This window comes from Pelobates fuscus, chromosome 7 (genome assembly GCF_036172605.1).
Source record: "Pelobates fuscus isolate aPelFus1 chromosome 7, aPelFus1.pri, whole genome shotgun sequence".
In the NCBI taxonomy this organism is placed as follows: domain Eukaryota; kingdom Metazoa; phylum Chordata; class Amphibia; order Anura; family Pelobatidae; genus Pelobates; species Pelobates fuscus.
This window is the reverse complement of record NC_086323.1, coordinates 126,638,785-126,782,963: the sequence shown is the minus strand read 5'-3', so window position 1 is coordinate 126,782,963 and position 144,179 is coordinate 126,638,785. Positions and strand designations below refer to the sequence as shown.

Below are 144,179 nucleotides of genomic sequence, written 5' to 3'. Positions count from 1 at the left end.
GTGCGTTCATGATCGACATTGGTGCTGAACATTCGGTGGTGACTAACCTAGTTGCTCCTCCATCTGGAAGAACTATTACTGTAATAGGAGCAACTGGAAGAAGTGCTGCAAAACCGGTTCTTAAAAGTCGACTCTGTACATTGGGAGGCCACGTAGTAAAACATCAATTCCTTTACATGCCTGAATGTCCAGTCCAATTACTGGGACGTGATATGCTATCCAAATTACAAGCGCAGATTACGTTCCTACCAAATGGAACAACATCCTTAAAGTTTAATGGACCTTCAGGTATTATGACATTATCCGTACCAAAGGAAGAAGAGTGGCGACTTTATACAGCGTTGACTAGCCAAAACCCTAGGAGTGATGAATCCTTATTCAACATACCAGGAGTTTGGGCAGAGAACAACCCACCAGGACTGGCTCGCAATATTCCACCTATTAAAATCGAACTAAAACTTGGGGTTTATCCAGTGAGCCTACGGCAATATCACATCCCGCAGAAGGCTAAAAAGAACATCCAATCTTATCTGGATAAGTTCATACGGTATGGTATCCTAAAATTCTGTACTTCCCCCTGGAACACCCCATTGCTGCCTGTTCAAAAGCCCGGTACAGATGAGTATCGACCTGTGCAGGACTTAAGAGCAGTCAATGATGCGGTTGTTAGTATACATCCAGTTGTGCCCAATCCGTATAACCTGCTTGCTTTAATTCCGGGCGGGGCTACTTATTTTACAGTCTTAGACCTCAAAGATGCTTTCTTTTGCCTCCGAATTGCCGCAGAAAGCCAATGTATTTTCGCTTTCCAATGGGAAAACGCTGTGACGGGCTCAAAACGCCAAATGACCTGGACAAGACTGCCCCAAGGGTTTAAAAATTCACCTACCCTGGGGGCGTGTCCAACTTCCGGCACAGACGGTCGCATGGAGTAGGAGCTCCGTACTAACCTGGGCCGAACGAGCAACCAAGTATTCCTTTACCTACACAAATAGACCCAAAACCGAGTGGGACAGGCTGGAGGAGTGCTATGTCGCCCTCTAAGCAGACGAAACTAACGGACGCGGTCCGTCAGCACAGAAAGGAACGGCAGAAGCAGGCCCAAGATGGCGCCGTTAGCAGAGCCCAGTCTCCTGTGACTGACAACAACACAGAGGCGTTTTCACAAAACGCAACAGACGAAAGCCAGGTAACTAAAGGCTACCTGAAACTTATGCTCATGGACTTAAGAGCAACGATCAAAGACGACTTCACAACCATTGTGTCTGGCATCCACCAAGAACTAGAAGAATTGGGGGACCGCACAGATCAAGTCGAAAGGAAAACTGATGATCTCTGCACAGCTCATAATACCTTATCTGATAAGGTTCAGAAGCTGGAGGAGGAAAATGTGAAGCTCTGGCAAAAAATGGCGGATATGGAGGACCGTTCCCGCCGGAACAATGTGAGATTCCGTGGGGTCCCAGAAACCGTTACAACTGACCAGCTTCCCACCTACATTAAAACCCTAAGCTCCACACTGGTGCCCGGCCTACAAGACGTTAATTGGGAGCTAGACAGAGCCCACCGCATCCCAAAACCATCCAGGTTGGCAGCAGAAGTGCCGCGCGATATCATTGCTCGCTTCCATTATTTTAAAGCCAAAGAAGCACTCCTTAAGGCGGCCAGATCAAATCCGTCGCTGCCGGAGCCCTTCAACGCAATCTCGATATATGCTGACCTTTCAGCATTAACAATGGCAAGAAGAAAGGAATTCTCCACCATCACCAAAACCCTGCGGAACCACGAGCAAGCTTATAGATGGGGTTTCCCCACCAAACTCCTGGTGTGGAGAAACAACAAACTCCATGTTATAGAAGATCCGATGGAAGGATTGACCACGCTCACTAAATGGGGCTTATGGAATGCACAAGACCAGGCCTCTACATCGGTAGCTGTCACACCTCCGCCGAAGAAGATCAGGCCAGACTGGCAGATGGCGGGCCTCCCACCCCGCTAGACGAAAGTTGAAGATGGCGGCCTTCTCTCCTATCACCATAGGACAAACTAACAGTGCTACGAGGAACCTACCCAACTGACTGTGACCTGATCGGATCGCCAAAAGAACTATCGCTTATTTGCCACCCGATGGTCCCTCAGTATGCTCTTTCAGCATACTTGCTTTATCATAATGGACTTGGCTGATATCACCGGACGACGAGACTGGTATTTATGTGGGGACTTAACTTAGTACAGTAGACCACGTTAAACAAAAAAAAAAAAAAACACACAAAAAAAAGGGATAAATACAAAATACAAAAAAAAAAAAAAAAAAATGAAAAAAAAAAAAAAAACAAAGGAAAAAATGGTACCCATAATTCTTAACAGTCCCCATCATGCTTTAGTCCAGTGCCCGTATTTAATATAACACCTTACTGCGCCATCTGTTTAGTAGATTTACACTTACTCTGGCGCTAGTTTTTAAGAAACTATAACACATGCATTGGGTATGGAGGCCCTTATCCATTTGGTTAGTCCACATTCAGCTTGGGCTGTATCCTTCTCTGCACACTGTTGTTGTAATGGGACTCAGCCTACCACTGTAAGCCTAGGTTACTGTGATCTACCAATATTTGTCACATTCACTCACGATATCATAAATCCCAACCCAGATAGCTGCCACAATATGACCCTACGCATGTCAACTAACTACATTTTCAAGAGACTTCAACTCACTTGTTGGTTATAGAGGTCTCTATCCAATGGTTACTTCAAGTTTAACTGGGGTTGTACTTTTTTGCACACTGATATTTGTTATGTGGTTAGTATATGATTGTATACTTATTTTATTGTGATATCGCTAACTATACCTGCCACTGATTTCTCATGCTACTCCAAATCCCATCCCAGATCCCTACCGCTGTATATCCTTAGGTAAAACACAGCCTTTTTGAAGTAGTAGAACTGATGGTGGCTAAATCAGGCCTCTCAAACCGTATAATATATACAAACAAATGAAAAAAAAAAAAAAAACGCGAGCAAAATGGTTTACTACATTTCACAACTGATAATCAATGGTCCCTCGGAGTGGCACTATATCGGTTCCCAACTTATATTTATATTTCCTTGGGAAATCGTTGTTAGAGAAGCTGCTGCCATCTAAGACAAGCCCCTCGGTAATCACAATCACTACCAACAATGCGGCTCAACGACAACTATTTGGCCCGGGTGCGGATCCGCTCCGCACGACCCCCAAACGGGACTCTCAATGGATAAGGAGCGAGTAGTCTCCCCATTGTATCCCTTGTCATTCTCTCTGGTTCGAGAGACGTTGTATATACCTAATTTTTTTACTCTCTGTTCTACCCTGGTTAATCTTTCCCCCCCTATCCAGTCAGCGCTGATCTCCTGTATCTTCGTAAAGCCTTGCCATGTGCCCAGCCATCTTCAAATGTCTATTGACTGGCTGGCTCTCCCAATGGTCACACCCCTGTATGGATATAGACTCACCTTTATTAAGCCACCCAGAATATTTTTAACCCACTAATGGCTTGCCAGTTTAAATGTCTATCTATGAACGTGAATGGCCTAAATAGCCCATACAAAAGGAGTGTAGCGATCAAAGATATGCTCAAATCTAAGGCAGCAATAATATGTCTCCAGGAGACACATATGTGCACTAAGAACCCTCCTCCTTTCCTACCCTCCAGGTATCCTCAAGTATACCACGCTCTATCGCCAAATAAAGCTAAAGGTGTGGCCATTTTGTTCCATATGGACTGGGTTTTCCAATTAAATAACTCTTACGTGGATGTACAAGGCAGACTCCTCATAGTGGTGGGCACACTGAACGGAATGCAACTCACGATTGCATCCATCTATGCACCCAATAACTTCCAAACTTCCTTCATAAAAAAATCATTAAACAAAATAAGCAAAATACGGGTGGGCCATACTATAATCTGTGGGGACCTGAACTGCACCCTAGACCCAAAATTAGACATTAAAAGAATTGAAGGCAAGCATCCACTCCAACAAGCCAACACTATGAGCTATCACCTTAATACCCTATTGCACAGACATGATCTCTATGATACGTGGCGCACCCTATACCCAGAGGAGGAAAACTACACCTATTACTCACGGGTCCACCACACATATTCCCGCATAGATATGTGCTGGGTAGACAAGGGCACCCTTACGAACCTTGTGGAGGTGCAGATAGGAGACAGAACTTGGTCGGATCATGCCCCAGTAATTGTTACGTTCAGGGCCATGTACCCGGCCCGTGGGCGGAGTGCGTGGCGCCTGAACGAGTCTCTTATCGAGGACGAGACCACTGCCTCCACACTGAGTAAATGCATTGAATCGTTCTATGAAATCCATGAAAATGACCCCTCGCGCACTGACACTAAATGGCTAGCACTCAAAGCAGTATTGAGGGGGCGATTAATCCAAGCCGGTTCGATACACAAGCGAAAGGTACAGAATGAAACCGACAAACTACTCACACACCTCAAGACATTAGATAGAGACAACAAAGTAAGGCCAACCAAAAAACTCTCCCAACAAATTGAAAAGACAAGAGAAAAGTTACACGCGTTGTCTCTAATAACATTAGAAAGACAGCTACGCAAGCTGAAACTCTCCCATTATATGCACGGTAATAAGGCGGGTAAAATGCTTGCAAGACGCCTAAAATCCCAATATGTACAGTCCAAACTCCCCTTCATGACATCAGCCACGGAGGCAAAACTATTCAACCCACAAGATATAGTGAATGAACTAGCTAAATTTTACAATAAGCTTTACAACCTTACACAAGACACTAGCCTCCACCAGCCGCTAGAGGCGGAGATTGACATCTTCTTGGAAGAGGCGAACTTGCCTTGCCTGTCTGCACACCATAGCGCTAAACTGTCGGCCAGCTTCACTGAAGATGAAGTGCGATCCGCAATTCTCAAACTTCCCAAACACAAGGCTCCTGGCCCTGATGGGTTCCCCAATTGCTTTTACACCACATTCGAATCTCTTCTAACACCGCACCTTACGAACCTCTTTAATTTTTTTAGGGAATCAGGGTCCATTCCGGAGGAGATGCTGCTAGCCCATATTGTTACGCTCCCCAAACCTGGTAAACCTCCCACCGAATGTGCCAACCTGAGGCAGATTTCGCTGCTCAATGCGGACGTCAAATTGTACGGCAAACTACTAGCCACGCGTTTACAACCCATCCTGAAAGACTTAGTCTCCCCAGAACAGGCAGGTTTCGTTCCAAACAGGCAACCGGGGGACAACACTCGCCACTTCCTAAACTTAATGCTTTTAGCGTTAGACGCGTTTGACCGCTTAAATTGGACGTATATGCAGGCGGTACTGTCACACATGGGTATCCCCCCAGTCTTCCTGAAATGTATTATGGCCTTATACTCTAATCCTGCTGCCAAAATATTCAACTCTGGCTTTCTGTCGCAGCCATTACGAATTACCAACGGCTCTAGACAAGGGTGCCCCCTGTCCCCCTTAATATTTATCCTATGCATGGAACCCCTGATCAGACATATTAAGAATATCCATGCAATTAGAGGACTAGACACGCCGCTGGGGGTCCAAAAGATAGCCCTCTTTGCGGATGATGTTCTTCTTTTTTTAACATACCCGGAGACAACGTTGCCAGTCCTGCTAACACTGCTGGAGAGGTATGGGAGGATGTCCTACTACAAGAACAATGCCAAAAAGACGCAGGCGTTAGCGATAGGGCTCCCACATGCCACCATAACACAGCTGAAATCAGAATATCCCTTTGATTGGCGATCAACTTCCATTTCGTATTTGGGCATTAAACTGCCCATATCACACGCAGCGATAATAAAGGAAAACCATTTACCACTTATTAACAGACTAGACCAACAACTTAAAAAATGGGAAGACAAGGAGATCTCGTGGCTGGGGCGAATCCACACTATTAAAATGATGATATTACCTCACATACTATATCTTTTTCGCACCCTCCCTATCACAATCCCTAACCCCATTTTACATAAATTTCAGGCCACAATTAACGCACACATTTGGAAGCGAAAACCGCCGAGGATAGCACAAAACTCATTGTGGCGATCTTTTACTAAAGGCGGATTAGGCATTCCCAACATAAAACTTTACTACAAAGCATCAATATTGGCACAGGGTCTCACGATCCTTGAGTGTGCATCTCCTCCGTTATGGCTAGCGCTGGAAAACGCATGTATGCCCATGAACACGATCCCTCTTACCCTTTGGGCGGGCACTAAGCTCACTGAGCTCCCCACCTCAAAATCCTTATTACCAGTCACGAAAACCCTGCTCCATACATGGAAGCAGACTACCCCACTGTTTCTCAGGGAAAACGACTTACTCATGGCCGCGCCGTTACAGGCTCTGACGGCCCGGACTTCGAACCTCCAGGTTGACCCGTGGCTGAGGCATGGGGTCCAATATGTTCGCTCCCTCCTGACGCCCCAAGGCATCAAACCATTTCCGGAATTAGCTAGAGAATACCAACTACCATCCCGAGAATTGTTCCCTTACCTACGGATTAGAAATATCACACTGGAGTGCGGACTCCGACTCGAACAGCCAGCCTTCCTACCGCCGTTTATTCAAAAATGTATGGGGAAACTACCGAAGGTTAAAGCATTATCTATGTGTTATCATGCACTGCTATCCCAAAACATACAAACAAAACCCTCATACATGACAAAGTGGGAAATAGATATAGGGAACTGTTTCCCGATAGACACATGGTACCATGCCCAAAAGAAAACAAAACAGGCCTCCCGTAGCCTCTCCCATTGGGAATCATATTGCAAATTGACTATGCGCTGGTATTTGGTTCCATCCAAACTAGCTCACATATACCCAGGGTCGGATAACATGTGTTGGCGGTGTCAGAACCAGGTGGGTACCCTTTACCATATTTTCTGGTCTTGCCCAAAGATCTCCACACTATGGTGTGACGTGGCGTCATTCCTACGCAATCACCTAGGGATTGAGGTGCCTATGAGGCCTGAAAGCTTTCTGTTACACATCCTCCCGAACACCATCCCTGCAGACGAACTCTATCTGATGATCCACTGCTTGTTGGCAACTAAGACTGCTATAGCCCATAAATGGAAGTCCACACAGACACCTACCCTGTCAGAGATCCTGAGTAGACTAGATTCCACTTACACGTACGAATGCATGGCTAGTCGTCTGACCAGTAACCAAGCCAAACACATGACACGCTGGCACAGATGGGTGGAATACCAGCAGGGTGAAACATGTAAATGATTAAAACATGAAAAAATAAATAAATAATAAAATATAGATTAAAACATAAAATAAAAAATAAAACTATATATATATTTAAATAAGTAAATAACAAGCGCCCAACAGCCAAACGACAAATAATACTTAATATAGGGCCAGTGAACTCCTAGCGTAACGAAGATGGTAAGCGATCACAGGTTAGCGCGCGCTGCTGCCTCCCTCCCTCCTCCCCCACTACCCAGTTAGGACAAGATGCGTATAGGCCATCCTACACATCGCTATCAGGGATTCCTGTACTGATTGGTTATATGCTTAGTGACTAAACTGTAAATCTGTCAACTGTACCAATTTTTGTTTTTACACTATGTTCAAACTGGATGAAACCTTGTATGTATACAACTGCTGTGTATTCAAAACAGATGTGGTATATGCTGTTGTCCTCTCCTTCCCCCTCCCTTTTTCTTTTCTGTACCCCCCCCCCCCCCCCCACCAATGTGGTTTTTCATGTTATTATTATTTCTGTCAAACGAAAAATAAAATACATTGAAAAAAAAAAATTCACCTACCCTATTTGGTTCAGCTCTAAGTCAAGATCTACTGGATTTCGAGTCCATCCCAGGAGAGTGTGTATTGTTACAATATGTAGATGACTTGTTGATAGCAGCAGTTACAAAGGAAATATGTCAGCAAGCAACGCACGATCTACTACACATTCTCTGGAAGGCAGGATACAAGGTGTCTAGAAAGCTCAGTTGTGTTTGCCAACTGTCAAATATCTGGGATTCCATATCTCTGAAGGTCAAAGAATTATGGGGCTAGAGAGAAAGAAGCTGTGTGCCAAATACCGATACCCAAGAATAGAAGACAAGTGCGAGAATTCTTGGGGGCAGCAGGCTTCTGTAGGATATGGATTCCCAGCTACGCGATACTGGCAAAACCTCTGTATGCAGCTATCAAGGGTACAGAGCACGACCCCTTCTTATGGACTCAAGAACAGCAAACGGCATTTGAAGATGTGAAGAGGGCTTTGATGAGTGCCCCAGCATTAGGTCTACCTGATCACACGCGACCATTCTACCTGTATGTACATGAGCAAAGAAGAATGGCTGTGGGAGTATTGACACAGTACTTGGGATCATGGCAAAGACCTGTTGCCTACATGTCTAAGCAACTGGATGCGGTGGCCAGCGGACTTCCACCTTGTCTAAGAGCAGTAGCTGCAGCCGCCCTGCTGGTAGCTGAAGCCGATAAACTCACTCTGGGTCAAGAACTTTATGTACGAGTCCCACATGCAGTACAGACGTTGTTGGATTACAAAGGAAATCATTGGTTTAGTAATAGCCGTATGACCAAGTATCAAGCAATGTTGTGTGAAAACCCAAGAGTGCATTTAGAGACTGTAAATACCTTAAATCCAGCTACCCTTTTGCCACAACCTACTGAAAGTCAACATGATTGTTTGGAAGTGATAGATGAAGTATTTTCAAGTAGACCAGATCTTCGTGATTTTCCCATCCAGAACCCCGATGTTCAATATTACACCGACGGCAGTAGTTATGTGAAAGAAGGGATCCGCTATGCAGGATATGCAGTAACAACGATAGATAAGGTGATAGAAGCTCGGCCACTGGCAAAAGGAACATCAGCACAAAAGGCAGAATTGATAGCACTGACACGAGCGTTACAATTGGCTGAAGGTTTAAGAGTGAACATCTACACGGACTCCAAGTATGCGTTTTTAACCACCCATGCCCACGGAGCTTTGTATAAAGAAAGAGGACTATTGAATTCAGAAGGCAAAGAAATCAAGTACGCAGCTGAAATCCTACAACTATTGGAAGCAGTGTGGGAGCCGAAAGAAGTCGGTATTATACATTGTCGAGCGCATCTGAGAGGAGATGGTGATGTAACCAAAGGGAATCGGATGGCAGATAGTGCAGCTAAGCGTGCCGCTGAATCAGAAAGACAGGAATATGTGGAGCATATAGCTGCTCTTATACCAACTCCACTGTCTCAATGGACTCCAGTTTATACAGCTCAAGAAGAGAAGTGGTTAAAGACTGAACCTGGAAAGTATTTGGAGAACAAATGGTATCAGTTAGAAGATGGAAGAATAGTCATTCCAGCATCACTAGCAGTAGAAATTGTCCAAAACTATCACAACGGGACACATTCTGGGAGAGACAGCACAGAAGAATCTCTCAGAAAACATTTCTACATACCAAGATTGTCCAACTTGACTCAGGCCATTGTACGAAGATGTGTAACGTGTGCTAAAAATAATGCAAGACAAGGACCAGTAAAGCCACCAGGAGTCCAGTTTATGGGGGGACTCCCCATGTCCGATCTACAAATTGACTATACAGTAATGCCTAAATCTGGTGGACATCGCTACCTACTGGTAGTTGTGTGCACCTATTCAGGCTGGGTAGAAGCATGTCCTACTCGTACAGAGAAAGCAGGAGAAGTTGTGAGATTCCTGCTACGAGAAATAATACCCCGATATGGACTACCCTGCTCTATAGGATCGGACAATGGTCCAGCTTTTGTTCATCAGTGCCTACAACAACTGACTCATATGCTTGGTATAAAGTGGAGGCTTCATACGGCATATAGACCCCAGAGTTCTGGTAAGGTAGAGAGAATGAATAGAACTATTAAGAATCAGTTGGCTAAAATGTGTCAGGAAACCCAACTTAAGTGGAACGTTCTCTTGCCCATAGCTCTATTGCGAATCCGCAGTACACCTACCAGAAGGATGGGCCTCTCTCCTTTTGAGATCATGTATGGGCGACCACCTCCCGTACTTGGTAACTTAAGGGGGGATTTGAGTCAGTTGGGAGAAGGAATTACCCGGCAGCAGGTTGTAGAGTTGGGTAAGACTATGGAGGAGGTACAGAAATGGGTACAAGATAGATTACCTGTGAATATTTATCCCCCAGTTCATAGTTACCACCCAGGAGACCAAGTGTGGATTAAAGAGTGGAATAATGTACCGTTAGGGCCCAAGTGGAGAGGTCCTTATGTTGTTCTTTTGTCTACCCCTACAGCGATAAAAGTAGCCGAAGTGACTCCGTGGATACATCACTCCAGGGTTAAACCAGCAGCAGTCGATTCTTGGCAAGCTACAGCAGATCCAGAGAATCCCTGCAAGATCCGGTTAAAACGCACGACTCAGTCGGAGTGACGAGGAACCTTGTGGATTACAAATTTTATTGTTTCAGAGATTTGTAAGTGAGTGAGAAGGCCATAATAAAGCCTGTCCGCTCACCGACGTGTAGTGTATAAGTCAGGAAAAGTCTCGAAGGGACCCCTGTGAAGACGAGCAGAACTCCATTCCCTGCAGCCCTTACATCCTGGAAGCTGAGGTGCCTTCGCACGGACGAAGACCGAGGATGACGACGAAAGATGTGTTTTTAATAATGTTTTTATATGTGTATTTTTATATTCAGGAAGGTAGAGGTACCGACACTCCTAGCTGTGAGGTATGCATTAAGACTACAAGGACAGGTAACCATATTTCCCAGACCCTAATTTGGCATTCGCAATACGAGTGTAAAGGAGATGTATCAAGATGTAGATACTTAAATATAGAATATAGTGTGTGCCATTTAGGGGTAGGAGAACCTAGGTGCTTCAGTCCAGAGTATCAACCCCGTACAATTTGGTTGACTCTCAGGAATGGAGATCCTCAGGGGACCCTAATTAACAAAACGGTATTAGAATCCGTACATTCTTCAGGTGTTCTGCTATTTGATGCGTGTAAAGCGATATCAAGTGGTAGAAAGCCGTGGAATGTATGTGGGGATCTTAGATGGGAGAGAACGTATGGGTCTAACGATAAATATATTTGTCCCAGTAGTAAAAATAAGTATGTGAGTCCTAGATGCCCAAATAGAGATTATAACTTTTGCCCATATTGGTCTTGTGTGGGGTGGGCAACTTGGGGACAGACAGCCGACAAGGACATGATTGTGACTAAGTTGCCTACCAATCCATACTGTAAGTCTATGGAATGCAATCCCATTCATATACTTATAAATAACCCTGACAAGTTCTTAGATAAATATGGTAATTTATTTGGGTTCCAAATATATGGGACGGGTTTAGACCCTGGGACAGTATTGTTTATAGGGATAGAGACTGATACGGTAACCTCCCAGACTCATCAGGTATATCATTCCTTCTATGAAGAAATGAGTATAGATAATAAGATCCCCCATAACGCTAAAAACCTGTTCATTGATTTAGCTGAAAGTATTGCCGGTAGTCTTAATGTTACCAACTGCTATGTGTGTGGAGGTACTAACATGGGAGACCAATGGCCTTGGGAAGCAAAGGAGGTAATGTCCGGTTCTGAGGCAGTTGAACAATTAATATCTTCACAAGCCGATTATCATATGAGTGTTAGAGGTAAATCTGAGTGGAGATTAAAGACCTCCATCATAGGTTATGTTTGCATAGCGAGGAAAGGAATGATGTATAATACTTCTGTAGGAGAATTAACTTGTCTAGGGCAAAAAGCTTATGATGATGATACAAAGAATACAACTTGGTGGTCGGCTTCAAATGTCTCAGAACCATCTAACCCGTTTGCAAGATACGCCAATTTAAAGGATGTGTGGTTTGATCTATCCATCACATCTAATTGGAGAGCCCCAGCAAATTTGTACTGGATCTGTGGTAAGAAAGCCTATTCGGAGTTGCCACAGGACTGGGAAGGGGCATGTGTGTTGGGTATGCTCAAACCATCCTTCTTCTTGTTACCTATCGAAACAGGTGAGACTTTAGGTGTTAAAGTGTATGATGTGAATCATAGGAAGAAAAGGGGACCCATAGAGATAGGCGCCTGGGAAGATGATGAATGGCCTCCCCAGCGTATTATAGATTACTATGGGCCAGCCACGTGGGCAGAGGATGGTACCTTTGGTTATAGAACCCCAATTTATATGCTCAACCGTATTATAAGATTACAGGCAGTGGTTGAGATTATTACAAATGAGACCTCACAAGCGCTCAATCTTCTAGCGAAGCATAATACCAGGATGAGGACAGCAGTATACCAAAATAGATTAGCCTTGGATTACCTATTGGCAGTAGAGGGAGGTGTATGTGGGAAGTTTAACCTGAGCAATTGCTGTCTTCAAATAGATGACGAAGGGCAAGCAATAGCTGAGCTTACTAGCCATATGGTTAAACTGCATGTGCCTACTCAGGTATGGAAAGGGTACAATCCAAGTAGTTGGTTTGGTAGCTGGTATGAGTGGTTTGGAGGGCTTAAGGCATTGGTAGGTGGAGTCCTACTGATTTTAATGTTGTGTCTACTCCTGCCATGTCTTATACCCTTAGTAGTTAGGTCTGTGCAAAGCCTGATAGAAAATATAGCAGAGGTACACCTCACTCCTGACACGAACGCAGACTGCACAGCCTAGCTTTATGGGAAAATTGGAGGCAGCACTGGGACGCACATTCAGTAATGCGGAATGGGAAAAAATATGCTACTTGACGCACCACTGCTCCACTTTTAGTAAGACCCAAGAAACAGCGTACAAACTGCTCACTCACTGGTACTGCACGCCCGCCGCATTGAGCATGCGTATCCCTGACTGTCCCCCAGAGTGCTGGAGATGCGGCACGGAAAGGGGCACGCTCCTGCACATCTGGTGGGAATGTAACAAGATAACCCAGTATTGGAAGACCATACACAAAATCATTAGGCAATTTTCAGACGACCCACCACCTTTCGGCCCGGCCGAAATGCTACTACATCACACTAAACAACTCGATCCGCATACAAACGATCAATGACAATTCGTATCCTTAACATAGCCAAAACAGTCATCCCACAACACTGGAAAAAAGAGAACACACCCCCGTTGGGGGCGTGGTTCACTCAAATGGAGGAACTAAGATCTCTGGAAGAACTCCACGCCACCGCAAACAACACATACCAGACTTATCTCAACACATGGACGCACTGGCTGCTGAGAGCGACAACTCCAAATTTCTGGGCGGAACGCGAACCCGGGGATGGGACTGTACCAGGACGATCTGAGGACCCAGACGCTGACTGACCTAGCCCACCTGACACCCCCCGCCATAACCCATAACCTTTGACTGGCCCACTGGTCACCCGCGGCCCACGACACCCGGGGGGGGTCATACCCTGCCTGGGCCTCGGGGATCGCGGAGGACCGGGGTAGCCCATATAACACCTCCCCGTCATGCCGTGACGCACACGCAGGGGATCAGAACCGGACATAGACTACCTACTAGGACACAGACTGGACAGACCACAGGGACGGTAGAGACTGATACGACACTGACCACGCACGACCAGGGGGTAACGACCCTTAATAGTACCGCACAGGGTCAAGGAGGGACCGGCGGGTCCACGTAGCACACGGGACCTGAGAACCCACATCCACTAACGACCACGCAAACGTTGTTGGCCACGACAACCGCTACTGACACCCTCTAGCACGGCCCAACCATCAAACGGAATCCACCACACGGGGGGCTTCGGACCTCAGTTGACGCTCTGTTACACAAGACCCACACCCCACATCCGTACAAACACATATTACACCCAGGGATGCACATTTAACAGGCTAATTTGAGGTTATGCACATGTCTACGCAATGAATATGCCAATGGAGATCTGCGTATCTCACAGTTCAAAGCTAATCTGAAGTAGTACGCATGACTACATACTGTATTTGCCAATGGAGACCTGCGTGTCTCACAGTTCATAGTTAAATGGATGATATATACTTGTATTACGTTCAGTGAGTCAATGGAGACCTGCGAGTCTCACAATTTACAGCCATAGTGATGTGGAACGTATATTTTTTGCGAATGAAACAATAAAAATATATTTACAAAAAAAAGAAAATATAGCAGAGAGGAAGGCTGCTGCACAGATAATGGCAATTTATAAATATAAGGCTCTAGATCAGGGAGAATCAATGCAGGAAGATGAGTGTTGAAGATTCACATCATAGATAAGTCTGGTCTGGTTCATGGTAACTTGCGGTGTATGCAAACCAAGGTTAAGTGATGCCTCAAGTAATTGTGAAATATCAAGAGGCATCAAAGGGGGGAATGTGGTGGAATCTCGGTAAAAATAAATTTAGTAGGCCGAGATTACCACTTGGCATGTGTACGTGCATATGCTGACGTATCGATCAGTTGGTTGCACGAGGCAAGATACAATCAGTAGTGTACGGAGCATGTGCAAGAATACAGGATGTAGTATTCCCCTCCTCCATTGTGCTGGACAGGCCATGCGGTCAAGCAGGAAGTTAATTCTTATTTGTATTGATTGGTCAAGAGAATGTGCGGGTGGAGCTTAATATGGGAGGAGTTATGTGTCTATATAAGGAGCCTGCACTATTGTCCGGGGCTCAGAACTTGTTGTATTTTGGTGACATTAGTCCCTCTGAGTCCCGATCGGTGAACCGAATAAAGAATCTCTTCCTTCCTGAAGAAACCTGTGTCCATCTCTCTGTGCTTGGCTTCCGTCAGTTTCTCCGGTATCACTAGTGGTAAGGGTGAGGGATGGATGGATGGCTGCTAGTGTTAAGGGTGAGGGGTGGATGGGTGGATGGCTGCTAGTGATAAGGGTGAGGGGTGGATGGCTGCTAGTGATAAGGGTGAGGGGTGGGTGGATGGCTGCTAGTGATAAGGGTGAGGGGTGGGTGGATGGCTGCAAGTGATAAGGGTGAGGGGTGGGTGGGTGGATGGCTGCTAGTGATAAGGGTGAGGGGTGGATGGCTGCTAGTGAAAAGGGTGAGGGGTGGGTGGATGGCTGCTAGTGATAAGGGTGAGTGGTGCGTGGATGGCTGCTAGTGATAAGGGTGAGGGGTGGATGGCTGCTAGTGATAAGGGTGAGGGGTGGGTGGATGGCTGCTAGTGATGGGGGGAGGTGATGGCTGCTAGTGATAAGGGTGAGGGGTGGATGGCTGCTAGTGATTAGGGGGAGAGGAAGCATAAGAAGAATAGAAGTGAGGTGGCACTGTTGGACCAATAAAATACAGAGCTTCACATAAACTATTAGATTTTGCTCTGTGGAGCTCTGTGCTACATATATAATTATTTAATGAAAAAAATAAAACATTGCTGCTTACTGTTGGTGGTGTAAGCAGCAGAAAAGAGATGATCTTTCCTCTCCCTGCTCGGTAATCCTCTAGCAGGGTCTGACAGGAAGTGAAGTAAAACACCCCGCCCACTGCCGTCTTCACTCCTCAGTAAACTACCGCGGGGGAAAGTAGTGTGAGCCGGCCCATCTCCTGCATCTTGACAGCAGACCGCGTATTGTGGGCGGCACTATGCTGAGAACTGGGAGAAATGAGGCAGCACAGCAACATTGCGCCTGACCCGGCCCCTGCTGGTACAAGCCCACTGGGTGGCCCTAAGTGCATGGGCCACCCGGTGGGACTTCTTACAGTGCGGGGCCCGCCTAAATCGGCCGGGGGAGTAACTGGGCCCGGGGCAGCTGCCCCGTTTGCCCCGCGTTAAAGACGGCACTGCATGCATAAGGCTATCCTAACTATAAGATAAGGCCAGGGACTAATGAAAGTATTTAGAAAACTGGGCAGACTAGATGGGCCGAATGGTTCTTATCTGCCGTCACATTCTATGTTTCTATGGGGATAGGGGATTTCCATGAGTTCCCAACACTTTCTTTAGGACTTTGATCCTTGATCCTAACCATTTGTACCATTCTTAGAATGCTGTTTGAAATAAATGCTATGTTTTATCATACTATGATTTTGTAAGCAGCCTTTTTTGTCAATCTTTCTTTTACTGAGGCAATTGCATATTACAGAATAGCAGGGATGTGAGATGTACATACATAGAAATGATAATTCACAGAAACTTCCAGAGAAAGCAGCTTCTTCTTTTAAAGTAAAATAACAAAAGCAGGATTTACATGTCTAAAGCTACATCAAACTATATGAGGGAATTCAGTGAGATGTGGTTAGATATGTATGTTATATGTAATGTGTGCAACTGGGGATGCATCAGTGGCGGTGTATTCTAAACATATTAGTGTATGAGTAGCTAAATTATGTCTAGGGTAGCTACATGTTTGTCTAGGGACCATCTTAGAACAAGATGGTCCCTAAGAGCATGATAGTGGTAGACCTTTAGCCAGAGTCCCCAATCATCTGATGCCCAATATTGGGAAACAATTGGGACATGCTGGAGGCTTAGTCCCAGGATCCAGATCAACCACCGAGTATAGTGTTCACACCACTCAATTTCAAAGGTCACAGGATAGTCAACTGTGAGTGCAAAATTTAACTGTGCCAGTGGGGACTGGGATAAGCTGCACTGGTCCGGGGGGGGGGGGGGGGGGGGTGGGGTGGGAAGGAAGTAACTGGGTTTCTTGAGTGAAGTAACAAGTGGCATACAGTTTCAGGTAATCGGCTGCTTCTCACCTCGGCCCGTGCTCCAGTCCAAGTAGACCTCAGATGGGAACAATAGTGCTGTTCGTTAGAATAGTGCGGTCTGGGCTCAAAAGTTTGCATTTGGTTTGCGGAACAATCTGCTTGTAGCTCAAGATCACAAGTAGCAGACTATTTTGCTTGAAAACTCTTGATTTTAGCCCAGGTTGTCATGGGCGTCAGGAGCCCACCACCCCTTGAGCAGCCCTTTTCATGTAAATAGTCAGCTTTAGCTCCGAAGTCATATAACAGGAATCAGATACATAAACGCACTCAGATTTACCACAAGTTAAATCGGAACACGGCAAGGGCCAGGACAAAGAGGGCAACTTATATAGGTCTAGGTGAGCAATAACTTGTTTTCGTAATTCCTGTGATGCCAAATGGTGAGCAGGCAACATCACAAAAAGGATGCAGGATGGCGTGCGTCTCAAATGACGCAATCTGATCTAGCATCCTAAATAGATGCAGGTTATGCTCATCATTCACCGTCCACCAGAATGTGGCTGGTACGGACACAAGGGGTAATCCACGTCAATATTGACATGAAATGTCAAAATGACGACGAATGGGAGACAGAACAGGATTGACGCATCGATGTTGCAGATAATATTACACAATTTCAGAAATCTTTCAATAGATTATGAAACTTCATATTCACTCTTTCTATAGACTCTTTTATTTCACGTAATGCTATTTCTTTGCATCCCTTTCATGGCAGAATATGCTGGTGCTTAGTATTAAAAGTATACCTTTTATTTTAAGTATTATGTGCTAGCAATGGAGGCTGAACCTCATCTGCATTATTATATAGTTATAGTTTTATCATTTATATCATGCCAAAATATTGAGCAGTGTTTTAAAATATAGATGAGATTGGGTTGTAGTTGGCTGGCTGAAGAGGTATTTACTGAGCAGTGCGAGGGTGTGATGACTAGGAGTGTTGAGAACACTATAGAGACAGGTGTGATTTGCAGCTGTATTGACATAAGTTCCATAGATTTATCCAAAACATTCCCCTTGACTGCCTATTCTTGAGCCGTCTCTGTGGTGACAGATTTCAAATGGGAATTGTTGTGACATCCTCCTTTGTTCCTGTATCACCCGTTTATGCTTATCGGTTTTGAAATAATGGCAGTTTTTCTGAAATTTAAAATGTAAAACATACCTAACAGGAAATTGCAATGCATCCAGGACACAATGTGACTAATAAATGCTTATAGGAAACGGATTAGACAACTTTTAATGTAAAGGAATTACCACAATATGACTAGAAGCAGTCAGGATAATTCACAGACAGGCAAATGTGGTGAATCGAGAAATAATTATCAAATTCCAAGCTAAAATGGTCAAATTGGAAAACTCTTGTCAGAACGTCTACATTTTTCATTAACTGGAAGCACAAGAATCACTACAGTTGCATATAGTGGTTTTGGTGTTAAGAGCCTGTCCCTGCAGTCTGACAAACGTAAACACAGCCTTTTCTGTCAAAACACATTTGTCCCTAAGGACACCTTTGGTGGCTGTCACTCAAACAGCCACTAGAGGTGCTTCCTATTACGATCCTGCAATCTTTGCAGGGCCAACGTTCAGAGTTCTCTCACTGAGTATGAAGATACAAAACAACCCTTATAGAGATCAAGAAAAATGCAAAAAACACATAAAAAAACGCTAACTTTGGCCAGCATTCGTGACTAAGTGGCTACTACCCCATTTTGAATACCCTGGGTTGTCTACCTTTGCAAATGGTATGCATTCACATTCCTGGGCTACCATATGGTCTCAAAATGCAACATAGACCCAGCAAACCAATCGGGCAAACTGAAATGGGCAAGCCCTATATTGACCCTGTAACTTTCCAAGACCATAAAACCTGCACATGGGGGGTATTTTTATACTCGGGAGACTTCACGGAACACAAATATGAGTTTTTCCAAACAGTAAAACTTATCACGACGATGATATCACCAGTAAAAGTGCAGTTTTTGTTTAAACAAATGCAAAAAACAAATATGAATGCTAACTTTGGCAAGCATTTGTGGCTAAGTGGCTACTACAAAAGACTGGACATATCCATTTTGAATACCCTGGGTTGTCTACGTTTTCAAATGGTATGTCGTGGTGGGGTTAATTTTTAATTTCTGGGCTGCCATACTGTCTCCAAGGCAACATTCAAATTCTTTCAAATAGCAATTTACAAAAATAAAAATTGTTGAATGTTATGTAACTTTCCAAATCACCATAAAACCTATACCTGATGGGTACTGTTGTACTTGTGAGACATTACTCTACACAAATATGAGTGTTTTAGAACAGTAAAATGTATTATACTTATAATATCATTGGTGAAATGGCAGTTTATGTGTAAAAAATGCAAAAAAATATATATAAACGCTAATTTTGCCCAGGGTTTGTGACTAAGTGGCTACTAAAAAATAACTAAAAAAGGAATAAGTGGACATAACCCCATTTTGGATACCGTTGTCTACTTTAAAAAAAAATATGGTTTGTTGGGGGCTTAAAAAATGTCCCAAATAGGAAATGGGTGCATTTGGAAAACTGGAATTCACACCCTCCAAATAAGGTATTTTATCCCCCAGAGAACCCGACACAGCTATACATGGGTGGTATCGGTGTACTCAGGAGATGTTGCTGAACACATATTGGGGTGTTCCTTGGCAGTAACCCTTAAAGTTCTCAGTACATGTATTCTTAAATTGCTATGCGTGTCAAAAAATCACCAATTATTTTTTTTTTTTAAATTTGGCACAGATTGGTGGTAAAATGCTTACACGAAAAGAGTAAAAAAAAAAAACAAGTTTAACACCTTTGGTTGTCTTCTTTTAAAAAAAAAAAAATCTATGCATGTGAAGGGTTATTCAGGGATTCCTGACAGATATCAGTGTTACAATTTAACTTTCGTTAACTTAAAAAAAAAGGTTTAAAAATAGCAAAGTGCTACTTGTATTTATTGCCCTATAACTTGCAAAAAAAAAACTAAGAACATGTTAACATTGGGTATTTCGAAACTCAGGACAAAACTTAGAAACTATTTAGCACGGGTGTTTTTTGGCAGTTGTAGATGTAACAGATTTTGGGGGTCAAAGTTAGATAAAGTTTTTTTTAAATTGTTCATCATATTTTATACTTTTTTTATAGTAAATTATATGATATGATGAAAATAATAGTATCTTTAGAAAGAACATTTAATGGAGAGAAAAACTATATATAATATGTGTGGGTACAGTATATGAGTAAAAGGAAAATTACAGATAAACACAAACACCGCAGAAATGTAAAAACAGCCCGGTCCTTAACGGTAAGAAAATTGAAAAACGTTCTGGTCACTAAGGAGTTAAACTACTGTGTTTTATTATGGGTGGGGGCCCTTCATCTGATCAGTACATTTAAAGTAAGGATGTGCATGGGCAAAAAATGTGGTTTGATATTTCTGAAATTCGGGACTTTGGCAATTCCCTAACGCTAGGGTTAGAGGAAGGTTGAGGTAAGGTTGGGGTAAGGGTTAGGGTAAGGGTAAGGGTTTGGGGTAGGGTTAAAGGTAGGGTTAAGGGTAGAGGAAGGTTGGGGTGAGAGTTAGGGGTAGGGTTATATTCCTGTCATCATTCCCTTAATTTTTTTTCCCTTAATTTTTTTCTCCCTCTCCTGTTTTGCCACTTTTCAGAAATCTGAAGCACTTCGCAACTTCCGAAATTCGGAAGCATCCGAATGTCCAAATTGCCTAAATTCGTCCGAATTTAAATTCGGACCAAAACGAATTGCACATGTCTAATCTAAAGTTAGAGATTAGCTCCTTTAACAGTGTAATTCCTTTGTAAGATATTCACAAATTGTCATTTAAGTGACTGATCCCAGTAGACCTTTGTTGGCATATATTATTACATTTACAAGACATCAACAGAATAAGAGGAAAGCATGCATGCTTCTTGCAAAACAAAACAAAAGCTAGTATATTCCTTCATGTCTTAGTGCACTGCTTATTGCAGGTTTGAAATCATTATTAAAACCAATGCTGATATGAAATAGACCTTTACAAAATGTTATACTTTTCAACATATTTTATAACACCGTAACAGTCTCACAATAGAAAATGACATTTCTTGTCACGTAGTTGCTAATATAAGTAACCCGCCTGTACGAATCTATTAGTATTTCATTAATGCTTGTATTTTATCTAAATGTTGTAACATCCACAATATAGGCCTTTGTTTGATTAATCTTTAATTTAAAATCAGCTAAAAAGAACCATTGTTTAGTATGCAAGGTATCTTTGAGCCTAAAATATCCTGGAGTACGAAAACCCTCCAATAACGACAACTATGCTGAAGATTTATGTGATCATCTTGGCATCAGAGGTTTATAGACATGGGAAAATTCAGTTTTGATCCAGACATGCAGCCAGACACTGATCATGTGATTCACAGAAATGCTAAATTCATGTCACTTTGTGAAACTGTTAGTACACTACACACATTCATCTGTAATTTGCTTTTATTTTTTACCATTTTTTTTAGTTTGTTTGTTGCACGTTACGTACTTGTAGTTATTTTATTTTATGTTTTCCAGCATGACTTTGTTTTGGTGGAGTATACATTAGTAATCATTCCGTAAACAAAATATATAGTCTCAAGACTATTTAAAAGCTTGAATTTAGCATTTGACATATCCCTGATAAACAGGACAAAGTGCAGTGTGATTATAAAACTGATGTTAAAAAGACGTCTCTACGGTAAAGTTAGTGCTAGTGGGTTTATGGTTGGTGCGGCCTTTTATGGTTGGGAGTTGTTTAAAGGTTTGGGTTAGGTATTACAGGAACTTTACATTAGGGGGTACCTGCGTACAAGTTGTGTGCAATGTAACTATCTCTAAACCTCCTATTCCTAAATCCAGTGAAACCTAAAGTAACCCTGGTGATGGCTGAAAGATTGACACTTCTAGACGCCGGTAGCTCCATCCAGTGTCTAGAAGTGTCAGGAGTAGGATAAATACTGTCAGTGAAATTCCAAGACAGTCTGAGTATTTCATAAATATTTTATCTTTATAAAATACTCATTTTGCAGTGGGGAAGGGGGGACAGTGCCGCTTCAAGGATCCTTTTCTAACATCTAATGACCAATGTAGTCATTGGCCACAGTGGCCAGAGCGTTGCTGCCAAAGTTAAACAAGCAGGACATTACAAGCTGGTATAAGCTTTGTCACCAAAATCTAATGACAGCAAATTGTAAAATATAGACCTCAAGGAGTTAAATGTGTATGAAAGTTTAAAGAGGCAGAACATTTTGGGCTGGTCAGAGGTAGATCCCAGCTGCTGTAGAAGTAGAACTTCCTTCATTTAGTAGTACGATAGTGAGAATTACGAGACTGAGCGAGTTCCAAGTATAGTGGAATAAAAAAACTCCAATCTTCAATGCAGGCATATGGAATAATTTATTAAAAACATCTTTAAAAAAAGTCTGAATTGTTTCAGAGAATGTAAACATGACATACAAACAGCTGTCGTATTTTATACGGATAAATGTAAAGATGTTTTCACAATGTAGATCGACTTTAGGCCAGACTAAGCCATATGGCTAACATTCTAACTTCTTAAATCATTCCTAGCAAGATTTGGGACACTGCCAAAACCTGGCACAGCTTGCAGCCAGCTAGGATGAAGATTACTATATGCCCGTTTATATAGTGCAGCTAGGAAGGTTGTAGTGCGTAGAACACAGGACTAGGAAATTCTTCCGTACAATAATTTAATCATAGTTTAATTGGGCAGCAGGCACTCTCTTCCTTGTAGGTGAGAGATGTTTGCTTGGATCATAAGGATGGGAGTTACAGTCCACAGTATCTAGAATGCAGATGGGCCCTAACCCAAGGTCGGATTAACATAGGGACTGATGGAGCTGAAGCTCCAGGCCTACGTCCATGGAATAGGCCCATTGATTTAAAAGACAAATAAATCTGTATATATTATTTTTGTTTTACCACTCTTCACATGCTCTTGCATTAGGGGAGAAGGAATTATGTATGGATGTACGGGAACTTGTATGGACTGGCTGACAATGAAATTAGTTAGGGTAAAGCTGACTTTGCACACAATGCTCTTGCTGCTTCGATCTCTCTAACACTGTGGCATGTAACCTTTCTTTTTACACTCACTACATCCACCTTTTCTCTGTCCCAGACTGTATACCAAGAGCATCTGCCTGTGAGTATGAATGTAAGGAGCGGAGCGGACAAGTGAGTGCTAGCGGACAGTCCCCAGAAAGCGTAGAGCGACCATATTCAGGGCCAGATGAGAAGCCCATTGGGCCTGGTGCTGACAATTATAATGGGTCTAATTACGGAATCTTAATCGACAGCAAACACTAACAGTCATACCTCCCAAGCGTCATGTATCTGGTGGAGGTGGTGTTGGAGGGAAACTCATAGGATGCAGCTACCGTGTTTCCCCGAAAATAGGACCTACCCCGAAAATAAGCCCTAGCCGAATTTTCGGGGTGGGCTGCAATATAAGCCCTACCCCGAAAATAAGACCTAGGCATTTTACCTTTGCGGCCCGGCGGGACTTCCTTCTTCTATGAGGAGGGGGAGTGTCACGTTTAAACATTTGTTATGAAGGAACACAACTGCAGATTTCGTATAGTTGAATATTTATTAAAGAAAGTAAAAGGTAAAAACTTTAATTCCAAATTACAGGCACTGTAGCTTAAGTAGTAAATGATAAATGAAGTCCACAGTTACAGGCACTGTAGCTTTAAGGAGTAAACGATAGAAAATTGCAGACACTGAATCAATAAAGAGTCTCTTAGTAGAGTTAACGGTTTAGGTGAGAAGTAATTACAATAGCTGTTCCATACTTTAACTTAAGCAAGCCAGATGCAGATAACTGATATGAAGTATGAGTTGAAGTTAGCTGTAACAGGATTGTTTTTACCGAAGGACTTTTGGAGACAGGTAATAACAGCTTTTAGATGCAACTCTTATCACATTGGTTTTACTTAGCTTCCTGCACATAGAACACTGGTTCCCGAGATATCCTCAGAGGCGTATGAAGAGTGTTTAATCTTTAGTCTTGGATGAGGAGAGGTGAAGGGAACTTTGCAGAGTCTTTCAGTCCGGTTTGGTAGCAGAGGCTTTCACAACGAAGTTGTAGCCTGGTTGTGAGTAAGGAACGTAGTTCAATAATCCAGCCCTGATCAGCTGGTGCAGTCAGATTAAATAGGCAGACCGTGTCATAAAGGGGTGTGGCTAGGCTCCGTGGAACCAGGAAGTAAGAGGATACCATAGTTAAGGCATTACAGTACCCCCTCTCTAATGAGCAACCTCTGGGTGCTATTGAGTTGGCTTAGAAGGGTTATGCTTGTGAAATTTGGAAATCAATTTATTAGCATGAACAACAGAGGAGTTTTCCCATGTATCTTCATCAACACCATATCCTTTCCATCTGATGAGGTATTGTAAGGAGCCACGATGGATCCTTGAATCCAGTATACTTTGAATTTCGTATTCTTCTTCACCCTGGACCAATATGGGATCAGGCGAAGTAGTGACATTTCTTTGGAAAGGGTCAGGATGATAAGGCTTTAGCAATGACACATGTTTGGATCTTTGGCATACAGAACAGGAATTGACATAAGATTCAATAGTTTGTTCTTGACGAGGCCACCAATAGTATCTTTTAGACAATTCAAGGGTCTTTTTCATACCTGGATGACCTGCCAGAGGAGAATCATGAATAATTTCAAGTACTTTAATTCTGAAAGAGGGAGGTACATAAATCCGGTCTTTAAAATAGTAGAGACCGTTTTTCTTGGATAATTTACTTGATTTAGGAAGTTCAAGAGCGTCTTCACTGAGACCTTTAACGTCGTCGATAAGAGAAGATAGGATTCCAATGACTGTAGGAGGAGGAGACTCCAGTTCGGTGTCAGAACAACATGAGGTTTTAGCTGGTTCTTTCGTAGACTGGAGAATTGGAATACGTTGCAAGCATGTTTTCTTGCAATAATCAGAATCAAATGCAAGAGAGAAGGGAAACCATGAGATTTGAGGGTTGTGGTTCCTTAACCAGTTGATCCCTAATATAATAGGAAATAATGGTGATGAGATGACATCAAATATAAGACTTTCCGTATGAGTATGATTGATGGTTACTTTTAGAGGGATGGATTCATGAAGTATTGGTCCCGATGAGATGAGGGACCCGTCAATCACTTTAACAGGTACAGAAGTTCTTTTACGAACACAAGGAATTTTATTCTTTGTTACAAAGGCTGAGTCGATGAATACTCCATTTGCACCGGAATCGATAACAGCCTTGGTTATAATTCTTTTATTGTCCCACTGTAATACAAGAACGATAGGGGACATTTGAGTATTTGCTGTAGAGGGAAGTACACTTAGGATGGAAGAGGCATGAGACTGCCTTCTGCCTTTTATCCGTTTCAATGAAGGACAATCAGAGACTAAATGAACTTGAGAGGCACAATACATGCATAGGTTTAATTGACGTCTTCGATTTTTCTCTTCAGGAGTGAGGGGACTTCTTATTATCCCTATTTCCATAGGTTCACTTGGTATGGAAGTCTTATCTGGAGCTTTTGAGGGAGTGAAAGGTTTGCGGTCTTTTGAATGTGAAAGGGCTTTTTCGGCATTTCTTTCTCTTAATCTTCTGTCAATGCTGATTGATAGGCGAATTAGAGCGTTCAAATTAGTAGGGAGTTCTGTTCTAGATAATTCATCTTTTACAGCTTCCGATAAACCAATTCGAAATTGGTTGCGCAATGTGATGTCATTCCATTGCGTTTCTATAGCCCATCTTTTGAATTCAGCAATGTAATCTTCAACGGGTCTATTTCTTTGATGTAGTGTTCTGATTGTTAAATCAGCTGTAGCTTGTTTGTTAGGATCTTCATAGAGAAGAGACATGGCTTCAAAAAATTCATCCAGTGAATCTAAAATGGGGTCATCGTTTTCCAGAAAGGAATGAGCCCATGACATAGGTTCACCTCTTAGAAAAGAAATAACCGAACAAACTTTAGTTCTTTCTGTAGGATAGGATCTAGGTTTCAAAGCAATTAAAAGTTTGCAAGAGTTGAGGAACTCCCTGTATCTGGAACGATCTCCATAGAACTTTTCAGGGTTACACACAGCAGGATCACTAGCCGAGTGCAGAGTAGTATGAGGAGTATGAGTTTGTAAATCTCTGATATAAGTGAGAAGTCTTTCATTAGTAACTTGCAGGTCTTGCACACTTTGGGCTAGTGCATTAACTCTTTGATTCAGCGTAGCTATAGTAGAATCGAAATCTGCTGGATCCATTACAATGGCTGGATTATTCTGTCACGTTTAAACATTTGTTATGAAGGAACACAACTGCAGATTTCGTATAGTTGAATATTTATTAAAGAAAGTAAAAGGTAAAAACTTTAATTCCAAATTACAGGCACTGTAGCTTAAGTAGTAAATGATAAATGAAGTCCACAGTTACAGGCACTGTAGCTTTAAGGAGTAAACGATAGAAAATTGCAGACACTGAATCAATAAAGAGTCTCTTAGTAGAGTTAACGGTTTAGGTGAGAAGTAATTACAATAGCTGTTCCATACTTTAACTTAAGCAAGCCAGATGCAGATAACTGATATGAAGTATGAGTTGAAGTTAGCTGTAACAGGATTGTTTTTACCGAAGGACTTTTGGAGACAGGTAATAACAGCTTTTAGATGCAACTCTTATCACATTGGTTTTACTTAGCTTCCTGCACATAGAACACTGGTTCCCGAGATATCCTCAGAGGCGTATGAAGAGTGTTTAATCTTTAGTCTTGGATGAGGAGAGGTGAAGGGAACTTTGCAGAGTCTTTCAGTCCGGTTTGGTAGCAGAGGCTTTCACAACGAAGTTGTAGCCTGGTTGTGAGTAAGGAACGTAGTTCAATAATCCAGCCCTGATCAGCTGGTGCAGTCAGATTAAATAGGCAGACCGTGTCATAAAGGGGTGTGGCTAGGCTCCGTGGAACCAGGAAGTAAGAGGATACCATAGTTAAGGCATTACAGGGAGGAGCGTTGCGGGCCGCGGCATCGCACAGCGTGTTGACGACGTGCGCAGCGTGATGACGACGTGCGCAGCGCCGTCAGTCTGCCTTCACGGATCTTCAGCGGAAGGATCCATTCCGGGCGGTGAGGCACCCAGTGGTCGGACTCTTTGAACTGTGAGTAGATAACGGTATTTTATGTCTGGGACTTGATTAATTAAAGGGGGGGGGGTGAATTGAATTAATTAAAGGGGGGGTGAATTAATTAAAGGGAGGGTGGATTAATTAAAGGGGTGGTGGATTAATTAAAGGGGGGTGGATTAATTAGAGGGGGGTGTGGATTAATTAGAGGGGGGTGTGGATTAATTAGAGGGGGGGTGGATTAATTAGAGGGGGGTGTGGATTAATTAGAGGGGGGTGTGGATTAATTAGAGGGGGTGTGTGGATTAGAGGGGGGGGTGTGGATTAATTAGAGGGGGTGGATTTATTAAAGAGGGGGGTGGATTAATTAAAGGGGGGTGGATTAATTAAAGGGGGGTGGATTAATTAAAGGGGTGGTGGATTAATTAGAGGGAGGGTGAATTAATTAAAAGGGGGTGGATTAATTAAAGGGGGGTGGATTAATTAAAGGGGTGGTGGATTAATTAGAGGGGGTGTGGATTAATTAAAGGGGGTGGATTAATTAGAGGGGGTGGATTTATTAAAGAGGGGGGTGGATTAATTAAAGGGGGGTGGATTAATTAGAGGGGGGTGGATTTATTAAAGGGGGGGTGGATTAATTAGAGGGGGTGGATTAATTAAAGGGGGGGTGGATTAATTAAAGGGGGGGTTCAATGTACATACCGGTACCGTAAATAAATAAGCCCTACCCTGAAAATAAGCCCTAGTGTGTTTTGTGTGACTAAAATTAATATAAGACCCGGTCTTATTTTCGGAGAAACACGGTATAAGAAAACACATACTCTATGCTTATCTATCACTTTCATCTTTCCAGAAAATCCATACCCCCCTAACAGCCGTGTCCAGTGAAGTAGGGTGTCGGTGGGCGAGGTAAAAGGGTGGGCCACTGATGCAAAATACATAACCAGAACCGACCAAAGGGTTGAACATGCTCAAAAGGGGGCATGTCTGCCCGAAGAATTAGATGGTCGGCTTTGTGTGAATGCATGTCAGGCTGCCTGCCAATCATGCAGGATGACCAAATAAGGACATACTATGCAGGCAGCATCCTGAACTTGGCATAAATGTGTCTAATGATGCACTAGCACTACGTTTTCTATGGACTGTGCCCTGGCACTCGCTGGTCCACTCCTCTCCTAATATTCTTACTAGCAGGCAGAAGCTCCTGTTATACAGTCTGGGACAGAGGAAAGGTGTATGTAGTGAGTGTAGAAGAAAGGGAACATGCCACAGTGTTAGAAACAACAAAAGCAGCAAAAGTATTTACATAGTACGCACAGTCACACGCACAGTGACCTTATCTAATTTCATTGTCAGCCAGTCCACACATGTTTTGTTCCCCTACAACCCTCTCAAGTTTCCAGGCTTAAGCAAGAGAATGTGAAGAGTAGTTTAATTTATTTATTTATTTTTTAAATTAATAGGCCTATTCCATGGGCACGGGGCTGGACCTGCAGCTCCATCAGCCCCTATGTTAATCCGGCCTTGAGCTTATCATTAGCATAGGGTATGGGTATGTGTTTTCTGATAGCTATATCCTGTGAGTTTCCCTCCAGAACCACCTCCCCCATATACATGACGCTTGGGAGGTATGACTGATTTAGTATTTCCTGTAATTAGGTCCATCATAGTTGTCAGCACGAGGCCAAATGGGCTCTTAATTTGACTCTGCCATAAACCTGTGTATTAAGGACAATATTTTAGATTGTTATCCGTTTTAGCACTCTAACAGAGTTATTCAACAACATGAGAATTGCAGGGAATTCAATGTGAATTTAAAATGTAAGGCCAAAGTAGCCAAAATGAAAGCATAGCTGACTAATCTATATCAACAATTAAAGTACTATGTAAAAACAATAGAAATTGCAACATGACTATTTAATTAAAATAAAACAAATTAAAACAAAGAAAATATGGCCCAAAAAAGCAACACAAACGACGACTCCAGACACCCACCTGCTGCCCACAATAGAGGGCACGCGTTGGGACATCGAACTACCCGATTGGGGCCGGCTGGAACCACGACCGACACTGCGGCCTGGTACGCGACGGGCGGGGGAGGCGGCCGCTCCCCTGACTTGGAAGCATCCCACGGCTGCTCACTGCAGAAGCCAACCCTGCTACCCCCCCCCTGGACCGGCGGGGGTGATCCCGGTCCACATAGGGGTGGTTACCCCAGGCATACAGAGAAGCGGAATGACGCCAAGGCGGGAAAAAGGCGACCTACCTAAAATGGCGGCAAGCACCGATATTCTAGTGGATGACTCCCGAGATATCCTCGCACGAATCCACAGCCACTTCGAGGCATTCTGGAGGAAGCTGGAGGGTAAGCTTCACCTACCTGCCCCACCACAACCTCCCACCTCTACAAAGAGATCACCGCTACACAAATCACATCAAGCACACCAGCGCCCGCGCAACCGCCCAACACCCTCATCCATCCGGGCAAGGCACCCCTGCGGGCCTACTCACCAACCTCACTGCGGCTCCACCATACGCCAACCCGGCATAGACCGACTCCACATCCACATGCCAGCATGTAACCAGCACAAGCAAGGGACGCTCAGGGGGCAATACCGACCAAGCCTGGTAAAGAGCACAGGCAGACCGAAGCCAGCTCAACGGAGGGGTGGGAGGAAGCACACAGTACCGCAACAATGCGGACGACAACCCAAGCCCAACCCTGCCCTCGGGCCGCAAGATACAGACCATGCTGTAGCAGGGTCGTTACCCGGCGGAAGAAACCGGCAGAGAGCACAGCCATCAGGGGGGGGGACCCGGAACGGGCACCTACCTTGCCGCACAAGCAAAGCCATCAACACATCACCAAGTGAGCGGGCCGCGCTCAGGCCGCAACCCGAGGCTTGGGGCACTCTGATCACGCAACGAGAAATCACCAAAACGACCTGGATGGACTTTGCCCTAACCCCAGCATCACAGATCTGGTGTATACAGCTCCAGTGGCACGACAATACAAGCCCCTCTACAGGCATCGGCTAGTGAACCCGGCCGACAGATAGCAGGAATCCCACAGACCTGATGGACTTAAGGGACATTAGCCTGCCAGTGGTACAACCCTGCTCTTTCATACCCCTCAGGGGCCTGATTCATGACAGTTTGTATTAGCTAGATGTTTCCCTAGCAGACCAGAGTGGTCTAATGCATAAATGTTTGGCTTTTATTTGCATGCTTCGCTTAAGCTTTAACATAAAATTGGCACAATAAGCCTAAAAATTAGCTCAGATATGTATGGTGCCTCACTACACACATCAGGCATACCCACTTTTCACCTGTTGCCTATTAACCTTAAAATGACAAACATGCCTGCCTGTCAAATTTCATGAATATTCTTCCTCATAGATGTACGACAATCCCGCTATAATTTTGTTCAAAGGACAAAGCAGTTTCACACTCGTCCACTAATTATATGCCATCTGTCTTGACTTACATTCGCTCTGTCTATTTAGGCCTCTAGTCTCATGATATGGCATAGTCTAAAGTTTACTTAAAATAACCCGTTTGGTTGTAGAGCTAAATCTGAATCTGCCTGACACGTCTAATCTTACATATAAATATGTGCAGCTTACAATATATTGTTATTTACTAGTTGAGCAAAACACAACTTGCATACAACCAGAATAGCACCCTTTGCAGTATAGTTCGTAGCATATTGCTGTCTACATACAGCTAGACATACTTGACAAGCATAGATGGGCAAACGAGACACTTGCGGTGTATGTTCTTAGAAATTTCACGTTCCTGAGACCTACGAATAGAAGCGTATACCTAAGCTTGTATATATAATATATAAAAATGTGCAGCTTTTTCCATGCCACATACGTACTAAAACTGTGTTTATTTCTTGACTGCATACGCTTTTGTGGCGTTATTACATGACTGTTAACCCCTGCATACAAAAATAAAGAATTAAAAAAATAAAATAAAACAAATTAATTATCATAGTCCTATTCTAAGATAATATTTATTGACACATTCATGTCATAGTCGCCCTGTTTTTAAACCTGCCTCTTTATAGGTATAGGCAAGCCACTGGGTCCTGTAGTGAACAGGTTAACAAATGAATACAGGCAGACAGGCAGAGGGAGCCTGGACTACTCTGATACAGCGTGATCTCTGAAACTAACTCCAATCGCTCCCACCACAGCCCAAACTTCCTTCCTTTCCTGCTGCCAAATCTAGGAGATGTGAGGGGGGGGGGGGGGGGGGGGGCTGTTTTGGAAGGAGGGAAAAAAGGTTTTGATGATCAGAATGAAAGAAAAAGAAAAAAAAAAAACAGAGAGAGAGGCCTGACTATAAAGTGAAGAGGTAGGCAAAAAGTATGAATAATAAGTGAGGGCAGCTAGAGGGAGATTATGAAAGCAGAGGAAAGGTATGGGTTCGTGACAGCAGCCCAGGTTTGACTAGGACTTGAGTATAGCAATAAGAGGTGGGTGCATGGGGGTAATAAAAAACCATCTATAGGGATTGAGAACAGGGAGAAATATAAAACGCACTTTCGAAAAGCAAGTGCCTTTGCAACAGATGTGACATCCCAGACCTTCTACAATGTGTTACGGGTGGATCATACCAGCATTCTGTTTTAGTAGCTACAAGAACTATCCTGGGAGAAATTCCCTTGTGCCCCTACTAACACAGCATTGGGCTACCAGTGGTCCATATGGCAGATTATTTTATGGTACCCTGTACCTGTAAAAGAGAGGTATAACAAGGGGAAAATAGCCCAGAACAATGGGAAATTAACTGCATGTCCCACCAAAGTCCCCTGACAGAGAACCAACCAGCAGAGGCAGGATCCAGGCCTCATGGTCATTAGTACAATGTGCTAGTCACCCTGGCCCTCTGTAATGCCATATATAACTATTTATAATCAATGTACAGACACGGGTCTAGTGTGATGCATTATGCAAAGCTTAACCCCTTAAGGACCAAACTTCTGGAATAAAAGGGAATCATGACATGTCACACATGTCATGTGTCCTTAAGGGGTTAAAGGAACACTATAGTCACCTAAATCACTTTAGCTAAATAAAGCAGTTTTAGTGTATAGATCATTCCCCTACAATTTCTCTGTCATTTAGGAGTTAAATCACTTTGTTTCTGTTTATGCAGCCCTAGCCACACCTCCCCTGGCTATGATTGACAGAGCCTGCATGAATAAAAAAACTGGTTTCACTTTCAAACAGATGTAATTTACCTTAAATAATTGTATCTCAATCTCTAAATTGAACTTTAATCACATGCAGGAGGCTCTTGCAGGGTCTAGCAAGCTATTAACATAGCAGGGGATAAAAAAATCTTAATTAAACAGAACTTGCAATAAAGAAAGCCTGAATGTGGCTCTCTTTACAGGAAGTGTTTATGGAAGGCTGTGCAAGTCACATGCAGGGAGGTGTGACTAGGGTTCATAAACAAAGGGATTTAACTCCGGAGGGGGGGGAGGGGGAGAGGGGGCAGAGAGGGGAATGTTTTGTCATCACCAATGACAATAATTGAGCATGTTGGTTCAATGCTCTTCCAGGGCAGACCATGTGCATAGCCCTGCTGAAGAGCTCTCACTGAGAAAAGTTGTCAGGGTTCTTACCTGATGTGGAGTCCGGTATGCAGAGATACCACGTACCCTTGCAATAAACACAGACCAAGATGACCAGGTAAGAATCCACCTGGCCTGTGAGTCTGTGCAGGGATATAACTCCAAGTCGCAGTACAGGCAAGGACAAGCAGAAGAGTAGTCGTGGAAAGCCGAAGTAAGGGGAAGTCAAAGGTCAGAGAAAACAATGAGAAGAGCCAAGGTCAGGAGCCAGGAACAAACTGGAGAACACATGATCTGTATACGCAGAAAAAGGAACCAAAGTCAATGAACTGACAAAGTTCCCAGGGCGAGGCAGTGCTTATATAACCAGCAAATTAATGATCTGCTTCAGGTGGGCTAGATAGACAGGAGCAGCCACGGGTAAAGTTCAGCCCCCAGTGCTGGAGGCAAGGCGAGGATAACCATTAGGCAGAAACAAGAACTGAAGTGTGGCAAGACAGCAGGACTAAGTCAGAAAGAGTTGAGAGTTCAAATCCCCTGTTGGGCACTTCTGGGGTGACCACATCTGGCTGTCTGAATGTCACGGTGAGAACCGTGACAAAAAGGCCCTGTATTTGTACTATAGAGGGCGCAAATTTAATGACAGACTTAAATTGAGGCTCTGGTGTTTCCTTAATCGGGATGCCAGAGGACAAAGAAGCCAGGAAAGAAACTGTTCCTGTTCTTGTGAAAATAAGGGTTCTGCATCAAGAAATTATAATTTTACAGTCTATTACATCTCCTTCTTTTCCTATAGTTTTATGATTTCTATGGTTGTTTAAACATAACCCTACTATATACTGGAAGAGGGCTCAGATTACAAATTAGGTTGCTTCTTGTATGGAAATTTGTGTTCAGAATGTGAAGCCACTTTTTCTTCTAAATGCTCCCATTATGACTCCACCATCTATTGCCGTATCTAATTCATATGGATTCGAAAGAAGAAGACAAAAAAGAAGCAAACAAACTTCCTCCACATCGTTGACTGGGCTATTGATTTACTCCTTGGTACTATGCCTCCTAGAGGTTTGGTTTATCATTTTGCCAGTAAAAAGAATCAGATATATGAGGAATACATTAAAGAAAATGTGGCAAAAGTTGTTATTAGAAGATCCTCTTCTTCAGCATGTGCAGGTTTCTTCTTTGTATCTAAAAAAGATTGGGATCTCAGGCTGTGAATAGACTATTGTAGTTTAAACAAAATAAGAGAAAGGAATGCTCATCTGATACCACAAATCAATTAATTATTTGCCAGACTTAGAGCTTCTACAGTGTTCTCTAAACTAGATTTACATGGTGCTTCTAATCTAATAAGAATTCGAGAGGGAGACAAATGGAAGATGGCCTTTAATGTGAGATATGGGCAATATGAATATACAGTACTGCCTTTTGGACTCTGCAATGTTTTGGCCATTAGGCCATATGCCAGGATTTTATCAATGATGTGCCCAGAAACCTTTTGAATGCATTTGTCATTGTCTTTTTGGATGATATCTTGCTATGTTCCCCTAATTAAGAGACTCATCCTCAACAAGTTAGCATGGGTTTGAAAAGTTATTAAAATATGGATTGTGGGGCTGAGTCTAACCACTGAAGCGATCGGACGCATGGCCGCAGAGCTCCGAGACAAAAACGGAAAAACAAACGAAAAACAACCGAAAAAAGGGGGTTACGACACCCCAGACATACACCGGGGGGACCACTTACCTCACCTGATCCACATGGGCCGTAAGACTAAAAAACAAAAGCCCGACAAACCCCGGCCGGGCATGAGCATCGGGGACCTCTGGAAGCAGGCCCTGAACACACCAGGCCCCAACATGGCGTCTCTGCACGGCGGCTGTTCGGACTTCGACGACGAAATGTCGGATGAAACGGAGGGGGAGTACCTACCGATACCACAGAGGCAATCGCCGGCAAGACAGGTACCCTCACCGCCTGCAGCGACTTCCACGCCGGTCACGATGGAAGCAATTAGCAAGCTAATGACGGACCACCACCAGAAAATCTCAACAGAGGTGGCCGCAATCCGGGACGACCTACGCGGACTGTCAAGCAGACTGGGAGTAGTGGAAAGTACTTCCAACACCCAAGCGGCCCAAATCAAAGAGCTGCAGCAAGCGGTCCAGGAGCTTAAACAACATAGTCTCCTCGCGGAACGCAGGCTCAACGCCCAGGAAGATAAGCGGCGCCAGAACAACTTGAAAATCAGGGGAGTAGCTGTAGACATAACAGAAGCTGAACTTCCACATTTCACCAGGCGGCTTCTAACGGCACTTTTGACCCCCAAAACGGCCAAAGCGACCCAGCTAACGGGCATATTTCGATTGCAGACACCAGCAAAGGCACCGGCTTCAGCCACTGGGGACGTGGTGATTCAGTTCCTAAACCGCAGAGATAAAGCTGCAATACTAGCAGCCTCCAGAGGTCAGCCAACCTACCATTTCGAGGGGATGGAACTCTCCTTTTATGCGGACCTCTCTGGTGGAACGTTAGCATGGAGGAGGTCGCTGAAACCGTTCACCACCTTACTGCGCACACATCAACTGCAGTACCGATGGGGCCCAGCCAACTCACTGCTTATTGCCAAAGGGGACAAAACACATGTCATACACAACCTACAAGAAGCTGCAGCAGCATTAAGAGGCCTGGACCTCCCCTCGGACTCCTTAAGACAAAAGGCACCTACTTCCTCTCGAGGCCTTGACCCCGTACATGCAGCGGAATTCCGACCCAGACAGAGAGCCACTGAGGCCTACGCAGCGGCCACATCTTGAACTCTTTACTGCATTGGACTAGCCAACGCCGGACTTGGGATGAACTGCCCACCACGCTACCCGTTTTCAAAGATACTCCAGACCAGGACCGGAACGAACTCTGACTAAAGAGACATACCTGGCCGCCGACACCTTCCTCCGGCCAAAGGCGCACTGAACTTCCACCCCAGCACGGCCCCTGACTGACGAAGATGAGTGTGCTGCTGCCCGCTCCTCACACCCGCAGCCTAAACGTTCTATAGGACTTACTCAGAGGTTCATTATCGTTGTTTATAACGTTATAGATTTCAAGTATATTTGGTTAACCACTGGTAAACTACTTGTCATTACATGTAATTAGTTCCATTCCAGCTCACCCTAGCGACACTAGACCACCATGATACTCCGTGGAGTGCAAACACTGCATGCAAGGGGTCCACACTACTACAGCAGGCAAACATTAGGAGCCAACGGTCTCAACACAAACACTCTACCCATCCGTAATAGGCAACTTCTGGGTACATGAGGCCTGGGCAACCTCTATAGGTAGATCCCTTATGCAACCAGACTGAGCATCGGTTATAGGCAATTGTCCTCAACATACATTTTATGCAACCGTTTCCCGTATCTGGCGTATGCAGCCGTTATTTACAATTGTTGTACGCCAACGTTATGTGCTATTACTCATCAGAATGTTACTTGGAATTGCGATAAGCGCACGGTCTCTGTAAATGTTATGTAACTGTTAGTGACACATAGACAGGCCTGCCCGAACAGCGGGTAACTTGACACCCAACCCTTACACACCAATAGGTACAGCTAGGTAAAGCTAAATGAGCCACCACACGGCATATAAACACATGACCACCAGGTAACCCACCTGGCACGTAACCCAGTAAATAGACCTACCAACTCGAGTGCAGCCACTCTAGCATGGTATCACACAACCTGATTCTTAATTTCTCCATCTGCATTTATTGGCACTAATGCCCTCACAAAAGCGGGCACTAACGCACCCATACCCACCGGACAAGAATAAAACTTACAACTGGAATTCAACAGTGTGCCTAGCTTATGACACCACGTCAATATTGAGACCGGAAAATAGCGTAGATAGGCATTACTGGTAATATATAAGTGCTACTCAAATTCATTTATACCGAAAAAGAAAGCGACTGTGACTCGGAGATTGTTTCCTCCCTTGTCACATTCGCTTGCTAGTAGCTTTTACTCTGTTGTAACCACGCTGATGGAAAGGCTAGCTGAAGGAGGTTAGGTCAATTATGTCATACTAATGCTCCCATGTACCAACTAAATTGTTAACCTTTCAACGCATTCAGACTAATGCACTGACAACTTACATGTTTTTACTACCTTGATGTGTTTAAGCTTTCTGCGCAAAGCTAGTTCTATGTTTATAAAAAAAAAAAAAGTGCAATACAACTTGGCAAAGCTTGTATCCAACATTGCACGTCAAAAATAAAGAATTTCAAAAAAAAATATGGATTGTATTGCAAACTAGAAAAATTTGTTTTTGACCAAAGCCAAGTAAACTTTCTAGGACATTGGATTGTATAAAAAATCTGGAAGCTTTATATAATTGGCCCATACCTAAGGGGTTAAAAACTATCCAAAAGATCATAGGAGTTTCCAATTGTTCCAGAAGATTTATCAAGGACTTTTCTTCCGTCATTGCCCCCATAACCAATATGACAAGAAAGGGTAAACTAAACCAGAAATGGAATCCAGAAGCTATAGCTAATTTGATGCCCTAAAGACAGCCTTTGCATCAGCACTAATTGTAGTTCATCCATATTTTATAAGTAGACAACTCTAAAACAGGAGTTGGGGCTATACTTTCCAAACAAAAATATCCATATCAGATCAGCTTTTGCATCTTTGTGGGTTCTTTTCTAAGAAACTCTCCAGAACAGAAGAGAATTACAACATTGAGGATAAAATATTGTTGGCCATACGCTTAGTACTTAAAGGACCACTATAGTGCCAGGAAAACAAACTCGTTTTCCTGGCACTATGTAGTCATTAGGTCCCCCCTACCCTCATGGCCCCACTCCCGCTGAGCTGTAAGGGTTAAAACACCTTCAGCCACTTACCTTTCTCCAGGCCGGGCTCCCTCGGCGCTAGGGAACTCTCCTCCTCCTGCTGATGTCAGCGCCGAATGCGCACGTGCGGCAAGAACCGCGTGCGCATTCAAGCCGCACTATGGACATCAGCGTCTTCTCACTGTGATTTTCACAGTGAGTATCACGGAAGCAGCCTTTAGTGGCTGTCAGTGAGACAGCCACTAGACCCTGGATTAACCCTCAGTGTAAACATAGCAGTTTCTCTGAAAATGCTATGTTTTCAGCTGCAGGGTTAAAACTAGAGGGAACTGGCACCCAGCCCACTTCATTGAGCTGAAGTGGTCTGGGTGCCTATAGTGGTCCTTTAAGGTAAGGATCATTTGCTGAAAGGTTCTTACTTTCCTATTAACATTCTGATGAATTATAAGAACTTCCCTTATTTTATATAATATATAGAAACAAAAAGGTTGACTGATAGACAAGCTCGGTGATTGTCATTCTATTCATATTCACAACTAGCCTAGGTACTAAAAACATAAAAGTTGATGGCTTACCACGTCAATTTGAACCTCTACTACCTATCGAACAAGAGACTTCTATAATAATTCCCAAGCAATGTATTGTTGCTACCACTTATATCACCATATGGTCACAGCTCATGAAATTTCTACAAGAAAAAAAAAATGTTGCCACCAAAATAAAAGCCTCCTAATAAACTGTATGTCCTTCTGCATACTGTGAAGACGTTTCAAACGTATGTTGTCATATCAACAAGGTGGCAATTTATCAGGATATTAAGAAAACATGTTTACTTGTTGCTTCACTTTTCTGGTGGCCTCACTATACACAGGTTGGTAAACAATACGTACAAGCGTGTACGGTATGTAACCAATCAAATACCCCTCACACTCTACCTTGTGGTTTACTTCAGTCACTGGTTATACAAATTATGAAGAAACCTTTTTACAGCTACTCAATTGATTTTATTGTAGATATACCTAAATATACCTAGGTTTTCTAAGATTGTTTTGTACTTTAGTGAAATGACCTGCTTTGGAATTAGCATGCAAATTCGCTAAGGATGTGTTCCGTCTACATTGAGTAAGTTCCAAAAGTGATAGTTTCAGATAGAGGATCTCTGTTTGTATCTCATTCCTGGAAGAGAGAATTTACTAAACAACTGGATGTCAGTCTATGCCTCACGTTTGCATGTCACCCTCAATCTAATGGTACTGCTGAATGAACAAATCAGTCTCTGGTACAGTATCTGAGATGTAACATTTCATAACACAGATCTTCCAGCAGTTTTCTCCTCTCAGGGAATGCCTGCTTTAGATGAGCACCTAGAAACTCTAGGGAAAACTTGGGAGCAGGTTCAGCTAATTCTTAATCGACAATCTTTCTTGTAGAAAAAATATGATCGTCATAGTCAAGCAGCTCCTACATACCAAGTGGGTGATTGTGTTTGGCTGAGTACCAAGAACATTAGACTAAAGGACCATCTATGACATTTGCTCCTAGATACAAAAGCTCCTTAGAAAATCATATGAAGATTGGATTCTGTATCTATAAATTGCTATTGCCATCTGCCTTGCACATTCCCAGTTTTTTTTGCATGTCTTTATTAAAACCTCTCACTTGCAACAAATACACCAACCAATCCATTACACCCTCTCCTGTACAGATGTAGGGCCAGTAGGAATACAAAATCCAGTCAATATTGGATTCCTGTGTTTCGAGGGGCTGCAATACCTGGTACATTGGAAAGACTATGGTCCAGAAGAGAATCTTGGTTGGTGTCGATGATATTCAAGTTCCTCATTTACTGAAGTCCTTCCATTCACGCTTCTAGGATCGTCCAGATGGTTCATGCCAGGTGGTGGTCTGCCAATCACATGACAGCCCAATTCGGTGGACCACGTTCTGGCACTTTTCTGAGATTTTAGACAGCCTCCCTGATGCCATCCGCTGCTCCTCTACCTCCAGTGTGCCCTCAGCAAATTATCCCTGTGCCCTATTGTTCCTAGTGTCTCAATATTATTCCTTGATTATATGGTACTGACTTGGCTATTCCTGACTCTTCTGGCTTCCTTGACCTGACTTTGAACCTCGCTTAACTAACTTTAGGCTTCCTTTGACGTTGGCTTATCTTTGACCTCCCTGTTCATTATTTTAATGTTTATTTTTGTTTATAGTGATACACATCCTTTAATGTCACACAACCTTGCTCATTATTTTAATGTTGCACTTGTTAAGCTCAGCCACTCTAAAGACTGGTATACATGCATTCTGGCTCTGGGTTTATTCTCTGCGTATTGGGTTTCATATTATATCTTGACAACTAGGGGCTCACTATTCTGTAAGCTGCTTAAGTCAGCCATCCTGCCACCCATCCCCTTTCCACTAAGCGCAGTGCATTCTGGAGGTATGTACTAAAGTAAAAATTGGAACTCAAAGTAAAACATTTTTTGTTATTCACAAATGGAGGACTCCGGGTGCTTATCAGGTCTGGGGTTGGCTAAATCCAGTTTAGTAGATAAAATAAATTAGGTCCAGGCACTTGAATAGGTATATTTATGAATTTAGTGTATGATTGAGATTTGTGATTAATTTTGCGCATATTATGTTAATTGTGGTTATGGATGACACCCTTTAAATAGGGTATTGTGACATAGAGGAGATAGCTTGATAAAGACTTCTGTGTAGGCTGAAACGTCACAGTTTTTGTTTCAATACAGCAATCCTGAGTGCCTAGACCTAATTTATTTTATCTATGAAATTCCAACTCAGTCAAAAGATACACTGAGACAAAGTGGGGAGTATTTTGTCTCAGTATTTTTTCTATGCCTGACACTTCTAGAGATTGGGCAGAGCTACTGCCACCTAGAAGAGTGAATCTCCCAGCCAGCACCAGTGACAGCTGCAGAGATATTATCTCTATCTATGGAGGATGTCAATGACTTGCTGGATTTTCCACAGACTTCAATGCTTGACAGGTGTATAGTCGCCATTTGGGCAGTCGGAATCCAGGACAAACCACCCCCATATCCTAACCCAATAACACACAGACACTAAGTAATATGGGGAAATTTGTCCACAGCTTTATTAACCAATAATTAATAATAATATTAATAATAATAATAATAATAATAATAACGATAATAAATTAACAGATAAACATGGGTCATTGCCCCCCATACTCCGCCCCCTCGCATCCTGTTCCTTCGTCTACCATACAAAAGGCAATGACCCCCATATAATAACACATATACATATTTATAACATACACCAACATTCCAAAGTGCCAACCATCCATTAACCACGGCAGGGGTATACCCGGATACCCCTGCCCCACCAGGTTCTGAGCCACCTCCAGGACTCGAAACCTCTCAACCACCGATGACCACAATCTGTTTATTCCACCTCACGTTCATCCAGGGGAGCCTATTTCCTCTCCTTCAGCTCCCCGTCCCGCCGCTGTGAAAGAAACGGGTTAAATAAACACATAACAAACAAAGGAAGGGTGGGTGGGACAAACTCAACCAGGTAGAAAGTTAGAATGACTCACCTAAAATGGCTGCTCATTTAAATAGCCAATCCTACTTACCCATAATTCCAACCCTTGCTTACTTCCTCCTAAGCCCGCCTCCTAACCCCTGTCAAAGCCTTTTTCCGCTTAGCTGCGCTCTAGCTACATGGGGCTACATGACAGGTGTATAGTCGCCATTTGGGCAGTCGGAATCCAGGACAAACCACCCCCATATCCTAACCCAATAACACACAGACACTAAGTAATATGGGGAAATTTGTCCACAGCTTTATTAACCAATAATTAATAATAATATTAATAATAATAATAATAATAATAATAATAATAACGATAATAAATTAACAGATAAACATGGGTCATTGCCCCCCATACTCCGCCCCCTCGCATCCTGTTCCTTCGGCTACCATACAAAAGGCAATGACCCCCATATAATAACACATATACATATTTATAACATACACCAACATTCCAAAGTGCCAACCATCCATTAACCACGGCAGGGGTATACCCGGATACACCTGCCCCACCAGGTTCTGAGCCACCTCCAGGACTCGAAACCTCTCAACCACCGATGACCACAATCTGTTTATTCCACCTCACGTTCATCCAGGGGAGCCTATTTCATCTCCTTCAGCTCCCGTCCCGCCACAAGCTCAGACCTTGACCCCTTAAGCTGTCTGAGCTCCGCCACCCCGAAGAAACAGAGCCATCCGTATACCATCCTGCCAACCCAAGTTGAGCAGGTCCAAACCCACATCCGAGAGGTGAACACCATCTGAGCGGTAGTATCCTGGCAACCCTTCCTCCAGTTCAAGGTGCCTTACCACCACACCCCCTACCTTCCGGACAAAGCTTGCCATCAAGCTATTCACTTTCTTTCTGCACCTATCCATGGCCACCGGATCCCGAGCGTGCCGCCACCGACGCCGCGGGACAATCTCCGACCAGACCAACATGACCCCCGGAAGCAGGCCCCTCAACTTATTGATGTCCTGCTTCATCCACTTCACCAGCCGGCGTAAGGCGTAAGGCCCTGGTCATTTCCCCCAATATGTAGGACCAGCAAGTCTGGCGTGTATCCTGCTGCCAGCATCCCAAACAGTGCACCACAAACATCCCCCCAGCAAAATCCCCGATACCCAAACCAACGAACTGCCAACTGGCCTCTCGGAAAACCCAGCTGCTGGCCTCGCGCTCGAGCTGCGGCCCTCCTCTCGGCCCAGAAGACAAACGAATGGCCCACGATCCATGCCTCACGCCCTGGGGGGGAAAAAACAAATGATGAGGGAAGTCCGACAGAGACCCCCACCCCCGCCCAAACAACACAGTGAACCATTTCAATATAGCCAGTTACAAGTCTATTATTTTTTTTTTTTATTTATTTTTTTTTTTTGCATAAAACGGTCCCCAAGTCCATTACTCCAACAAACCCAACTGGACATAGGAACGGAATCTTACTGATTCCCACCTCCCGATCCGCTTCACCACCTCGTCCCCCAATCCCAACCGAGCCGCCTCCGTGGCCGCCCCAATACGGAACAAGTGCGTTCCAAATCGTTCAGCACGAAGCCCTAATTTGCCCAAGCCCAACCGAAAAACTTTCGTGAACTGGAACCGAGAAAGGGACGATCCGTCGGCATGCACCAACAAGGAACCCCCCATCGCTGGCCTCCGCGCCAGGTACTCCGCCGTAGCAGCCAACGGGCACAAAGCCGAGCCCGGCAAGGCCCCCAGCGCCACGTCCCGGCCCACGCCGCGGACGTCCGTTTTGGATCTGCCAAGGTGCACCACCACCTTCCCATCCAAGACACGAACCCCCGAAAATTGCAGGCCCCCCTGCACCATCTTATTAGCGCTCACCAATTCCCCAATTCGGAATGCCCCAAAAAACGCCAAAATAAACGCCACCTTGAACAGCGAAGCCTCGAACCCATCGAAACAGATCTCAGGCAATAGACCCACCAAATCCCCCAGTAGCTGAACCGACACCGGGCGCCTGGTATCTGGCGACCTGCGTCCCTTGCGATAACCCTTCAGGGCTTGCCTGATGACAAAGGTCTTGGTAAAGTCCTCCTTCCCATGCCACCTAAACCAAAATGCCATCGCCGCCATGGACCTGTCCACCATGGCAGGCGACGCCCCTTTTGCCAGCAACTGACAGGTGTACCACAGGAAAGCATCCCGCAGGGCATCCCCGCCGTCCATGGCCAACCCGTCCAGCGACCGCTCCCACAAGCCCCAAACCTTACTGTACGAGGCCCAAGTGGCCGGTGCCAGAGAAGCCTTCACAAGTCCTCCATGCAGGATGCTCCCAGCTGCCAAATCTCGTCCGGGCAAGCCTGCCCTTCCTTCGATGCCCCCGGCGCCACCAGCCAGAATCGGGACCGCTGAAAACGAGACAGAGCATCAGCCACCTCATTCAAATAGCCGGGAACATGGCGCGCGCGAAAAACAACATTCCGAGACATACACAGCAATACCAGTCGCCTAAGCAGCTTAACCACCGGCCTCGAGGCCGCAGACTGACGATTCACCGCGTGAACCACTGCCATGTTATCCGAGGAAAAAGACCACTTTCCGATCGCGCAGCCCGTCGCCCCACAGTGCCATCGCAACGACCAACGGGAACAACTCAAGGAAAGCCAAGTTGCGCATAAGAGGGCTCGAACCCCAAGAGTCCGGCCACCTCTCCGCACACCAGCAGCCACCAAAATATGCCCCAAAGCCCACACTGCCCGATGCATCCGTGAAAAGCTCAAGCTCGGCCGACGACTGGCCCTCCCGCCGGAACAACACCGTCCCATTAAAGTCCCGCAATAAGGCATTCCAGATGCCCAAGTCCGCTCTCATGGCCGCCGACACCCGGATGAAATGGTGCGGGGACCGAACCCCCGCGGTAGCGGCCGACAAACTGCGACTGAAGACCCTTCCCATTGGAATGACCCGACACGCAAAATTGAGCAGCCCAATCAAAGACTGGAGCTGCCGCAGAGTAACCTTGCGCGCCCCGGCCACAGCAGCCACCGCCCCTCGAAGCCTGTCCAGCTTATCCCGGGGCAGCCGACATTCGCCCAACCCAGAGTCAATCTCCAGACCCAGGAAACTCAGACACGTGGTCGGGCCTTCAGTTTTATCCGCCGCCAGCGGAACCCCGAAGTGGCCCGCCACCCACTCAACCGTCCGCAGCAGGCGCAGGCAATCCAAGGAATCAGCCGGCCCCACACACAGAAAATCATCCAGATAATGCACAATAAAACGATTCCCCGCTTCCACCCGTACCACCCATTCGAGAAAAGTGCTAAATTTCTCAAAATAGGAGCACGAAATGGAACAACCCATGGGCAGGCACAAGTCCACGAAGTAGGCCCCTTCGAAGAAACACCCCAGTAGGTGATGACAGTCCCGGTGGACCGGCAGCAGCCGAAACGCGGCCTCAATGTCCACTTTTGCCATCAGAGCCCCACGCCCGGCCCGCCGGACCAGATCGACCGCCCGGTCGAAAGATGCATATGACACCGAGCACAAGTCCTTATGAATACCATCATTCACCGACTCCCCTTTCGGGTACGAGAGATGGTGAATGAGTCTAAATTTACCCGGCTCCTTCTTGGGAACCACCCCAAGTGGGGAAATCCGCAGGCCTTCCAGCGGAGGCACTGCGAACGGGCCCGCCATGCGGCCCAGCCCGACTTCTTTGCCCAGCTTCTCCCTAACCACGTCAGCCACAGACTTCAGGTTGCGCAGCCTCCCCGATCCCCCTTCCCGCTCCTGAAACGGAATAAAAAACCCCGTCGCAAAACCCGCCAGGAGCACAGCAGCATCCGCCCTGTTATCGTAGCGGCTTAGCCACGGCTCCATCGCGCTTAGCCTCACTGGGGTTAAGCCCAGGGGAAGCGGATGCACCCCCTTCCCCCGGCCGCGACAGCCGCACCGGCGCCACCGGACTTACCCTTCTTGAAGCAGCGGTTGAGCCCATGAGCGCCTCCGCAGCCGGAGCACTCGTGCTTGAAACGACAGGTGGCCCCCCATTTGCATTGGCCCTCATTATAGAGCCAACATAAGCCCTTTGGTAAGGTGGCCGACGAGGCGGACTGCCCCCTAGCGCCGGCCGAGTTCTGAAAGGGCTGCGCCTTTTGCGCCATCATCAGCTTCATCCAGAGCGGCAGGTCCATTTGGTCCCACCGCATACCCGGGTTAGCCGCCAGCCGCTGCCTAAACTGCTCGTCATACCGCCACCACGCCAACCCCCCGTAAGTCCGGTACGCTTCCCAAATGCCATCCAAATAGCAAAACAGAGACGAGCATAACCCCGGCGATTTCTCGCCGAGCACGCTTGCCAGCACGCAAAAGGCCCTCAACCAATTACCAAAGGACTTCGGAATCTTGCGATACCGCTTCCTCTTCTCCTCCTCCTCCTTTTTCTCGTCCTTCTTATCCTCCTCTTTGAGGTCTATAAAGTCCTCTAATGGGAGGAGGGAGAAGATCTCACAGAACTCACCCTTCCATATCTTATCCTTTACGTCCTGTTTCAAATGAACCCCCAGCGGGCCTGCAAAAGATACATACGCGTGCTGTCTAGCCGCGTCGGGGATACCCCCAGTCAACTCAGCCCGCTCACTCCCAGCCTCCCCTACTTCCTGCGGCACCACCATGTCCCCGCCCGAACTAGGCCCCGTGGAATTCCCGACCCGAGAGCCCGTAGCCACAGCACCCGGAGCCCACACCTGACCAATGCCGCTAGTGTCACCCCCCGCCCCCAATGAGTGGAGTAGTGCCTGAAGTGTGGTAACTAAAGCGCTAGAGTGTAGTGACCCACTGGGCTCACCGGCCAAGCCCCCCGACACCGGAACGGTGGGGGCTGCAGTGCAGATCGCCCGACGTCCAGGAAGAGGAACTTCCGCCGCCGTCTCGCCGACCGGGGAGCCCACCCGGTGACCAGCCTGCGAGGAGGCAGAACGGCTCCGAGATCTAGGACAAGGAGAAGAAGTCCTGGGTAGGGTGTAACGGACATCAATACCCCTCCCGTCACGACCCCGGGAGCGCCTGCTCTGCACCGAAGCCTCCCGCTGACCTCTACCACCACGTGGCACCTGGGAACCCCTGGGGCTACGACTCCTCCTGTCTCTACCAGCAGGCCGCCCCTGCCGACCATACCTAGGGGCTGCCGCACCTTCCCCTGCCGAGCTGTCCGAGGGGGAGCAGTGCCGACCCGACCTCCCCCGCGCATCCCGGGACCCCAGAGATCTAACGGGCGAGGGACTGCCGCTACTACTCCCAGAACCCGGGCCCCCCCGCCGCCCAACCACTACGGAGGATCCCAGTCCCCGGCCTCCCCTACTCCTCTGCCTAACTACCTCCGGAACCCCCTTTCCCGCACCCACCACTACTGCCCCCTTACCTTTTCCCCCATGCTTACCAGACCCCGTCGGCCCAGACCTACCCACCACCCCTTCGGGGGACCCGCTCTCTGACCTGGCCGCATCCCGAGAACCCCCACCGCCCTTGGAACTCACTCCTTTCGAACCACATTTACGCTTAGGGGCCCCAGGACCCTCCCCCCTTACGACTATGGCCCGGGCGCCCTCCACCGGCCTACTCCCGCCCCCCTCTGTGGCAGAGCTCCCCTTAGCGACCTTCCCGCCAAGAGGGCCCCGGCCGGAGCCCCCTGCACTTGCCTGTTGCCTCCCAGGCCGGCCATGCGGTCTCCCGGATCCAGCCTCATCATCATCGCCACTCTCCGATGGGGGGGAAGCCCTCCTAGACCTCCCCTCCGTGGGTCCCGCACGACCAGGGGGCCTCCCGGCCACCTCCGACCCGAAAGCAGCAGCGCCCCCGTCCACGACATCCTTCTGCCGCCGAGTGCTCATCCGAGGCTCCGGACGCACGCGGGGAGGCAAGGCCTCGACCACGCGGCTCCCGGGCCTGCTGCCGGTCGCAACCGAAACTCCACTGCTTCCGGGGACAACTTCACCGGGCCCCGCGCCCGGGCTTAGCCTCCTCGGGGGCCTCCGGGCCCGGACCGGTCTCCCGCCATCGCCGTCCCGATCCGCCGCCTCCGCCAGGGCAGGGCCTAGCTGTGCCCGTAGCCAGTCCACACCCTGATGCCGTGCTGCCGACCTGATCCCCTCCAGCAAACGCTCCACGTCGTCCATTGGCCCTGCAGAGGAGACAAAAGAAATCCGACCAAGCAAAGTCCGCGCACACCGAGGTGAACACAAACTCAACCAGGTAGAAAGTTAGAATGACTCACCTAAAATGGCTGCTCATTTAAATAGCCAATCCTACTTACCCATAATTCCAACCCTTGCTTACTTCCTCCTAAGCCCGCCTCCTAACCCCTGTCAAGGCCTTTTTCCGCTTAGCTGCGCTCTAGCTACATGGGGCTACAGTATTATTGCGAATGTGTGAGTGTACAGCAATGATGTCAGCTCCTGGTGCTTTAGGCATAAGAGGACCATCCAGAAGAAGATGGCATCGCCCGCGAGGGGCAGGTTCAGGTAACTCTCACCTTTCCGGCCACCCCCCTCAGCCACTCGACCACCAGTGGTGATGTAACAGTAAGGGGTCTTTGCAAATTAAAAAAAAGTCCCCAGATGGTGACAGTCCCACTTTAAGGATAAAATAGCTGAATTACAGCAATTATCCAAGTCAGCTATGCTTCCAGATATGTGAAATTCACTTTGAATTCCTGACTAATTTTGACTTTGGTGAATAAACCTGTGATTTAGGAACCGTGGAGACTTGACAAAAGATGTTTCTACCACAATTTGACAAATCTTCTCCTTAAAATCTACAATTACCTTCTCAAAGGTTGGTAATGCACAGTTTAGCGAATAAGTGAATTATTTTAAATTTGTTCACGTATATGCCTACATAGAAAATGAATTGAGACCAATATAATGTTTATGACATGTTTAATGAAGGATAATATCAAGTGATCCTAGGGAACACACCCATACCTGGGCGTCCTCTGATTCATTTACTGTCACACACTAAGTAACAGGTGTCGCTTCCGGTAAACACCCTAAAACTGATGCACCCCAACTGTCATGTGCTCTTTCTCGGCGACAGCTAAGCATATGTTAGAGTCACTGAGGGGGGGTTGGTGTCAGGGCTGTAACTAAATGTTCTTATAAACAGAATGTTCTCAGTCTCTTATTCAGCAATCTGAGAATCACAGAATTCCACCTGTCAGCAAATTTTTCAACCCCTCCTTACTTCCCCTCACACACATCCCCTTGTACATTCTTACATCCCCTGCCCCTTTCAATTTCCACCACAAGACCCTTATTTGATTTTGTTTAAAGATATATGATTGGGAAAACCCATTTAACTAAATAAACTCTCTCCTCACCCCTGCATCCCTTTCCGAAGAATATCTGTTAAAGGAGGGGGGTAGTAAAATAACCCAAATTCCCTGTCTCCTAAATGATATGGGCTGAGGTAGAAACACTTCCTATTCTATCTACCAAAGGAAACTATTGCAGATTTTTGTTGGCTGGGGGGGTTGTGGGGGGGATTGAAGGGAAGGAAGGAAAGGGGAGACAGAGGAAAAGAGACAGGAGACTGGGCTGTTAGCTCAAAGCTCACTGCTACAAAAGAAAGCAGACTAGTAACTGCTTTGACAGGGAGGCTTGCAGAGGACACAGGTAAGGAGACGGGAAGGGGGACCCGCGGGACATGGTGCTATATAAAAGTATGGGGAGGAAGTGGTATAGGGCGACAGGGCGTGATAGAAGTAACAAATTAGATGAGATAAAACACAAGTAGAGTAAGACTAATAAAGGACTAGGCAGAATTAGCAGGAGTTGGGGAAAGGATGCTTATTTCAAAAGAATAATTCTTTATTTTTCGTACTTAAGTTATTTACTAAACAGGAAACTGTGAAGAACTGGCAAGGTAATTAAAAAAAAATGTTTGCGTAAAATTGCCAAGCAGGAAACATACTCCATTGGTATTTCCATGTTCCCAATTCCCAGTTTACCAAATAAACTGCACTGAAACCAGTTTTGGAATTTTAGGCTAAAACAGCTGAATTGGAAAAATTATCCAACTAAGCTATAGTAAGAATTTGGCCATTTAGCTGTAATTTAGAAATTCAGTTTTATTACTATTATTATTATTATATATAATTTAGCAGGTCTTCCAATAGTTTCAATTTCTGCTGAACAGTCTCGATGTTGGGTTCTTGTCCCGCCATCTTGAATTTGTTCCAAAAAAGCATGGTATGAGCGCATCATTAAATGCTCTCATACTATGCTCTGGGTAGAAGGACCCTACGGAGAGCACTGAAACAGACTCTCTGCATTGTCCGCCCTTAGTGGACTGGCCTGGTTGCTGAAAACGTCTCCTATGTTTCTTTCAGAGACATTTCAAAAACCACCACCATGTTTTCCTGGACACATATCACTTCTTCATGGTGTTGGGCAGAACATGAAAAATGCTGAATATATAACTCATATGTTGCATTATTCCTCTTTAATTTATGACTTGATTTATCTTCTGCACCATTTGAAATCTGCATACTGCAAGGCAGCATTTTCTTGTGCTACCCATCAAAAATTTATAATATTTCTGTGCAAAAAAACCCTCATGGATCTGGAAACTTTTGACCCTACTTCTAACTTTGCATTATCCAATACCCCGTTTGCCAGGATCAATGCGCCAACTACTTAAGATGTACAATTATTTCCTTTTTTTTGTAGCATCAGAGGCTCTCTGTCTCAGTCCCACCCCCCATGCACATTAATAGATTGTCCTCAACATACATAGATCTTAAATTGCTGATATTTCAAAGAAAAATACAAAATTAAATTAGTAGAATAACTGAACTAGTATGATGATATCTGTACCTATTTTTGATACATAAGTCAGGTTGCTTTGATAGATAGACCATTCTTTTTTGCAAAAACTCTTCATACATCTCTATAAATTAAACAAACAGGTAAAACTAGAATGTTGCCCCTCTCCCCTGGGATTTGCAAAATTCCTATACCAATGTCTCTAGAACCTTTAAAGTAGCACTCTCACTTTTGACATCTTTAGATATTTACGTGCCCCCTTACGACATCAAGGGAGTGTGTGGTCTGCACTTCTATATTCACGTGCAGATCATTTTAGGACATCCGTCACTGTCCCAGCACTGAGTCAATAAGTACAGAAGCCAGTGCTCTCAGTCATTCACTGAGTGTTAGTACCACAGGAGAGCTCTTAAGGGGATTTGCAACCTACAGAGTTGCAGACCACACATTCTCCCATTGGACCACCAGGATTTTGCCCAGCATGATCTCTTCTGAACCACTAGGGTTTACAGACCCTTCTAAGCAAAAGATAAACATAGGGTGGCAAAAAATAATAATTATTCAGAAAGATTTGTGGGGACTTCTCCCTTCCAATCTTCTCCTCCAACACACGCCTCCACACCGATAGCACATTCCTACCCCCCTCCGCAACCCTCAGCCATCCTTCCACACAGAGCACTCGGCTTCCTCCACACACAGAATTCATCCATCACACACACGTGTCAGCCACACGTTCCATCAGCCACATTTAGCCTTCCCACAAAACACGCAAGCGCTACGCACATAAAACACTCAGCCACCAAACACCCAACACTCATCCTGCCTAGGACTATTGGCAATTTCAATCTGGCTTTGGCAGGGGATGTGAGAATTGACAGAACTTCAGGGCCGAGACGGTCTTTTGTCATTTTAGAGTCCTAGGCAAACTATGACTTTACATTCTCTCTTTTGAAAACTTTTTATGTATTTTTGCACTCATATGCGTGTGTTTGGTGTGCATGAGGACACGTACAGGTAGATAGACCAGAATGTAGTTGTGGGTGCAATTTAATAGTGAAACCAAAATATAAACGATTAAAATAAATTTGTACAGATCTATACACATGCAACATACATAGAAAACTGAAGGTAGAAGGTAGACACAAAGGACAGGATGATGTACACAGCACTTGCGATTAAAAAGCTGCAATTGTTTCTGGAACTGTCCTCCTGTACTGAAACCAATGGTTCTTTCAGAGATTGGGAACTTATATATATAGTAAGGGAACCGAGTTCCCATGGGTTCCACTGCATTATCATCCTGCACTTTAAGTAGAACTAACCAGTGGATTGCAGATTTTAGAACAGTGTACTTATTTTGGGCTAAAACATGCTAATTCTTTGTCAGTAAGATTAAATATAACTGCAAAGCTATTTGCATACAGACCACCACTATTGCTGACCTCAAGCTCCCATGATTCTCATCTGATATTTTGGGGAGTAATGGCCCGGTTTAGGATTATGGGATTTGTTGTTAAACTCAATGTTGTGAAACTCTTACAATGGAAATTTCCCCTTGATTAAACTGATGCTTGCCGGTCTTCTCGCAGGCGGCTCCCTTCCTATGGAATAGCCTGGCTACCGCCATCAGACTCTCCCCTTGTCTTCAATCGTTAAGAAGTGCCTTAAAGCCCATCTCTTTAGGAAAGTTTATGGCCTCCCTGAGTAACCTCTACCTCACATACAGGGCCGGTGCAAGGATTTCTGCCGCCCTAGGCAAAGATCCATTTTGCCGCCCCTTCATGTCTCACACTCACTGACAGACACACACACGCTGACACACATACACTCATTCACTGACACATTCACTCACTCACTGACAGACAGACAGACACACACACACAGACACTCACTGACAGACATACACATGCACTGACAGACATACTCACTCACTGACACACACACACAGAAACTCACTGACAGACATACACTCACTCACTGACACACACACATACACTCACTCACACAGACACTCACTGACAGACACACACTCACTCACTGACACACACATACACTCACACAGACACTCACTGACAGATATACACTCACTCACTGACACACACATACACTCACACAGACACTCACTGACAGATATACACTCACTCACTGACAAGCATGCACACTTACTGACAGACATACACTCACACACACACACTCACTGACAGACATAAACTCACTCACTGACACATACACACACACAGACACTCACTGACAGACATACACTCACTCACTGACACACACACATACACTCACTCACACAGACACTCACTGACAGACATACACTCACTCCCTGACACACACATACACTCACACAAACACTCACTGGCAGATATACACTCACTCACTGACAAACATGCACACTTACTGACAGACATACACTCACACACACACACTCACTGACAGACATAAACTCACTCACTGACAGACATACACTCACTCACTGACAGACAGACACACACACACACTGACTGACAGACATACACTCACACACACACACTCACTGACAGACATAAACTCACTCACTGACACATACACACACACAGACACTCACTGACAGACATACACTCACTCACTGACACACACACATACACTCACTCACACAGACACTCACTGACAGACATACACTCACTCACTGACACACACATACACTCACACAAACACTCACTGGCAGATATACACTCACTCACTGACAAACATGCACACTTACTGACAGACATACACTCACACACACACACTCACTGACAGACATAAACTCACTCACTGACAGACATACACTCACTCACTGACAGACAGACACACACACACACTGACTGACAGACATACACTCACACACACACACTCACTGACAGACATAAACTCACTCACTGACACATACACACACACAGACACTCACTGACAGACATACACTCACTCACTGACACACACACATACACTCACTCACACAGACACTCACTGACAGACATACACTCACTCACTGACACACACATACACTCACACAAACACTCACTGGAAGATATACACTCACTCACTGACAAACATGCACACTTACTGACAGACATACACTCACACACACACACTCACTGACAGACATAAACTCACTCACTGACACATACACACACACAGACACTCACTGACAGACATACACTCACTCACTGACAGACAGACACACACACACTGACTGACAGACATACACACACACACACTCACTGACAGACACACATACATACTCACTCACCCACACAGACACTCACTCACTGACAGACACACACAAACACTCACTCACTGACAGACATATACTCACTCACTGACACACACACATAGACACTCACTGACAGACATACATACACTCACTGACAGTCACACACACACAGGCAGACACTCACTCACTGACAAACACTCACTCACTGACAAACACTCAAACACTCACCTCCCTGGGGTCCAGTGTTAGGCAGCTCCTCACTCCTCCCGCCTGCTGTTTAGTATGCCGGAATGAAGTCATATTCCAGCTCCCGTCATCACAGAGGGCGCGTGAGGAAGGAGTGAAAGGCTTCAAACGAAGAGCCTCCCTCGCCTCCTGGCTTCTCCTTCCGTCACTGGCATTTGATGGCAGAGCAGGCACCTGTCATCAAGGTACGTAGGTGCCTGCTCTGTCATACTGTGACAGGGCTCCTCTGGGCGCCCCCACCTTTGGACGCGTGGAGGAGCGGCGTGGCGCTGAGGGGAGCGGCTCTAGATTCGCTCGCCCAGCGTTGCGGTAAAAGACAGGGGGAGCCCACCAGGAAATATCCTGGTGGGCAGCCCCAGCAGGCCGGCGCACTAGGCCCTGCTCACATACCTGTCCCTTGCTCTCTCCTAAAAGGCAGCACTTTACTCTCTTATCCAGCTTTGCTCTACTCCCATCTTATTTGATTGCTATTTCCTGTCCTAATGTGTTTTAGACCCCACCTCTTATAGACTGTAAGCTTGTTTGAGCAGGGTCCTCATCAACCTATCGTTCCTGTAAGTTTTCTTGTAGTTGTCCTATTTATAGTTAAATCCCCCCTCTAATAATATTGTAAAGTGCTACAGAATCTGTTGGCGCTATATAAATGACAATAATAATAATAATTAAACACTTTGCACTCCTAGTTAAAATGTGTCCCCTTTATTGTTTACCTGAAAAGAAGGCATGGAAATATATTCGAAAAATGTTTTCTTTGTTTTTATCTGAAGGTATTGGCTATTCAAACAATCAATAATAATTGTAGAACTCTCTTTCCTGAATTACATTCCTAAAAACCATTTACAAATGTTATGATACTGAATTGGAGCAAAAATTATATATTTGACATTTTTAGTGGTTTTGTACCCAATGCATTGCACGTGTTGCCATATACCTATATCACACAAAGATATGTATATACCTACATAGATGTCATAAATCCCACGATTTAAGACAGATTTAGGTCACTGCTTGGTATTGTTGGAGGCTGTGCTTTGCTATTGAGAACGTGATTAAAAAAACACACAATGCTATCTGCACAATCAGTTCAGGGAATGTATTCTATGACTATGCATAGGAGGCACAGCACAATTCATTAGGGTGTGTAACCAGGCACGCCTAGAAAGGCCAGATATTTCAAAAGCCTCTTAGCAAAAAAAATAAAAATGATGGGATTTATTGTTTTTAAAGGATGGAACATAATCTTGTGACATGGGAGATCCTATTAAGGGAGATTTTGACTTTAATATATACACAGAGTGACATCAATCGCTATACACACTGTCCCTTAAACATACATATACACATATATTTATAATCGTTTTGCTACCTGTGGTGTAGTTCAAGGGCAAAATATTAAAAGAGGATACACCCCAAAGATAGCCAAGAAATTAAAAATGTCAAGTTTTGTTCCATGGTAATTGCTCCAAATTTAGAACTTAATTCACATTTACGTATTATGCATCTTCCTAATTTTGCTTTTAATTGTACAGAGAAACCACCCTTATAAACAGGATTGTGCTGGTCTGGGTGTCAGACAGGGGCAACTTCAGGGCATAGCTACTTTTCCTGTTCATTAAATACATCCTTCCCTTACCTCACTCCCTCTAGAATGTAAGCATGTTAAAACAGGGCCCTCAATACCCCATTTTTGTGTGCGTCCAGCTTGCCTTGTTGGAAATACATGTCTGTTAGTCCACCTATTGTACAACGCTATGGAATTTGTTGGTGCTTTATAATTAATAATAATAACAATAATAAACTCAGTAGAGGAAGTTTGAGTTATGTTGTGTAAATATTATTGTTAGTTATGTTGTACATATTATTGCTTTGAAGCACAGTGACACACTCATATATACTAAACACTGTACATTAATCCTTGTCCACCCCCGTCATTCCATATCTCTATGTGTAATAAATCACCCAATCTGGGTTATTTACTAAAGTGAGAATTCAATGGGGTCTTCCAGTTTATGCCCAGACTGGCTCAACTGTAAGCTTAGCTCATTTTTTTAAGTATGGCTATTTGAACTCTCGATTTAGAGAATAACCTGAATGTGTCTCCATTACTTCATCTCCCCAATCATTCTGTGCCTCATTTTCTTTTCATCCAATTATTCTGTGTCTCATTTTATTTTCATCCAATCATTCCATGATTCATTCTCTTTCATCCACTGATTCCGTGCCTCATTCTCTTTTCATTCAATCATTCCGTGCCTCATTCTCTTTTCATCCACTGATTCCATGCCTCGTTCTCTTTTCATCCACTCATTCCGTGCCTCGTTCTCTTTTCATCCAATTATTCCGTGTCTCATTCTCTTTTCATCCAATCATTCCATGATTCATTCTCTTTCATCCACTCATTCAGTGCCTCATTCTCTTTTCATCCACTCATTCCGTGCCTTGTTCTCTTTTCATCCAATCATTCCGTGCCTCATTCTCTTTTCATCCACTCATTCCGTGCCTCGTTCTCTTTCCATCCAATCATTCCGTGCCTCATTCTCTTTTGATCCAATCATTCCGTGCCTCATTCTCTTTTGATCCAATCATTTCGTGCCTCATTCCCTTTTCATCCAATCATTCCGTGCCTCGTTCTCCTTATTTATCCTCAGCAAAGACTATCAGGGTTATTCACTAAAGTGAGATTTCAAAGTGAACTCTATGTGAATTCGAAATTAAAGACCTACATAGCCAAACTGGACGTAAATATGTTAACCTTGAATTTTAAATTCCCTTTGAATTCTCACATTAGTGAATAACCCTGTATCAGCAAAGGTATAGATAACATGCACACAACAACTAGATACATCAGGTAAATGCACACAGGACCAAGGAGTAATTGACCCATATATGTAATAAAGCATAGCAGAGCTTCTTGAAGACAGATATAATTATGTCATTGGATTATGCAGTAGTGGGTTATAAGGAGAATGTGCAAAAACTATGCACAAGTGGACATGGAAAGCGTACAGATATATCCAAGCCAGATGCTGTAAAATGCATAAAACCTGTGTACATGCAGCGGAATGTCCCTTTAAATGCTTTGACGGTGCTTTTCAAGAAATAGATGTGACATCAGAGCAAAAAACTATCAATCTTGTGCATTATGTAGCCACAGTTATGTGGACAATGGCTGACTGAATATCTCATTGCAAAACCATGGCCATTAACAAGACATTACCCAACCCCCCTCACTGCTATAACAACATCCATTCTTCTGGGAAGACTTCCCATTAGATATTATAATACCGCTGCTGAGATTGGCATCCATTCAGCCACAAGAACATTACTGAGATCAGACACACCATTTGGGCAGTTAGACCTGGCACACAGCCAGAGTTCCACTAATTATTATTTTTTAATATTTATTTAGAGGTATTTAGCATATTGTGCAGTGCTATATATTGGGTAAACAAATATCAAACAAATTAACAAGAGTTAAAGGGGATCATGCTAAAATCGCTTTAAAATCCTGAGAATGTGTGGTAAAATTCAGGCCCGGACTGGCCATCCGGTATACCAGGTAAATGCCCAGTGGGTCGCGATGGCCATGGGCTGAGGCCGGCAGGGGAGATTACAGGCATTGACATGCAGCCACCGGCTGGGGAGGGAAGGAGAGAGGACCCGGTGGAACTCTAACCTGCATCTCCACCGGGTTACTCTCGCAAGGTCGGAGCATTGCTGCAGATACCATGGCAATGCTCAGATCTCGCGAGAGTTCACTCACCACTAGGACCACCAGGGATAGCAGCAAGGTCACCCCTCCCAGGCTAAAGGTAAGAAGGGAGGGGGGGGAATATAAAGTTTTTTGGGTTTTTTAAATTAAAATAAAAATACATATTTAATATATTTTAATCTGCCCCCCACACACAATCCCTCCAAACATATTCATACGCACACAGCACACTCACACTAACAGCATCCTAAGACACATAGCACCCTCACACACTGCACCCCCACACACACAGCACCCTCAGACATACACAGCACCCTCACACACACAGCACCCTCGCACACACAGAGCACCTACACAGCACCATTACACACAGCACACACACAGCACAAACACAAATAATATATATATCATGCTAAAATCGCTTTAAAATCCTGAGAATGTGTGGTAAAATTCAGGCCCATACATATAATATATAAAATAACCCTCAGTGAGTTAACAGACAAAGAAAATTAGAATGTGACGGCAGATAAGAACACCCTCACACACATAGCACCCCTTACACACACACTTCACCCCTCACACAAACACATGCTGCAACCTTCACACAAACACATGCTGCACCCTTCACACATACCCACAGCACACCCAACACACTGCGCTCCTCACACATACAATACGTCCAAACATATATATATATACTACAGCACCCCTCACACTGCACCTCTACACACATTATGCTCCAGATACACGCTAGATCCCTTACCAGCTCTGGATCATCTAATCTACACACACACACTAGATCCCTATATACACTCTGAATCATCTACACACCCACACACACACACACAATCTCCTATACACACACACTGTACCATCTACACAGACTACATTTCTGACATACAAATTCTAGATCCCTATGCACACACTACATTCCTTGTAAACAAACACATACTACATTCTCTAAACACACACTCTCTACAACCCTACACACACTTTGTCACCTATATACACACACACACACATTACAGCCCGTATGCACACACTCCCTACATCCCCTATACACACTATGCCTCCTTTACACACTATGACCCCTATACACACACTCTCTACAGCCCCTACCCACACATTTTACACCACAAACACAAATTAAATCAACCTATTCACACAATACCACGCCACAATCAGCTCACTCTACACACACAAGCAGGCTCCAAACACATGCACCATATACTTTCCTGGCCCTTTTGTCCTCTGGTATCCCACTTATGGAGACACCAGAGACAAGTTTCAAGCACACACAGCACATGTTATTAAATTTGCTTTCGCTGCACAGAACAAATACAGGGCCTTTTTCTCATGCTAGAGCTCTTCAGCTCTTCAGAACCAACATGCTCACTTTGAGAGGGGGCGTGCTTGTCATTAGTGATGACATAACACCCCCTCTCCGGCCCTGCCTCCTTCTCAGGGGGCCACTGTGATAAAAAAAATGCCCGGACCGAATATTTTCCCCAGTCCAGCACTGGTAGAATTACACAAAGCAGTAAGTATCTAGAAAAAGAATAGAGGTTGTCGGGTGTGCAGTCTGTGTGGCAGTAATTGTGAGTTAGCTGTAGAGTACAACAACAAAAAAGGAGAAATGGAGTGAAGCTTAAAATTGTACTAAATGTTGAGGTGAGACAAGGGTAACCTGCTGTAGAATAATCACATAGTTGTTAACATGTTTTCCTGAAGAATTTTTTTTACAGATGTCCTAAAGGACTGGAGACATTGCAAAGTTTATTAGGATGAGGGAGAGTGTTACGTAAGAATTGATCAGCACTAAAAAGTCATGTGAGAGCTAGAATCAGAGTGAAAACAGTTCAAGGGATTAACTGATGAACTTGTTTGATGGTTCTACCATTGACCTGAAAGGAGACAGCTAAAAGAGGGTTAGCACTAGAAGAAGAAAAGAAGAAAAAAGGTCATATTATGGCAAGACCGAGATTGAACATGTGGCAGTTGTTCAGTCTGATAAAGAAGAGAGGTGATAAGTGAAGAGAGAGAGAGCAAGGAGTATTGGTATAGCTGAATGATCAGACTTCAGAGACTAGATGGTACAGAAATGCAAGAGAAATGTATGAGGCTGCTATGAGAGGTTAGGTAAAATTAAAAGAAAGGGAACACAAAGCTGAGTGTTTACTACTCTAGCTTTCTGGATCTTAACATCTGGATTCGGGGTATAGACTGGACCTCAATTTTATTTTGGGTCCTCATCAGATGAAACAGGAACATCAATGTAACCAGTCTCCAGACAATTGCCCAAAACTACCCTAAATTGGTTACTATGGCAGCATTGCTTCCCTCAAGGCAAATGACACTGGAAAGAGTTTAATAAAAGTGAATTTTGTAACAAGTTATATTATTGTGTATAGATGTGTCTTGGATCACCAAGCTAATGCCATGAACAGCATTTGGAGGTTCAGACCATTGCTTTAACGGAAAATCATAGCAAGAAGTTGGTGGTGGGAGGTGCTTGACAAGGAAAAGTTGACAGCTGATTAGAAGAGCACTGGAATATTTGGGATGAGAACCAAAAAATGGCAGTGCCCAAGGTTATAAAGGCATTGCATGGAAAATGGAGTGATCCACAGAGTTGGGAGTGACAGGGAGGTCAGGAAGATTAGCTTAATGTAATGACATTACGGTCGGTGATTGTCAGTGAGTAGATTGCTGGTCACTTTAATCAGATCAGTTGCAGTTGAGAATTGAAAGCAGAGATTTTAAAGAAGAAAGTTGAAATTGAGAAAAATGTTATATGAGTGTGTAGTTCAATCCAGTACGTTCACACCAATTTCAATACATTTGTGTGGACCTAGCCTTGGGCATGGGGATAATGTCATACTGGATATCACAAGTGGCTGTTCCAAACCATGTCACTATTTTAGAAGCACAGAATCATGTTTGTCATTGTGTGCTGTTGAATTGAGATACATCCCCACTTGAACCAAAGGCTCTAGCCCAAACTACAATCCCTTGGCATTATTACTTTTACACCAAACATTACAGTTGGCACTACGAAGTTTCCAACTGTCAGATGGTAAAATGTGATTCATCACTGGAGAATCTCCCAGACAATAATGGTGATGAGTTTTACACCCCTCCAAGTGAAGCTTTGCACATTGTGATCATAGGGTAGTGTGTGACTACTAGTCCTCAGAAACCTATTTCTTTAATCTCCTGACAGTCATTCTCATGCTGATGTTACTCATAGAGCTCACAGTCTATCATTGATAACCAAACTTGGACATATAGTGGGGTAGGGGAATTCCTCATTGTGTTGGTGTCAGCAGAGTGGGTGGGATTTGGGTACTAGGACTTCCTTGTTTTTTTATTATTTTATAATTCTTTATTTTTGAGTGCAGAGTAAATTGCAGGCATAAACAAAGACTTGTTCAACATATTAGATTGTCAGAAACAATTGATATGGGTAGTCAAGAGATACTGCACTTTTTTTTTTTTTTAGAAACATGAGGAAAACAAGAAATGATATAGTAGTGATATACAGAAATGTTCAAGCTAGGCACACATAGCTATTTGATTTTCAAAGATTATAGACTGTAGTTTGGCATGACCAGCGTATTGGCTAGTCTGTTGATGACACTTATTATACTGCTATCAAACGCTAGCCGTGTAAACATGTTATGTAGTTAAACTGCATATTTACATTTAAGCTAGGTCTAGGTAATAAGTATGCAATCATTGAGTAAGCGTTGTGAAATCTTATATGGCTGAAAACATACATAGAGTCCACATGATGTGTTCCCCGGTGCCCTCTGTGTGGATTAGAGCCGGTCAGTCCCTGTGGGGTCGTCTGTTGCTTGTGCTGGGGGCTGCAAACCTTTGTCGTTGGTCTGGATCAGCTTCCCGCATGGTGACCCTCGGGGGCTGGTGCAGAGGCGCGCACAGCTGGGTATAGAGCTTGATCCCCATGTTGGGTGAGCATTCGCCCTTGTTTGTGGCTATCTCTGTTGGTGTCAGGTTGCGGCCAGGAAGGAGCCGGGGCTGGATGTCACCGGGTCGCGTGGCTGCCATGTTTGATGCCTGGGGGGATGGATAGGCCTCTTGCCGTCGCTTTCTTTGGGGCTTTTCTCCTCTACTCCATCTCCCCCAAGGCCATGTCCACTGTGGGGTTGCCGCCAGACCTGCCTTGTCTCGCTCACAAACGTTGGCTTTCCTGGTGTGTGAGGTTGCATTCTGTGCTGCCGCCATCTTGATTAAGCGGTGTGCCCGTGCCTCCACCCGCCTGTGGCCATCCAACAGGGCTTGTGTTTGTTCGCCCCTGTTTGTGAGCACGCAATGGTGGACTGCGATGACCCCCGCCAGTCCCGGGGGGGGGGGAGGTTCTGCATCTGCAGGACTTCGGGGACGGAGGACCGGCCGCGTCCTCCAGCCCCGCATCAACTGCTAGGCCGCAGGTCGGACCTGCCTCGGTTGGTGCCTCTGGGTTTCTTGTATCATCCCAAGCTTGTTCCCACCCGGGGCTTGGCTGGGTGGCCAGATGTGGTGCCCGTTTAGTCTGGCTCGATTGCGGCAAGAAAGGCTTATATTTAGCCATTTGGTGGGAGCCCTGGGTGTTTGCATCCTCTCCGCATGGCGGCCAAGCTCCGCCCCGACTTCCTTGTTTTTTTGTCAAACTGCTAAAAATGGTTTCATAAAAACTGTAGGAAACACTCAGAACACAAAACTACTAAATACAGTGTTGATAGTGTCTAAACTGGGTGCCTTTAACTTTGTCCGTCCGCCAACAATGCCAGAAGCTGAAATATAGGCAACGTTACTGATTACAAAGTGATGCCTACATACATTTGGAAAGGCAGTGAATGCATATTGTATTAAATAAGCTTAAAAGTAGAAAAAAATAATAAACAAATCGCATCACACTTCTAAAAAAAAAAAGTACTGTGGTCACAAATGTGACAAATCCACTTTAATGAGGGACATATTGCTGAGTCCATCATCACACAGCAGCTGCATGAAGGATCTGTATTGAGCGACTGACACACACACGCACAAATTAAAACACAAACAGGCAAACAGGTGCATGTGTTACTCAGGCTGTGTCATTATGGGGATATTGTGACAATTATCAGTATGAATGGCAGACGTGACACTGTGGAATCTAAAAGGCAGACGCCAAGCTTCTGTTATTGTCACCCACCAACGGACAAGTCATCCTATATTATTATTATTATTATTATTGCCATTTATATAGCACCAACAGATTTCGTAGCGCTTTACAATATTATGAGAGGGGATTTAACTATAAATAGGACAATTACAAATAAACTTACAGGAACAATAGGTTGAAGAGGACCCTGCACAATCGAGCTTACATTCTATAGGAGGTGGGGTGTAAAACACATTAGGACAGGATATATATAATTGTCTGTGTCACTGTGTCACTGTGCTATAGATATTTCTTATTTGTGTCACAGTGCCTCCTTTGTCTGTCTCACAGTGTCCTTACTGTTACTTAGAATGTCCATTCGAGGTTACTTTCACACTTGTATCTTGAAAGCAAGACTTTCACCCTGGCAGCTAGTGGCAGAGCGTGGAGGTCACTGGGGCACTACATAATGTGCATTCCAGACATACATATCAAAGTCATGTTCAGACAAAGCCTGGGAAAAGCAATCACAGCAGCACACGCCATGGCTGGTGGTTTACAGCTCTAAACAATGCACAGAACATATCCTTACATATAGTATAAATTTACAGCATTATTTACTAAAATGAGTATTGTCGGGAATTCAGTGGTCATTTCTAATTTAAAGGAACACTATAGCGTTAGGAATACAAACATGTATGCTATAGTGTTACTCTACTTATTTAGGATTCCAGCCCTCTCTGTGAGGGTTTAAAAGGTAAGTTTTTCTGACATCAGATCCCAGAGCTCACTGGTTTCTCAGCGGCTATCCCGCCTCCTTGGCTGAGATCATCATTCTTGAGTATCTCAGTCAATCCAGTGTTTCCTCATAAGGAAGCAATCTTCAAAGTTAGTGGCAAAATGCTGCACTGTGCCATTTAAATGCTCTGTATGAGAAGCATTTGATTGAATAACTGAGTCTGACTCTGTTATTACAATGGAAGTGCCTCTAGGGCTGTCTCAAAGATAGTCACTAGAGATGTGTTTAAATCTCAAATGGAACCATTGGTATTCCTATAAAAAGGCAATGTTTTACATTGTAGTCTCAAAACAACACTGACATGACGTGGTCTGGATGCCAATAGTGTTCCTTAAGGCCAGAAAAGCCAAAGTGAAAGCATAGTTGATCTAGAGAATAATAAATACATGATAATGAGATAACTTTCCTATTTAGTTGCAGTTTGCATACAGAAATGTATTTCTCGTGGGAAGCTTTTATAGATACATCTGTGCATTAGTTCGGCCATAATTGCACCACTTTCTTGCAGAAACACTTTTGTAAATAGCTCCCAATTCCGTAAACTAGGAGTTGTTTATCCCATTGTACAGCGCTACGGAATTTGCAGTCGCTATATAAATGATTAAATAATAACATTAAAGGGTCACTACAAGGAAAGGGGTTTTACTTACCCGGATACAGCGCCGGGATCCTCCTGATTAGAACCACCCCTAACCTTCCCATGAATATTAGAACCCAGGGGCGGACTGAGAACCCTCAGGGCCCCCGGGCAAAATAAATCAAGGGCCCCCTTACAGGCCCCACCCATACTCCGCAGCAAGCGCCACCCATGTCCCGCCTCCATGCACCGCCTCCAGCCACACCCTACACAATCTTTAGACACAAGGAACAAAAGTGCAATAATCCCTTCGAGGCCCCAGTAGAGACTACAATTGAGGGCTAATGGGCCATGGAGGGGGGTCTTTCTAGCAGAGGCTATCTCAGTGTCCTTTAGAGAGTGTGTTAGAAAGAATCCCCTCCAGGCCCTATTAGAGACTACAATGGAGTCTAATAGGCTTGGAAGGGGGTCTTTCTAACAGAGGCCATCTCAGTGTCCCTGCTGGAAACAGTCGCCTCCAGGCCCCAGTAGAGACTACAATTGAGGGCTAATGGGCCATGGAGGGGGGGAGTATTCTAGCAGAGGCTCTCTAAAGGACACTGAGATAGCCTCTGCTAGAATACTCCCCCCCTCCATGGCCCATTAGCCCTCAATTGTAGTCTCTACTGGGGCCTGGAGGCGACTGTTTCCAGCAGGGACACTGAGATGGCCTCTGTTAGACTCAGTGTCCTTTAGAGAGTGTGTTAGAAAGAATTTCCTCCAGGTCCCATTAGAGACTACAATGGAGTCTAATGGGGCCTGGAGGGGGGTCTCTCCAACACTCTGGTTCCTATTCACAATATAGCAACACAACATAGCTCGCTGATACCTAGGCCAAGTTGGCTCCTCTTACCTTAATTACTGTTGTTGGCTGGCAGTCTGTGGGCTTGCTGGAAGGCTGTGGGCTTACTGGCTGCGGCTGGCAGGCTGTGGGCTTGCTGGCAGGCTGTGGGCTTGCTGGCTACTGCCGGCAGGCTGTGGGCTTGCTGGCTGCGGCTAGCAGGCTGTTGGCTTGCTGGCTGTGGCTTGCTGGCTGGCAGGCTGTGGCTTGCTGGCTGCGGTTGGCAGGCTGTGGGCTTGCTGGCTGTAAGCCTAACTGGTGGCCTGTGGGCTGGCTGGCTACTGGCCAGCGGCCAGCCTGTGGGCTTGCTGGCTGGCCGGCCTGTGGGCTGGCTGGCTGGCCTGTGGGCTGGCTGGCTTGCTGGCTACTGGGGCACTTGGAGATTATTTAAAGAAATAATCCATGCACAATAACCACTACTGCTCTGTGTAGTCGTTATGGTGCAAGGAGGGCCGGGCCCCCCTCCCAGAGTAAGTAGTCAAACCGTTTAAGAACAGTTTGACAACTTACCTGGGGTCTGCTGGGATATGAGGCTGTTGTAGGGTATAGGAGCAGTGGTGCAATGTGTAAGGGGTGCAGTGTGTGTGAAAGGTTCAGTGTGTGTGAGGGGGTGTAGTGTGTGAATGTGTAGGGTGTGTGGGGCAATGTGTGTATGAGGGGGCTGTGTATGTGTGTGGAAATGTTAGTATGGGGGGCTGTGTGTGTATGGGCAGTGTATGTGTGTGTGTGGCAATGTGTGTAAATGTGTATGGTGTGTGTGGGGGCAGTGTGTGTGTATGGGGGGGCAGTGTGTGAATGTGTATGGTGTGTGGGGGTAGTGTGTTTATGGGGCTAGAGTTCACTCTCACCACTGCAACCACCAGGAATGCCTGGTGGTCACAGTGTTGAGTGAACTCTAGCCAGTAGCTCCAGGGCTAGAGTTTACTTTCGCCAGAGCCGTAACGTTGCCGTGGTAACCGCGGCAACGATCTGTGCTCGCGCAAGAAGGACTCAGAGGAGCTGCAGGCTGAGCTCCCGGGTCCTCTCTTCCTCCCTCCCCTGCCGGCTGCCCGCACAGTGCCTGCGGACAGGGGAGGGGGCAATTGCCCTCCTCTTACTCCCCCCCTACCCCTCTTCTTACCCCCCCTCCCCCTCTTCTTACTCCCACCTCTTCTTACTCCTCCCTCTTCTTACCCCCTCCCCCTCTTCTTACTCCCCCCTCCCCCTCTTCTTACCCCCTTCTTACTCCCGCCCCCCCTCTTCTTACCCCCTCCCCCTCTTCTTACCCCCCTCCCCTCTTCTTACCCCCCTCCCCCCTCTTCTTACCCCTCTCCCCTCTTCTTACTCTTCCCTCCCCCCTTCTTACTCTTCCCTCCCCCCTCTTCTTACTCCCCCTCTTCTTACCCCCTTCTTACTCCCCCTCTCTTCTTACTCCCCCCTCTCTCTCTCCTTACCCCCCTCTTCTTACCCCCCTCCCCTTACCCCCTCTCTCTTTTTACCCCCTCTCTCTTTTTACCCCCCCTTTCTTTTTACCCCCTCCCCTCCCTTTCTCTTTTTGCCCCCCCTCCCCTCCCTTTTTCTTTTTGCCCCCCTCCTCCCCTCCCTTTCTCTTTTTGCCCCCCCTCCCTTTCTCTTTTTGCCCCCCCTCCCCTTCTCTTTTTGCCCCCCCTCCCTTTTCTCTTTTTGCCCCCCTCCCTTTTCTCTTTTTGCCCCCCCTCCCCTTTCTCTTTTTGCCCCCCCTCCCCTTTCTCTTTTTGCCCCCCCTCCCGTCCCCTCCTTTTCTCTTTTTGCCCCCCCTCCCCTCCCCTCCTTTTCTCTTTTTGCCCCCCCTCCCCTCCCCTTCTCTTTTTGCCCCCCCCTCCCCTCTTTGCCCCCCCTCCCCTCCCCTCCCTTTCTCTTTGTGCCCCCACCTGTAGCGTGACCGAGCTGCACTCCGGTCCGCGGTGTGCCCGGCCGGAGTGATAGGAAGGTGCACACTGAGTGTGCACCTTCCTGTCAGTCTGGCTGGGTACAGGAAACAGAAACTCCTGTTCCGCACGGAACAGGAGTTTCTGTTTCCTGTACCCGGCCGGACTGACAGGAAGGTGCACACTCAGTGTGCACCTTCCTATCACTCCGGCCGGGCACCGCGGACCGGAGTGCAGCTCGGTCACGCTACAGGGGAGGGGAGGTGAGAAGCTGCAGCCGCCTGAGGCTCTTAAGAGAGCGCTCAGGAGGCTGCAGCATTTAAAGGGGCGGCCGGGCCCCCTGATGGCGGGCCCCCCTCCCGGCCGGGCCCTCGGACCATGTCCGAAGTGCCCGACCGGTCAGTCCGCCCCTGTTAGAACCACCCCTACCCCTTCCATGCACAAAAGAACCCCACCTACCCCTTCCACGCATATTAACCCCTTACCCCTTCCATGCATATTAGTACCCCCTAACCACTTCCATGCATATTAGTACCCCCTAACCCCTTCCATGCATATTAGAACCCACCCTACCTCTTCCATTCATATTAGTACTCCCCTAACCCCTTCCAATAATTTTTCTACCTCCCCCCTCCTCCCATCCATATTAGTAGCCCCCCTAAACCCTTCCAATTATTTTTCTACCTACCCCTCTCCCCCTAGCCATATTAGTAGCCCCCCTAACCCTTTCCAATTATTTTTCTGCCATGTTAACTAACGCCAGTGCTGGAGTGCCACCGTGTTTACATTAAAAGGCCTGCAGGTACAGGCTATAGACACCAGAACCACTACATTAAGCTGCAGTGGTTCTGGGGACTATAGTGTTTCTTTAATGTGAGGTAAATTAGAGATTAGTGCCACGAATAATATGCTAGATTGCCTACTTACAACCAGATGAGGATGATGATGGACTCTAGCTGCAGTCTGGCTCCACTGGTCTGGTGTAGAACAGGGTCTCTGGAGGCTGTTTGTAACTGTGGTCCCAAAAATCAATGTTCTGTGAGAACGGGAAGCAGCTCCATTTTTTGGGGGCCCTTTACACAGCTCAAGGTCTGGGTCCCAGGGTCCACCTTCACGTTCCACCAATGAGTTTGTTCACAGGGGGTGGAGTGTGTAGGGGATGTCCTGATATGTGTGTAAGGAATGCATTGTGTGAATCTGTGTTTGTATGTGTAAGGGTTGCAAGGTGTGATTCTGTGTATGTACGGGATGCAGTGTGTGCGTCTGTAAGGGGTGCATTGAGTGTGTGTACGGGGTGCATTGAGTGTGTGTAAGGAAGGCATTGTGTGTTTCTGTGTGTGTAAGGATTGCATGATTGTGTGATTGTGTGTGTGTGCACGGGGTGCATTGAGTGTGTGTAAGGATGAATTGTGTGTTTCTGTGTATGTAAGGGTGGCATGATTGTGTGATTGTGTGTGTGTGTGATGGATGTCAATCTCTCTCCCTCGTCACTCTCTTTCTCCCCCTCCCTCCCTTGTCACTCTCTCTCCCCCTCCCTTGTCACTCTTTCTCCCCCCTCCCCCCCGCCCTGTTTCTTCCCCCCCTGTTTCTTTCCCCCCCCTCCCTGTTTCTTTCCCACTCCCTCCTTGTTTCTTTCCCCCCTTCCTCCCTGTTTCTTTCTCCCTCCCCTCCCTGTTTCTTCCCCCCCCCGCTTCTTTATCCCCCCCTCCCTCCCTGTTTCTTTATCCCCCCCTCCCTCCCTGTTTCTTTATCCCCCCTCCCTCCCTGTTTCTTTATCCCCTCCCCCTCCCTCCCTGTTTCTTTATCCCCCCTCCCTGTTTATTTATCCCCCCCTCCCTCCCTGTTTCTTTATCCCCCCTCCCTGTTTCTTTATCCCCCCTCCCTCCCTGTTTCTTTATCTCCCCCTCCCTGTTTCTTTATCCCCCCCCTCCCTCCCTGTTTCGTTCCCCCCCTCCCTGTTTCTTTATCCCCCATCCCTCCCTGTTTCTTTATCCCCCATCCCTCCCTGTTTCTTTATCCCCCTCCCTGTTTCTTTATCCCCCCTCCCTCTTTCTTTATCCCCCCCCTCCCTGCCTGTTTCCTTATCCCCCCTCCCTTCCTGTTTCTTTATCCCCCCTCCCTGTTTCTTTATCCCCCCTCCCTCCCTGTTTCTTTATCCCCCCTCCCTGTTTCTTTATCCCCCTCCCTCCCTGTTTCTTTATCCCCCCTCCCTCCCTGTTTCTTTATCCCCCCTCCCTCCCTGTTTCTTTATCCCCCTCCCTGTTTCTTTATCCCCCCTCCCTGTTTCTTTATCCCCCCCTCCCTCCCTGTTTCTTTATCCCCCCTCCCTGTTTCTTTATCCCCCTCCCTCCCTGTTTCTTGATCCCCCCTCCCTGTTTCTTTATCCCCCTCCCTCCCTGTTTCTTTATCCCCCCTCCCTCCCTGTTTCTTTATCCCCCCTCCCTGTTTCTTTATCCCCCCTCCCTGTTTCTTTATCCCCCCTGTTTCTTTATCCCCCCCTCCCTCCCTGTTTCTTTATCCCCCCCTCCCTCCCTGTTTCTTTATCCCACCCTCCCTCCCTGTTTCTTTATCCCCCCCTCCCTCCCTGTTTCTTTATCCCCCCCTCCCTCCCTGTTTCTTTCTGACCCCCTTCTTCCCTGTTTCTTTCTCCCCCCATTTCTCCCCCCTCCCTCCCTGTTTCTTTCTCCCCCCCCTAAACCCCCCCTCCCTCCCTGTTTCTTTCCCCCCCCCTCCCTCCCTGTTTCTTTCTTCCCCCCTCCCCTACCTGTGTTGTAGCGTGGCCGAGCTCTGTACTGTCCGCGGGTACAGGGAGCTTTTGTTTCCTGTACCCGGCGGACTAACAGGAAGTGCACACTCAGTGTTCACTTCCTTTTAGTCCGGCCGGGTACAGGAGACAGATGCTCCCTGTACCGGCAGACTATACAGGGCTCGGCCACGCTACATTGAGGGAGTGACAGGAGCGCGTCCCTCCTGTCAGCCCCTCTCCTCTGGCTGCGCCCAGGCGGTGCGCCCTCATGCGCTCGTGCGGCTGTAGCAAAAGGGGGGCCGGCGGAGCTGGGGGGGGATTTCCCCATTACCTGTCCCCCCCGCATGATATTGCTTGCAAAGCATCATGGGAGGTATAGTCCAAAACATCTGGAGTGCCGAAGGTTGCCTATGCCTAGTATATACCATCCGACATGCACTGGGGAGTTTATATTTATTTATAAAAACAAACATACATATGTATACGCTTGTATCTTTATTTCTCCTATTGTCAAAGCAAGGCACGCTTACATGCTCACATGGTTTTGGATGGAGGTGAGGTAAACATGGATAGATCTACAGGAGAGAATGGGATGGGATGGGTCAAAGTATAGCATCAATAACTGCACAATATGGTTCAGAATTCAGAAAAAAACATGTAGTCTGGGTGGAGAAGGATGGAGAAGATAGAAATGTACAGTAGAGGGATGAAGAAAGTGGATGCAACGTGGAGTAGCATAGAATTTTAGGGTAGGGCTAAGAAGAGAGAAGTGAAGGGTAGGTGTAGGAGTGAATACCAAGGCAAGGGCAGGAGGGAGAAGAGTGAGAATGTTAGTATAGGGTTAGGAGTGAATGCCAAGGAAGGGAGAGGGAAGAGGAGAGAAGAGTGACATGAATGGCAAGGGAAGGAGTAAATGCCACGGTAGGGGCCGAATGGATATAGAGAGCATTTCAGAGTAGGATTTAAGGGTAGGGAAAGGAGTGACTCCCGAGGAAGAGAGAGGAAAGAGCACAGTTACTTGAACGGTAGGGGCCGGATGGACGAAAAAAAACTGAAGGTTAGGGACAGGTTGAGAAAACGAAATGGGAGAAACTAGATTTAAGAAAATGTAATGCAGTTACAAGATGACTCATGAGAACACATATGATGAAATAAAGGAGAAGAGGTGCAGGAGGTAGAACAGGAATGACAAGAAGAAAGGGTCGGTGATGGAATAAAAATAGTAGTTTAGGCGCTGGGTAGAGGAGTCAGCATGTCAACCTATGGGCATAATGGAAAAATTATAGGTGAAGTGTAGTGATAAACTAATGGGAGGGTAGGGAAATAATGGAAGGGTATGAGAAGACAATGTGAGCTGGATCAAGAGATGAGATAGGATTAGGAAGATATCATATCAGGGTAGATACAGCTGGAGAAATAAGAAGGTAATTGTATGTATGGGATATAAATGGCAGAGTTGAGAGAGAAAGAGAATGTAAGGGTTTCAGGATGTAATTAGCTGAGATATGGAAATAGATATATAATTAGTGAAAGGGGGGAGAGAATGTTAGCTCAGTATGAGTTCTAATACAATTAGTAGATAATGTATAAAGTCTAGCTGTTAATGTACTGATTGACTGCCATTAGAATATACAGATATCCAATTTGTATCATAATGCAGTGATTTAAGGACAGATACTGCATGTATGTAGTTAATAGAAACCAGCAGACACAGAGATGGGCAGTGATTACAAGGAGCCCCCAACCCCCCTTTTTACTCAGAACTGTAAACTCTCATATGTTGAGCAGACACCAATGCACAGTCTCCTCGTTAAAAGGATCACATGTTAATGTCACTCCATAGGAACAGCCCCAGAACCCTCTCAGTCAGCTGTCTCTTTAAACCTCCTCTCATAGTGGACTGTACCACAGCTAGGTGCGGGGGTGTTTAGAGCTTCGCATTCTCCAACCGGGAGAAGGGGAGGTGACAGTCCGAGCACAGGCTCCCCCCCTCTCTTGAGTGAAAGGGGATGGTTTGGCCGGGAGCGTTCCCTTTATGTGAATGAAAGGCCCCGGACGAAGTGACACAATGTGTCTGCCCCGGGGGGACTGAGAGCAGCCAGCAGACTATGTGTGGAGCCCGGGCTACTAGTCACTGGTCACTGGGGCCACCACAGCCACACCGTGCGCTCACACCGGGTATGTATGTACTATGTGCCGATAATCTGAAACTTTTATACAAAGAGCTCTGTGTGCTCTTCATTTATTATCTATTCCATGTGTTCTATAGAGCGTTCTATTAGAGAGACCCTCATACTGAGCAGGTTTATATAACATAGCATTAATACAGCTCTCTGACAATGCAGGGACATAGCTGTCACATAATGGCTCAACTTATGGAGACAGCAAAAGTGAACAAAAACTCACTGTATTTATTTATTATTAAATGTTTCTTAAGAAAAATGTACAGCACAGAATATTCCTGTCTGTCTATCTTTCTTTCTTTCTGTCTGTCTGTCATAAATGGGATCATTCACGATTGAGTATCTGTCTATCTGTTCACCCATTGTTATAAATTAAGTTTAGCAATCTGTCAGTCACCCATACATGATTATATATCTGTTGGGTTTATTCACTAAAATCTGATTTGTAGGACATTTTTATAGGCAACTCACTTTACTGGGAATTACACAGTTGGATAAAAAGATTGAATCCTATAACATGTGCAAACCTTTTTTTATTCATTTGATGCTCTGTTTTCATTCAAGTTTTATATTAAAGATTTAGTAAATGACATCGCCTCCAGTTCAGTTCAGGCACAGTAAGGGCACAGCATGTAAATTAGGAGGAGAAATAAAAACATTCCTTAATGTTTCTTCTTCCTTGCATGTCTTCTCTATGCTGACTGCCAGGTGCAAAGGACTGAGGTTCTAGCAATGATTGGCAGGGATCTAAGATGGAGGTACTCAGTTGCAGGACAAAGAGGTGTGGACTGTTACGTTCATTTTTATTTTGCATACCTAAAATGTATGCATTATATAAAAGATCCGGGAAAGTGCCAGGTCCCCTCTTCAAATTAGAAAAACAAAAACGAGGCAAAAATCACTCTACACTCATTCATTTGAGCAGGGTTCTCATTAGCTTATTGTTCGTGTAACATTTTGTAGTTGTCTCACTTTTTGGTTAATTTACACCTTTATAATATTGTAAAGCGCTGCAGAATAAGTCGATGCAATATAAATGCCAATAATATTAATAACAGCAAATTTGGAACATGTTTTCACATCAGCTATTTATTCCTCAATAGTTTTATTTGGATTTTTATTTGACTCAGTTAAGAGTTTTGTTAATATACGCCTATCTGTTTCTCTGCCAGTCTGTCTATCTATCCATCTATCTATCTATTACAGCAGTCCATATTTTCAAGGAAATATGTCAGCAAATTCAATATATATATACTTTGCATAGTGTACAAATAGGTGTATCTGTGGTATGTATGCTAAATACTGGACTTTACATTATTGCATGAATCTATGTTTGTTTACTTTATTCTCTGTGTGTGAATAGAATATTTTAAAATAATTTCTATAGAATATTTTGCTGCTTTTGATAGGTATAATTCATTTATTTAAAGGATCGCTATAGTGTCAGAAAAACAAACCCGTTTTCCTGACACTATAGTGCTCTAACCCTCAGGGTCCCCCTCCCTTGGCGCTGAAGGAGTTAAAACCCCTTCAGCATCTTACATTAATCCAGCGCCGGGCTCCCTCGGCGCTGGTGTCCTCTCCTCCCCCGCCGATGTCAGCTCCCCCAGTGGAGCGGAATCCGCATGCGTGGCAAGTGCCGCGCGTGCATTCTAACAGTCCATAGGAAACCATTTCTCAATGCTTTCCTATGGACGTTCTGCACGCTGGATGCGGATTTCGCATCCAGCGTCGCAAATGCGCCTCTAGCGGCTGTCAGGAAGACAGCCACTAGAGGTTGGATTAACCCCTAATGTAAACATAGCAGTTTCTCTGAAACTGCTATGTTTACATGTGAAGGGTTAAAACGTGAGGGACCTGGCACCCAGACCCCTTCATTGAGCTGAAGTGGTCTGGGTGACTATAGTGCCCCTTTAAAATGGAAACACCTGCTTGGCACATTATTAAGGGATTTATCCAATACCAACAGTGAGTTTTGGTAACTCCATAACAGTCAAAATGTAGCACAAAAAAGTCTCCACAAGTGTTGGGAATTTTTGGTATTGTTTTTGGTCTTTTAAAAAGCCCTGCCACTGTGTTTTGTTCTATCCTAAAGACAACTGCACATATAGGGTCATTCACTCAAAGTAGTCAGCTGTGCTCCAAATTCTGCTACTTTGGCCTTGAATTGGAAATGTATTTTATTTTCTGACAATTCTGACTTTAGTAAATAGTCCTGATATTCTAATAGCAGTGGTTTAACTAACATGTATTGTTTTCTAATTTTTCAAACCAAGCTATTTCAGCTTAATTTTGCAAGCGAATGATTCACTTAACGCATTTGACTTTTTTGGTTTTTCTAAATAAACCTTTATTCAACAAGTTTCCACAAAAGCTTTCTTAAAATAAAACAACTTCTCACATTTGGCTAATTTTGGCTTAACATTTGAGCTCTGTTGACAAATTTCTATAGCCCACGGTTTAGTGAATGACCATGTTAGGCACATTTAGCAACAAACACTTCACTTGCGTTATGGGATCACATTTTTGTTTATTTCTAGTGATTATTCTTTACCATGCTCAAAATACTTTCTTTTCCGTGAACTAGTTGCCAAAAGAAAGGAAGCTTGAGCAGAGGGACTTCTAATTTTGTAATTTTTAAAGACTGATAGTAAATGATGTGCAAGGTGCATGTAAACAGAATAATGCCTCAGGGAAGCTGACAGATGCAGAGCTCGATACCATCTCATTGATCCAAAGAGCATTCAGAGGGGGAGATATCACAGCAAGGGAACACTTAAAAGCATGGGGGATGGGGCATGTTCTAACACAATGGATGGCAAATGTAGACCCCCAGCTGTCTTGGGGCTACAAGTCTCATAGTGCTTTGTAAACTTTCAGTTATCGAATAAGAGACCTTTAGAATTTATCTTTATGAAATTAAAACAGGTTTTATGGCCCCATGAGGAAAGCGCTGGCCCATCTTTACTATCTGTGACTTTTCTGATTTTTTTGGATTGCTCTCTTTAAATCTAGGATAAATGGTTTTTTTGTCTTTTTTGGCAGTAAATTATTTTAGAATCATTTAAGCCTAAATCATCTACTTTTTTTTTGTTTTTTATTAGAACGGATTCAAGTGCTTTATAGATCTGCTTTATAGACCTTTATAGATCTAGTATAGGTTTGTTGATTCTGTCCGTTCAGATGTCCTTTTGTATGTACAGTATTTGTGGAGTGAGAGGTTTCGGATGATGGCGAATCTGAGGAATCCCTGCAAGGTGTTTGATGGATGAATGATGCTCAGTGTGAGAGGAACCAGACAAAAGGATATTAGCAGAACACAAGAGAGGCGCTAGACAGATTGAGTGGGGGAGGAAAAATAAACAGGAATGATTGTATTACAAATTTACAGACCAAACTTCTCCTCCCACCTAGACAGACTCATTGATCTAATCAGGGCTGCTGGATTTACTTGTATAATAGAATCAGTCTTCTCCCACCAAAATAAGCCCTGTTTCTCAACATTCTCTTTCTCTCATTTGTGGCATTTTCCCTTCTCTAACTTGAGCTTGTTTCAGTAGTAATTACTAATTACCTCTAAACCTCAATATTGTAGTGAAATCCAAATTTGTAAAATGTTCTTGTGACCCTGGGTTTTTGGGTCTCTACGTGCATTTGGCCCAGATTGTAGAGTTCCACCAGGCTGAGAGATGACCTCCATCAGGTAAAGATTGAATGAAACCTTCCAAATTATAGTACCCTTAATCACAGTGCTATCACTTTCAATTACAAACAGTGATTACAGCAATACTTTAAGCTGAGGCTCGTTGGACTTCTTACAAATTTCTCTGTAATTTGGCATTGTGAAACCCTACTATTCTCTGCCACCCTGAATGGGCAGTGGCTTTCCAGGGTAAAGGTTGGACAATACTGCTCTAGTTCAAGATATATTTTCGAGGGCTAAGGAACTATACTCTATAAAAAGTGTCTCCCAGCGCAATCTCCAATGTACAACTACAGTCCAGATTTTACTAGTATCCCCTTTCTGCAGTTTTGTAAAGTACCTAAATCCTGGACTGTTGGTGTCCTTTGAGGACTGGATTCGGGACAACTGCTGCAGATGATACGACTGTGTAAATGTAATACAGTTATGCAATTGTACAGTAAATTTCCTTCGATACACATTCTCAGTATAATGTTACCTGACAGTATCCTGACGTCTAGTTTGTCTCTTCAGTGACTCATACGTCTTACCTTTTTCTTACAAGACTAGTCATCTCTGGCTAGAACACAGCTTGCATCCTTTATTGTATAGGATGGTATATTACTCAACATTGGGTATTGGAGTGTGGTGGATTTTTCATCTTCAGAACCTCAGGGTGAAAGGGCAGATCCCTAGCATCACACAGTGTCATAGGTTACTCATTCATTATTCTGTTAATCGTGACTGTTCAGTATTTATATGAAGAACTTTATTAGAACAATTTCGTGACTGAGCTTTTGTGGTGCAATACTGTAGAGGTTATACAGTTTAAAGAGTTCCAGGTTCTGCTCATTTAGAACCTTTTCAGATGTTTACTTGATACCACCCATTGGAATGCTTATGACAATTCTGCCAGGGGATGGTCTTGTAACACCCATAATAAATCTTTACACCTCTTACCTAAAAGGATATTTTGAAGTTCACAAAATAAGCTAAAAACAATGGCGGCTGATCACGCTGTCTCGGAGCATGCATTCTCGGTTGCCAATGGTTTGGATCTCCGGAGGGAGACCGCAAAATTCTCCAATAGGTGTCAAAATAACTTACAGCATCAGGCAAATGCTCACCTGCACATTAAAAAACACAATATAACAAAATAACATGTTACAAATGAGACCATGCTATAATTAAGCATTTCGACATGGAGATTTACGTTCATTCATCTATCACAGATAAATGTAGGTTAGAAAGCTTTATACATTATACAAAATACCAACAAGGTGAAGCTATTAGCAGAAAAGCAAGATCTCAGCTATTGGTAGAAAAAAGCATTTATTTTCTCATATTTTAATCTGACAAAAAAAGATAAAGGAAATTGTAAAATACTTTGCTAATGCAGCTTTTTACATATGGCACCAAAATAAAAAATCAAAGAGTGTGGATATTGGAGCTGGGCTTTGCAATTGTGCAATTCATAACTACGGTATCTTTGCATATACCCCGTTGAGAGGGAATGAATTGGACCGAACTGAACAAGACAGCATACGTTTAAAATTCTCCCTGCTAACTTGCACCATACAAGCTGGCTGTCATTAAAATGTTATTGGCAAAGACTTAGCTTAGTTATTTACAAGAATGTATCTTATTTTTTGGCAAAGATTTAGCAGATGAATTCCTGCAGAAATGTGTTGGCTTGTGTTTGTGATCTATTTAGTGTCTGTTACTTCTGATCTTGTTAGCCATTGCTCATATAGGTCATATCAGCAGGTGCCTCAACGGCTACGTGCACATGCTGTGTCTGTGTGGTCTTATATGTAAAAACCTAGTTTTTTTTTCTCTATACCTTTATTTCATTGGAGTAGGGTTGGTGCCTAGAGACCCCTTCTTCCATCCATCCCATCCACTGAATTAGGGTGGCCTGCTTGTCCATAGACTAGCCCCTCTGTGTTGCCCAGGCTAATACTTATGTCAGGTTGCAATATGCTAGGGGCCCTCATTCAGTATTAAACCATTGTAAAACAGTTTTACACTGTGCGGAGGGACGGTACCAGGGAACTCCAGTCGCTATATCCACTTTAAGGCCAGTGTCCCTTTAAAACATTGTGTGGACTTTGAATAATAAGTACCAAAGACATATTTTACCATGCAATGTATGTTGCCTTTACCACCCTGAATACATTTTGGTTCACCCAGCAGTTTTTACTGAACCTTGATTGTCCTGCAAGATGTAGTTCAATTCACATTGATCAAAATCAGCGGGAAGTTGATGTGTTGCTTCCCTGGGTGTGGTGAGCAGCAATGTGTATTTTAAGACGTTTACAGAATGTGAACTAAAGTTCTTTTTTGTAAAAATATTTTCTTATTGTAGCATTCACAGTGTTATTTACTAAGGAGAGAATTTAAAGTAAATTTCAAATTTAAGGCCAGAGCAGCCAAACTGTAAGCATATCTTACTTAGAGAATTTTCCCAGCTTGACTATTGTGACCTTAGATTTGAAATTCACTTTGGATTCTCACTTTACTGAATAACTCTGTTAAAGTTTTGTTGTGCAAAGTGTACGTAAACCCATCTTGGGCCTTTGCTGGTGCTGGGCACCCCTGTAATAGATTCTGTTCCTTCTAAATGATTTCAAGGAGAATTAAACTGAAAAGTTCCCTTACAGGTCTTGTATATTTTCAGCTCAACCGTTTTAATGCATTTTGGTCACTGAAAGTATTTCTTAACACCAACAACCGAAGGCTGGTATCAAGCAAAAAAAAAACACAAAAAAAAGCACATTTGTGGGACACTGGATAAAACACTTGGAAAGTACAGAATTTTTATGGGCTCATGTGGGGAAAACGACACTTAAATCGTCTCTCTGCTCTCCCCAACTACCCAGTTATGGAAATTGACAATTTTTGAGTGATGCTTTTACATTATAATTTTTTTTTGGTATTTTGAGTCAATTCATTCTTTTTTTTTTTTTTTTTTTTTTAAAGCAAAATGTGATTTATTGATTTGTTTCTTTTTTATTTTGAAATAACATTCCAGGTATTGAACTGAACGTGTAGAATTCATAGATGATCCATGATGTATGGTCAGTTTCTTATATCTAACATTTTGTCTCCCCAGATCAGTCTCCAGTCTTGGCCACTTCTTTCAGAATGACAGCCCTCTCTGTGTTTCTGTGGCTTGTCATCTGTGCTCGGGTCAATGCACAAGCAAGTGAAGATTGGATGGATAAACCCACTTTCCGTCCTGTTTTTACACGCCGGCCTTTCATAGTAGTGTGGAATGTACCCACCCAGGACTGTTATCCACGATATGATGTAAAATTAGATCTACGTCTCTTTGACATAACTGCTTCACCAAATGAAGGCTTTGTGGACCAGAACCTTACCATCTTCTACAGAGAACGTCTAGGTTTGTACCCATACTATGATGAGCACTCAGTGCCCATTAATGGAGGTGTCCCACAGAATGCCAGTTTGCGTAGTCACTTAGACAAGCTTCAAGAGGGTATCCAATGGTATATACGATCTCCTAATAAAGATGGCCTGGCAATTATAGACTGGGAAGAGTGGCGTCCCATTTGGATCCGAAACTGGCAAAGCAAAGATATCTATCGGAGTGCTTCCCGTAAACTCGTAGAATCAAGACATCAAGACTGGGACACTGAAAAAGTGGGCAAGGAGGCACAATATGAGTTTGAAAACGCAGCCCGAGAATTCATGGTGCAAACTTTAAGTCATGCAAAAAGCTTTCGACCGCGCCAGTTATGGGGCTTTTACCTTTTTCCAGACTGTTATAACCACGACTACAGCAAGAACCAGAACACCTACACTGGCCAGTGCCCAGATGTAGAAATATCGAGGAATGATCGGTTATCTTGGTTGTGGCAAGAAAGCACAGCACTTTTCCCCTCTATTTACCTGGACCAGATTCTGGAATCCTCTGAGAATGGGCGCAAATTCGTGCATAACAGAGTGCGGGAAGCCATGAGGATTTCATACAGACACCATAAAGATTATTCTCTTCCTGTATTTGTGTATACGCGACCGACTTACATGCGTAAGCTGGATCTCCTCACTGTGGTAAGGATTTGGGTCTCGGGGGGTTTCTGAAACACAGATACAAGTTTGTCAAAGGTGTTAGTGGCAGTGTTCCCTACAAGGTGCTCAGTCTTCTACCAAAGCCACTAATAAAATCTACTTATGATTAATTTATTGTGTAGAGTTGCCACAGTAACCCGTTGTCACTATCCTGTTGCTTTTATAGGTTAGTTTTAATAAATTACCTTGAAAAATTACAAATCTGAAATTAATTATTGTAACAGAGAACCCAGGCATTCAGCGCAATGTTTTGTATGTTTGTTTGTTTATATGACTGTTTTGTTTTTTTTTTTGCTATAAAATATTTGAATGCTGAAAACAGTCAGGGGGTATCAATTGTCTTTTGTTATGGTTCTACATTCCCCGTCTTCAAGACTGTCAGTCAGCGTAGGTCCTGCATATTTTCTGGGTGTGTGGGTAGAAAGAGCTTAACAGGACTTTTGCCAAAACAGTTTAGTTAGATGAATTATTGCTGGCAATTTCCTTTAGATCCCCTGGCATGCTTCCCTGTTGGTACAGGGGACAATATAATATATTAACAATGCTGTACGTGTGTTATTCCAAACATGTAAGCCAGTGTAAAGTCATGAGAATAACACTATCATGTTAATAGCATATTGAAGTGGTGGCTAACCATGACACCCCATCTGTCTCTGGCCAATGTTAAAACTGGCTGAGAGTCATAGAAAATGTTAGCAATGCTTTTATAGTATAAGGGTTATGTACTATCATGCTTAGAGAATGCTGAACTTGGGGGATACGATATCATATAGGCCACTTGACCACCGTTCAGTTTTGTAGCCTCCCTCAACCACAGTTCCCTGAATTCACAAGGCTGAGGGCATGCTACAGGCACAATTTCATGGCATTACCCTGCTCAGAGCTGTCAGCAAATTTCACTTTTGGGCTTAAAATGTATCTAATATGAAGAATTTTGGTATGAAATTCTGATTGTGGAGCCAACTGCCCTGGGAAGTAGTGGGATTTCTTGCTGCTATAGCTGTAAAAAAAAAAAAAAATAGGCACCCTCCAGCTGTTGTATAACTACAACTCCCATGATGCTTTGCTAGCTGTAAAACAGCTCTTTTATCTCTAGACACTTTTTGAGTACTTCATAAAGAATCTTTACACTATACTTTAATTGATTGTGAATCCAACACACTCAAAATATATCACAAGACAAAGTAGAGACTACTACAGCTGTGACACGGGTCCTGGTGGATGTAGCACCATGATTTGTAGAAATAAGATGGCAGCACCATCAAGGGAGAGCTTCAGGTCAATATGACTACCGTCCCTGGCCACCTCACATAAAGCGGGAAAGTCTCCTTCCGTGTCTTTGTAAAATAAGCAATTATCTCCAAAGGTGAGCAAGTGTGACACTTTAAGGCTGGCAAAGCATCATGGGAGTTGTAGTTTAAAAAGGGAAAGCAAACCCATCTTGGCCACCACTTCTAATTTGATACAGACTAGATCTTCATTACTATGTTCCATATCAATACATATCTGTCCCACTTTGTTTTTTACATGTCAACCTATTAAGATGTTTTTTAGATCCACCCTGTCTATATCAGTGACTGTGATGTATCAGTACAGTTAAGCATCCTTTCTTATATGATCTAACAAGCTACTGCCCATGTTAGTGGACAAATGAACTCCTATCACTTTTAGTATAAATTAATATAATGAGATTTACAGCGCTGGAGCGCCACCTGCTGACCAACCTTGCATTTTTACATGTTTTATTGCTGCGTTAGTTACACACTTACAGAGTTATTTACTAAACTGAGAATTCCAAGTGAATTTAAAATCTAAGGCCGAAATAGCTGGACTGGCAGCATAGCTGACTTAGAGAATCTTTCAAGTTTGGAAGTTTATACCTTGAATTTGAAATTTACTTTTACTTCACCTGGAATTCTCACTTAATGAATAACCCTGTTTGTGAGCTTGAGGGACCATCCTTTATATTTGCTCAAGTCAATGTTCTCAGTTACTTGTACATTAAATATTCCTCGCTCTTCACAGACCGATCTGATCTCCACCATTGGAGAGAGTGCAGCTCAAGGAGCCGCAGGAGCCATATTCTGGGGGGATGCAGAGTACACAAAGAGTCGGGTAAGTGAATTGTTAGTGAATTCTTTCCAGGACTTGCTGTTCCTTCTTATGTACAATAGATCTTCAGTTATCTTCAGATCAAAGGGTGTTATGGTTGCAAGAAAAATAATATTATGGAAATGTATGAAAGCGGAACTCTCCCTTTTCGGAAAGAAGGAACAGTTTCTCAACCCCCCTCCTATTTACCCATGCTGATTGCTGTCACCTCTGACACTTATTGCTATAACCTCACCTATTAACTCCTTTTACCATATTTCCTGATTTCTCCTCTTATTCACTGCCATGTCTGCTCACTCATTCATTTGTTTAATTTGTTCTCTCCTGGCATTCATTCTGTTTTCCTTTTTTTTCTTGTTCCAGTCTGTTCTTGCAGTCTTACTCTTTGTATACCATTTCTTTCCTGTATCTGAACAGCACTAATTACATTCTTGGATGAACTAATAAAAAAAAAAAAAACACAACTTTTTATAAGAAAATCTAAATAAATAACTTTTGAGAATTGTAAAGTGAAAAAGTGCTTACTTTATTTGCCATAACAAACAATTTGCAGTGTGACATGTCATGCATAGTCCCACACTGAGCTCATTGGGACATTGGGATACTCTAAATACCAAAACAACTTAAAAGGACACTCCAGGCACCCAGACCACTTCTGCCCATTGGAGTGGTCTGGGTGCCAACTCCCACTACTCTTAACCCTGCAACTGTAATTATTGCAGTTTTTTATAAACTGCAATAATTACCTTGCAGGGTTAACTCCACCTCTAGTTGCTGTCTACTAGACAGCCACTAGAGGGAAGTTCCTGCTCTATAGCACAGATTATCTGTGCTAGAGCGTTGCTGGACATCCTCACGCTGTGTGAGGACCTCCAGCGTCGCTCAAATCCCCATAGGAAAGCATTGAAATTCGTTTTCAATGCTTTCCTATGGGGAGACCTAATGCTCATGCGCGGCATTGCCACGCATGCGCATTAGGTCTCTTCGGCCGGTGGGCGGGATCAGTCTTGCCAACCGGCCGACGGAGTAAGAAGGAGGAGCGGCGCGGAGGAGGAAGCAGCGACGAGGGAAATCGTCGCTGCCTCAGGTAAGTCACTGAAGGGGTTTTCACCCCTTCAGTAACTGGGGATTACGGGGTGGGAGGGAGAGAGAAGCTCCAGTGCCAGGAAAACTGATTGTTTTCCTGGCACTGGAGATTCCCTTTAAGTTTAAAATGTTATTCCAACTCTTTGGAGGTGCGTGGACCTCCCCTGTTTAAAATGCCCTAATGGGCTGTATTTGCTGTATAACATGGGGAGGAAAAGGTTTTTACCTATCTGAAATGCAGTCACAGGAACCTTGTGTGTTCCAATCACAGGCTTCTTACAGAAGGGAGAGGGAGGATTTAAAAAAAAATAAAAAAATTAAAAAAAAAAATATATATATATATATATATATATATATATATTACACAAACCAGTGCACTTGCTTATTAACTAAACAGTGATTTCAAATCCTAAATAGTACTATTTAAAAACACCTCACCTAGGTAACAAATAATGGGGGTTTGGTTACATTATATGATCATACATTGCATAAGCCTGCCAACTGCATCAAAGTACCCCATTCTTGGCAGGTCCTACTCTAGCAGCCTAATGCTTGCTCTTATGAGATTAATCCACTTACTTGGGAAATGCTTCCTTACTGGGACTCTCTGCAAGTCAAGGCTAAATAGGATCCTGGAATGAGACACGTGTGACAGGGAGGGGTGCAAAACCCAGTGGTTGGCCTAGACCCCCACAATTATAAACAAAGTCAGGAGGGCTGCACTCACCTAAACATGCATACATTATTGGGTGCTACTGGGACCAAATAACCCAAATGTAACCAAACCCCCATTATTTGTTACATAGGTGAGGTGTTTTTAAATAGTACTATTTAGGATTTGAAATCACTGTTTAGTTAATAAGCGAGTGCACTGGTTTGTGTATTTTGTATTTTGGTCCCAGTAGCACCCTATAATGTATGCATGTTTAGGTGAGTGCAGCCCTCCTGACTTTGTATGTATATATATATATATATATATATATATATATATATATATATATATATATATATATATATATATATATATTGAGGGCAACAGAGGGAGGCGGGGGGAGAAGATTGTCTCAGAGAAACCATCTGATTTGTGAATGTGGTGAGAGGTAGGTAAATCACCTAATTTAACACTGGCAGCACTGGCCGGGTCCCCTCAACGAAGACTAGGGCACTTTGGTGTTAGGAATACATATTTGTATTCCTGACGCTATAGTGTTCCTTTAAGTCAACAGTACATTTTTATATTTGTGAGTTTATGTATGTACAGGCCATTATATGTTTGTAGACTAGCTCGCATAATCCACAGGTCATATTTATTGATTGTTTTTTTAAGTTACTGGCACAAGAACAGATTTTATTAATATATATAACTGATATAACTAATGGTGGCCAGACTGCCATGGCTAGGGAGGTATAGCCTTAAGGTTGGCTGGCCACCATGGGAAATGTAGTTCTTTAAATGTCTGGGGTGCCAACACTAATCACTGCGGTGCTAGAGTATATTTTAAAATTTTCATCTCTTTCAACTCACACTCATAATCCATCATTGCCATGAACAGGCGCGTTTAAAGATCAGAATATATTGAATATAGAATACACATGATAAGAAGCTGGTCATAATTCTATTCATCATAACATCATAGCATGATGCTGAAGTAAAGGGAAGTTGTGAATGCATATTATAAATTACATTCTCTTCAGCCTCTGAGGTTTATTTATTGAGGCATGAACTGTGGAGAGCTCGCAAATAAATTCCAAGATTTAGGACAAGAGTCAAATTGGAAAAATAAACAATGAAGATATCTGAACACAAACAGTAGATTTAGTTTTGAGTAAAGAAACTGCATCTTTATATATAATATCTGACCTAAAATATGAAATGTACACAGAACCAGTGGTAGCTTGTTTGCATACAAGGCCCGTAGGTCTAAAAGACTAGGTAAAATAAAGCAAACCATAGAAGACAATGCAAAGTTAAACTTAGTCATGAGGTTGTTTGGTTGCCCAGGACATACTTGAAAACAAGAGAAATCTCAATTTATCCTTCCTGGTAAAATATTTGATAAATAAAAAAAATATCTGAAAGTGGACTGTTACATGAACTGATTATACATTATATAGATATCTATTCTGCACACGAGTACCTTGAAGCCAAGGATGAGCAATACCAACTAGGTTTTCTGTGAGTAGTGCCTTTCACTAATCACTTTTGTCCCATTTTCTGTCCCTACAGGAGACCTGCCAGAAGATTAAGACGTACCTGGAAGAGGATTTGGGTCGGTACATTGTTAATGTCACTACTGCCGCAGAACTGTGCAGCAAGACACTCTGTAGTGGGAACGGGCGCTGCTTGCGTCAAAATAACAACACAGATGCTTTTCTGCACCTTAATCCTGCCAACTTTAGAATTTTAAGTGCTTCCAAGAGTTCCAACACATCTTTGCCCCCACATTGGGCAGAGGGCAAGCTCTCTCCCGCAGATATTCAAGCTCTGCGTTTACAGTTCCGCTGTCAGTGTTATGTAGACTGGTACGGAGGCAGCTGTGGACTGCAGAAAAGCACACAACATAGTGGAGCCACGGTGCGTACTGGCAGCTATGTGCTGGCCGGATTATTATTGGCTTTTGCTCTAAAACTGCTCTGATGGGAGTGGGCAACGATTTAAATGGCCGAACATTTTTATACACTTCTCGAGGTCACAGGATTCCAATTGTGGGCAACCAACCCATTTCAAAAGCGGCTCGTGACTGAAGCAGCACTAACGATGGCCTTTATAACCTCTATTTATAATGAAATGTACACGCTTACCATCTACAAACTGATGGCTTTGAGTGTTCCTACCTCTAGGACTTGATTGTGACCTCAGCACCTCTAAGATTAACCAGTGGAGGGAGCATGGGAACCAGGGCTAGTGGGCCTGGCAACCTCTAGGACTTGGGGTTGACACAGAGCCTGTCACTCCTACAACTGTGCAATATGCGTCTGTCTTTCTGCTTTACAGGGAAGTAGACAGCTGCTTTTTAACCCCCCCTTACTGCCAAATGGGTTGTTAATGATTTCTTATCTTACATGCTGTAAAGTGTTTGGCCCCCCTTTGGCAGCTAAGGCGTTAAATGCAATAAGGCACTCAGGGATCACATTACCTGCAGTTCACCGCCAGTGCCTTTATCCATTCCTAATTACAACCGACAGCATAGATAGGGCCAACACTGTGCCTTGATTTGTATAATCATTTCTGTCTTGGGGAGACCTAATATTCTCGGTCTTCCTGTTAATGTGAGACCATTTGCAGCCTTCAGTGGAGGAATCGGTGTTTTGACTTGAGGGCTTTCCCAAAGCTGGAGCTGGTTATCCAGACTCAAGAGGACCTGCCCTTTTTATCCAAACATGGACGGAAACACCAACCGAAAAGAACAAGAGAAATAAAATAAAGTATTGGAACAATCAAAGCTCTTTTCTGTTATTTAAGATCTTTTACATGTTTACCTTGTACCAACCATAATTTAATTTTCCATATACTTAGCTAGACCTCTTTAGGAGGAACAGTCCTTCTGTTAGACCAAACCAGTCTGTTTTTTATACCCTAATACCCCATTTGATCTCAGAATGTTTGGTGTATACTCTGTCTTTATACTACAGTATAGTTATAAATGTCTTTAGAAATGAGTCTGTATGTAAATAAAATCCTTTATCTTTTTGTTAAATTAAATAAATGGCTATCACTACGACATCAGATTACCTAAAATGTTTTGGAATAACCCTGGCTCTCTGTGTTTGCTTTCCCTTGTGAACTACGTATATTACAGCCTTGAGCTGCAGGTAATACAAGCGGTGAGAAGCGTGATTGGTCTGTGTGTGAGTGCGTGCGTGCACTGAAGGAGATTTATTTCCTTTCTATAATCTGTATATAGCGGGTCTTATTCACATACTAAACAGTCTGTTGTAGTAAGTCAAAATCAGAATTGAATTTTTTTTAGGAAAAACAGCTGATTTAGGGGGAAAATCCCATACTCTGCCTTGACTTAAGTCTAGGTTCTTTAGGCACATTTTTTCAATTCAGATTAGTCACCAAAATTCATTGCTTAGTATGTGGTAAATAAAACATAATATTTATTAAACTCTAATTAACGGTATGGTGTGCATGCCATGGAAGACCCTTTTTGTTGAAATAACACAAATAATCTATTTTAGCTACTCACTCATTATCCATCTGTCTCTTTCTCAGCTCTTTTTCTCTTCTTCGTATTCTCTGTCTTCCTGTTAATGTGAGACAATTTGTAGCCTTCAGTGGAGGAATCAGTGTTTTGACTCAAGGGCTTTCGCAAAGCACTCCTTCAGCACTCCAGATATTTTTGACTACATTTCCCCCAGTGCTTTGTCAGTTTTATAGATATGAGCATTATGGGAGAAAGGAGATGTAGTCTACATCTTCTGGTGTGCCGAAGGTTGCCTACCCCAGCTCTAGGTTGAAGGATCTCTATTGTCTTTCGTTAATCCAATTGGTTGTGTATCTTTCAGAATATTTATCTCCCTTTCCTCTACATTTTATAAACTCAAGCATTTCTCAGGCTGAGATTTGTTTTACTTAGGACATCTGAAGTTAGGATTTCTCCCATGTTTTAAATGTTTCAATCCAGTACCGAACATTTTTGTTTTGTTTTTCTTTTATCTACTTTTGGTGTGAATCCATTTGACACCCAGTGGTCAATTTTTTGTAGTATGCGAATACATATTAGGTTTTATTAGTTTTGAATAGGATTTGGCAAAGGGGAGTCCCTTTTTTAGTATTTTTATTTCTTCAGTATTAATTAATATAGGCTTCAGTCCCTTTCCGATGTTCTGTTGAGGAAGTGTCCCTTTAACTGAATGAAGTGTTGCAATACTGCAATGTAACCACTAGGTATCACTGTGCTTACCGATACCAGCATTTTGTGCAATGCAAGGTCTAGGGCAGGGGTAATGTCAAGGTGGCACACCGACCCTTTTTCTGACAAGAACCATGTGTGACTTTCTCCTACCAGATATTTCTTAATAAATGATGCTGTGCCACACTGGATTTACATGTCTAAGTCTGAGAAGTACATGTCTGGTAAAAGAAAGTGGGGTCTCCTGTTTGCACTTGTTTTATTTACTCCCACTGGTTGCGAGCTACTGCGACAAAACTCTTATTGCATAATCTGAGTCTGCCATAACCACAAAAGAGATAATATTACATATTCTGTGTGCCTATTCCAACAGACACGTATATTATTATTATGATGATGATGAAACCGTCTCTTATATATTTAATTGTATTTGTCAGACCTCACAAACCCATATTTGTTAAATATAGGGAATTGGTACCACATAATATTAAAATTCATAGAAAGTAACTCTTGCACTTTAATAGCCCGATCCCCTCAAGGCCATGCTATGAGAGAATTAGAGAGGTCCTGATTAACAAATATGGGGGGAGACCATCAGAAATCCTCTCCTTTGAACTGCTAACCTTGGAAAGCGGATCGCCTGTGCAGATATGTTTCCTGGTAAAGGTAAATAAGAGGGATATATTTTTGTAACTTTAGACTTTGAATTTTTAATGAGTTTACCCTGGCGCTTTTTACCTTCATTTACTGTAATTTAGTGCCAGTACCATGCATTAATGGCTCAAAATTGTCCAAAACTGTGAGATGACCCTGTAGTGAAATGGTTACAGATGTTTCATATTGTTATTAGGAATGTGTGACTTATCAGAAGCCACAGAAACTTGCAGCTTACTACATTTTATCTTTTTTACCACTTCTTATCGGTTCCGTTTTCTGATACATTTGTTGTTCTAAAGAAACTAAAATATAAGGAAGCATGTAGAAAAACGCAAATGTCATGCTGCCATTCTTTGCTCTCACAACATCACCCCCCCAAAAAAAAAATATTACAGAAATAACCATCTTACGTGTATTTCTTAATGCTTTCATGTATTTTCCATGTGCTAAATAGCACGAAACCCTTTGAAAAGCAGTGGGATGCTTATTGAGAAAATAATATAATCCAATCTAGATGCTATTAATTTTGAAGCATTCTAATAGCATACACTTTCCCTATTGCCAACCATTAAAGGGCATCTTGTTGATAGAAATAAAATAGAAATACCGTAATAATATTGTAACGTGAATATACCCCAACACGCAGGATTCAGCTAAACAGAAGACAACACAGAGGGGAGATACGTCTACCGGACCTTAGAGTGTCCGGACTCGACGTATATAGGAGAAGTACAGAGTCAGGAACGATCCGAGGTCAAGGGCACAAAGAGACAGCGTAAACTAGGACTAGCCGGGGTCTGGTACACAGTAAACAGCAAGCCGGCAAACAGAACAGATAAGGATAAAGAGATAACGTAGTCAGAAAACAAAGCCAAGGTCAATATGAAGGAACACAACTGAACACAACAAGCGCTAAAGGAAACTGAAACAGAAACCACGATAGGGCAAGGAACCAAGGGAAAAAGGTGAGTATAAATAACTAAACATCTATTTTGATTGGTCCCTGTCATCTCCACGCCCCCAAAAGGTAAGTGTATGGGGAGTGTGGCATGGCAGGGACCAATGGGAGGCCTTTTCCAATTTAGGCTCCCACTGTCCCTTTAAGAGCGCGCCCGAGACCCACGGCGCGCTCTTAGAGTCAGGCGGGACACGTGACCGCTTCTTGTATAATGTTACAACCGTACGTCATACAAACAAGATCATATTTAAAAGACACAATAGATCTTTTGAAAAAATTGGAAACCATAATTTGGAAAAATGACTATATACTCATTACATGCGACATACAGTCATTATATACTATTATCCAGCATAATATGGGATGCCAAGCAATAAGATCCATTTTGGAACGAGACGATTCTATGTTTCAAGAACAAATACATTTTATCATTGAGGGCATAGATTTAATTTTAAAACATAATTATTTTTGGTTCAAAGATAGCTTTTTGCTACAGAAAACTGGGAAAGCTATGGGTACCAGGTTTGCACCCAGTTATGCCAACCTCTATATGGCGGAGTGGGAAGATCGGTCCGTCTGGAGGGGGCATGACTGGGTGGAAAGCCTGGTATCCTACTCTCGCTATATAGACGACCTTCTGTTTATCTGGAAGGGGTCTATCAGTTCAGCCAAGGATTTTATCTCTTTTTTAAATAACAATGAAGAAGGTATAGTTTTAACAGCAGATTTGAGTAATACTATAGTGACCTATTTAGATTTAAATATATATATTGAAGATAATAAAATCCAAACGAAAACACATTTCAAATATGTAAATGTAAACAATTATATAAGTACTGATAGTTGCCATAATAAAATATGGCTAGACAGCATACCTAAAAGCCAGATGATGCGTCTTAAAAGAAACTGCTCAGATAAATCTGTGTTTTTAAAGCAAGCAATTACATTAAAGAAAAGTTTTATACAAAAAGGCTATAATGCTATTCACATTGATTCAACTATCAATCAATAGCTATAAATAATAGGAATCAACTGATACATAAGGTTAAAACTCCAGTGAATCAGGGCAATTGTGATTTTACTTTACCAATTGTATTAGATTACAACAATAAAAATAGACAATTGAAGAAAATTTTAACTAAACACTGGCACTTACTGAAGGAGGATGAAATTTTAGGAAAAATAATCCCTAACAAACCAAAAGTGATATTCAGAGGAGCCCCTAATCTTAAAATGCACCTAACAAAAAACTTTACAAAAAAAATTAATAATTTTATGGACAAAAAAGGTTTTTACAAATGCAATTGCTGTATGGCATGTAAGAAAACAAAAACTACTAAAAGAACTATTACTGATTTTAAATAAAAAAATACCAATAAAATATATAATATAAAAGAGGTTATTACATGCAATAGTAAAAACGTAATCTATCTATTGGAATGTTCGTGTGGCCTTCAATATGTAGGTAGAACGATTAGGCCACTGAAAACCAGAATTGCAGAACACTGTAGAAATATAGAAAAAGGTTTACAGAATCATTCAATACCAGCTCACTTCTGCATGCATAATAATGACCCTAAACATCTCACGTTTATCGGGATTAAAATAGTTAAGAACCACTGGAGAGGAGGAGATGTTATGAAAAAGATCGGACAAACTGAAATGCAGTGGGTATTCCAATTAGATACCCTACACCCCAAAGGGTTGAATGTTGATTTCGATTTATTCAATTTTTTATAATATTTATTTTTTACTATATTCTACTTTTTAATAATTCTTTTTATTTATATTTTTATAATTTTATATATATATTTTTATATATTCGGCATATTTTCAACATTTTCGTCCATCTTTTTTATAATACACCCCAATATGTTTACTTATTAATTGGGTTCACCTATCCTCTAATATTTTTAATATTTATTATGTCTTATGGCTGCTATTTTGTTTACTATGTTATATTTTTGTATATATTACTTTTATGTGCCATCCTCATTGATCTACTATTGAGATATTTTCCCCATAGTAGTGTTGTCTCTTCTTTATTGCTTATACCTATTTTTGTACATTTACTATGGCTATTTTAATGATTATGTTCTACTAATTAGTAGTGCAGCTTTTTCTCCTTTGTTTATATTTTCTGTACCAATACTAATATTATTGTATTGTTATTTCCTATATATATTTTTATTTTGTTTGATTTCACTGCATACTTTTACTGTTGCCCAAATCAAATATGGCCGCCATGCCATATTTGCACCACGATATGAGACTGGGGCGGGTGACGCTCGGAACGCTATGCACACCACTTATTGGTGATGCGTGCGTTCCAAGGCGCCATAATATCACATTCCCCTCTCACTACGATGCCGCGGCCATTTCCGGTTTTGACACGAGCACCGCGTCACTTCCGGTATGACGCGGGTGCCGCGTCATTTCCGGTATGACGAGTGCGTGTCAGCAGCAAGCCGGAACCAGGAAGCAAACACACCAGGATACCATTTCTTCATTAATAAAGATATAAAAACTGACTTTTGGGACATTAAACCACACTTCTGAAGAAGCCTATCAGGCGAAACGCGTTAAGTGGGACTATATCATTTTGTTTGTTTATATTAAAGTATACTTTTTAAGTTACTTTTTATATTTACTATTTTTTTTAGAGTTGACCTCTATTTTTTATTGCATTATATCAAAAAATTGAAAAAATGCTCCACATCCTCAGGATTGGATAGTCTGTGCAAAGACTAGAGGCTGTCTGAATGATGCTAACCAATCATCTCTTTTCATTTGTTTTCAATGGGAGTGGTGTCCATGTGCATATTTTTTTTTTAATTCTTTATTTTTGAAGTGCATAGAGGAATCATACGTATCACATATCAGTAATAATTTCAACAAGGATATCAATTGACAGTAATTAGCATAAGTGTTATATCACTGCACTTTTTTTTTTTTTTTTTATGGAATAAGACTTCAACATCTTGAGCAAACAAGCTATGTAAAAATACTAGTTTAAACTGTGCCTGCCAAGTCAGGCTTGCATCACATAAGAGTTGAGTGGAGTGTGGATAAATGTCAGACATTTAGTGGCACTAACACCGCCAGTCATAAGGGTATGCCAATTACGTAGTAAGGGCTGTATTATAAGACTAGGCTGCGAGAGTTACCGCTGGGTAGTGATACTCTCAACAAATGGCAGCCTGTTTGGCAGGGCGGGGAAGTGACAATCAAATACATTAATGCTAATTCAACGGGATGAGACTATAATAAAATTACTAGGTTGCTGCAGCCATAACTGTGGGTTTGCACTTCCATGGTAGGCTGTTGCGGTTAGACAGGGAGTCAGTCAGCCTTCTCCCTGTCTGGGCAGTATGCCACCTGTTGGTGGGCCAGGTATTTAATCGTCAAGTGGCACTCCCGGCTGGCATGACCCGTGTGTTGCATGGAATGTGAGATTGCGTGGGGAAAGATGTTGGTTGCCCCGCTGCCTGCCTGGGTCAGTTAGATCTCTCAGGCCTTGTAACATGAAGGTAGGTGCCAGGTGGGGGTGTGAGGGTTGGGGATAGTGCTTCCCATAGGTTGGTATATTACTCCAGTGAAGCTGCGGTGCAGCGGGGTAGTGTATGGTTCTTATTGCATGAGTGTGCCCCATATGGGGGACATTAAAGCTATGTGGTGTAGCCAAAGAGGTGGGGGGGGGGGGGTGAGCTCTGTCGTGATGGTAAACTGGGTAGCGAGCCAGCTAAGGTGGTGTCCCCATATTGTGTCTTGTCGGTGTGGGCTGCTTTTGGTTAGTGGGTAATCGCAACGCTGTTTGGGTGACCCCTTAGTCTAAGAGGCATTGTGGTAGTGGGAAAATTTGTACTAGACATCATAGAATTGTGAGAAAAAGGGAGAGGTGTGATCTAAAAAGTTTGCCTTGGGAAACATTCCATGGCCGTATGTGGGCCTCTGGTGATCATCGTTGTCGCTGACCCAGCTTTCAGGTCTCAGCTCTGCCGGACGGGGTGGTCTGTGCGGTCCTAGGGACGAACTCACGGATTTCTGCCGGGTCCAAGCTAGCCAGGCTAGGTACCCCATTCGCAGCCGTCGGCATAATACCCTGGGCTCTCATGAGATCCTCCAGCTCCCGATATGTGTCCGCACAGTGTGTAGCACCTTTAACCCCTTAAGGACCAAACTTCTGGAATAAAAGGGAATCATGACATGTCACACATGTCATGTGTCCTTAAGGGGTTAAGGGTGAGCTGGATGGTGCGTGGTAGGCTCCACCTGTATTGGATGTCCCGGGTCCGGAGCACCTGTAAGAGGGGTTTCAGGGACCGTCGCCAGCTCAGTGTGTTTCTTGTTAGATCCGGAAAGACCAGCAGCGTCGCTCCTTCAAAAGTTACCGGGGCCTTCCCCCGGATAGCTGCAAGAAGTGAGGACCTGTCCTGTAGGGATTGGAATCAGAGGATGAGGTCAGGTGTCATGTCCTGCGGGGCCCCTGCTGGCCTGGGGAGGCGGAACATGCCGTCCAGTTTCATGGCTTTGGCCTATTTAGGCGGGAGGAAGGCTTCCATGAACCGCCGTATGAAATGAGGTAAGTCTGTAATCCCCTGTGATTCTGGTACTCCCCTTATCTTGAGGTTGTATCGCCTCCGGTGCTCTTCCTGTGTATTAATTCTGCCGTCGGCCTGCTGTAGTTTGTGTTGTAGGTTTTCCAGACTCTGTTCTACTGCAGTCAGCCTGGTGGTGTGATCGTTGTTGGAGATTTCCAGCTGGGTGAGCCTCAAGGTGTTGCTCTCGATCGCCTTTCTGAAAAGGGCCATGTCTCCCTGTAGGTTTGCTCGGAGTTCTGTGAGCATCGCCTTTAATTGTGGTCAGTGGCGTACACACAACCCATGGGGCCCCGGTGCGAAAACTGATCCGTGCCCCCCCCCCCGCGCGCGCGCTTACTCTGCGCGGGCTGGGGCCGCAACACATGGCGGCGGGCACCTGGTCGCAGGGCTGCGACCCCTGCGACCACGTTATGTACGCCAGTGCATGCATAAACACATACACTTAACCCCTTAAGGACCAAACTTTTGGAATAAAAGGGAATCATGACATGTTACACATGTCATGTGTCCTTAAGGGGTTAAAGGACCACTACAGACACCCAGATCACATCAGCTCAATGAAGTGGTCTGGGTGCCAGGTCTCTCTAGTTTTAACCCTGCAGCTGAAAACATAGCAGTTTCAGAGAAACTGCTATGTTTCACTGAGGGTTAATCCAGCCTCTAGCGGCTGTCTCATTGACAGCCGCTAGAGGATTTTCTGCGTTTCTCACTGTGAAAATCACAGTGAGAAGACGCTGAACGTCCATAGGAAAGCATTGAGTAATGCTTTCCTATGGGCGGTTTGAATGCGCGCGTGGCTCTTGCCACGCATGCACATTCGGAGCTGAGAGGCGGATCGGGGCGGAGAGATCCCCAGCGCCAAGGGAGTCCGCCGCTGGAGAAAGGTAAGTGCTTAAGACACACATGCACACATTAACTGACAGACACACACTCAGTGACAAACATACATACACACTCACTAACAGACGCACACCAACACACACACTAACACACACACACTCTAATACTAACACACACACACTCTAATACTAACACACACACACTCTAACACTAAGACAAACACTCTAACACTAAGACAAACACTCTAACACTAAGACAAACACTCTAACACTTACACACACACTCTAACACGCTCACACACACTAACACGAACACACACACACACTCACTAACATACACTCACACACACACTCACACACACACTAACACACACTCACTAACACACACTCACACACTCACACTAACATACACTCACACTAACATACACTCACACTAACATACACTCACACAAACACACACTCACACACTCACACACTCACACACTGACACACACTCACTGACATACACTCACTGACATACACTCACTGACATACACACACTGACACACACTGACACACACACTAACACACACACACTAACACACACACACTAACACACATACACTAACACACATACACTAACGAACACTCACTGACACACACTCACTGACACACACTCACTGACACACTCACTGACACACACACTGACACACACACTGACACACACACTGACACACACTCACTGACACACACTCACTGACACACACTCACACTAACATAACTCACACTAACATACACTCACACTAACATACACTCACACTAACATACACTCTCACACACACACGTTTTTTTTTTTTTCTATTTAATCCCCCCAGCCTCCTTACCTGTGGGAGAGCTGAGGGGATTCCCTGGGGTCCAGTGGTGTCACCCGGCGGGCAGTCAGGCTCCCTCTTCAGCTCCCTCGCGCGCCGCGTACTGATGACGTCATCTTCGGCTCCGGTTTCAGTGCGGTGCGCGAGGGAGCTGAAGAGGGAGCACTCAGGGGAGAGTGCTCCCTCGCGCGCCCGCCAGCCTGACTGCCCGCCGGGTGTAAGCAGGGCCAGCCTCGGGGGGCCCGAAGGTGGCCGGCTCCTGGGCCCCCCAGGAGAAGAGGCTGGCCCAGTGAGTACATACCTGGGTCGCAGGGCGGCCGGGCCCCCTGGTGGGCCGGGCCCGGTCGCAGCCGCGACCCCTGCGACCCCGGTATGTACGCCACTGATTGTGGTGCAGTGACCGGTTCTCTGTCCCCCGATGTTGGGGGGGTAGGTCCCGTTTTTTTGCTGGAAGTGGCCCCTTCCCTCAGTCCTGTGGAGGATTCCTACGAGGAGCACGATGAGCCCTCATCCAGCAGCGCCATTTTATCCCACGCGGCCTTCTGCGAGCAGCGGAATAACTCGCCAATGTCATGGCTTATCGGGCTTTTATCAGCCTTTGGTCGTTTGTTTTTGCGTCCCATGCTGTCAGGCCTATAACAGTGGAGTTGATTCCCCCTGTTTCTTCCAAAATTTCAAGTTTTAGGGCAATAGTTTGCAGAGCACGGGGAGAATGCGACTGCTCTGGTTCGCTGCTTGACTCCGCCCCCGTCACTATTTTTTTGTTTCCTGGATCCTGTATATCCTTGGTGGGGATTATACCACCTAAGCTGTTTATACTAGAGCAGGTCATATGCTCTAGAAAGTCACATTGCACTTCTGTGGCAACTACTACAAATCCAAAGACGGGGATTGTACCGTCCAAGCGCTTCACAGCAGAGCTCTGTCATAGCTCATCCAAATGTGAGTGGACTGTACATAGCCATAAACTACCTGTCTTTAAGATAAAATGTACTGTATTGCACTATTATTTTTTATCTTAATTCTTTTCCGAGGTTACGATTTATCGGAATATTCAAGGATACATGTATGTATTTTCTGCATATATAAATCACTAGGCGCGGTATACGCCCTTTTTTTCTGTTTTTCTATTACTCACTCACAAGGTTGGGGAATCCTTGTTTTGTATACTGCTGCCTGACCACTATAGTGAGCGCCTATTATTTATTCTTAATTTCCCTAACACAAATGCAACTTGTGAAACAGGATCCAATATGCTCTGATTTATTATATTCATACTTATGTCTTATATTCCCCTCTAGCATCAAAAGACAATGGGGAAGGAGCAATGTGTGACGCAAGTTTTCTTTACTCCAGGCAATCATAAGTAGTGAGATTCTGTCTGCAGAACATGCTGCAGATTCTGGTAGAACAGATTGCTGCACCTGCCTGGGACAAGAACTGAAGTAAGTCTGTGGGGTTTACTGTCTTTTGGGGGTTAGGAATAAATATGTAAAGGTGGGCATCACTACTGAGGGTAGGGAAGGAAAGGAAGGAAATAAAATAAAAATGTTTCTGTTACTTTTAATGTCGTGCATTTTTTTATGTAAAAGGATAGAACATATCACACACGAACAGTAGAGCAGACAGAACGTATTAAAGTGCGTGTCCATTGTTAGCGAGCAGTCGGGGGAACACAGCTCATTAGTTGTTCATTAGATGGATCACAGCTCATTAAAGTTGAAAGGAATTACAGTATGCATGTCCTAAATAATCAGTTGGTTGTCAGGAACATGTTTGTGCTGACATTGATGTCTGCAAAGCCCTGTGAACTCTGCTTTTGTTGTACATTTCTTATTTTTAGACATTTCATTATTGAGAAGCACCCAAGGAGTTGTGAACATTTTAGGGGCCCCATTTCACATTGCCCCAAGAAACCCATTGTAGATTTTTTTTTTTTGTGTTAAACTGCAATGGCAATCACGTAACATCAGCAGGACTTATACATGTCTGCGCTAGGTCTATTGCTAGATTTAACTTCCCAATAGTGATAGGGTTATTTATGGCCATATTTGTTAGTTTTAGAAGTTGGTATGAGTGCGCGGCGTCACTGGGACGTTACAATCTGACTTGAAAGTCGATGTGACCCTTCTTCCATGCATTAGAGGGAAACTATGGAAGCAATCCAGAGCTGTAGGGGGAATAAAGAACATACTCCAAATTAAGGCTTGTTGTATACCATACACCTTAGTATACCATGTAGATATATGACTCAGGAGAAAGGTGTTTTTTTTATAAATTAAGCCATAACAATTATTTTTGAGAAATACATAATTAAGTGTATGTAACATTTATTTGACACATGGGACGCATGGCTAGCACATAAATTTGGGCAAACCTGTAAATGTGTCTGTAGCATTTTACTAATTGATGCCTATGCAATGTAAAATATTGCACAATTGTTTTTCCTTCAGTTTTTTTATTTTTTTTATTCCAGACTCTGGTGATATCAATTCTCTTCATCTAAGTTATCCATATGTAGTTAAATTACATAAAAAAATCTATAGCTCCCTCAGCTACAATAAATGTTTAGGATATGTCTGATATATGGTATGACTGTAAGGCCCATTAATTGATGCGGTCAGAGGACAACAGACCTTTCCTGGCCAAAACCAAGTTTTGCAAATGAGTTCAACAAAGAACCACATTTTTGCTTCATAAAGCAACTGGTGTGTGTATTTGTGTTTAGCAATGTATTAACTATTACTTCAGGTGAAAGGGGTTTTCATCCACACTTTTTTCCCCGCCACAACTCTGTTGGTATGTACTTTACAAGTAACGCCAACAGGGCTGCCATCTGGCAGTCCCGGGCCCCACTTTCTTTCTCTGCACACATAGATTGCGAATATCGCTATCTATGTATGCAGCCGCGGGCCCCCGGCTCCCCGTTACTGCAGAGGGGGCCCAGGCAGCACACAGCTTCTCCTCTCTTCTCTCTTATAATAACTCTCGCGAGACCCGGTTGCCATGGCAACGCTCCACGGATCTCGGCATCTCGCAAGAGTTATTGTAAGAGAGGAGAAGCTGTGTGCTGCCTGGGCCCCCTCTGCGGTAACAGGGAGCCGGGGGGCCCCCATGCCACCGGACCACCAGGGATGGAATCTCCCCCTCCCTGGACACAGGTAAGCAGGGAGGGGGAAATAACATTTAATTTAATACAAAATTAAAACATTAATGGGAAAATTGCTACACACTAACACACTCTCTGCATTCACTACACATTAACACACACACTGCATTCACTACACACTAACACACTCTCTGCATTCACTACACATTAACACACACTCTGCATTCACTACACTAACACACTCTCTGCATTCACTACACATTAACACACATTCTGCATTCACTACAAATTTACACACACACTACATTCATTACACTGACACACTCTGCATTCACTACACCCTAACACACACTCTGCATTTATTACACACTAACACACACTCTGCATTCACTACACATTAACACTCTGCATTCACTACACTAACACACACTCTGCATCCGCAACACACTAACACACCCTCTGCATTCACTACACATTAACACACTCTGCATTCACTACACTAACACACACACTCTGCATCCGCGACACATTTACACACACTCTGCATTCACTGCACTAACACACACTCTGCATTCATTACACACTAACACACACTCTGCATTCACTAAACTATGCACACACTCTGGATTCACTATACTGACACACACTCTGCATTAACTGTACACACAGCATCCACTACACAAATATCCTGTATTCCCAGTACACACACTACATCCACCACAAATTGAAACACTCTGCATTCACTATACACAGACACTGCGTCTAATACACACACTGCATCCACTACAGACACTGCATCCACTAAACACATTTCATCTAGAACATACAAACACTACATCCACTACACAAACACACACTACATCACTGTACACACACTACATCCACTACTCAAGCACATTCTGCGTTCACTATACACACTGCATCCGCTACACAAACACACACTCTGCATTCACTGCACAAACAGTATCTAATACACACAAACACTACATCCATTACACATATTCTAATTCACTTCCACTATACACACCACATTCAGTCCTGCATCATTGTCAGCGGACTAGGTAGGGCGTGGGCGGGCCCGGGAGGCAGGGGGGTGGGGGAGTGGGGGGGTGCCAGACCTTGTGCTTTGTCAGGGGCCCCAAAATTTCTGATGGCAGCCCTGAACGCCAAGCCTCCATAGCAAGCCAGTAACCAACCTCATGCTGATGATTTGCATTAACAACGAAACAGCTGTCCATGAGTGGTTCACTGGCTTTGCTCCTCTTCCTGCGTTGTGTTTCAAAGCTGTTGTATACAGCAGACACATACTCCAAGGAATCCATGTATAAAGTGGAATTTTATAACATGACAGGAGACTTCCTATTTTGCATTAACTCTCTTTACTAAACTCCATAGCAGTAAAGAAAATGTAAAGAATAACAGTAAATCAATGAGCAGCATAGTATATATAAGGGTCATGCTGCCTAAACACTTCCTCTTTCTTTACTGCTCCATCGCAGACAGGTCAGACTTTTGGCTCCTCCAGAGCCTCATACCTTTATTGTATTTTTCTCTGTTATTTTACCTTTTATTAAGTATATTTCTGTTGTATTTACATTGTTATTTACATTGTTATCTACTGTGACTGCTCTTATGAGCAGTGTGTTTATTTGGCTGGGCTTCATAGGGGTTTTCCTCCCTCTCCCTGCCACTAATTTCAGCCCTGGTACCTGGGTTTCTACCTCAGTGGCTTCCCCTGAGTTTGCCCCACTGCCCTGGGATCTGGGGATTACCTTCTGTACGTCCTTATTCTTGTCCGCGATCGTTCGTGGCACCGGTCGCGACCGGGTTATAATTTAGTCCCCAGCTTTTGCGGCCGCGTGTGTACCGCGAACGGATTTCTCACCCTCCATGTATACCCTGCTCTCCCTGTGAAGGAGCTGAGCTTCATTTGTACTGCCCTACCTTGGTGCTCCTGTGCCTCTGTGCCTGCTACAGTATCAGAAGTTCCCTGCATTCATTTGGCGGGGTCAGTCAGGTCAGTGCTGCTGCCTGTATATACTTGTGACCTGCACTTAAGGGTTCCAATCCCTGTGCAACCGGGGTGAGCCCCCATTATATGTACCTAAGTACTGTGCTGCTTATTGGGAGACTAGCTTTTGCAGTTCTCTCTAACTGGGTGAGCCCCAGTTTTATTAAGGTCACCAACTATACCCTGCTGGGGTTTTATTGGACGGATTTATTATCTACCATAACCACTAGGTTAGCTGATCCATTGCCTCACTATCTATACCTAAGACCTGGGTGCCTGGGTACTATAGTGCCTATCAGTGACGTGTATCACAAGCCTACCCTATACTATAGAAGACTCCCAGAATACCCCTGTGGACTTCCAGGCTATGATTAATGCAGCTGTCGCTGCTTCTGTGGAGAAAGCACTTTCCAAAGTGCGAGCTGCGGCTCCTGATTTACCCAAACCTTCCCGCAGACGCCCACACCACGAGTCTGACTCCGATGTCTCAGACCATCATACCAGGGAGGATTCACGCCCACGTAAACGCCACTGGGAAGGCGAGGGCGCTACATCTAAGCCATCCAAGGGTAAGGCGTCTGCCAAACATAATAAATCCTCCAAATTCAGTACCCCGGCCCCGCATCAGGACCACTCTTCTGGAGAAGACCAAGCATTGTCACACTCCATGTCAGTTCTGGACGAATGGCAGGCAGACCTATCCGACTCGGACTATGACCCTTGGGGTTCGGACGATAAGTCTATCTCCGCTTTTATGCGTGAGACCCTCCTGGGTGCGGCCCAGACGGAGAGGAGCGAGGGTCCTGCGGATGCAGTTCCCCCACTTGACTCAGACACCATTCTGGACCCTATGGGTCAGGCTATGTTTGACCCTCGCAACATACGCCATCCCAGATCAGGGGACTGGTCACCACCGGAGCACCTCTCCAGGTTCATGCACCTGTGGCTCCACAAACCTCTGGACAAAGTGGTATGTAGCCGACTTAGGTCGGAATGCCCATGCCATTCCCTTCCAGACAAGGTGGCTCAAACCCCTGAGTTTGACAAAATTATGACAACCTTCATAATGCGGAGTGGACAGGTCTGTGGGGCACTCAAGACAATCTGCTGGATTCCGTAGGCCCCCATTCCCGCATCATATACTTGGCGGACGATGCCTATGCCAAGGCCGACTCCTTTATGGCCGACAACATCAGGGAATGGGCACATGACGTATGTGAGTGGGCACAACGATGCTTTTGTTTCATTGGAAACACTAATGTTACGCTCTCTTCTGGGAGACGAAAAGCAGCACTATACCGTATTAACGGTAAGTTGGCAGAGCTTGGCACAAAGGAAATAGGGCTCCAGGCACAAGGGAAACTGTTTGGCGAACCATTCCTCAAGGAACTCAACAAACATGTGAATGTGTTTACCTCACTCAACAAGGCGCAGTCATCTGTGCGTAGAGTCTTCAGGGGAAACCCCATGAGATGGGTTTTTGGAAGGGCTGGCCGGCAATGGGGCCGTGCCGCCAGCCGATTCTGGCCTTCAGGCCCCTGCACCCTGCCAACATCGTTCTACCCATCCAGGGATTACAGGCAACCGCCCTCATACTTCAGAGACTCGGACAGAGGCAGCGGACCGCGTGGACGCGGATGCTCCCGCTTCGCTACAAGTAGACAATCTTATTCCCCCTCTCTTACCATGCACCCGCACTGCGGGCCGTATTTCCCTTTCTTTCCAGAATTGGGCCGCCCTGTCGTCAGACACGTGGATGCTGCAAATGGTGCAGGGCTACATCATAGACCTGGTGGAGAACCCCACTCAGACGCACCTCCCGTGCCCCATCCATCTGTCGTCTCACGACCACAAGCCGACGGCTTTGAAGGTTTTTTTCAGCAATATTTTTCTGGTCCGCAAAAAGACAGGAGAATTCCGTCCTGTCATCAACCTGCGAGACCTCAAGGCATACATAGTATACCGCCACTTCAAGATGGAAGGCATCCACCTCTTGCAAGATCTCCTGCGAGACAACGATTGGTTTACCAGGCTAGACCTAAAAGACGCATACCTTTCTGTCCCAGTGCACCAAGACTGCCGACCTCTCCTTCGATTCCTCTGGCACGACCGGCAATTCACGTGCCTCCCTTTTGGGCTCAGCTCGGCCCCATGGTCTTTCACCAAACTCCTGAAACCAGTGATAGCCCACCTGCGCTCCAGGGGCATCCGGTGCATCATTTACCTGGATGACATCCTTCTCTTCTGCTCCGAGGAGTTCAGGCTATGTCAACACACTCGTCTCGCAGTGGCGCTATTGGAATCCCTGGGTTTCGTGGTGAACTACCAGAAATCGGAAATGTCTCCCTCTCAGACGATACAATTCCTGGGGTTCAAGATCGACTCCACATCACGCACTCTGAGACAACCATCATCAAAGATCTCGTCCATTCGGAAGGAAATTCGCAGAGTCCTTCGTTGTGACACCATCCCGTTACGCAACTTAGCCATAATCGTGGGACTCCTCTCCGCCTTCATACAGGCCATATTTCCAGGCCCCCTCCACTACAGGGCCATGCAATGGCTCAAGGCAAGATTCCTGCGCCGCAGGCCCACGTAGATCAACCTGTCCCAGTGATGGTGGAAGTTCGCGAAGAACTGTCATGGTCGCTGGACAGCATGCAGGCCTGGAACGGCAGGGCCATATTCGGAGACACTCCAGATTTTATACTCGAGTTCGACACCAGCTTGTGGGGCTGGGGCGCTACCAGCGGAACCACTTCCACGGGGGAACATGGACGACACAGAAGCTCTCCATGCACATAAATTGCCTAGAACTCCTAGCGGGTTCCTTCGCAATCTGCAGCCTGACTCGGGAGAAATCCAACTGTTGCATCCTCCTTCGCATGGACAATGTCTCCGCAGTCCTATATATCAATCGCCTGGGGGGTGCACGCTCCCGCCTTCTATCGGACATCACGAAGGACATCTTCGACTTCTGTCTTCCCCGCAACATTGCACTCTAGGCCGAATACCTCCCCGGAGAGATCAACCTTACGGCGGACTGGTTCTCTCGTCATTGGAGGGACGTCAGCGACTGGAGGCTGGACACGAGATTATTCCGGGCTATCGCAGCCCGGAGGGGTCCTTTTCATCTGGATCTGTTTGCCTCCTGCAACAACCACCAGACCCCGGAATTCTTCAGCTGGTTCCTGGACCAGGGAAGAGCAAGGCGACGGACGCATTTCTCCAATGTTGGCCGACCAGCGGGGCCTATGCTTTTCCCCCATTTGCTATGATTGTGAGAACTCTACACCAAGTCCGGACGCAGCAAGTGACACTGACTCTCATATCGCTATTATGGCAGAGCCAACCGTGGTTCCTGGACCTTCTGGCCTCCTCATGCAAGGACCTCCTCACGGATCCCAAAGGGAATCTTCACCCATTACTACTGGAAGATCATAGTTACATAGTTACATAGCTGAAAAGAGACTTGCGTCCATCGAGTTCAGCCTTCCTCACATTTGTTTTTTGCTGTTGATCCAAAAGAAGGCAAAAAAAACAGTTTGTAGCACAATTTTGCAACAAGCTAGGAAAAAAATTCCTTCTTGACCCCAGAATGGCAGTCGGATTTATCCTTGGATCAAGCAGTTATTACCCTACATTGAAAGATTATATCCTTGAATATTCTGTTTTTGCAAGTATGCATCTAGTAGCTGTTTGAACATCTGTATGGACTCTGATAAAACCACTTCTTCAGGCAGAGAATTCCACATCCTTATTGTTCTTACAGTAAAAAAAAACCTTTCCTTTGCCTTAGACGAAATCTTCTTTCTTCCAGTCTAAACGCATGACCTTGTGTCCTATGTAAAGTCCGGTTTGTGAAAAGATTTCCACACAATGGTTTGTATTGGCCCCGAATATATTTGTATGATGTTATCAAATCCCCTCTCAGGCGACGTTTTTCTTAACTAAATAGGTTTAAATTTGTTAACCTTTCTTCATAGCTGATATGTTCAATTCCTTTTATTAATTTTGTAGCCTGCCTCTGCCCCTCGTGGCTTGGACTCTTTCAGGGGTTCCTGGCAGGTCGGCAGACTATCGCAGGCTGCTAGAGACCTCTTATGTGATTCATGGGCCCCCGGAACTAGCGCTGCTACCTTTCAGCTTGGGCCTCCTGTTCTACTTGGTGCGTGCAAGGGGACTCCGATCCATTTACAGCACCTATACCCTTGATTCTTAATTTTCTATCGTCCTTGTTTTCGACGGGCTGATCTTACCACTCCATTAACGTTGTTCGTTTGCCGATTTCTGCGGCTCACACTCCAGTCGGGGACCTCCCGGTTGGCAAGGATCCTCTAGTTTGCCGACTGCTCCGTGGTATGCACCCGTCTCTGGGACGTAGGGCTGGTCCTCCGCTTCACCCGTGATTGGCACCCTAACGAACATTTGTCCCTCCGATTGTCAATTGGCAGCTGAGTTCGCTCTCCTGCTTTGCCTGGTGTCTTTCTGTCGGGTGTCTGATGTACGTGCTTTCGATGTCGACGCTTTTGATGTCACCCTCGATGGGGTCACATTCCGTATCTCCCGGCGTACCAAGTCAGATTCGACGTCGGTTTTTTATCCCTTTTTCCCAGACGACCCGCAGCTCTGTGTGGTTTCTGCTCTTCGCCGATACGTCTCGGTTACCTCCCCTCTTCGGAACTCGGCGTCGGGCTAACTCCTGGTGTCCTACGTTCGCACCACCACGCTAGCTCGATGGATCCTTTCTCTCGCCGGTATAGACCCCTCATTCGGCGCCCATTCCGTACGTGGGGCGGCAGCCTCCTCAGCCTTCTTGGAGGGAGCGTCATTGGCGGATATTCTGCAGGCGGCGGATTGGTCTAGGGAATCTACCTTTCATACCTTCTATTTCTGCACTCCTCCTTCTGCTGGGTTATCTCTACTTCAGCGTTAAAAGTGCAAAATAGATCTTGAAATCTGGAAAATTCCAATAAACTTTAAATTATAAAAAAAAAGTGCAAAATAGGAAGCCTCCTGTCATGTTATAAAACTGAAAAGATTATGTTAGCTTTAGCATACTAATAATCTTAATTTTAATAAGGACAGGAAGCGAGTATTTTCCTTTCCTTGTGTTCCCTCCCCTGACGCACCTCGGGTGGGTGGATCTCGAGGTGACGGATGTTAGCTATCACAGGTTAGATTCGTTGTTTTACCACTTTTTAACATATGGTGGTCTACTCTGGTTCCCGTTTCGGTGCAGGTTGTAGGGACCTGAGTTTAAATCGTTTTCAGGAGCATGGTTTAGTGTATAATATCATTATTGTGGTCTGCTCCGTATTGTATCCATATACTACGCATGCTTATAAAGGCTCATCTGCTTGACCAGTTACAGTTCAGTACCTAACCTGTTTTATACCCTCTTTTTCAGTGTAAACCTCTCCAGGACCTCCAATGGATGTCATTTCGGGATAACCCACGACTCCGCCTGTTTGGTTGATGACTTTGTCTCTCATGCTCTTCGTTTCGATGATCGGAAGTCTCCTCAAGTTCAGCGCTCCCCGGAGGATGCTCCTACTGGTTTCGTTTGGTTTTGTTGATTTTGTGTTCAGTCAGTACTTGGATGTCGCTTAAAGAAAGAGGAAGTGTTTAGGCAGCATGACCCTTATATATACTATGCTGCTCATTGATTTACTGTTATTCTTTATGTTTTCTTTACTGTTATGGAGTTTAGTAAAGAGAGTTAATGCAAAATACTCGCCTCCTGTCCTTATTAAAATTACGATTATTAGTACACTAAAGCTAGCATAATCTTCAATTATGAGGCAAAAATGTGGTTCTTTGTTGAGCTCATTTGCATACGCCTGCAGTACTGAGAGCACTGTTAAAGTGAGATTTATGTGGGAAAAGTAAGTCTTATTAACTAATCAACTAAACTAAAGCATAGACATGTTCATAAATTGAAGTGGCCTAACTCCCTTCATACCCAAATGGCAATCAGTTTGTATATGCATTGTTATTTCAGGTCCAGATAGAGTATTATATCTTGATGTTACTTTCAGATGCACATCTGATAGCCACTGTATTTTTAATTTGTAACTGTCCATGAGTTTTTCATACTTTCTGTGTTTCTATTTTTTTGTAGCTACTTCATGCATGCAGTGTTGTACAAATTCATGGATTGGAGATGCCATCCCAGACCTTCTACAAAATCACCCTGTGTGTCCTCCTTCCTTTATCATCCTTCTTCTTTATTGCTGACTCAGATCCAGTTCTCTCAGACCAGCCCTTCACTGTAGTTTGGAATGCACCCACTCAGTCGTGTTTAGAAAAGTTTAGGGTGGAAATAGATGTAGAAAAATTTGACATAGTGTTGAACAACAACCACTCATTCCTGGGAAACAAGATGGTCATCTTTTACAGTACCCAGCTAGGTCACTACCCTTACTATGACAAGAGTGGGAAGCCAATCAATGGGGGACTTCCCCAAAATGCCAGTATTGAGAAACACCTGCACAAAGCCAGACAAGATTTGGCAGCTGTAATATTTACAACACGTTTCAAAGGAGTGGCAGTGGTGGATTGGGAAAACTGGCGACCTCTGTGGACTCGTAACTGGAATGAAATGATTCAGTACAAACTGAGATCTATAGAGCTGGCGTATCGAAAGTACCCAAAGTCGCCATATAGCAAGTTAAAGAAATTGGCCAGATTGGAATTTGAATATGCTGCTCAGGCATTTATGAGACGCACTCTTGAGTTGGGTCGGGAGATAAGTCCAGAAGGACTATGGGGGTTCTATGGGTATCCAAGGTGTTTCAATTACGGCTATGGTAACTCTAGCTCTAATTACACTGGTGAGTGTGCAGATATGGAAAAAAGCAGAAACAACCATCTGGCCTGGTTGTGGAGGGCCAGTCGGGCACTATACCCAGATATATACCTGGACAAGGAGTTAAAGATGTCACCAAATGTGGGTTCGTACGTGAAGCACAGGGTGAAGGAGGGATTGAGGATCTCTAATATCGTGCCTGGACAGAAGTTGCCTGTCTTGCCTTATGCCCGAATTGTGTACAAGTATAGCATGGACTTCCTCACCCAGGTAACACTGAACAAATCAAAAAGTCATAATCTACAGTTTTCTCTTTATGTACTTTTTATGAAAAACTCATTAAAAAATGTATCTACATAATAACTACATCCTGTAGTCTGAATGTGTACAAAAAACATTCATTGCAGATTGTAAAATTTTCAGAGTGCTGTATTGACGATAAATATAGTTATAGAAAGAATCCCAGGCACTCACTGTGATTGTTCTTCAAGCAGATTTATTGCAACGTTTCGACCACAATGAGGTATTTTTCAAGCTTGAAAAAGACCTCATTGAGGTCGAAACGTTGCAATAAATCTGCTTGAAGAACAATCACAGTGAGTGCCTGGGATTCTTTCTATTTGTATATATTTCTTGGGGCTTTTTTTGCTGACCCATGCTCAGTAGCACCCTGTGTTTAATTGTTGTGACTGAGTGCGACCCTATTCCCTTTTTTATTTGATAAATATAGTTATGACACAATACAGGCTGAAATGTATGGTATATGGGCATGGCATGGAAATAACTGGCAATATGAGAATTAAGTTATACCCACTTGTCTCCCACAGAGGCCCTATTTAAACAGTGCACTAGGTAAGTGACTAGAGTAATCTATGGTATATATCGTGTGGCCCTGTATATTGATAATGGTCACACTATTTTTCTTATTGACTGTTTTACTGAGAATTCCATGAATTATAACGCAAACATCCAAGACATGGCCGACACATTAAGGCTTTTTATTTCCCGCAGGAGGATCTAATTCAGACAATAGGACAGAGTGCAGCACTGGGCGCTGCTGGAGTTATCCTCTGGGGAAACGGAGACTACAGTGTGAGCAAGGTAACCATGGGAACGGGATGTGTAACTGTCTGCATGCTTTATATAATGGAATATATAAAATATGTATCAAACTGTTAATGTGATGATACAGATATACCTGTATCGGAATACAATATTTTAATGCATATATTCCTGGTTTGTTAATCTTTTTGGTTAGACTTTATAAATCTAAATATTTTCAATCATTGTGGCTGACGTGGCAAGTTTTTGTCCTTTGTCCCTCCCCCTTTGTGGATACTCACATTATACTCAACATGACTGGAAAGTATAGCATACATATTATTATTGCATTCAGGGCTGCCATCAGAAAGCTTGTGACTCCTTACAAAACCAATGGTCTATCACAGTTGCAGAAGCAGATACACTTTCACAGATACACAGAAAACATGACTACGCACACTGACACACCCATTTACAAACTGACACACACATGTATAAACACTGGCATGAACACACAGATACCCATTAAATATATATATTTAGCTTCTCTTCCCCCTCCTCTTTGCCTGGCTGTGGTTCAGTGGGGCTGTGGGCTGCAAACAGTACAAGGATTGCTCTGCCCTTCCATGTAGCTTCCTTCTTGTGACGGGAGGAAGTAATCTGAAATCACTTCCTCCCAGTGGAGTCTTGGTGGAGTTGAATTGTGGGGCTGTCAATGTAGCCGACTAAGCTTCTGAGATCCAGAACACTGTCCAGCTGGGGGAGATATGTATAGCACAAGAAGGCCCCAGGCCACCTTTGTTGAGTGCTGGCTGTTACCCCCTGATAGCACCATGAGTGCATTCACAAGGTTCCAAATGCTTGAGTCTTGAAATTTGGACAGCAGGTCAACACATACAATTGTTTGCTAATATCAGTGGTATCAAATATTAATACTAAGAATATTCTTAATTGTAGTAAACCTGTCAGAAGGCTATCTAGGCAGTTAGAAAACCATCTCCCACAAAGAAATCCAGGTCAACTAAATATGTTTTTAGGGTATAGTAGTTATGTAACTCTGCTTCTCTTTTAGGAGTCCTGCCTTGCAGTGAAAGCCTACCTACATGACACTCTGGGTAAATATTTAAAAAATGTGACCAGTGCAGCTGACCAGTGCAGCCAAAGTCGATGCGCAGGACACGGACGCTGTGCACAAAAAGATTCTTCCTCCAAGACGTATCTTCACCTAGACCCGAAGATCTTCACCATCAAGGAGGATCCGAAGGGCAAAGGATACTTTGTGCATCCAGTGACGCCCAACAGAAACATCACGCAGACATGGAGAGAATTTGAGTGCCACTGTTATAAAGATTGGGAGGGTCCACAGTGCACAAAGAATCAAACATGACACAACTTGCAGACACCTGAATAAGAAAATGTAAAAAAAAATAAGAGGTGCATTTTATATAAAGTGAATATGAAATTAAGATTCTTAAAGAATTAGAAAGAAATATTAAACACATATTAGACCATCAATATAGTTTGAATTCGATGTATCCCAATTGTAACTATCAATTAGCAGAATATGAGCCCCAAATAATTTCTAATTAGCCCGCAGTATGAATCCTCCCCCCAAGTCATTCAGCACTCATCTCCCAGTGAGCATTGTAATCCATTCATTGCCCTAAAGTATATAAGAAAGATAAATTGAGAGTTGGTAAAAGTTTAGATTTATTATCATATTGGAGGGGCAATCACAGCTGAATTTAAGCCAGATCCTTGTAAATTATTGGAATATTTCCAACGGTCCTTTGGATAAATCGCTCCATTTGAAGTATGATAATTGTCTGCATTATTGGGTGTTTATCTGCTAAATGTGTTGGAATCATTGAAAATACTTGGACTTCATAGCATGATATTCACTTTATTTAAACACCACACCCCTTTTTTGGTTTATGCTGGGTTTTGGGTTAAGCTAGCCTAATGTACTGTATGCTGCTATATTTTTATGTCACATTTCATGACTGATGCACTTTTTGGTATTTAAGTAGTCACGACGGACTAACCCAATTTCTAGGTGCTATATGGAACTTGACATAAGCATAGTTGCCTTTCCGGCATATGCATGAGAAACCCAAATAATCCCCCCACAAATACTCGGACACCTTTATTTGGGAAAATATCACAGCTTTAATAATATATAAATAAAGTTAAAATAATTTAAGGTCATGGTCACATATTAAAACATAACCTATCCCCCACCAACTCCATTACAAAACTATCCCAGACAATGACCCACAACACAATAAGTAAAACCACATTATAACATATAATTAACATTTAAACATAACCATTGCCACCGAGGGCATAACATAACCATTGCCACCGAGGGCATGATTTCCAGCTTTCTTTCATGTAGGAGCATACCGAGATACACCCTACACACACCAGGTTTGGAGCTACCGACGAGCTCAAACCTAAAAATACTCTTCCAAGCTGTTCTTAGAGAACTATTTTACCTCAGGACAAACCACCTACACCTCAACTTCTCTATCCATCCCCCGCCATAGCTCAGAGCTCAACACCTTGAGCTGCCTGAGCGCCCCCACCAAAAATAACGCTCTTTGCAAACCTTCCTGAAACCATAACAATAAGAAATCTGTACCCACCTCTAACAGATGCACCCCATAATGCCTGTAATAACCCGCCAAGTGAGCTTCCAACTCCCTATGCCTTACAACCACCCCCCCAAACAACTAACAAAAGTTGCCATGATTTTATTCACTTTCCCCCGTCTTTTCGCCAATGCCTGGTGGGCCCTAGCGTGGCGCCACTGCAATCACAGTACCATCTCAGTACTCGGAGCACCCGTGTTTGAATTGACAAGCCGCGCCCTACTTAAACTGTCCTTCGTTATACGTCCAGCAGAACCCTTTTTTGTGGACGGACGACGAGGTGGAGGAAGATCCTGTGCCGGCCCCGGGCTGAAAGGGGAAACCTTCTGTGCCGAAGGGGTCAAATACTTATTTCACTCATTGACATGCAAATCAATTTATTACTTTTTTGACATGCGTTTTTCTGGATTTTTTTTTGTTACTCACTGTTAAAATACACCTACCATTAAAATTATAGACTGATCATTTCTTTGTCAATGGGCAAACTTTCAAAATCAGCAAGGGGAGCAAATACGTTTTTCCCTCACTGTATATAATATAGAGCTCAAATTGTAAAATAATGAGAATCTTGTGTGTCAGATTTTTTACATATGTTTAGGGAGCAGGCACTACAGACAGTGTAATCTTGAATTTACTGCTAAAAGGCTTCCGTTTCGATTATTCCCTACATGCTCTCTCGCAGAATGTATGCGGTATTAACCCTTTTTTGTCACTTCTAATTTACGGCACAGCGTCTTCATTGATACAAAGTCTACTCATTATTGTTTGACTTGAATGTAATATACTCTGTTTGCTGCATATTATCTGTAACTATGAAACATTTAAAGAAAAAAAAATAAAATTGTACGAGTCTACTAAAAATTAAATATGTCAGAAATAAGCAGAGGCACGATTATGTACGGTTTTGTAAGTAAGCATGAGAACTTTGAACCCAATCCTTATTTATTTATTTTTTTATTTGAGGGGGAACACACCTAAATAAGAGTAGGGACAGAGACATTATAGCGTTAGGAATACAGATTTGTATTCCTAACAATATAGTGTTCCTTTAAGACAAGTGATTTTAACTTGCCTTGTCAGATTTAAAACTGTATTTTGTGTTTGTGCACTATTGTCTTAATGCATATCCCCAAATATCCTGATTTTGGTGAGACAACCCCGATTTCAAGACCTCCATTCTGCCGTCCTGATTTTGTTTCCTGTTGTCCCGCATCCAGACACACTGGAGAATCGTCCCCAGCAAGCCCAGTGTGAGAGCATTATTATCTAGAACCACAAGCCTGATAACTTCCTTGTTTAATTTCATCCCTCCCAATGTTTGGTATACAAATATTGACATGTACAGCCGCAACAATATTTGTAGTCTTGACCAGATTCCTTGGATTGAGCATCTCCTCCTCCCCCCCCCCCCCCCCCCTCACAGGTGCCCTGTTGGATGTGACCACAGGAAGGCATACATTAGAAGGGAACACTTCTGGAAGCAATTTAAATGAACACTGCAGGCACTAAAACAACTCCATTTAAATTAATTTGTGATGGTGCCAGGAGGCCCATGGAGGCACTCTTACTTAAAGTGTTCAGTTTAACCCCGAAGTTGCAGCAACAATCACTTCTCCCCCATCAAGGCTTCTAGCTTCTGAATTTTCACATTCAGGAAGTGCAGTGTGCCACTGGGCTGAGGCTCTTAGCCAATCAGGGACTCCTCATTCACAAAACTGGCTTGCAAAGAAATGTACCTTTTGCAAGACAGTTTATGCTGAAAATTCAGAAGCCGCGGTGGTGGGAGCTGTTCTGGGCCAGGAAGTGGGGGGGGAGGGGGTTGCCGCAAGGTTCGAGAACGGTTTAACCCCTGAAGGTAAGAGTGCCTTCAGGGGGCTCCTGGAGCCATAACAGCTTTATCTAGATGAAGTTGTTATGGTGCCTCAAGGGGACTAAACTGTCCCTTTAAGCATTAGATTTGCAGTGAGTATGTTAATCTCCTATGTTAAGATTAGTGAAGGACCCACATGCATTGTGGTACTTTGTCAAAGCAGTGAGAGTAAAGACAATATGGTCATTTACTGTCTAGTTACTGGTCCCTAAAATTCATCTCATACAAAAATCGAACAGTGACTATAAAGACACTGTGCTCTCATGAATTACAATGCTACACAACTGTTCATCAACATTTTGACAATGCAGTTTATAATAATTACTGTGTTGGTTTTTGTTATTTGGTGGTAGGGAGTGTGAAATTCCACTTCCCTTTAGTTATGTTTGCTTACACTTACACTTACTGGTAATCTAAAAGGGGAAGTATTCTGACCTACATTAGGCAAGTCTCTTTATCAGTCACTAGCAGCGGGTCTGTAGAGACACAAATCTTCTTGCAGAGCCAGTCCTAGATCTATGAAGCACCCTTGGGCCATTTTATATGGAACTTAGTATATAGTATGCACCTCTGCCCCGGGTAGTCTAGTGACACCTTGATTGGAGTATTGCCTGCAGTCAAGGCCACAACAAATCAAATTACCGGTAACCCAGAATCTCTGCTTCTGTATGAGAGAGGCTTAATCAAAGTTCCAACAAGTACGCCTTAAAAATGACAAGGAGGGCATGTATGAGTCAGACACAATTGAAAAAATAATAGTATAAATGATAAGTGCATGAAATTGTTTTTATAATGAATGTTCAGCCTAGTTTTTGATATTGCACCTTAATCACCAAAATATCAGACAGTAAGAGAATTGAGTTAGTGAGTGTAATCATGCTACTTTTATGAATATTGAAATGTATAAATAAATATCACTTGAATAAAATAGCGTGTTAAAAGAAAAAGTACCCATGTATTTCTAGTGTGGTCAGCCAATGTACTAAAATTATTCCTGTTTGTAAATATATTTCCTCAATTATTACAAAATTACCAGAAACTCGCTGTTGTTGGTGATTATTAGTTTAATTCCCCCGATAAACACAAAATTATTGTGATTTTTCCATATGTTGCTGATTTATCAACTTGGGAGTAGGAGTTCCTATGTATGTATTAGCTGCAGGAAAATGTCTTTTAACCCCTTAAGGACAGATGACATGTGTTACATGTCATGATTCCCTTTTATTCCAGAAGTTTGGTCCTTAAGGGGTTAAAGGCACATTATAGGCACTCAGACCACTTCAGCTTATGGAATTAGTCTGGGTGCAGTGTCCTAGGTCCCTTAACCCTGCAAAGGTAATTATTGCAGTTTTTCAGAAACTGCAATAATTACCTTTCAGGGTTAGCTCCACCTCTGTTGGCTGTCTACCAGACAGCCACTAGAGGGACTTCCGGGTCATTAGGAAAATATTTTAGTACATGTAGAATTCGCCTGGAAATGTGAGGTATGCTCTTTTTCCTTACACAGCTCTTTTGCTGCTGTCTGTGACTTATACATAGCCCCCAACTTTTCAAATGAACAAAGAGTGTCACTTTAATTTGGTGGGGGAGTGGCCAGGGGCGGGACTGTCATGAAAAGTTTTAAGGGTCTTACTAATAACAATGTGTGCAACTAAAATGTAATATGAAACAAGAATAATATGTCTTACTTAAACAGACTGATTTCTAAACACATTTATTGTAGCATAAATACACATTACTGTGAGACTTACTGCTTTGGAGTTCTGACATTTACTCAGACACATCAACAACGTGGAGCTCGAAAAGAGAGGTGTCAGTCAGCAATTGCTAAGGTCAGTTAGAATGGGTATTAATTCTTAGAATGAAAAGATAATTTTGCCTCTTCATAAATCACTGGTAAGACCAGAAAATGTTGTGCAATCTTGGGCACCTGTTTTAAAGAAGGATATTATGGCACTAGAAAAAGTGCAGAGTCGGGCTACAAAATTAATAAAAAGAATGGAACATTTTGGTCAGGAAGAAAGGTTAACAAATTTAAATCTGTTTATAAAAACAACGTCTTATAGGGGATATGATAACATTATACAAATATATTTATAAAACAAAAAGGATATGGAATTCTCTGTCTGACGAGGTGGTTTTATCATAGTCTATACCGATATTTAAACAACAACTGGGTGAATACTTGCAAAAACATAATATTCAGGGATATATATGTGGGGTATATATATAGTATATATAGGGGGGGGGGGTAAATTCTTTATTTTTGTAGTGCATAAGCTTTTAACAGTCGGTTGTGAGGTACCCCAAAGGCCAACGCATTATCGACAGTTGAACAGAGGTATATGAGATAGCGACCACAATTTTTTTTGTTTAAAAGTAGTTAAATATTAACATGGTAGGAAACAAGCTTAGGTAACATTATACTGGATATTGCTGTTCAGTCATTTGAATGCATATCTACTAAGTGAATGAATAGAGTTAAGCGCAATGCTATGCTAGGGCGCACAATGTGTAAACATGCTAGGTCTATACAATATTCTTTAAGAGTAATTTAAGTAAAATACAATAAAGGAGTATGCTGCATTCAAGATAGAGCCTTTGTGTAAGATGTCATATGAGCTTCACTGTCCTATACATTAGCATATAAGAGATATGTTTGTTAGTATAGAGCTGTGACTAATATACATCAGGTTAAGTAGGCAATGGTAGGAATCTGTATATAATCAGGCTATAATCAGGCTATTTGCAGTTAACAGTTTAAACACAAAAGGATCTGTGTCCTGTGCGTGCTGTGAGCATCTCTGTAGACTGCCGATGCCCTGTAGTGGGAAGCTGCAGGTGTACAGGTGTTTGTCTCCTTCGATTGCCAGCGCACCAGGGGTTAAGGCCTTTGGTTGTTCTTCTCGCCGGACCCTTCCCGAGGCCCATGTGTGGTGTTCACGTTCTGGTGAGTCTTGCTGACGGGTTGGTGAGGTTAGCATGGAGGTCGGAAGTCTCCGAGGTCTCTGTGTGGTAGACAGCTTGGGTATGCTGGCTGGTCTAGCCCTGGTGTGAGTGGGAGTGAGCGCTGTCGCCCGCGGGACATGTCGCCTTTTCCCACCATCTTGTTTGTCGGCGCCGTCGGAAGGCCGCCCTAGTGGTGCTTGGCGGGAGTCCACACAGGTGTCACCGGATTGCTGGGTGAATCTATGCCGCCGCCAGTCTCCTCGCTAGCCTGAAGGCATGACCTTTGGCACTGAGCTTCGTCCAGAGGCTTGCGCAGAGCTGGTCGAAGAAGTCCAAGGTATGCTTGGGTGGCTTTAAACGGGTGTGTTGCGTCGCCAGCCGTGCCAGTGGCGCCATCTTGCCTGAGCCCTGGCAGTTTCGTCTCACCGCAGTTTTTGTCGCTTGTTCGCGTAGTTTTGTGGGGGTGGGCACCCCCAACGTGGACCGGGATATCCCCCGCCGGTCCAGAGATGGGGTAGCAGGGCAACGTTTGATTCATGCTTATGAGCGGTTCCCTTGCTGGGCGATCTGCCGCCTCTCCCCCCCCTTATTCTTGTTAAGGGCCCCCACCCACCGCTCAGGAATGGGGGCAGGGGGGAGGACATTAGGTTCCCCCCCCCTTATTCTTGTTAAGGGCCCCCACCCACCGCTCAGGGGTGGGGGCCAGGGGGGAGGACATTAGGTCCCCCCCCCCAATTTTTATTTAGGGCCCCCACCGCCGCTCAGGGGTGGGGGCCGGTGGGGAGGACAATAGGTCCTCCCCCCCTTTTTTTACTTTAGGGCCCCCACCCGCTCAGGGAGGGGGGACCCTTTTTTATTTATTTTGTATTTTTTTAACAGTGAGCAGCCACAAGCAAGTGCCGAAGTGCCGAAGTTCCGAAGTGTTGAAGTGCCGAATTGCCAAAGTCCCGAATTGATGAAGTCCCGAATTTCAGAATGCCGATCCGAGCCGAATATTTTCCCCATGCACATGCCTACTGGACATGACTATATGTATGTAAAATCTATTGTATTGTGTGAAGACAGCTACTTTTTGGATATGTACAGAATTGGATATAAGATCTGTGTCTTCCCGCATTATATCAGGAGTAGTATTCTGTCATACACATGTGTGGACTGCCCGAGCTCGTATTTCTTCTGTGTTCATTCCTTGTCTTCATACCTGAGAGAAAACATTGCTGTCTGCTGAATTTAAACCACAACACATCCCAATATGTAAGAAAAATATTTTGTAATAAGGAATCTCTTGAAAATGAAAAATTGCGAAGATATTTATGAAAAGGAATAATGCTGGGCTAGTTGAATTGTATACAGTTCAGCTTATGTTTTATAAACTGCTGTACAAACCTTAAAAACTGTAATTTGATTAGATTGAGTTACGATCTATCTATCTATCTATCTATCTATCTTTCTATTCTTGAAAGGAGGCTAATGGCATTTTTAGGAATAAAAATCCCAAAATGTCAGCAGAATATTTAACACTATGACTGTATTGTGTATTATAAAGAGCAATTAACGCCTTTAAAGACCTGTTTTTTTTTAGTTTTTTTTTTATTATGAGATAGAGCTCACCTGTTCTTTATCCCCAGGCTCATTATGTCCACATACTGATCTCACTGATCATATATTTGCATGACTTGTTTATTATAGCTACATTTTTAGACTGCATACTTCCCTGGGTTTGACAGATGAAATAGATGTTCCATTTACCTTGCCAAGCCCATCACATATTGTAATGTTCCACATTTGTGCAACCTTGTACTAATTGTACAGGTGTTCTAGCATTTTCTTAAAGAGACTCTCCAGGCTTAATAAGTGCAGTCATACATTATGTATTTTGTGACATCCGACCCTGAACTTTAGGTCTAATGTGGGGCCCACAGTATTTAGCATCCCCCATTCTCTTTCTATTTGAACCTGGGGACCTTTGCTCAACTTAAATATGTATTGCCCTCTACTACAAGAGGTAGGGAAAGGTATAGGCACATACTTTGATATACCTGAGAAGACTGTCTCATTGATGTGAAAAAAGGTGAAGTAATTTATTGTTTAAATTAAACAGTGGGGGTCCTTGAATCTACCCCCAAAACAAACACTCCAACATTAGAAACAAATATATTTGTTTTTTTATTGTCATTTACATAGTGCCAACATATTCTGCAGTGCTTTACAATTATACAATGGGGATATTTGACAACAAGCAGTTTACATACAGAATATAACTGAAACAAGAGGTTAAGAAAGCCCTGCTCAAACAAGCTTACGATCTATGAGTAAGGGGTAAAGACACACACGAGAAATAACAGCATGTCAGAGGGGAGGAGGGATTGATGGATAATATGCATGTGTTGAGATAAGCCAGTGTACTGGAGCCCTAGTCCTAGCAGGGACTCTTCTCCGCTGGATTCACCAAAATACAATCAGGAACAAGAAAAACACCAAAGAAATATCCCACCTCCTCCCCAGCAACTGGATGACACACAGTTCTGAGAGTACAACTAAACTTTATCGAGTCACACACGCTTTTATGCCCAGTGCCATACAAAGGGTTTTCCACACAATAATAGAGGGTTTTCAATCCCAGGATCCTCTGTGCCTGAGAGATAATTGCGTGAGAAGAATCCACTAATTTAATTATCTCTCAGATACATAAAATGCAACAAAATATACTGTACCCCAAAAGTACTCCCCACCATACTCAGGACCCCCACAGAAAGTACATTCCCCCATAGCCCCAATCTGAGTGTATAACATATTCAAGAATCACTCAGATCGGTTCGGTCAAACGAGAATGCCATCGAAGTAAAGTTTTGACTGGCCAGACACGAGGCGCTAGCCCAAAACAGTTCCAGGATAATAGGTGCTCTGGCCAGTCTCCGTTCATGAGGTTCCTGTGCGAACACCATGCAAGGGAATTGCTTCAATTCAGGATACAAATGCTCCCCCTGTTTGGTAGTTCATATCTCCCAAAACGTCATTCATGTAGGTGGTTGGGAAATAGAACGGGCAGTGGTCTAAGTTTTACCGGCGTTCGTGCGAGTGCCTAGCCGAAAAGAGTTCCAGGCACTCGACGACCAAGTACTGCTGCCCACATTCGGGAGACAAGATGGCCGCCATTCTTTTTTCTGCCATGTGTTCGGTTAGACGAAATGGCTGTCACCCAGGGGAAGCATTAATTCATTATTTCCTCGCGGTTTCGCAGTTACTGGTGTGAACGTGTTAATAGGGTACAGGGGTGGTCCCCGTTCAGGAGACAAATGGATTCTGTTCGTATGAAGTACTCCCAAATGGAAAAACGGTCAAACACACGAAATAAGGGAAAACATACAAATAGGTGATAACTTCTTCCACAAAAGTATAAAACAAGCGTCCATTCTGCTACAGCAAGTTAAAGTGGTGTGTACCAAGAATCGAACAGTGGCAGTGGAAAGTGAGCTGGGCTATGGAGTCAGGGAAAGTGGTGAAATGAGAGAAACGTCACCCAGGAATATGGTATGCTTTTCTAAAAGAGGCATGTCCCTTTAATAGCAGATCTTTTGGGGCTTACCACTTTTCGTTTTGGGTGAGGGCAACTGCTTTTACCATATGTATTTTAACATGTGTGATAAAATATGTCAATTGATGGTAATTTTATCATTAGGTACTTCAGCCGTTTTTCTTAGATTTGTGCACAAATGCATTTCAGTTAGTACGAACAAATCAAATCCCTGTTAATCCATGCACAAACTAATCCATCTGTCCGGGATTTACCTGTGGAGTGATATTCAATGACAAAAAAGCAAGCAGCTATTTTAGGTGGGTTGTTAGTGTGTCAAATTGGAGGAGGCCATTTAGCATATCATCACAATCTCCAAACACTGACCAAAAGCTGAAGAGAGCGTGTTATGTCAGCAGCCAGTGAAAGGAGAAAGCTCCTGATTTTTCAGGAGGATTTCTTGTTCACTAATGGGCATCTGTTTGTGTTCTTATTATTAGAGTGTGTGACGGTAGTGGTTTGTATTACTGTCTAGTATTCCCTTTTTCCCAATAGCAGAATAACAACAATAATCCACAGGGTAAAATAACGCTGGTATTGTTAAATAATCAACACAGGGGACAAAGCTTAATGCTGGAACAAGACTTATTTACTGGAAGCAACAGGCATTCAATTTATACAGTAACAGACTCCTCCTCTGGGCCAGGCTAGATAATTGAGTTTCAGCAACATACTAAACTCAATTATCTGCTGGCCAGAAACATTAACAATTTTCAACATTTTTAGAAATATACTTTATACATGACATAGGAATATAAAAAACACATCTGGGTAGCTGAGGATACTGGGAGTAACATATCCAAATTGCACGGAAATCCGTTCGGTAGTTTCCGTGTCGCATCGTGTGGAAGTTTGACCGGCTTGCCATGTGGTTGTATCCGAGTTAGAGTTCCATGAAATTGGAAGAGCCGGTCTCCGTTCATGCAGAATTACACGAAAACCACCACAGTTATACGGTATATGGTACATGTGAATGCTCCCCTCATTCGGTTGATTGAAACTCCCGAACGCCAGTCTGATACTGTGAGTGGAAATAGGTCAGACGTGACTTCCATGGAGACCGGGTGTTCATGTGATTGCCATGCCGAAAATGATTCCAGGCAATCCACGAGTAAGTCCCGTTGACCGCGTTCGGGAGATTTAAGATGGCCGCCGTCCTTTGTTCTCGCCACGTGTTCGTATGCCGAATGGCGGCCACCTAGAAGCACTCAATTACCTTGCGGTTTTCGTGGTTACTTGGTGTTCTAAGTTCTGATTGCTACCCAGGGTGGTCTCCGTTCGGTAGAACAAATAAATGTCCCGAACACAGAAATAAAACAAATACTTTAAAGTCACTTAACTAGCAGGGAGAGGAAATAACCGAATGCATGGAGGGTGATTCTTCACAGAGTGCTTACGGATAGCTTATGAAGCTGAAATTGTAACATTGTTTATATTATATTCAAGAGTACAGTAATTGCCTCAGGAGGTGTTGAACTGAAAATCTTGAATAATTGAAGCACTGCTTTGAGTCATAGTGTGGTGGAAAAAAAACCTGAAATTTATGCACCACTAGTTAATTTCTATTAATAGTGGAACACAATGCTCCACTGCCTCCCACAGGTGTCTGTGATGTAGTGCGTGCTCCAGGTGCTTCCCCTACCTCCTTGTTGTACAAGCTCCACCCCCTTTCCTTGCCATTCTTTTACTTACGGTTAATCGAGGCAGGAGGGGAAGGAGATGTGCAGAGTATGCTAAAGAATTCTGACAAAGAAAACAGGTCGGATGACTTGTCTGGGATGTGTAGCTTGATGAAAAAAGCATTGCTGGTTAAAATGAGTGCTGAAAATATAGAGGAGAGATTTAAGCAGATCTGTCACTTTAGGGGGTCTTTGCATGTTTTGCAAGACCCCTCCCCCCAAAGTGCCATCGGGTCTGGTGGCTGTAAGTGCAGTTATTGGTAGGTTTTACTTTCCTGAAACTATCCTTCGCAGCCAATGCCATCTTCATCTGGGAAATGTTCTTCATCTGCCAGTAGATGCATCAGTGCTGTACTCTCATACATGCGCAAGATTATAAAACTGAGGTCTACAGAGGATCATCCATAGATCAAATCTCATGAAGAGCGAGAGAATGCCTAAATCTCAAAGCTGTAACTTGTGACAGATGTAGGGATTGGAGAAAAGATGATGGTGAGCTCTATCTTTTGGCAACTTTTTTGTCCAGAGACTTGTCCATAAAACAAAGTAGTCCCTTGTTTTATGGAATCTTCAGATATCTTTGGAATTTCAATTAAATTCCAACGCAGTCAGCATTAGTATTTCATAAAGTTTATTTGTTTCTGAAATACTAGGAAGTGACAAAGCCCCTTTAAGCAAAGCAAAGAGTTGTGTGGAGGACTGATGAAGTAAAAGAGCAGAGAAATACACTAACCAATGTCACCGAATCGAGGAAAGTCTACACGTTAATGTGAGATGACTTAGAACCTCAGCAATTTTGTCAATCAAAAATACAAGTAAATTATAAGAAAGTGCAAAAAGAAAGGGAAAAATGGAAATTAATGCTAAATAAAATAAAGATACTCAGAAATAAAGCTGCTGAATCAGTCAAAGCACTTCTCTCTAGAGATTATATATAATAAACATGCACAAAACAACTACTAATTAATGAAAAACTAAAATGAACCACTTAAAAAATGCTATACTATGCAGTCAAGTATGAAAACATGGGATAAAGTCATAGAATAAACCCCAGATTAATGACAATATGATTGGGTGTCCAAACCACAATTTGTTCAGCACAGCGATGTTAGTAATAAAGTCTGTGGAAATTGTATAAATGTGCAACAATAGAATCCAATAAGATACAGGGGGCAGCGCCTCATTGACCATAGGAAGGGTAAAATGTCAAACCATTCCAGAGTATACACTATAGTGCACAAACTAACGTGTTTAGTGGTGCAGAATCCTGGAGATCTCCAGGGTTCCTTCAGAGTGTTAATTTTATACATTATCTTTCTAAAAATAGGAGGGGGGGAGAAAAAATAAAAATAGAAGGGGGCAAGTTTATAAAGGGGAAGTACACGGGCGGGGAGCTGAGAGCAGTTTATCTTTGCACATTACATACACAGTGGCGTAGGGGAGAATGTGACCCTGGCTGAGAAGAGGAGGTGTACAAGGCCATATTTAAAAAGAAAAAAAATGAATTCTTTATTTTTTCTGTGCATCAAAATAACAGGCAAGTGTAATGTGCCGTAAGCAGCACGCATGTCATTTTCCAAACAGATTCACATTTTGGCACAAGAGTACTGCACATTTTTTGTTTTAAACGATTTGTTACAAGCTATACACAAGGGTACGAAGTAGCATGGTCAAGTAAGTAGACAAATAAGTAAATGAGTAAATGACCGCTGGGGGGGTGAGCAGAATTTTATACTTTAAACAGACTCTGTGTGAGGGTATGTGGGGAGGAAAGGCAGTAAAGGGCAATTTGGCTGCAGTGTAAAGCTAAAATTCCTGCATAACACGAAAACAATTTGCAAGATGCCTCAGCATTTAAAAACACAAGATCACGGAAATAAGGCATAACAGATGCTCAATATGTACTAGCATGAGAGAGATTGACAAGGTATGATACCAGAGATTCAGTCTTGGAACATGGCGCCTTGTCCCGCCACTCCGATCCCCGTCTTTGTTTCCGCCGGGGGGCTGCTCTGATGCCACGAAGAGGATTCCCCTGTAGACCGCGCCGGATAGCCGGGCGGATCCACGCCACTACCCTTCTCACAGCCAGTCTGTAGATATGACTTTGAGCTTCCTCCAGAGGTAAGCGCATAGCCTTTCAGCAAACTCCAGCGTGTGCTTGGGTGGCTGAGTGTGTACATGCTTTGTATTGGGCCGCGCCTGTGCTGCCATCTTAGCTGGGCCCTGGTAGCTTCTTTTGGCCGAGGTTTTTGGCACTTGGGCAGGCATTATTTCTGGGGAGTTTGTCCGGGATGTCCCCCGCCGGTGCAGAGGGGGGGTAGCAGGGCTGTATTGTGTTCTTGTTCGTGAGTTCGTCCCGTGCCGGGAGAATGGCCGTCTCCCCCAGGTCCCAGGCTTTGCTCCGATTTAGGCCGCATGGCCAGTGCTGGCTTTTCCGCGGCGCTCTGGTGTAGGGCAAGTATCATTTTATTTCTCTTGTCGTCTTGTGTTCGTTCCCGTGCACTAGGTTCCGCTGACGCTTGTAGGTCGCTCGGTAGCAGCGTTTTTTGTCCGTTCTTGCAGGAGCTCTCACAATGTGCGTCTGGCCATCTTGGCCATTTATCTCTAGAACAAAATAATTGGAGTCCCCAGGATTCAATGAAAATGACCACTTGAATAAAGGAACACAGGTAGACAGACACACAAGTACACAAACACATACGCAATGACACACAGGTACACATACGCAATGACACACAAGTACACATACGCAATGACACACAAGTACACATACACAGACACACAGGTACACAAACACAGATACATAAACACAGACACACAAGCAAACATACACACTGACACACAGGTACACATACACTCTGACACACAGATACACAGACACACAGGTACACATATACTCTAACACACATATATGCACAACCTCATATACACACATACACAGGTACATACATATATAAATAACAATTTACATGTTCCTTACTTTTGTCGCAGAAGGATGGCTTCCAGGGGTCCAGTGGGAGCTGGCTAACCTATGTTGATCAGAGTCGGAGGCAGCAGGCTTTCTCAGTACCTCTCCTCCCTGTGTGCTGCCCACGTGGCTCCCTGTTAGGTGGCTGGGAGAAAGTGACCTGAACTCACTTCCTTCTAGTAGGCCGTGGCTTATCTGTATAGGAAATGTAGTTCAGATATATATAAATTGTCAAGGTAACCCATCACTTAATACTATATGTTGACTTAAATAGTTTCCCCAGCAAGATATCAAGTGCTATATTTGGACACAGGTGGAACTATGCCACAGGGTCCCAATACGTGAAGGGAGATAAGTAGCATAACTCACAATTGTTCCAGATCAGGTAAGACAAGAAGATATTATTTCAGTGCAAGAGAACGTCAGCAGCACTGCATACAATGGCAACTCTCTTTGGAGGAATGAATGCTGAGCTGACTTGCTCACTTTCCAGCTGCTTCTCGTCACAGACATAATCAAAAGTTATACCTTTTCATCTTAATTTCATATCTCTCAATTTTATAAGGTATAGCGTAAAGGCATTTATAACAAAGATTTATGAATGTCTGGAGGTATTAGAGTGGCTTTCTTTATGAAACACTGGGAAGCACTACAAAGACCCACCAAAAACTGTGCTCACCAGAGTGCACAACGGGAAAAGCAAAAAATGATGGTACCTCTTCAAACATTCATGAAAATAAAAACGAAAAATAAAAATCTTTGATCGTTAATCTTCAGTATGGCTTTTACTCTGCTGAAGATTTTACCATCAAGCAGAGGAGGTTTTTGCCTAGGGTCACTTAGGGCAGCACCCCACCAGATAATTGCTGTCAAAATAATAAAATCTTTGCCAGTGGTAAAAGAGTGAATTATAGAAATTGTTTCCCTTTGGGAAACATTTGCTTGCAAATTTCCATTATAACTGGCAAACCTACAACATACAGCACAGCAGTGCTATAATTTCCCCTCCCCTGCTTCCACTACACACCAACTAAATCACTTATAATGGATGATGGCTGTCTGGACAAGCTGTTGAGAGCAACTGGGCATGTGTAGAATTTAGGTCATTTTTGAAAGTTGTCCAATCAAAGAGCTTCCACCTAGAGGTGATTTTTGAAACGCCCAATTAAACCCAGCAGGGCATCTGAATTGGACTTCCAGTGTATGATAGTTCAAAACTCTTAAACTCACTTGTCAAAACCTTTCCTTACAAGATAGCCAGGAGTTAGTGTATTTAGCTTGTAATGTAAAGTTGGTATGGTTCCTTCCTGGGTATGTCTATTTTTCCTGCTCATTATGTGCACATCAGATGCAGAAACTGTGATTTCAATTCCTGCATTGTGATTTTTTTTTTGTCTGCCCCTTATGTTTCCACAAGTGCCATGCAGTTATCAAATATAAACGTTATATTTGTATATTTCGTGATGCCCTTATTGAAACTTGGACAAACTAAATTCATTTCACTTAGTGAGTTTCTGTGGAGTGAGCAAGCAAGAATGAAGGTTTACTATACCGTATTTATCCATGTCAAATAATATATTCACCGCACGTAATATCTCAAACAATGTTTGCTTATATCTGATTTAGCACAAATTATGATTAAAAAAAAATGAAAAACACCCAACAGGATTTGAACACATTTCAGCAAAGACAAAACAAGTACATTGTAACTATTAACTAGAGACTATTAAGGAAGACATTTATTTATAGACGCCAGCTATCTGCTGTTATTGTGTCATTCAATAGGAACCCTGTGTGCCTTCTAGAAATGTCTCCCTCGTGCCAGCTCTGTATGGTGTCCAGGGCCGGTGCAAGGATTTTTGGCTACACAGGCGAAGATTAATGTTGCGCCTTAAACAGGACAATCGAACACTTGTGGATTATGCACTAGAGTTCAGATCCTTGGCGGCAGAAGTTAAGTGGAACGAACAGGCTTATATAGATGTGTTTCTGAATGGGTTATCAGATGTAATTCTTGACGAGGTCGCTACTAGAGAACTCCCTGAAAATTTGGAGGATTTAATTTCTTTTATATCTCGTATTGATGAACGCTTAAGAGAGAGGCAGAACACTCGAGATAGGACCCGTAGACCCTCCTTTAAACTAGCGCCTACCTTTCAAATCTCTGAGTTCGAAGACTTACGTATTCCTGAACCTATGCAGATAGGCAGTACTCATCTCACTGAAAGGGAGAGACAGTACAGGAGAAGGGAGGGTTTATGTATGTATTGTGGAGTCAGGGGTCATTTACGCCTAAATTGTCCCAATCGTTCGGGAAACGCTCGCACCTAAGTTCCTCTAGAGGACAGGCCTTGGGTGTTTCTACTTTGTCCTCTATTCACAACTACAAGGAGCTCAGGCTTGTGTTACCCGTTTCTTTAAAGTGGGAGAAGGGAGTAGTTAAGACTATGGCACTAATCGATTCTGGAGCTGCTGAGAGCTTTATAGATCAGGGTTTTGCTGCCAAGCATGCTATTCCATCCCAGTTAAAAGAGACACCTCTGGCTGTCGAGGCCATCGATGGTAGACCGTTACTTGAGCCTGTTATTTTCCATGAGACCATACCGATTAACTTGACTGTTGGCATCCTGCATAAAGAGGATATATCCTTAATGCTCATCTCTTCTCCGTCTATTCCCATAGTCCTGGGGTACTCCTGGCTGAGGAGACACAACCCTATTATTAATTGGGAATCAGGGGAGATAGTTTCGTGGGGAGAGAATTGTCAAGAAAAATGCTTGCGGAAGGTCTTACCTCTTGGATTAACTAATACATCGAATACCTCTGACAATCCTACAGAGACACAAATTCCGCCTCAGTATCTAGATTTAAAGGCAGTATTTGACAAAAAGAAAGCCGATACCTTACCCCCACACAGGTCCTTTGATTGCAAAATTAACCTACTCCCTGGTACCATGCCTCCCAGAGGTCATGTATACCCATTATCTATAAAGGAGAACTCAGTCCTAGAGGAATATATTCACGAGAATTTAGACAAGGGATTCATCAGGAGGTCCTCCTCCCCTGCCGGGGCTGGATTTTTTTTTGTTAAAAAGAAAGATGGTTCTTTGAGACCTTGTATTGATTATCGAGGCTTGAATAAGATAACCATTAAAAATGCCTACCCGATTCCCTTGATCACCGAACTCTTCGATCGTTTGAAGGGCTCTACAATTTTCACCAAGTTAGACCTCAGAGGGGCATATAACTTGGTGAGAATCCAGCAGGGACATGAGTGGATGACGGCATTCAATACTCGATATGGTCACTATGAATATACTGTTATGCCTTTTGGGTTATGCAATGCGCCAGCGGTATTCCAAGATCTGATAAACGAGGTTCTTAGGGAATTTCAGCAAGAGTGCGTCATTGTATACCTAGATGATATACTCATTCATTCTAGTGAGATTGAGATTCATCACAAGCAAGTCAGGAGGGTTTTGCACAAGCTTCTCCAGCATGGCTTGTACTGCAAGTTGGAGAAATGTAGCTTTGATCAAACCCAGGTAACCTTTCTCGGCTATGTGATCTCTGGGGAGGGATTTAAGATGGATCCGGATAAGCTCCAATCCATTCTAGAGTGGCCTTTACCCACAGGTCTTAAAGCCATACAGAGATTTATTGGCTTTTCCAATTATTATAGGCGCTTTATTAAGGGCTATTCTTCCATTATTGCACCTATCACTAACATGACCAAACAGGGGGCTGATACTAAGAATTGGACTACTGAAGCTCTCCTTGCGTTCAAGACTCTCAAGGAGCTTTTCGCTTCCGCTCCAATTTTAGTTCACCCTGACACTTCTCTGCCTTTTTTGCTCGAGGTAGACGCATCAGAGACTGGTTTAGGTGCTGTTCTATCTCAAAGGTTGGGTGTTGATAAACCATTACATCCATGTGGATTTTTCTCTAAAAAATTGACCGGTACTGAAAGCAGGTATGACATTGGTGACAGAGAATTACTAGCGGTTATCAAGGCTTTGAAAGAATGGAGACATTTATTGGAAGGTACATTACATCCTGTTACCATTCTGACAGACCACAAAAACTTGTCCTATATCGGAGAGGCCAAGCGCCTGTCCTCCAGGCAGGCTCGTTGGTCGTTGTTTCTTACCCATTTCAATTACGTTCTGACTTACAGACCTGGGTCAAAGAATTCTAAAGCCGATGCGCTATCTCGCCAATATGAACCCTCTGCTTCAGTTGAACCACTTTTGTCTTCCATTGTACCCAAATGCAATATTATTGCTAATACCAGTCTCAAAATTCATTCTCCGCTACTTGACCAGATCTTGAAGTCACAACATCTGGCTCCCGGAAACACTCCTGAGGGAAGAAACTTTGTTCCTCCTGAACTTCAACTGGAGCTCTTACAATGTTTTCATGAAAGTAAAATAGCTGGTCATCCTGGTATTCGCAAGACATACTCTCTGATATCCAAGGATTTCTGGTGGCCTTCACTTCGAAAAGATATTGAGGAGTTCGTCGCAGCTTGTGAGACTTGTGCCAAGACTAAACTACCTCATGCATCCCCATGTGGCCTGTTACACCCCTTGGACATTCCTGAGAAACCTTGGTCCTGTTTGTCCATAGACTTTATCGTTGATTTGCCTGCTTCCAAAAGACAGACTGTTATTCTCACGGTGGTGGATAGATTTACTAAGATGGCCCATTTCGTGCCATTACCTAAACTTCCGACTTCTCCTGAATTGGCGGAGATTTTTGCGAGAGAAGTTTTTCGCCTACATGGGATTCCTTCAGAGATTGTTTCTGATAGAGGTTCTCAATTTGTCTCACGTTTCTGGAGATCCTTTTGTTCTCAAATGGGCATCAAATTGAACTTCTCCTCTGCCTATCACCCTCAGTCTAACGGAGCTGCTGAACGTACTAATCAAAAGATCGAACAGTATCTGCGTTGCTTTGTTTCCGAACACCAGGACGATTGGGTCGGTCTGATTCCTTGGGCGGAGTTCGCACACAATAACCTTGTTTGCGATTCAACTCGCTCTAGCCCTTTCTTCATGAACTATGGCTTTCATCCTTCGATTTTTCCTTCGGTTTCCTCTTCTCAGGGGATACCGTCGGTTGATGATCATGTCGCCAACCTGAAGAAATTATGGGATCAGACTCGGCAAATTCTATTACATAGTTCCTCGCTGTTCAAGAAACACGCTGACAAACATAGAGGAGCGGCTCCTGTTTTTGTTCCTGGGGATAGGGTATGGTTGAGTACTAAGAATATTCGCCTAAAAGTACCATCCATGAAATTTGCTCCTCGCTACATAGGCCCTTACAGGGTTCTCACTCGTATCAATCCGGTTGCGTATCGCCTTGCTCTGCCACCTGCCTTGCGCATTCCTAACTCTTTTCATGTCTCCTTGTTGAAACCCCTCATTTGCAACAAATTCTCCTCTAAGGTCCCCTCGCCTCGTCCTGTTCAGGTGGAGGGTCGGGAGGAGTACGAGGTCAGCTCCATCATTGACTCCAGAATTTCAAGGGGAAAATTGCAATATCTGGTCAACTGGAGGGGATATGGTCCTGAGGAGAGGAGTTGGGTACCTCAGGAGGACGTCCATGCTTCTCGCCTTCGCAGAGCATTTCACCTCCGCTTCCCATCTCGCCCCGGTTCATTCCGCCCGGTGGGCGTATCTGAGAGGGGGGGTACTGTCAGGGTACCTGAGGCTTCTACCTCTAAGGGAGGTAGAGACTTGGTGGTGTATCCGTCCAGGCGAGCGGTTTCCTCCGTTCCTCGCGGTTCATCCAGTCACTTAAACACCGGCCGCGAGGAATCCACGTCCTTTTCTAGCAGGACGCTCAATACGTGACGTCATGACGCTATCACGAGCGATCTGTCACTCAAGTGTCCGATATCCAATCGGTACTTGTCAGAGGCGTGATTTCCATCCAGAGCCAGGGTATTTAAGCTTACTCCTTTCTTCAGCTCATTGCCCTGTCGTGGTTCTAGCTTGTCTAGTCACTCAGTGCTCTGGTATTCTAGTTTGCTCTATTGGTTTTGACTCGGCTCGTTGTACTACCCTGCTTCTCTGTTATCCCTTGACCCGGCTTGTCTCTCGCTTATCTGTCTTCTCGTTCCCTCGACCTCGGCTTGTCTCTGACTATTCTTTACTCTCGGTACGTTAGTCCGGCCATTCTAAGGCCCGGTATACGTACCTTTCCACTCTTTGTACTCTGCGTGTTGGATCCCTGTCCCGATCCTGACACAGACATAGTCATACAGAGACATGCAGACAGGTATACAGAGCAGGGGCAGATCCAGAACCTAATCTTGGGGGGGGGGGGTGGTAGTGAGATTTAGTGGGGTAATAGGGGCTCTAATTGAGGAGTTAGGGGCTGTAGTAGGGGGACAGGGGCTGTAGTTGAGAGTTAGGGGCTGTAATTGGGGGCTTAGGAAATGTAGTGGGGAATTGGGGCTGTAGTAGGGGGTTAGGGACTGAAGTAGGTTGATGGCTGCAAGTGGGAACAGGGGCTGTAGTGTGGGGGATATGGGCAGCAATTGGGGGAGAGGGGCTGTAGTGGGGGTAAGGACTGTAGTAAGGGAATAGGGGCTGTACTGGAGTTATGGGGTGTAAAAGGGAGTGGAAGGGATGTGAAGTAAGGGAGTTAGAGGCTGTAGAAGGGAGTATAGGGGCTGTGGTGGGAGCAAAGGAGCAAAGGGGCAATGTGGTTGGAAACGGGCAGTATGGTGGGAAACAGGGGCAGTAGAGGGGGACACAGGGGCAGTATGGTGTGGGCACAGGCTGTAACGAGGGACACTGAGGCAATAAAGTGGTGTCACAGGGACAGTATGGTAGGGGGTAAATGGGAAGTAGAGGGGGGACAGGGGCTGTTAAGGCGGGTAGAGGAAGTAGAGGGGGGAGACAGGGGCAGTAGAGGCGTGTGAAAGGGGGGCAGAGGCAGGGGGCAGGGGCTGTAGAGGGAAATAGAGGAGGCACACGGGATAAAGAGGGGGGGCATGGGCAATATAGTGGGGACAGGGGCTGTAGAGGGGGGCATGGGCTGTATAGGGGGCGCATGGGCAGTATGGTGGGGCAGAGGCTTTAGAGGGAAAGAGGGGCTGTAGAGGGAAATAGAGGAGCTGTAGAGGGGCAGTATGGTGGGGCAGGGGTTATGGAGGGAAATAGAGGTGCTGTAGAGTGGCACAGGGGGCAGTAGAGGAGGACAGGGTCAGTATGGTGGGGGCAGGGGCTATAGAGGTGCTGCAGGGGGCACATGGGGCAGTATGGTGGGGCAGGGGCTATAGAGGGACGTAGAGGGGACATGGGCAGTATGGTGGGGCAGGGTCTATAGAGGGAAATAGAAGTGCTGGAGAGGGGCACATGGGGCAGTAGAGTGGGGACAGAGGCTATAGAGGGGCTGTTAAGGGGCAGGGGTAGTATGGCGGGGCAGGGGCTATAGAGGGGCTGCTAAGGAGCAGGGGTAGTATGGTGGGGCAGAGGCTATAGAGGGGGCAGGGGCATAGAGGGGCTGTAGAGGGGACTGGGGTAGTATGGTGGGGCAGGGGCTATAGAGGGGGCAGGGGAGTATTGTGGGGGCAGGGGCCGTATAGTGGGGCAGGGGCCGTATAGTGGGGGCAGGGGCCGTATAGCGGGGGCAGGGGCCATATAGCGGGGGCAGGGGCCATATAGCGGGGGCAGGGCCGTATAGCGGGGGCAGGGGCCGTATGGCGGGGGCAGGGGCCGTATGGCGGGGGCAGGGGCCGTAAAGCGGGGGCAGGGGCCGTATGGCGGGGGCAGGGGGAGTATGGCGGGGGCAGGGGGAGTATGGCGGGGGCAGGGGGAGTATGGCGGGGGCAGGGGGAGTATGGCGGGGCAGGGGGGAGTATGGCGGGGGCAGGGGGAGTATGGCGGGGGCAGGGGGAGTATGGCGGGGGCAGGGGGAGTATAGTGGGGCAGGGGGAGTATAGTGGGGGCAGGGGGAGTATAGTGGGGGCAGGGGGAGTATGGTGGGGGCAGGGGGAATGGTGGGACAGGGTGAGTATGGTGGGGGCAGTATGGTGGGGCAGGGGGAGTATGGTGGGGGCGGGAGGAGTATGGTGGGGCAGGGAGGAGTATGGTGGGGGCAGGGATAGTATGATGGGGCAGGGGGAGTATGGTGGGGGCAGGGATAGTATAGTGGGGGCAGGGATAGTATAGTGGGGGCAGGGATAGTATAGTGGGGGCAGGGATAGTATGGTGGGGGCAGGGGGAGTATGGTGGGGGCAGGGGGAGTATGGTGGGGGCAGGGGGAGTATGGTGGGGGCAGGGGCCGTATGGTGGGGGCAGGGGGCGTATGGTGGGGGCAGGGGGCGTATGGTGGGGGCAGGGGGAGTATAGTGGGGGCAGGGGGAGTATAGTGGGGGCAGGGGGAGTATAGTGGGGGCAGGGATAGTATAGTGGGGGCAGGGATAGTATGGTGGGGGCAGGGATAGTATGGTGGGGGCAGGGGCCGTATGGTGGGGGCAGGGGCTGTATGGTGGGGGCTGGGGCCGTATGGTGGGGGCAGGGGCAGGGGCAGGGGCCGTATGGTGGGGGCAGGGGCCGTATGGTGGGGGCAGGGGGAGTATAGTGGGGGCAGGGGGAGTATAGTGGGGGCAGGGGCCGTATGGTGGGGGCAGGGGCCGTATAGTGGGGGCAGGGGGAGTATAGTGGGGGCAGGGATAGTATAGTGGGGGCAGGGGGAGTATAGTGGGGGCAGGGGGAGTATAGTGGGGGCAGGGATAGTATAGTGGGGGCAGGGATAGTATAGTGGGGGCAGGGATAGTATAGTGGGGGCAGGGATAGTATAGTGGGGGCAGGGGGAGTATAGTGGGGGCAGGGGGAGTATGGTGGGGGCAGGGATAGTATGGTGGGGGCAGGGGGAGTATGGTGGGGGCAGGGGCCGTATGGTGGGGGCAGGGGCCGTATGGTGGGGGCAGGGGCCGTATGGTGGGGGCAGGGGGAGTATAGTGGGGGCAGGGATAGTATAGTGGGGGCAGGGATAGTATAGTGGGGGCAGGGGGAGTATGGTGGGGATGGGGCTGTAGAAAGGGGCTGAAAAAAAACCTGTTTTGATTTAAAAAATAAAAAAAAAATGCTTAAAGTTCTTCCCACCCCCTTCCCCTCCCAGAAGCTTACCTTGGGCCAGGGAGGGAGGGAGCACCTTACAACTGGTGGTCGGCTGGGAGGCTGGAGCTGCAGTCAGGACCGCTGGGGAGTCTGGGAGCAGTAGAAGTCCCGCCCCCTTCTGACATCATCAGAGGAGGACGGCTGACTTCACTGCCAGGCTCCTCTGTGCTGGCTGCAGGGAGAGAGGGGAGATTACATTCCGAGTCCTCGGATTTTTGCGCCCCCCTCCTCTGGCGCCCTAAGGCGGCCGCCTGTGCTGCCTTATGGACGCGCTGGCCCTGATCACATACACAGGTACAGAATGTTGGAAACACACACAGATTCCCACTGTCAGACATAGATGCCTCACATACAGATGTGCACACACAGGATCAAACAGACACACAGTTGGACATGTACACAGTCAGACATGTACACAAAATCAAAAACACTCTCATACACTGTCAGTCAGACACACACACAGAAACGTGAAACGGTTTCTTCCTTTTAATTTGTTGTAGTATACACACTCACGGACCCATAAAGGAACACATTGGCACGCACACTCTGTAATTAAAGGTTTACTCCAACCACAATGACCACGTCTGCTTTTACAGGTTCTCATGGTAGTAGAAATCTACTTTGGAATTTCTGCTTGAATCACTGCCTGTACAGAGTAATCTGCACTTTTGTGGGGCTAGTTGCAGCACATGTAACTTGGGCAGCCCAGAACTTTGTAATAATTTCACTTGGACACACCAGGTGCTGTTCTTTGGTCCAGTGAGCCGAGATCAGTCATCTCCATCATTCAATTGTATGTGGATTATGACAGGCCTCCCAACAATTTTGATTTCAGCAGGATATATTTATGGTCCTGTTCTGACTTTGTGCCCTGTTATCCACATCAGTGGCCAGCAGGAAACTGTCTCCAGAAAATGTTCGGTTATACTCTGAAACAGTACTTCGTGCATGGACTGCCCTTGACCTTATACCTAAGTATAATTTATTCTTCAATCAAAAAGCTAATGCATGAGTTATGATATCTAAACAAAGTACCATAAACCAGGAAATAGCTTACAGAGAGGTAGCTAAAGGGAAGCCATTTCTTCTAGAACAACTCCCCCGTGATGTTTTGCCAGTGAAAAAAGTTATGTTGTGGAAATGAAATATTATCCTGATTTCTTTAAACTAGTAAAAATGTCTATTTACTTTATATAGTTCTCAAACTTAAAATGGCCGCTAGGGCCAGGGAGTTTCCCTTAGTCATCGAATAATACCCTCACTAACAAGATGGCGCTGGAATCTGGGGGAGACCCGCATGATACCAGTGACATCACACCCGGTAGGACGAGCAATAAATCAACCACTTAACCCCTAACCAATTATTAATGCATAAATCAATGTTATCTCTGACAATGCTTATGATGTAATTGTGCTTTATAAGGGGTCGCCTGCCCCTCTGCATAAACATTCCTCAAGTTCTTCATTAACCTGAAACTTGTGTCTGGTGTGAATTACTTCAGGGAGCGTGCACGCATTGTTTCTTAATTTGGCCAGGGACAGATACACAAAATAATCAATTTATTGATTGATTTACACTTCAAATTACATTAAGCAGGAAGCTACTTTCACAGGGTCATACATATTGTTAAATGGGCACCGAATGCTGCAGATCCTCACATTATTATTATATTGTTTATATAGCGCCAGCATATTCCATAGTGCTGTACAATGGGATCACATGTGACTGCTGTCTGATGAGCAAATCACAGTTAAAGTGACACTTGAGGCTCCATATGATCGCCCTACTGGGGCCTCTGTGACATGTGAAACACCCAGGGACCGGTCGCACTGGCTGGCGACCTTTGAGACCCAGGGTATTCTGACAGTGATACAGTGTTTGGTATATATAATCTGTGTAGGGCTCATTTGGTTAAATTTATTAATTTTGTTTTGTCGCAACTCACTACGTACTGAATAAACCCCAAAGAGTTTTTACAAATTCTCCATAAGATAACTGTCTTGGGTACTGAAGATAAACTGCAAAAGTGAGGCTAAAATATCCGAGCTGTACGTTACAGCATTATTTACCCAAATGAGAATTGCTGGAAATTCAAAGTGAATTTAAAAATTAGGCCAAAATTGTTGCTCTAGATTAATTCTGCAAGTCAATTGTGTGTTTACTTTGGCTGTTTTTGGCCTTATATTTGAAGTTCACTTTGAATTCATGGTAATTCTCACGTTAGTGAATAATCCTGTAGATCCGTGAATTAGAGACGTTTCTAAATGAGCTAAAATACTGCATTTCAGTTTTCAATTAGCTACACTTTGCTGTTTCGTTAATAAACCTCTTTGTGTGCTTCAGTGCAAAGCTGGACTGCTGAGTGAGTGTAGGATTTGAAAAGAAGGGATGGCCAATACACTTGGAGTTCATTTTGTAGGAGAGGCAATAGTGTGCAGGGGTCAGAAGGGAGAGAGGAGATAGAGTGAACGCAAAACAACTCTGGAAAGAGGAAGTGAAAAAGAGGCATGACGGGGAGGAGATGAGAAAGGGATAAGGAGAATGTAGGGGCGGAGAGAAATGTAAACGTTTCAGTGTCTGCAATAATCCCACACAGGATTCTTGTCTGTGTCTCTGAGACTTCTCTATATAAACACAGATCCAGAACACACTGACCCTCCAGTTCAGAGCAGAATCTTCTACAAGAATACAGTGCATCTCAGGTTCCTTGAATATTTATGGTCTACAGAGAGCTGACAGATACAAACTAAACAGTTCCTTGAATTCTATCAGCTCTGCAAAGTTTTTTTATTTTTTTCTAAGGAGTGTTTTTGAACGGACTGCAAAAAAAAGGACACATTTCCAAGCTTGTCACTACCAAAGAGAAAACCTTTAAATTCTCAAGCCATTTCTTTGCATTGTTATGAACCTATTAGTAACCACCATCTCATTACTGGCATAGGCAACTGGAATCAATGTATCTGTGTGTTTTCCTTCCAATCCTCTTCTTCGCTGTTGTCAGTGCTGAACCAATTCTCTCAGGCCACCCCTATGTTACAGTTTGGAATGCCCCCTCTGCCCGATGTTGGGAAAAGTTTGAAGTGGCCCTTGACCTGGGAGTTTTTGATATTGTGAAAAACGAGAATCAATCATTCCAAGGATCCAAGATAGTCATTTTTTATAGTACCCAACTGGGCCTCTACCCTTACTACGACAATGCTGGAACTCCAGTCAATGGGGGCCTGCCCCAAAATGCCAGCCTGGACGATCATTTGGCAAAGGCACGAGTGGATATAGAGATTGCCATCCCTGACTCAAATTTCAGTGGACTTGCAGTAATAGACTGGGAGAACTGGAGGCCTATGTGGGAACGTAACTGGGATAAAATGTCAGTGTATACTGAGAATTCAAAAGAACTGGTAAGGCAAAAGCATCCAGAGTGGCCGGAAGATAAAGTGCTGGAGATTGCCAAGATGGAATTCGAAAATGGTGCTAAAATCTTAATGCTCTCAACACTGGAACTGGGATACAAGTTAAGACCTGGAGGATTTTGGGGCTTTTATGGGTTCCCGGGCTGCTACAACTATAACTACAGGAAATCTGGTCTGAATTACACAGGTGAATGCCCCACCAGGGAGGTCGAAAGGAACGACCTGCTGTCTTGGATGTGGGGAGCAGGCCAAGTCTTATATCCAGATATATATCTGGAGCAAGCACTAAAGATGTCAGAATATGTGGGCAACTACGCAAAGCACAGAATAAAAGAAGGCATTCGAGTGGCTCATTTAGGTCCAGCGGTGGATCTTCCGATCTTGCCTTATGCTCGCATTGTGTACACTTACAGCATGGACTTTCTCACTCAGGTAAGCCAAAAAAGGGAGGGGGAGACATTAAGATAGATTTTCACATCTCGCCGGCCTACATACAGCATAGACCCTGTGTTCCCTCACACACACTACACACTACACACACACACACAGACCTCCCCCTCACACACACACACACACACACAGACTGCCCCCTCACACACACTGCCCCCTCACACGCACTGCCCTCTCACTTTCCATGCCCCCTCACAAAAAACACTCTGCCCCCTCACACACACTGCCCCCTTACACACACACTGCTCCCATTCACACACACAATGCCCCCTCATATTCCATGCCCCCTCACACACACTGCCCCCTCACACACACACTGCCCCTCACACACACACACTGCCCCCTTCACACACACACTGCCCCCTCACACACACTACACCCCTCATACACACACAATGCCCCTTTACACACAAACAGATTGCCACCTTACACACACACACACACACACACACAGACTGCCTCTCACACACCCACACAGACTGCCCCCTCACACACGCTGCCCCAATCACACACGGACTGCCCCCCTCACACACTACAACCCTCACACAGACACAGACTGCCCCCTCACAAAAATACACAGACTGCCCCCTCACACACACTCACACACACTCCCCCCTCACAAACACTGAGCCCCTCACACACGCACTGCCCCCTTCACACATGCACAGCAACCCACGCACACAGCCTGCCCCAATCACACACGCTGCCCCAATCACACACGTACTGCCCCCTCACACACTACAACAGTCACACAGACACAGACTGCCCCCTCACACACACACACAGACTGTCCCCTCACACACACTGCCCACTCACAAACACTGAGCCCCTCACAAACACTGCACCCTTCACACACTGCACCCGTCACACACACTGCCCTCCTCACAAACACTACAACTCACACAACACATAGAAAAAAAAGTAGAATAGAAAATAGGGAAAAAATGTTTTCATATAAAAAAAAACCTCCTTTCTATACAAAAATTAAAAAATATTGCATTTGCGCTATAAAATTAGTTACTGCGGGACTTGTGGGCGGTAAGGAAATTTTGCCATCAACAAAGATACAAAATTGGGCGGTAGGTATTAAAAGGTTGACTACCACTGTCCTAGAGCAATAATAACATAGTGCAGTATATCTAATACACTAACCATTGATTATAAATGTGTCATATATACTACACCATCTTATTGTTTCTCTTTATATTTTAACCCCAGGCTGTCCATCTTGCATTTCATATATTATATTACCAGTGTAGTAATGTGGGTAACAGTTCTAGTTCTCAAAAATGTTGAATGAGTTTGTTCACAAAAGCCAGATGTGAAGAGCAGTGGCTTCTCCGATAACTGTCTGACAAGGAGTTGTGGGTGTTGTAGTCCAACAGCCTTTGAACCAGCAGGGATGTGTGTGTGGCATGGCTGCGCACAAGATGCTTGGCAATCAAATTAGTTTTGTGTGCCCACTTTAAACTTTTTTTTATTTTTTTTACTAGAAATTTGAATTTATTGGGAAGCTATGGCATAAAAATACTCCCTAATTTTATATGTGTTATACCAAAAATGCATTAAAACAAAAATCATTTTTTAAAAAAGAAAAACTTTTTTTAAAAAAAGGTTACCTTTTAAGCTTCCCTTGTTGCACTGTTTAATGGCTGTGGCTGCAGTTAAAGACAGTGCTCTCCTACAGCAAGTACAGAATCTATTCCCATAAATCCATACACAGCAAAGAGTTTATGGGATAAGAATTTAATCCCAAGAACAGTCCCACTCATCAGTGATCCCTTAGGAGCTTACTTGCTCTGTATACTGTTAGCATCTATAATCTATTTATATTCGATTTTGCCATCAGTTTACCCATAGCCCTCTTCATGTTCATGTTAAGCTACAAGTCAGGTCCTCTGCTCAGATTTCTCCTGTGAGAGCACACGCAAAACGTGAACAGAAATGATATTTTAGGAAATGGAACTAACCATATTTCTAAATCAATGCAGTTCTCTGTCAGCCTCAGAGCCGAGAGTGGCTGGTGGTAAATGCAACATGAACATTGTAGTTAATTGTAATGGCGCTTAGTGTGACCCTTTAGTTGACCTATTAAAGCAGGGACATAGACTTGGCTTAAAGGACCACAATAGGCACCCAGACCACTTCAGCTTAAAGAAGTGGTCTGGGTGCCAGGTCCATCTAGGGTTAACCCTGCTTGCTGTAAACATAGCAGTTTCTCTACAATAGGATTAATCCAGCCTCTAGTGGCTGTCTCATTGACAGCCGCTAGAGGCGATTCCGCTTTTCTCACTGTGAAACTAGTTTGTTTTCCTGGCACTATAGTGGTCCTTTAATAATTACAACATAGGTAATATCTGTAACTCACGGTAAAATAATTTAACTACTTGGCTTTGCAGTCATTCTCTAGTACTGGCTAATAATTTGTTATTTTCTCTTTCCTTGTGTCTTTCTAACACATCATCAATTTTTTCATTTTCTGCAGGAGGATCTGATTCAGACAATAGGACAGAGTGCAGCACTGGGCGCTGCTGGAGTTATCCTCTGGGGAAACGGAGACTACAGTGTGAGCAAGGTGAACAGGCTGTTAATTCTTTTTAGTTTGTGGGTTAAACTATTTGAGTCACAGGACCTTGAAATGTTCTCAGTACCTTCGTCAACAGATCATTCCGGCCAAATACTGCCAATATCAACAGTTTATCCAACAAGTTCCTTCCACTGCCACGTTGTACCAAACATTACTAGCATCAGAAATAAAACTGTGTTCCATTATGACCCACTGGGTTCTTGTATTACACCTGTGAGTTCATTTTTCAGCTGAGGGTAAAAATGAACATATTTGTGTCCATTGCATTCATTATGAATAATGAAAAAAAGTTACTTTACTTCCTGAATGTTAAGCAAAATTCAGTACAATTTATTTTTTCTACATTCATCCATGGATGATTCATTCCCCTCACCCAATGTGTGGTAGGTTGAGAGGACTGGGGTCTTTCAGCCAATGTGTGCTGGACGAAGACTTGAACAGAAATAACAGGAAAACTCCAGCTTATTAGAGACAACAGGGCCAGATTTATCAGTGAGAAAATCTATAGGGACACTATAGTTCAATTAAGTTCAATTAAGTTCAATTAAGCAGTTGTGATGTGTAGATTATGCCCCAGCTGTCTCACTGCTCAATCATCTGCCATTTAGGAGTTATATCTCTTTGTTTATGCAGCCCTAGTCACACCTCCCTCCATGTGACTTACACAGCCTTACTAAACACTTCCTGTGAAGAGTCATCTGATGTTTATACTTCCTTTATTGCAAATTCTGTTCAATTTTTTTAATCTCCTGCTCTGTTAGTAGCCTGCTAGACCTTGCATGTTCACTCTGTATGTAATTAAAGTTCAGTTTATAGAGCAGGAGATAAAAACGTTTAAAGTAAGTTACATCTGATTGAAAATAAAACCATTTTGTTTTCATGCAGGCTGTGTCAGTCACAGCAAGGGGAGGTGTGCTAGGGCTGCATAAACAGAAACAAAAGTGGTTTAACTCCTAAATGACAGAGCATTGAGCAGTGAGACTGCAGGGGCATGATTTATAAAACTGCTTCATTAAGCTAAAGTTGATTTGGTAACTATAGTGTCCCTTTAAATATTTTCCTATACCATTTGTCTTTGCTACTTGGTTTATTGCTAAAAATAAACACCATTGAGTTAGGGAGAAAGTAACATCTATTTGCAGGTTATCCTTTTGAATCTCAATATACCCTTCCAAGTAAAACATGATTATATTAGTATTATATTTTCAGGAGTCCTGTATGGCTGTGAAATCCTACATTGATGAAACTCTGGGGAGGTACGTGGTGAATGTGACAACGGGAGCCCACCTGTGTAGTAATGCTTTGTGTTCGGGAAATGGACGCTGTTTTCGTAAAGATAGTTCAAGTCAGGTATATCTTCACTTGCATCCTGAGAGCTTCCGTATCAAGAAGAACCCTCACGGCTCAGGATTCCTTGTGCATGGACAGGACAACAAAGATGATGTAATGTACATGGCAACTCATTTCCAATGTCGCTGCTACCTGGGATGGAAAGGGCCATTTTGCTCACAGAAGACAAACACATGACTCTAAAATGAAAACGTCCTCTAGTAAAAATGTACAAGTATTATGTTATTGAAAGAGTCATTGCCAGAAATTATCTGTGCAAATTCAAACAGCACTTTAAAAACTGCCTAGATATACATGATTTATTTTTATTTTTTTTAATTAATGTTTGTTTTTTTACAATCACTGAATAAAAGATTTCTAACTAACTTTTACTTATCTTGTGGGCAGAGATGGCTTTAGATTGCCTATGGCTCTATGCAGGATACTAGATTAGGGACCTTTTATAAAGCCTTGGGCTTTTTTCTGTTAGGGTTGTGTATGTAGGAGACTGAGTGCTGTGCATATGGTGGCTGAGCATTGTGTGTGATGGCTTAATTTTGGGACTAGAGGAGTCTGAGTATTGTGTGTTTATGAAGAGGGCAATCTAAATGTGGCTGAGCGTTGGGTGTGGTGGAGAATGTCTTGTGTGGTGCCTGAGTATTTGGGAGAGGTGTTTTCCATTTGCCCAACCCTGCTTACTGTGCAGCAGGAGGCAGGTGTAATCTGTGGAGGTCCAGCAGAGCTGTGGAGGTCATTCCCTAGTGTTCATGTAGGAGGAGCTTGTGGTCTCCATTTTTATCAGCAGCAGACCCCTTTAAGAGCTCCCTTGCGGTTATGGAGCTCAGTCAATGACTCAGAGCTCAGAGCAATGACTGTGTGGCTCTGAGTCATTGAGAAGTGCCAAGGTACTACAAGGGAACTCTTAAAAAGGTCTGCACCTGATAGAGGTGCAGACCACCAAGGCCCTTAATGAAGTGAGGGGTCACAGGGGTGAACAAGGAGATTTATTGATCTCCCTGCTACGATATAGCAGTGATTATAGCTATTGTAGCCTCATAGGAGTCGTGGATGGGGGTATGCCATCCTCTGGCAATCTAGTATACTCAGCCTTCTAAAGGCTGACACAGTGGGCAAGCTGATGTTTTCTAAGAAAGTTAATTCCATACTAAATATATTCACGAGCCGTTGAGTCCAGGGCATTGCCTAAGGAGGTAAAGCATTGTACGTCCCTTGATGGGTGTATACTTAGGGTGCCCTGCCCTCACCTGACTGAAGGTTCCTAGACATCCGGTGTTCGATCCACCTCTACCCCCACTCTCTTCAGCTCTCACCTGATGTACCTTGAGCTACCACAGATTACAACTCACAGTAAATGTTATTTGTAAAATAATTCTTTCAGTGTCTTACATTGTTTATGGCTGGACACAAGGTACCAGTTTGTTTCTTTTACTTAATAATTTTAATAATTTTAAAAGAAAAATAAAATATTGCAATTATAAAGCTTCAATATGGTTAGGAAGAAGAGATATTATCTGCTGTCGGTGTTTCCTATCAGCTTGTTGCAACATTTCCAGAGTTTGGTTTCCATAGCAAAATCAGTTGAAACAGGAACTCCTCTCTCAATATTCTCTACTGGAGCTCCAAGACTGTTGAGTGATATACAAATGTGTTAATCAAGAAAGGGAAGAGCGGGTGGGCGTGGCTTGACGCCGAAGGAGATGGCAGCTTAAGCTCCGAGCCCTGCGCCCCGACCTATCTCCACAACCCAGCAAACAGCTATTTACCCCTGGGAACACGGCTGCAACTTACCCCAGACAAGCGGGGTGGACGATGGCCTCGACCGGGAACAAATAATGCGGTAAAAAAACGCGAGACAGCACCCCGTCAGTGGCGGACCTGCTACACACGCACAGGCCGCACACCACTAAAGATGGCGCCGGCCCTGCAAACGCGGACCCCCCAGGCACACAGGAGGCCGAGAAACTCGACCACCATCCACACCAGGCAACACATGGCGAAATCCTCCAATCCCTGGCGGAGGTCAGGCACTTTTTAGCAGCAGAAATTGAAAAATCCACTAAAGAAGTCAAAGCTGAAATACAAGCTGTGGTCGCAGCCCACAACGAAGCCGCTACAACAACCAATAATCTGCTTGCCAGAGTGGCTGAGCTGGAGACTGAGGTGGAGGATGCATCAAATAGATCGAGGAGAAACAACCTCCGAATTAAAGGCCTCACTGAAAAAGTCAAAGACGTTGATCTGCAAAAGGTACTCATGAGGATGTTCCGTGCTCGCCTCCCTGATGTCCCCGAACACCTGTGGGCAGTGGATAGGGCAACGGTCACAGCACGGAAAGGAAATGGACAGGACAGAGCCATAAAGCACCCACCACGGGCAGAACACTTGAACACGGACGACAAAACCCACAAGGCACAGCTTCGACGCCTGCATGCCTACGACACGAGTTTTGCCAACAACGGCCTGCACGACCGAACACGCAATTGAATACCCTTTCCCCCCCTTCCAGGGGAATTACAGACACGAACACTTGATAATGGGGGTGACTGGGGGGGTGGGAGGGGACTGATGGGGGGGATGGGGGAGGGGGAAATTCACTGGACCTTATAGGGACAGGGGGGAGACTCTCCACGGACCTACTGTGCCCTGACGCCCTCCCCCCCCTCCCTTGACTGATAGGGCCGACTATTGAGAGACCAGATAATCCACGCTGCTTATGGGGATCCAAATGTTGATGTGAGGGGAAATGAAATCTATATATGAATGTCTTTAAACATGTTCTTCCTTTCATGTTATATGTAAATGTTATGCCGTTGACATTGCTTATGCCAAAAGATAAGTAGCGGATACAGGATGAATTAGAGTACACACAGGTGGTACAATGACCCACCACTGCTTACACACCAGTGATAAATAGACACACCCTAACAATAGAGATCAGACACGGGGGGCTAGGCGAACAGGCGACCGTACTCCCACTCTGCGCACTAGAACTCACTAGCGGAGGGAACCGCCACCCCCGGACAGACCAGGCAAGTATAAGACCAGGTACACACCCACCCCCATACCACACCCCCAGGCAGGAGACCGGACTCCTCCCCAACCCCCCCCCCCGGCGCCCATCTGAGGCAGCCCGGCAAGACCCCACCCCCCACCCTCTCCCCACCCGCCACCTACCCCACCGCCCCTGGCACACAGAGGATTAGGGGAGTGTATATCCCGGAGCCTACGGATATACTACCCACCCCGCCAGACCCTACACCACCTTAGGGAGCGCACTGCGGGACAGAACAGACCTGAACACCAACTGACCACAAACAGGGACAATTCCTAGGGCCAGGACGGACATCATGGCCTTACTCAAGCTCACCTCCCTCAATGTAAATGGGTTAAATACCCCAACCAAAAGAAGGCTATTAATGAGGGAATTAAAACGGCAAAAGCCGGACATAGCCTTTATACAGGAGACGCATCTCTTGCGCTCGGCCCGAATACAGCTCACAGACCACCTATATACCAGATCATACTCCTCAAGGGGAACATCGAAGAAAATCTGGGTAGACATACTAATACATAAACGATGCCCATTTGTAACACAAAATTCGCAGACAGATGACGCGAGCAGATACATTATCCTTACGGGCACTCTATATAACACCACATATCACCTGGTTAACATATATGCGCCCAACCAACCCAACCC

General features: G+C 44.4%; 3 protein-coding genes across 6 annotated transcripts; all 3 read left to right on the top strand.

The window, feature by feature from the left end:
• Positions 1 to 48,490: 48,490 nt before the first annotated feature.
• HYAL2 (hyaluronidase 2) lies at positions 48,491 to 85,831 on the top strand. Of its 2 annotated transcripts, none has more exons than XM_063426583.1 (4): positions 48,491 to 48,567; positions 77,930 to 78,891; positions 80,935 to 81,024; positions 84,335 to 85,831. In XM_063426583.1, the coding sequence occupies exons 2-4, from the start codon at positions 77,962 to 77,964 to the stop codon at positions 84,743 to 84,745; spliced, it is 1,431 nt and encodes a 476-aa protein (XP_063282653.1). In that variant the 5' UTR covers positions 48,491 to 48,567; positions 77,930 to 77,961; the 3' UTR covers positions 84,746 to 85,831. The 2 variants fall into 2 exon arrangements, with proteins under 2 accessions (XP_063282653.1, XP_063282652.1); XM_063426582.1 differs by lacking the exon at positions 48,491 to 48,567 and adding an exon at positions 70,922 to 71,127.
• A 10,363-nt stretch (positions 85,832 to 96,194) lies between these two features.
• LOC134568802 (hyaluronidase-1-like) lies at positions 96,195 to 109,393 on the top strand. Of its 3 annotated transcripts, none has more exons than XM_063427469.1 (5): positions 96,195 to 96,317; positions 105,403 to 105,551; positions 106,117 to 107,073; positions 107,815 to 107,904; positions 108,917 to 109,393. In XM_063427469.1, exons 2-5 carry the CDS (start codon positions 105,471 to 105,473, stop codon positions 109,229 to 109,231), a joined length of 1,443 nt encoding a protein of 480 aa, XP_063283539.1. In that variant the 5' UTR covers positions 96,195 to 96,317; positions 105,403 to 105,470; the 3' UTR covers positions 109,232 to 109,393. The 3 variants fall into 3 exon arrangements, with proteins under 3 accessions (XP_063283539.1, XP_063283541.1, XP_063283540.1); XM_063427471.1 differs by having other exon boundaries at positions 105,403 to 105,561; XM_063427470.1 differs by lacking the exon at positions 105,403 to 105,551.
• Positions 109,394 to 135,268: 25,875 nt separating this feature from the next.
• LOC134568801 (hyaluronidase-1-like) lies at positions 135,269 to 140,765 on the top strand. The gene is made up of 3 exons (XM_063427467.1): positions 135,269 to 136,524; positions 139,028 to 139,117; positions 140,339 to 140,765. The coding sequence occupies exons 1-3, from the start codon at positions 135,637 to 135,639 to the stop codon at positions 140,654 to 140,656; spliced, it is 1,296 nt and encodes a 431-aa protein (XP_063283537.1). The 5' UTR covers positions 135,269 to 135,636; the 3' UTR covers positions 140,657 to 140,765.
• The last annotated feature ends 3,414 nt before the right edge of the window (positions 140,766 to 144,179 follow it).

Bases quoted from the DNA above. Each gene is read 5' to 3' on its own strand.
- LOC134568802 (XM_063427469.1), top strand. From the start codon at position 105,471: ATGACTTTGTCTCTCATGCTCTTCGTTTCGATGATCGGAAGTCTCCTC. The intron at 107,074-107,814 runs GTAACACTGAAC...TATTTCCCGCAG, and splicing joins GCATGGACTTCCTCACCCAG to GAGGATCTAATTCAGACAAT. The intron at 107,905-108,916 runs GTAACCATGGGA...CTTCTCTTTTAG, and splicing joins GAGACTACAGTGTGAGCAAG to GAGTCCTGCCTTGCAGTGAA.
- LOC134568801 (XM_063427467.1), top strand. From the start codon at position 135,637: ATGTATCTGTGTGTTTTCCTTCCAATCCTCTTCTTCGCTGTTGTCAGT. The intron at 136,525-139,027 runs GTAAGCCAAAAA...CATTTTCTGCAG, and splicing joins GCATGGACTTTCTCACTCAG to GAGGATCTGATTCAGACAAT. The intron at 139,118-140,338 runs GTGAACAGGCTG...TTATATTTTCAG, and splicing joins GAGACTACAGTGTGAGCAAG to GAGTCCTGTATGGCTGTGAA.
- HYAL2 (XM_063426582.1), top strand. From the start codon at position 71,058: ATGTGTGGAGCCCGGGCTACTAGTCACTGGTCACTGGGGCCACCACAG. The intron at 71,128-77,929 runs GTATGTATGTAC...TTGTCTCCCCAG, and splicing joins ACACCGTGCGCTCACACCGG to ATCAGTCTCCAGTCTTGGCC. The intron at 78,892-80,934 runs GTAAGGATTTGG...CGCTCTTCACAG, and splicing joins AGCTGGATCTCCTCACTGTG to ACCGATCTGATCTCCACCAT.